Here is a 134,205-nt window from a genome sequence, read left to right on the forward strand (position 1 = left end):
TACACATTGCCCAATCATAGTGAAGAATGTAAACCTTTCAATCACCTCCCCAAAAGGAAACCTTTAAGTGATCTTTAATTCTGCATTCATTTATTCACCAAATACCCAAGTTCCTGCTATATGTAATAAATATAAAGAAAATATGAAGATAGATGTGGTACCAATTCTGACCTAAAAGGGTTTTGCCTTTCATTCAATATGTTGCAATCACCACTCACTCTTGCAGGTTTTTTCCTTACATAATTTACCCCAAACCCATTTCACTCTTCACTTTTCTAGTTGCTATGGTCTGGGTACAAGATAGAACACTCACCCATTATGCCAACCCCTATTGAAAATCATCAGCATAAAAGTCCCTTGATCCCTAGTAGAATAAACTGGAAGGCTAGCATGAGGGAAAAGTCTGGCATAGTAAAAGTGAGAGACATGGAAGACAATCACTGCAATAGCATCAGATTATACTAAATATGATGGCCTTTGAGATATCATATCCTTGGAGTATGGATAAAGGGAAGTTCCAGTAGTTGAAAGAAGAGTTGACCAGGCTATAGCCTGAGATTATGGAAATAAGAATAAAGAAGAAGGAATAAACTCATGAAATATAAGGAGATAATTCCAAGATGCATAAATAAGTTCAAATTGTAAAGCAATAGACAATGGAAAGTTAAAAATGGCTTAGGAAGTTTTTGTTGACTAATGAATAAGACCTGGCATCCAATACTTTCCTATGTGACTAATGCCCCTGGCTTCAGCCTTAGTCTCTTCATCTCTAAAATGGAAATATAATATTAATATATTAATATCACCAATTTCACAGGATTATAATGAGGAAAAGTCCTCTGTAAACCACAAAACTTTATAATGTGTGTTGTGATAGTGATTGTTCCTTTTATTTTCACCTGTGGGAACACTATGCACAAGACAGGGGAGGAATAAACTGGAATTGTAAAACAATTCATCTTTTCCATGTTTAACTACTAAATAGTCTTTCTTTTCTCAGACACTGGAAGATTTTCTCAGACACTGAGTCATTTAAATTTTATACTAAAAATTTTTTCAGGGGAATTCAGATATTACTCAAAAGGTTATATAATAATGGCATGGCAGTAATTCTATTAATCAGCAAGCATTGGTTTAAAAAATGCACCTCTATGCCTGTGTTCCAGTCATTGCCAAATGAAATAACCTTTTCTCAGTCTTCATTCTTCTTGAACTCTCTTCATCTCTTGAATCTGTTGTTCACCCTTTTTGCTTTTGAAATTCTCCCCCATGCTTTCATGATGCTGCTCTCTCCTGATTCCTTTCTACTTGTTTGATTTCTACCTGGATTTTCACTCAGGTCACACCTGATCACAGAAGGTTTCTTACTCTTTTTTTATCTTCCTACACTACTTTTGCTTGGTGATCTCCCAGGAGTTCAATTATCTCTGTAAATTATTCTCATATCTATTCATCCAACCTTAATCTGTGTCCTAACCTCTAGTCTTTCACTGCCAACTGTCTACTTGCATATCTCTAAATGGATGTTTTGTATTTATCTGAAGCTCACAAAGTCCCAAAGAGATTCATTATGTTTCCCCTAGATACTCCCCTCTTACCAGCATTCTACCAGTTATTCATGCTAACAACCTCAGTTCCATTTTCAACTTCTCATTCTTACCCCACATATCCAATCTGTTATCAAATCCTGTCACTTTTACTGTTACAATATCTTTCAGATGGGAGGGATATAGATATGTTATATCTATATGTAATATTTATATCATTCTATCTATAGCTATATATTTCTCCTCTCTTCTGACCCAGCCACCCCACAGTGGAGGCCTTCATCAACTCATACCAGGATTATTGCAATAGCCTTCTGGTGGATCTCCCTGCTTCTCCTCAATTAATTTCAATCTTTACTCAGCTTCCAAAGTGATTATCTTAAAATGCAGGTCCGAACATATCACTCCCTTATGCATTACACTGTAGTGACTCCCTCTTACCTCTCACAAAGGGTGTAATTCTAAATACTTTGGTGTATATGGAACCTTTATTTTTTATCAATGACCAAGGAGCTTATATTCTAAACAACAAAACAAAACAAAACAGTAAGAAAATATATGCAGGACACATTTGTAAAGAGATGTCAAAAAGAATGATGATTGAAGTCAAAGGGGAAATGATTAACAAGTCTTTTCCTGAAATGGTAGAACTGATTTTATTACTCTTCTCAAATTTAATGTTAGAAAGCAGTGATGTAAGAGAAGGTAGGAATATATCTACACTGCAGCATGCCATGAAGATGGTCAGGAAGGAATGTGGTAGTATCACAGAAGAGCAAAATAATGTGAATGCTCAAAGGTCAGAGTTAAGGGTATTGTCTAGGATTAGGATGCTAATAATTCTGTTGCACTCTGCTATTACCACATCTGTCAATATTTGGAGTATGATGGTTGGTTTCATAGATTTCTCTTAAGGAAGAATAGTGAAAAGCTAGAGAGTGCTTGGAGGAAAACCAGTATGATAAAGGGCCTAGACATGAGGATCAGTTAAAAGAAGTGGGAAAATTTAGCCTGAAAAGGAACCTTCGAGGAACATATTTATAGTTTTCAAGTATTTGAAGGGCTATCACATCAAAGAGGGATTTGATACTTTCCTACTTGGCCCAAAAAAACAAAATAAGGTATAAGTGGTCAAAAGTTGCAGAGAGGTGGGTTTTTGGCTTTACATAAGGGAAAACTAATAATTAGAGTCACCACTAATTCCTTGGGAATTAGTCAAATCAGGTCAAGTCAACAAGAATTCATCAGGTTTCTAGTATATACCAAACATTTCTCAATAAAACCTGGGGATACAAAATAAAACAAAAAATATTTCCTGCTCTCCATGAGAATAGGAATATTGTGTGAATCTTCCCTACATTCCAATGGGCAAGACAACATTCAAATGACTAAGTACAAATAAGGTATATATAAAATAAATTGGTAATAATCTCAAAGGGAAGACACTAAGTTTAAGAAGGATTGTCAAAGATTTCTTGCAGGAAGCCAGGAGTGGGAGATGAGGAAAGAGAAAAATTCCAGGTATGAAGGATGGTCATTGAGTTGGAACATTCAGAAGGTGTAGTGCATGTTCTAGGAGTCACAAGGAGGCCAATGCCACTGGATCACAGAGTGCATGGGACTGAGGGGTAGGAAGATTAGAAAGGAAGAGGAGGCCAGGTTATAAAAGATTTTAAAAGCCAAGCAGTATGGTGGTATATTTTCTTACACTAGACATCTTCAAGCACAGAGTAAATGACTACCTGTTATAGTGGAGACATATTGTGGAGATTATTGTTCAGATGGAGCCTGGACAAGATAACTTCTAAAATCTGGATTACAGGCCTTCCATGTCTGAGCTTCTATGACCTGTGAACAGTCCAGGGAGGAAAGGTCAGTGACATTTCCCTGCTTTGATTGTTTTTCAAATAAGTTCTAGAATGAAAAGTGGGCATGGATCATAGAACTGGGAAACTGTGGCTATTTGGTACTAATCAAACAACATTTCTTCATTTTATAGTAATTTCCAGAAAACAGAGTTTAACAAATTATTCATTGCATGGTAGGTTGTGATTTCAGTTTAATTTGGAAATGTTTTGCAGCTAGATAATGGCAAAAAACAAATGGTGGTATCTAATCCATCTTTTCTGGAAGTTTGCTGAACCATGGAACTAACTTGGCTGGAAGGACTTTGGCCATGAAAATTTGCCCAATTTAATTTTCCATTCCCAGTCCATTAGAACAAGGAAAATGGGGCTCATGAAATCAGAATATTTACAATAAGAAAAGAACTTCTGATGGGGGGGGGATCTTCATTACAAATACCCTTGATAAGGGAGAAGCTAAGTAGCACAGTGGATAGGGCACTGACCCTGGAATCAGAAAGACCTGAGTTCAAATCTGAACTCAGATGCTTGATGCCTACTCACTGTGTGACCTTAGGCAAAATCACTTAACTTCATTGTCCAAAAACCTCACCAAATATCTCTGATCATGACAAGATCTCTAAGGAAAAAATACACAGGAAAAAGAATAAGAGATATCCCTACCCTCCCCTTACCCATTATTAAAGGATTTGAACTGACAACTTTCAGAACTTCATAATAGAAAATAATAATAATATATAAAATTAAGTTGCAAGAACTTAGCAATTATTACCTCATTTGATCCTGACAACACTTTCTGGGAGGTAGGTGCTATTACTATCTCCATTTTGGTCTAAATCACTAAAAAATAAGAAGAGGAAAAACTAAGGAAAATAATTCTGTATTCACCTTATATTCATCACATTGACAAAGACACAAAAAAAGGAAAAAAATGGAACATATTGGAGATACCTTGGATTGTATTAATACACTAGTGGTGTAACTGTGAATTGATACAATCTTTCTGGAAACTCCTTTGAAATTGCACCAGACATCACTAAATTGTACATACCTTTTGACCAAATTATATCAATTTAAAACAATTTAAACAATGATTATAATATGGTAAGAGAAAGCAATATTGAAAGACATCAGAATTGTGCTCAGTTCGTGATCAATCATGATTTCAGAAGATTAACAGTGAAACAATCCCTTCCCATTTCCCCTCCTCTTGACAAAGAGGTAGTAGACTATAAGTGCAGAATGAGGTGTGTATTGACAGACATTGTCATTGTGTTCATTTGTTTTGTTGAACTGTAATTGTTTTTACAGGGGATGATTCTATTATGCTATGAATGAAGAGTCATTGGGAAATGAGAAGGGAAAGGAACAATATTTGCTCCAAATGTGCTCAAACATCCAGGTACACCTGGTCCAAGGTATATGCATACCTGTGAGTTCAATTGCATAGGGAATTTTCATTAAGGAATGGGAATCAAAGATAAAATTGGAAGATTTTTATACATAATAAAAAACAACCCAACCAGACAAATGAATAGCACAGGTGGAGAATGTTGTAGGCTGACAAGGTTCTTACTCTCAAGAATTAAAATATTAACATGTTTCAAACAAAATGTTTCACTAGATGTAGATAAGAGACATGCCATTGATTCTAAGAATCACTGACTTTTTTTTCAGAGTTTTTCTGGAATTATATAAATTGTCCCCCAATGCACTTTGCTTCATTAGTCAAAAAATGTGTGTACTGATATGCTGAGGTTGGAGAGAGGATCCTGACCATAAGAGACATATCTATGTGTATTTTCATAGGGATTCATAAATTATATTTATATTTAGAGGATAATCATTGCATTTTTAAAATTATCTTGATAACATTTCTATGACAGAAAATAATTTTACCCATTTTACGGATATAGGAACAGAAATATAAAGTCAAGTGTCTAATGCTAATCACTAGGATTAGTTACCATGTCTTGATTTCTTAACTAGCGCCATAGCCACTAAATTAGGCTTTCTCTGGAGCCTGAAAAGTAAGCTGGATTATACATTTTAGTCTGGCTTGTCACCATCATGTGTGGGAGTATTACATAAAATAATGACCCTGTCATGGGAAAGGCTTTAAGCATGTACCGATCTCTAATGTGCCTGACTCACTGTCAAGAGTATTTTAATGTTTGAATGGTTTGCCCAAACCAAAAATCAATTTAAATATATGTTGAAGGAAGCCAGGGACACAAAAAATATGGAGTGGAAAAGAAAAACTAATTCCCCTAAGGGTTCAGGTGCTTTATAATCACCTATAATTGGACCTTGATCAGCACTTAATGTCTTTTGATCTTTCAAGAAAACAATTTGTTTCCATGTAGATAGAAGAAATATCATAAGAGCTTTCAGTTTGTACACACCATTCTATCTCACCTCTCTGACTCTGAACAGATTGTCCCCAGTACCTAGAAGGCTCTCTCTCCTCATTTCCATATCAGCTCCATTTGTCCTTGGCTTGCCAGAATACTATGCCATGTGTGATGCCTTTAGAAAGCTTAAAATACCAAGGATATTTTTTTATATCAAATGTGAAATTTGGTGCTCAGAGACTTCAGGACATGAGAGGGAGACTGAATGAAAAGAAACTATTGTAATAAACTTGATTCTTCTTAATTTCAAAAGAAAATTAATTCGTACTTGGAATTTACTCTCTATTTGCAGCCATTATCTTCAGAACAGCAGACTATAATGTTTGGTAATTGGGCAACTAGGCAGCCAAGTGAATAGAATGCTGGTGCTAGTGTCAGGGAGAATCATGTTACTGTATTCAAATCTGGCTTCAGACACTTAATAGCTGTCTGACTCTGGACAAGTCACTTAAGCCTGTTTTTCCATGATCTAGTTGGTAACAGAGGCAGGGGTAAGGACACCAGAGCACTGAAGAATAGTTTGAACTTGTGTTTGTTACATTATATCATATGACTTTTTTATTCCTTGTTTTGTTATAGGGTTAAATGGGGTTAAAATGGCCTGCCCAAAGTCACATAGTTAGGTAATTATTAAGAGCCTGAGATCGGGTTTGAACTCGGGTTCTCCTGAGGGCTGGTGCTCTATATACTGTGCCACTTAGCTGCCCCCTTTTATTCTTTATTAAAGGATTTACAGTCATCAGCAGGCATGTAGGGAGGTGTTTAAGGAAGCAACAGAGCCCTCTGAAACTACCAGCTGCTCTTCAGAATAAGATTTATTTCTTTTGGAGTGACTTGAGGCTAAATGTCAGAAGATATAAGACATGGTCCCTCTTCCTTCAAGTATCCTTGGTTTTCTGTGAGGGATTTTTGTTATTTGTCCTTCCTTCTCGAAGAAGACCATGATATCAGGGATGTGATGCCAAGACATGCAAGTGAATTGCACTGAGTAAGGGAGGACTGTGCAAAGTCATCAGCCTAACTTTCTCCTCCAGAGCCATCTGGTACAATGGCAAGATACAGATCAGAATGACTGAAGATGTCCCCAGGTTCAGGGGACCTTTAACAGGTCTCAGTTTAACTGAGGCAAAGTTCATTCAACGACTAAGGCTAGGTAAGAAATGAGGCAGAGAACAGCCTCTTTTATCTAGTCAAAAAGAAAAAAAAATAATCTGGAAAGAGAAGACCCTCAAGGTTTTTGGCCAAAAATGAAACAATTTCTATTTACCTTCACTCTGAGTCAATCAGGATCCAAACAATGACCAAGTGGGACTTGGACTAAGGCCTATTATTGGCCAATCAATGAGAGCAGGAGAGATTTAGATATGACATGGTCCTTTTTTCTGCAATCAAAATTTACATTCCTTTGGCAAAGCACCTGCAGGTAAGGGTGTGATACCATATGTGGATCAAGGGAAAGGAAAAGAAAGGAAAGAAGAGAGGTAGAGACAAACAGAAAAGGAAGGAAGGAAGGAAGGAAGGAAGGAAGGAAGGAAGGAAGGAAGGAAGGAAGGAAGGAAGGAAGGAAGGAAGGAAGGAAGGAAGGAAGGAAGTTCCAGATGGGTCTCCATGGGGAAGTTCCTACTACTATTCACAGAAATTATTGTTTATTCTTCCTTCTCAAAGAGAACCATGATATCAGGTTAATGAGACCATGACATGTAAGTGAATTTGCCTAAATCATCAGCCTAGTTTTCTCTTCTGGATTAGAGGAATTAGAATAATAAAGAAGGATGAAGAGTCCAGCAGTTGTTATGGTCTAATCCTAGGAGCTATCAGGAGTAGAGGTCCCTGTGTTCCTTTTTCATTAGCTTTTTCTAGGTCTGAAGTCTATCTTTCCCAATCACAGGAACTCTGTCTCTGAAGACTGTCAATGTTTAAATCATTATTTGCAATTAATACTTAATGATATACTATATGAAATAAAATCAGCTAATCATCTTAAAATATTTCTGACAAAGGGTTCCCTAGATATCACCAAACTAATAAAAATACAACCAAGACAAAAGCTAAAGAACTTAAAATTTAGACTATTAAAATTCATCAAGTCTAGCAACTAAGATGAATGGCATATAGTTTCCAAGAAGCTACTACTACATGACTTTCATGTCTTACATTAAATATGTATTTTTCTCATTCTTTTTATCTAGTTTAGCAAAGAGATTAGTATTGTTAGTTTCTTATGAGACATTGCTTTAATATTTCAGAGGATATTCACTATTTTCAACTGCAATGCAAAAACTAATCAAATACACTGTTTTAAAAATTTAAAGACTGATACTGAAAAGCATGAATCCTAAGTTTAAGATTCAATTAAATAGGAATTTAAAGATATTCCATTTAATAAAAATAATTTTATTGGTCTTCCTAGTAATGCAGTACCAGAAAAATGTATATTAACATGTGATCTGATGTCTTTTATTAGACAATCAATACATTATTAAGAGCTTATCTACCACACTAAGCACAGTGGGGAGATACAAAAGGAATACAGAATAAATAGGAAGATGTAGCATTAAGAGGGGGAGAGAGAGAGAGAGCACAGGCCAGAACTCAGCTTAACTTTCCCACCATTCTCCTCCAAACTTTAAATTGAGACCTCAAATCATACGTTGGATGACAGAACTAACAAAAGGTGAGTGAGAGACATATATCCAGTTTAAGACAACTCAGGGGACCCGCAGGAGAGGTCTTTTACCTCATGGTAGGTATAGGCCAGGAGCATGGCAGGAGCGGCACTGGTGGGCTTTGGAGGTAGCTGTGACAGCGAAGCAACAGCTTCAGGACCAAATAAGCCAGAGATGGCAAGGGAAAGGTCAGACAACTGGTCACAAAGAGAGTACAGAGAACTTTTTGTTATCACTTGGTTCACCTGGAATTGCTGGGGAATTCTGTTGCAATAAACCCTTCTGTATAACGGTTTCAGGGTCAAGAGGAGCACCAGTATTTGCTGCAAGAGGGAAGCAGGGGCCCTTCCTGGGTAAAAATAAAAGTGCCAGAAGGTCAGTCAGTGATCACACCTATTCCAGAGGAATACCACCTTGGAAAATTTGCAAGCCCCAGAATTAATTCTAAAAACTGCAGCAACAAAAAGTCTTTACTTTGCCTTTCTACCCCAAGTTGAGCAGAGCCCAAATTTAGCAAAGAGTAGTCAGAAAATAGGATAAAGAAATGAACAAATAATGAAAAAAGAACCTGACCATAAAAAAATACTATAGTTAAAGGGAAGAACAAGACAAACTTGGAAAACAACAATGTGAAAATAGTTACAAGATAAGCCTCAAAGGAAAGTCCAAAAGTCAACAAGAATTTCTAGAAATGTGAGGGAGGGGGAGAGGGAGAGGGAGAGAGGGAGAGTAGAAAAGAGGAAAAGTTGGGAAAAGAAATTAGAGTGAGACAAGAAAATTATGAAAAGAGAATTAGCAGCTTGGCAAAAGAAGCATAAAATATTGAAGAAAATAACATTTAAAAAAAAGAATTGGCCTATTGGTAAAAGAGGCATTAAAATTCACTGAAAAACTCCTATAAAAAGCAAAACTGGACCAATGGGAAAAGTACAGAAGTTCACTGGAGAAAATAATTTATTAAAATTTAGAATTGAACAAGTAGAAGCAATGACTCTATGAGACATCAAGAAGCAATAAAACAAAATAAAAAAGAATGGAAAAGATAGAAAAACTGTGAAATTGAAAAAATTCACTGATGTCTTGAAAGAGATTTCAAAATGAAAACTCCCAAGAATATTATAACCAAATTCCAGAGCTCTTATAGAAAGGAAAAAATATTGCAAGCAACCAGAAAGAAATAATTAAAATAACATGAAGTCACAGTCAATATCACACAAGGTTTAGCAGCTTCCGCATTAAAGGAGAAGTAAACTGTCAGGGGTAGAGAGTTAGGAATATGAGTTTACAGAAGGCAAAGAAATAAGAATTACCTACCCTGAAAATATGAGTATACTTTCATGAGAAAAAAAATTAACAGTTAATGAAATAGAGGACTTCTAAGTCTAAGTCTTCCTGATGAAAAGACCAGAGATGAATAGAAAATGTGACATTTAAACTTGAGACCAAAGAAAAAAGAAAAAGCATCTAAATGTATGAAAATATTCATAACAGCTCTTTTTAGTGGTAACAAAAAAATTGGAAATTGTGGAAATGTTCATCTATGCAAACTGAAGTATAAGTTTTGCTTTGTTTTGTGATATAATATGGAAACATGTTTTATATGATTTCACATGTATTACTGATATTGTATTATTTGCTTTCTGAACAAGGGAGGTGAGAGAGAATGTGGGACTCAAAATTTTAAAAGAAAACAATGCTTAAAATTAATAATAAATGTTTAAAAGTAATTAAGAGGGATTAGAGAAGGCTTTCTGCAGAAGGTGGGACAAACAATGAAAGCATGTTTAATTATTTTGATTTACTAGAACCATTTTATTAGTCCTTTGGGAAAACTAACTTTGCCATGGATAACTGGTACCAAAAAATGCATTATTTAAGTGGGAAAGGGAAAGATGTTTGTAAACTTTTTTGACTTTTTTTTTTGGCAAGGCAACAGGGTTAAGTGACTTCCCCAAGGTCACATGGTTAAGTATTAAGTGTCTGAGGCTGGATTTGAACTCAGGTCCTCCTGACTCCAGGGCCAGGGCTCTATCCACTGTACCACCTATGTACAGTGCTTTGATAGCTAAAAAAGTCAACATAGTTTTAGGCTGCTCTGAGAAGCCTGGAAAGGCTCAACAGGTAGGAAAGTAGTGTGTCATTCCTCAAAGTTAAGTTTAGCAGAAGGCCTTGTACAGAATGCATGGGAAATAAATGTTGCTAAATTAAAATCAATTGAAGTGAACTATCAGGGGAAAGAGTCAAAGATAAGAAGAAAATGAGTAGGTATTAAGCCCATTAGAACTGTGATATGCAAGAGATTGTCTGGTCCAAACTTATAGGAGGATATGTGCAAGATTTGTACAGACATGGAAAATAATATAAGGACTGTGATTTGTATTTGCATATCCACATCACAGATCCATTGGAGTATTAGAGTATTAGAGCATAAGGTAATGGTAATATTATCCAAGTATGTATATATGGCCCTACTTTTGACCATGAAGCCCCAGGAATTAGTAGATAAAGTAATATTATGCAAAATTTTTTTATTCACATTTGGTAGAAGTGTTTCATGGCTTTGAAAACTTTGTCATATTGGTAGATATGAAGATAAGAGTTATTGCTGCTCAGGTTTCCTTTCAATTCCTATGGCCAATATTTTCTTTATATGAACAAGATATTTAATACCATAGGTCCTGACAGGCAACAATTTTCTTCCTTCCCCCCTAGCTGCAATATTTTGGAATTCTCCCTCATACCTCCCCATTGGATGCCTACCCACCATCCCCCACAGTACCCTTTCAGCTTCATGTTGTGCACCTTCCTCTGTTAGATTGTGAAGTCCATGACGGCAAATCACTTTCTTTTTGTATTTGTATTCCCAACAAATAGCATAGTGACAAGCACATGGAAGCGACTAAAAAAAAAAGTTTATTGAAGAAAAAAATGAGTTGGAAGTAATTTTACAGTTTATCTAGTGTAACTCTCATTTTTCAATCTGAGGGAACTGAGACTTAGAGAAATTAAGTGATTTAATCAAGGTTCTCCAGCTACTAGGAAAACTAGGATTTACAATCAAGTCTTTTGACTCCTGGAACAGTGCTATTTTTCATACATCATGCTGACATCAATTTTTCACTAACGATAAACAAACATCTCTAGCTCCAGTCTTTAGCTCCAATGCCAGCTTCTAAAATATTTTGTTCCACAATGAGCCATGGAAGACACGAAATCCTAGCTTGAAAGTAGCAGGTGGTAGAAGTGGAAAGCAAGCAAAGAGAGATTAATATGGACATTTGGAGGAAGAAAGGGGACAATCAAGGAGCTAACCCCAGAGTGAGCTGGGTTTGGGTTTAGGCTAGCAAGATATTCAAAACTCCTTCCAGTTTTTAATCCAACTCTAAATCCACTTAGAAGTTGGAGCAGATACCATTATTCGCAATGGGAGGAAACTATTGGGAAAGGGTGAATGAATGATCTTGTAGATGAGGTGGAGTATGAGGTATTGGTTTGGAGCATTCTAAGTTGAGACTTGGTACATACAAAAACATTCCTTACACGATTTAACTAGGTTCCAAAGCACTTGTAATCTTTTAACACTATACTTAAGGTACATTATAGGTTAAATGGATTTTTTATAGGTATCCTTAAGTACCCATCAGCCATATATAACATATATAACAGCCATATAACACTGTTTCTATTGGAAAAATAAAGTCTAAGAACCAAAAGGAAATTTAAAAAAAATCTTGAGAATACATAGTGATCATCCTTTGGGATGTTGTTTATAAGTATTATTTAATTATTTTACCACCATAACTTCGGAAGACCATAATTTTTATTTTGATAACCACTAATTTTGCTTAATATACAAAGAGAAATTGTAATGCTAAAAAAAATCATGACATTAAAATAACAAAGGAGGTGAGTGGCAGTTTTCTTTTTGAACCAAAACTAATCTGCAGGAGAATCAGCAGCTGCAAGTAAAGCCTACTAGTGAGTAGTGAATGGAAACAGTGGAGTGTTTGGAGAGCAATCCTTTGTTTTGATCAGCACTCTGAGCCTTATCCAGGAAACCACAGAACCACTGACCCTAATATTTTCTTCCTCTCTGGAGCTGGTATACCACATCAAAGGTGATTCAACAGCTGTCCTTTTCTCTTATAGGGCAGAAAGCCAGGAAAAAATCTGTTCCCATCATAAAATACAATCCTTTTCCCCTCCCCAATTTAAGCAAAAGACCCATTAGTTTCATTCGTAGAATAGCAAAATTATGTCTCAAGGAAGAGGTCAGATTGGACCTGGTCCATATTCCTAGTTCATGTATAACTTAGACCTCACCCAGCCTTAAAATTCAATTGGCTAAAAGGCAAATTGGATTCTGATTTTCTTTCTGGCACTGGTATCCTCTCATACTAAATAATTATAAATTGAGCCTTGAAATGCTCCTCCTGTAATACATTTTGCAAAGATAATGCCAGAGCCATTTAAAGCAATTTCTTAATTGATTACATTCGTTTTTCCATGGATAATGTACTATGTAAGTCACCTTAAATTTTATTTATTTCACATGCTTTTTTGGTCCAAATCAACAACAGCATGAGAGAATGAAGAGAGTGAATTGAATGTGGTATAAGGGTAAGGTAAGGACACTGGATTTGAAGTAAGAGGTCTTAGATTGGAAACCTAGATCTACCACTTATATCCTGAGTGACTTTGGATGGGTTATTTAACTTTTTATGTCCTCAGTTCCTTCAAATATAAAATAAGGACATTGGACTAGATGACCTTTATTACCCTTCATTACTGAAGTTAATAATTGTTTTGATTATTTTTTTCATTGAACCTTTAGGAGTCTCTAAGTAAACCAACATATCATTTGCAAAATGAGTTTTTGGTGTTTCTCCCTCCCTCCTTCCCTCTTCCTTTGGGCTTTTATTTGTTCAGTTTATTTTATTTAATCAGTTGTTTCACTTGTGTCCAACTGTTATAACCCAATTTGGGGTTTTCTGGAGTGATTGGCCATTTTCTTCTCCAGCTCATTTTACACATGAGGAAGGAACTGAAGCAAGCAGGGTTAAGTGACTTTTCCATGGTCACACAGCTAATCAGTTTCTGAGGACAAATTTGAACTCATGAAAATTTCTTTTTCTTTTTTTTTTCTTTTTGATTTTGCAAGGCAAATGGGGTTAAGTGGCTTGCCCAAGGCCACACAACTAGGTAATTATTCAATGTCTGAGGCCAGATTTGAACTCAGGTACTCCTGACTCCAGGGTGCTCTATCCATTGTGCCACCTAACCACCCCCCCACCATGCCACCTAGCCATCCCAATACCAGATATTGTTGATAACATTGCCAAAGACCCATGATCTTATTTAGGTGGGTGTACCTCCCACCAGGAAGGAGCAGAAAACTTCAGTGGCTCAGTACTCTTCATGAACTCTTCATGAGTTCCTAAAAACAAAAGCTTCATCACCTGGTGGTCAATTTTTTGTTGATGAAATTCCCTAAACTTACATAAGTTGGCCATGGATGACAGATCCACTGCTGGTAGTCAAAGTCCTTCCAGCTTGGTAGAAACTGCTAAAATTATGGTCTACTATAAACATTTGAGAGTCCAAAGTCATCTATCAGAGTTGGATTGCTGAAGAGTAACTAAATAGTGGAAAGAGCACTAAAGTGACACTCTAAATATTTGAATTTATTTAAACCTTACACTGATATTTAATACCTCTGTGACTTTGGGTATTTACCACTTTACTATTCTGGACTTCAGCTTCTCAAGTGAAAATTAGTGTGTTGGACCCTGAAGTCCTTTTAGCTCTAAATTCTAAATGAATAAACCACTTTGTAATTCTTTGAGGGGGAAACCAATATTATGTAAATTTAATAACTATTATTTGCTTTTTTATCAAGGAGTATCCAGTTTGGACTAATGGTTTCAAAACTCTTGGGAGACTCCCAGCATGGAAATTCATTTCACCAATTCAGATTAATAAATTTTTTATAATGTGTAAATCCTTAGCAAGGTATCTAGAGACACTGAAGACATGTCCTTTGTGACACTGCCAGTATGTGTGACTTGAATCCTTGTCTTCCTGACACCAAAGTCAGACTTCTGTGAACTCTGCCATACTGCTTAAACAATGACACTAATAATCATATATGAAAATACTTTCAATAATACAAAGAAATACAAATTTTCAGTATTACCTTGACTCATTATGATTCCCAAAAATGTACATGGCTCTTTAAACAGGGTATGACTCTTTTCAAGGAGAGAATGATTTTACATTCATTTAGAAGAGGAATGTGTTAAAATTCTAATAAATAAAGAGGGCTTCCTTGAATTTCCATAATGACAGACCAGTATATAGACTCTAGGTGTTAATGGCCTGTCAAAGGTCTACTTTTGAACAAACCTTTTTATGCAACTATCTAATCTGTTGTATAAACTATTAACACAACAAGCTGGATAGTAAGGAGAAAGTATATAACAAGTTAAACTGTGACCTTATTCTGATGAAAAATCCATACTAAAAAAATTCTTTTAAGCAGCAAAGAATACAGATATAATCACAAATTGGGAAGAAAATTCCAGGAATCACTTAGACCATTCCCCTTGCCTTTGACATTTTAAGAAACTCTCAACCTCCAAGGCTAATAGAAGTAAAAAATAAATATTTGAGCAAATTCTTGAGCATTAGTAACTTCTATAACAAGAAAGCATGCATGAGATGGTAATCATAATTCTTTGTGATTCAGCAGAAAGCATTCTAGATTTAGAATCAAGAGACCTGAGTTCAAAATTTACTTTTACTAGTCTCTGAGACATATTTTCTACGGCTATAAAATGGGGGATCTAACTGTCCCCCAAGGTCTCTTCGAGCTGGGATGTGCTGGTGAATGTTTAACAAGTGGCTTTAGAAGGGAAGGGAAGGGAAGGGAAATGTAGACTTGAAATACTTTTATATATAATCTTCATTCTCAATATTTTCTTCACCACTTTGTAAATCAAACCCTGATTTATAGTGTTTGCAATTTCCGGGGTGTAAATACTTAACACTAAAAATTTAACAAATAGCTCTGTGAGCCAGTAAAAGCTGGCTCTAGCACACTTCTTCTGGTTTAAATCTGATTCCAGGATCATTACTCATCAGAAAGTTTGAGTGGATCAGCATTTATAGCTCGTGGGTGCCACCTGGTGGAGACATAAAAAGTCAAGAAACTCAATGAATCAGCTACACAGAATATTTTTACATCAAAGAAAACTTTATATATTACTGAAATTATGTTGCAAAAATGGGTTTGAATAAAGCATAGTTAAAGTGCAGGATTTATTGCATGTAGTTTTCTGTGGTAAAGGAAAAAAATCTTTTTCTGTCATGAAGTGACAATATCGCTGTTTTTTTTACCTTTGTTTTTTTTTTTTAATTTTTAGTTTGTTTTTTTGCAAGGTGATAGGGTTAAGTGACTTGCCCAAGGCCACACAGCTAGGTAATTATTAAGTGTCTGAGGCTGGATTTGAACTCTGGTCGTCCTGACTCCAGGGTCAGTGCTCTATCCACTATGCAACCTAGCCACCCACCCCTTTGGTTCTGATTCATCAATATACAAAATTGTAAGGCTAAATTTCATATTCAAGTGGAGTTAAATTAATACCTATACCACTAAATACTCATTCTAGTCTGTGGTCAAATAAAAAAAAGTGTGACTTTAAAGGAACTGAATTGCTCCTTTGTCCACATGAACTAATATGTATTTTAACATATATTTAAGCTCATCTGGTATATGATTTGTATTTTAAAATAATGTATCTGATTCCATCATCTCCCTTAACAAATAAATCTCTTCTGCTTTCATATGGTTTCCTTTATAAAAAAGAGCATGAAATCTACCACCAATCCCCATTATGTTTCTAGTCTTCAACTTTCCTGGTTCTTTTCCCTTTAACTATGGGAGTCCCCTGAAGCTCTGTTCCAAGCCCTATTGTCTTTTTTCTCTATAGTATTTCACTTGGTGATCTCATCAGTTCTCTTGATTTCAATGACCAGTTTCTATGCATATGACTCTTAAATCTTCTAGATTAGCCCTAACCCCTTTCCTGATGGCCAGTTTTACTTCTCTAACTACTTATTGGACATCTTGAACTTGACCTCTCGTAAATACCTTTGACTCCACATGTCCAAAACTGAATTGATCATCTTTCCCTCAAAAACCTCCCTCCTTCCTAATTTCCCTATTATTATCAAGGATACTACCATCCTCCAAATCATACAGGATGACAACCTAGGAGTCATCCTGGACTCCTAACTCTCTCACTACCCCTTATGTCCAACCAATTATCAAGTCCTATCATTTCTACCTTCATAACATCTCTCATGTATGACACTGATTGACAGAAGCAGCCTTCATTACATCACAATTGGACTATAGCAGTAGCTTTGTTTGGTGTCCCTAACTCAAATTTTCTTTCATTCTAAGTCTGTCCTCCACTAAACTACCAAAAAATGCTTTCCTAATATACAGAAGAATGCAAGAAAGATAACATCAACAATAAACATATTGAAGTGGTTGCTGCTCTAGTCAGACATCCTGGAGAATGAAGTTAAATGGAATTTAAGGAAGCACTGCTAATAATAATGTTAGTGGAGGTAATGGAACTCTAGCTAAGTTATTTAAAATCCTAAATAATGAGGTTGTTAAAATGCTGTACAAATTTGAAAAACCAATAGTGGTCACTGGATTGGAAAAGATAGGTCTATGTCCCAATCCTAAAAAAAAGGGAAATGCCAAAGAATGTTCAAATTAGTGAACAATTGTCCTCAAATTACACACCAGCAAGTTTATACTACAAACGAGGTTTCTGCAATATGTGAAACAAGAATTACCAGAAAAACAGGTTGACTTTCAAAGAGGCAAAACAAAATAGAAAACTGACATTTTCAAATGTGATGCTGGAGAAGATTTTTGAGAGTCTCTTGGATAGCAAGGAGATCAAATTAGTGAATGCTTAAAGTCAAAGAGTGAAGCTGAAATTTAAATACTTTGGTCACATGATGCAAAGACTGGACTCATTGGAAAAGACCCTGATTTGGGGAAAGGTTGAAGACAAAAGTAAAAGGGAATGGTGGAGGATGAGATTGATAATGTTATGGAAACAAAGACCAGACTTTATGAGATAGTAGAAGATAAAAGGGTCTGGTATTCTATGGCCCATGGAGTCACAAGGAATTGAACAATAGGCTTCAATAGCTATCCAAAAAAAGTTGTTTCATGTCTTAGATTATTTGGAGAATGCAAATTGAAGCAATCCTTTGGTTCCATCTCATTCCTCATATTGAAAACAATAAATGATGAAAGCATTGTGGGGAAAATGGGTATACTACTTCACTGTGAGTAAAACTGTGAATTATTACTGTGCACTACTTCATTGTTAATAAAATTATTGTTAGTACAATTGTTATTGTGGCAGCCATTCTGAAAAAGAAAATTGGAATTATGCCCCCCCAAAATACTAAATTATGTATAGCCTTTAACCAGAAATACCAATACCTATACCCAAAAAAAGTTCAAACAAAAAGGAAAAATGCCCAAATATACAAAAATATTTATAGCGACAAAAAATCAGAAACTAAGAGAAAAACTAAAATTCTCCATCTGTTGAGGAATGGCTAAACAAATTATGGTACATAAATGTTTTAGAAAATTCACAGGCTATAGGAAATAATGAAAGAAGTTTCAGAGAAACATGACAAGACTTATTATGAACACATGTAGAATGACAAGAGCAGAACTAAGAGAACAAGTTATACAATAACAACAAACATAATAGAAAAAAACAACTAATAACCTAATGGAAAGTCATAATTCCTAATAACCTTAATGAAACTTACTACCCAATAGAGAGCTGATGGACTCAAAGGACAGTTTGAAACATGTTTTTACATAATCAATGTGGGAATGTTTTATTTTCTACACATATTTATTATAATTTTTCTTTTTTCTTTTTGTCATTGGGAGGGAAGTTGGGAAGGATTAAAAAACAAATTTCTGCTATTTAAAAAAATTTTGGAAGTAAAAAGATTAGAACTTGAAGGGATCTTAGAAACAATCTATTCCAACTGATTCATTTTATGAACAAGGAAAGTGAGGCCCAGGGAGATAAAGTGATTTGCTGAAAATCACACTACTGTAGAACTAGGATCTGAGCTCAATTCTTCTTATGTCAGACCAAGTGTTTTTCATAATATACTCCCCCTAAACACACCTAATTTCAAAGGGACTAGACTAGTAATTTCATTGGTCAAAGGAATACTTTATTTCTCTATCAAAACAGATCATCTTCTCTGCAATTTATATTCTTAGATAGTTTCTTAGACATTGAAAGATAAGAGATTTGCCCAGGGTCACACAGCAAGTATCTATCAGAAGCTGTACTTGAACTCAGGTATTCTACTTCTGAGATCAGTTCTTTGTTCACCATACCATGTCTAATATACATAGCACATTTCAAAATTAAATGGGGAAAAAATGGGAAAAAGTAGGAACTTGAAATCCTATTGCGGGTTTCATTTCTTTCCTTCTCTATGCTAGTAATGTTTGGACTGATGCTCATGACAGTCACTTTCTACGTTGGTTACTGTGCTTCTTGAGATGAGGCTCTACTCCCAGTTTCTAGATTCAATTAGCCCTTATTCCTAGTTCTTTAAATCACATTCCTGGAATTTAGTCTATGAACAATTTTAAATTATTTTTCATTGAACAATTCACATAAACTGTGCCTCAATTTCTTCATTTGTAAAATAAAGTTTTGGGGTTAAATGACTTTTAATGACCCTTCCAACATTAGAATTATGTTAGCTTAAAATAAATCATTCCATAATTTAAGGTCCTCTGGGTTCCATCAATGGCTTCATGACCATACAGCCTTTACCTTTGGAGCAGACCTGACTCCAACCAGACATAGTCATTAAGATATTTAAAAGTGGCTTTAAGCAAAGCCAGACCCTTAGTAAATTAAATATAGAATTTCTCACTGCCTAAGGTTGGCCCTCATAACTAAATATTAGTAATTATTCTCTTAATATAAACAGAACCCTAAGTAAATAACTAACTACTTTTGACTTGATTACACATTTCTACCTTTCACAAACTTTCGACTACCTAAATTTTCCTTGGAAAACTAATTCCTATAAATTATGTACATTGAAACCTCCCTGAGGTCATTAGTGAGTAAAACATGACCTTACATTTAGCTAAACATAACTAGAGTATAAAAAACAGCCTAGTGACCAATAAACAACAAACATTAATGAAAGCAATTTGCAAATTGAAACTCAAACGGCATCTCCCAAAGGAAAGAGGTTGTATCATTGTTTAGGGTGACAGAATATGGCAGAAAGAACATTTTACTGTCAGTATAAAAATTAGATTTGAGACTTTGAAATGAAATAGTCATTTAACTTCCATTAAAAACACAAATTCACAAAATAGCAGAGTTGCAAAGGACCTCATATAATTTAATCCATACTTGAACAAGAATCCCATCTCAAGTCTCCTCAACTTGGAGTTAGTCAATCTTCATCAAAAGACTTCCAATGATCAGGAACCTATCTTCTCCTAAAATAGGACTCTTCTCCTTTGGAGAATTAAATGATGCAGTGGTTAGAATGCAGAAACTAGAGTCAGAAAGTCTCATCTTCCTGACTTCCAATGACACCAGTTAAGTGACCTTGAGCAAGTTACTTAATCTTGTTTACCTTAGTATCTCACCTGAAAAAAGAACTGGAGAAAGAAGTAGCTAACCACTCCAGTTCCTTGCCAAGAAAAGGCCAAACGGGATCACAAATATTCAGACACTTTTCACAAAATGTCAAAATGCTTAATTCCTTATATTAAAATACAATATTGTGTGGATCAAAATTAAAATAAAATTAATCATTTTTTAAATAAAATCATTAGGCAAGTTTATATGTTGAAGGGAGAAGAGAAAAGAGGGAAAGAAAAAAGAAAATATGGAAAGAGAATGGGAGAAGGGAAAGGAGAGAAGGACAAATAGGGGATATAAAGGACGAAAGGAAGGACTGAAATGAAGCACTTTTTTTTTAAGAAAACAAAGGGAAGGCCAGAAAGAATCATAGACAAAGAAGACAGCTTTGAAAACTGAATGTTAATTTATTGCATAGTTTAAAAGAAAATCAAAGCATGCTTAATAGATATGTTCAATTTCATGTATAATTCTGTCTTTGGAGGGACCAACTAAGATGGTGGGTCAGGAGAAAGCAGAATAGACCAGTTCCCTTCCAACAAGTACTCCAGAAAATGCCTAAGCAAAAAACAGATGGAGTCATGCACAGAGAATTTAAAAAAAAGATAACAGTGAGTCATTTTCCATTCTAGTTTGACATAGGGAGACAGTCAAGAATGTTGATACAAGGGATTCAGTCTAGCCAGAAGAAGTTACACAGAACATTCTAACACTGCAATACTAAGAGGGACAAGGGATTGTGTACTAGAATATTAAGAGGTTACAGTTTCAGTATGGAGATATTGCTGCTAGCTTGAGTTGGATACTGCCTGTGAAGAATCATGATTCAGACCTGGGAATGCAGGTATGGAAAGAAAAATAAAGATTTATTAAAAGATGCTACAACATATAAGAAATCGATAGGTAAAGAGAAAGACAAAGATAAAAGAACAGTCAAGCAGAGTTGACTGGGCCAGAGAGTCAGAGATGGCTGGCCCCATCAGAAGTCCAACCCAGATTTTTGTGGTCGTGCCCCTTATCCAGAGGGCAAAAGGTGAATTGCCTTTCCCCTTACCTGACCCAGAATTAGGTAAAAGGTTGAAGCCTGAGGAGATCAGGATACAAATTTTACATTAAACAATGAAACAATGATAGTTGATTTACATCTCAAGAATGGAGGACCTCCACCCAATTAAACAAGATTTAACAGATTTTGTTTCTACTACATTCATAATTCTCTACATCTTTCTCCTGCATCAGAGGTGCCTGCTATAGATCAGGGAGCAGGCATAGGTGCCATCTGGCAAGCTCTATTTCCCCTCCCCCCACCAGATCTGGGTTACCAATCCAGCATGGGCTGAGAAGGAAAACTGTGACTAAAAGAACCTGTGGCAGAGCAGGGCAAAAAGTAACCCTGGATCTGACACAGTGTCTTGGGCAAAGAGCAGGAAGAAAAGCAAGCAGGTATGTGTCTCTAAATGGACTATCAGACTTAGCACTAAGCCTGGTCTGAAGGTTGCTGTTGAATATCAAGTGCAAAAAGATAGGACTAGAAACCTTACTACTAATTTAAGAGAATTGCAACCCTGGAGTCAGGAGAACCTGAGTTCAAATCTGACCTAAGACATTTAATAACTTAGCTGTGTGACCTGGGCCAAGTCACTTAACCTCACTGCCTTGCAAAAAACAAAACAAGAAGAATTTAAGAGAATTGTTTTGTATCATATATAAACTTGAAGGCAAATATGCTTGAGCTAACAACATACAAATTTATAATGAACCTTAAAATATTAAATTGCCTTTGAAATTAAATATCAGGACTTCCAGCCAAATGGCGGAGAGAAGACAGGCACAGTTCTAAAGTCTCCTGATCTTTCCCCATCTATCACATGAAACAAACCTCTTAAAAGAAATCCAACCCACAAAACCCAGAAAGAAAAGCTAGAAGAAAGAACATCTACCTCAGGATTTGTCTCCAGCAGCAGCATTGGCTGAATTTGGGCAGGCCTAGGTGTATGAGCAGAAGAACCAGCCCAGCTGAGGAATGACCTCAGGCCAGGGTAAAGTCCACCATTGATTGAAGGCAAAAGAATTCAATAGCTCCAACCCCTCCCTTCAAGCAAAGGGAGAAGGCCTCATTCAAAGTCACAGACACTCCAGAGAAAGCAACCAGCACCTCCTACTGGCCAGCCAGAGAAACTGCACACAGTGAGTAAAGCCTTTAAGCAATCCCAAGCCCCTGGGAACCAGCCCCTCCCCAACTCAAGGTTTTAGCAAAATGAAGAAGGGTCAGCAGAAAAATTTCTTGGAAGGGAAAGACCCCCAACTCAGAGAGACCTGGAACCTCTGAGGAGAATACAATCTGGTCTTCAGCACATAAAGACTTCCTTGAAGAAATAAGGAAGGAGTTTAAAAATCAACTGGAAAATTTGGGGGAGACAATTAATACCTTGCAACAAGAAAACAAAACCTTAGAAAGTACAATTGGACAATTACAAAATGAGAATAAATCTCTCACATCATCAATTGGACAAATACAAAAAGAAAATAATTCTCTCAAAACTTCAATTGGTCAAATGGAAAGCTCTTTCAAAAGTAGAATTGACCAATTGGAAAAGGAGTTGCAAAAGGTTAATGAAGAAAACTCCTCCCCCCTAAAAAAGAATGGAGTCTACAGAATCTAATGACTCCATGAGACAGCAAGAGTCAGTTAAACAAAATCAAAAAAATAGAAAAAATAGAAGCAAATGTAAAATACCTCATCAACAAAACCACTGACCTCCCGAATAGATCGAGGAGGGGCAACCTGAAAATTATAGGACTTCCTGAAAACTTTGAAGAGAAAAAAAGCCTGGACTTAATATTACAGGATCTAGTGATGGAAAACTGCCCTGATATCATGGAATTGGAGGGCAAAGTAGTTATTGAAAGAGTACATCAATCCCCACCAGAAAAAGATCCTAAAATGAAAACACCAAGGAATGTTGTGGCCAAATTCCAGAACTATCAAATAAAAGAGAAAATCCTGCAAGCATCCAGAAAGAAACAATTTAAATATCAAGGAGCCACAGTAAGGATCACCCAGGACCTAGCTGCATTAACATTAAGGGATTGAAGAGCCTGGAATGAGATATTTCCAAGAGCAAAGGAGCTTGGAATGCAGCCAAGAATCTACTTTCCCGAAAAGCTGAGCCTTCTCTTCCAGGGAAAAAGATGGACATTTAACAAAATGGAAGCATTCCAAAAATTTCTGATGAAAAGACCAGAGCTAAACAGAAAATTTGGACATCAAACAGGAGGTTCAAGAGACATATGAAAAAGGTAAAAAAAAAAAAAAAAAACAAGGGGGGCAGTAAAAGGAAAAAAATGGGGCATGGTAGGAAAAGGTGGGAGGGAGAAAACTTTACAAAAATGAATATTGAAAACTAATTTTAATTTTTTTATTTGAAAAAATAAAATTAAAAACCTTTCTTAAAGGTTCAACTTCTATACTATCTCCTATAGGAAGATCCTAGGTCTTAGCATTCTCCCCTTCTCAAATATTCATAAATATATTTATCGGTGAAAAATCACTGCCTTCCCAATAGACTGTGAATTCCTTTAGAACAAGGATTTTTCCTAACCCGGTATTATATACATAGGAGGCACTAGTTGGATTGAAATTTTAAGTGACTTACCCAAAGTCATAATGCTATCTAATTTCTATTACAGTCTGTTTCCTATTAAAATAAGGATCATCATATAAAATATTGATTCTTCAATATATATTAGCAATTCATTGTTCATGTTATTTGCAAGGAAAGCTGAAGTGATTACTATAACTTCTTTATTTATACTTTCCACATATAATATAATGTGAATAATTTATTAACAGCATAAATCCTCTTGAGCAATAGAAACCCTACATCACTTTTTTCAAGTTTTTAAACATTTTTATTTAAAGTTTTTAATTTCAAAGAGAACATTGTACACATTAACAGCAAGTTGTGATAATCAGCTATGATAGACTTAGCTTTTCTCAGTAGTACAATGAACAAAGACAGTTCTAAAGGACTTGTGATGGAAAATGCCATCCACATCTAGAGAAAGGTTTGGAGTCTGAATGTAGACTTAAGCATTCTATTTTCCTGAATGTAGACTAAAGCATTCTATTTTCACCTTATAAAATTTGCTTTTTTTTCCCCCCCTCTCATTTTTTTCCTTTTGTTCTGATTCATCTTTCACCACATGAATAATGTGGAAATATATTTAACATGATTGTGCATATTTGGTCTATATCAGATTCCTCACTTTCAGTGTGGGGAGGAAGAGAGGGAGGTTGAAAAATGTGGAACTCAATATCTTACAGCAAATGACTGTTGAAAACTATCCCTACATATAATTGAAATAACATTAAATTAAAAAAATAAGGTTTTTGAGTTCCAAATTCTATTGCTCCCTCCCTTCCTGCACTTCCCCCTTCCTGAAATGGTAAGCAATCACATATAGGTTTTGTATATGTGTGTATGTATATATATTATATATATGTACATATATATATATATATATATATATATATATATATATATATACACATCATGTTCTAAATTGTGGAAAGCAAGAAGCAAAAAGGTTAAATTGTTTGTTCACATATATAGAGTCAGAACCAAGGGTTTGACTTGTAGTATGTTCACATTTTCTCTGGTTTCCAGCTACATCAATGGGTATAGACTTTCACTGCTATTTCTTTTTTTCAATTACATAGCATTTTATTTTCCCCAACTAAGTAAAAGCAATTTCTGCATTCATTTAAAAAAAATGAGCTCCAAATTCTTTCCCTCCCTTCCCACAATCCCTCAATGAGAAGGCAAGCAATTTGATGTAGGTTCTACATGTATAGTCATGCAAAACATATGTCCATTATTAGTCATGTTGTAAAAGAAAACAAAAACCAAATTAAAACCCAAGAAAAATAAAGTTAAAAGTATGTTTCAATTTTTATTCAGTCTCCATGAGCTCTTTCTGGTATTCCAACTTGAAGAGATTTTGAAGCCATTAGGCTCTTTGCAAGCAATGCAAAGCATTTAGTGCTGATTCTATTCTTGCTGAGATTTACAAGGTAGGGGATCATTTTCTCATTCAAAAGCTGAATGAGGGATGGCTAGGTGGCACAGTGGATAGAGCACTGGCCCTGGAGTCAGGAGTACCCTAGTTCAAATCCAGCCTCAGACACTTAATTACCTAGCTGTGTGGCCTTGGGCAAGCCACTTAACCCCATTGCCTTACAAAAAAAAAAACTAAAAAAAAAAAAGCTGAATGAAATTTTCCAGGTTATATGGCATGAGGAGGTTATCCCCCAGAAGTTCAAGGACATCTCCATTGTCTATCTCTATAAAGGTAAAAGGGAATAGATTGCCCTGGGACTACCACCCAGGACCGGGACCCAGATCCAAGTGTGGACAAAGCAACTGAATGCTGTCCCTGGTGCCATTAATCTCTTTTAATCAGTTGTTCAACCCCCTTACCATCTGTGAGCTGAGAGCTCCTTGAAACAGCTGCTGTCTCCTAATGCTTATTCCTGGCTTCCTGGGGTCTTGTCTGGGTGGGGCCCAGCCTACACTGGACTATGTTCCACTCTCAGTCCAATGTGGTGCAACAGACTTTTCTTGCTTATTTTCTAAGTTGTCTTGATCTGCAAAATTATTTTCTCCCAACATTTTGTGACCTCTGCCACTCCAGAATTTGTTTTAGGGCATTATTTAAAGGTAGTTGGGGGGCTTGCCTTTTCCTCATATAGGTTCCCTTCACTGTTTCTAATAGGATCATAACATTTAGACCTGGAAGGAATTATAGAGCTCAGCTAGTTTAACTTCCTCCATTTATAGATAAGGAAACTTGTACCTGGCAATACTTTGAATATCTCATATTGTGGGGTTCAGGAGCCAGGAAATGCATATCCTGGGAAATATAAATTTTATAAAGGAAATATTATTTCAAATAAGGTGATATAGCATAATCAATTAGGTGACAAAAATTTTTTTTAACATATAATGGATATACTCTCCCACAGATGATCACATCATTGAGAAAGGACACAAATATAACCAAGAAATATTCATGCATTTATCAGTCCCCAGGAAACCTGCATAAAGAAGCATAGATCAGAAACACATGTCACCAAGGCACCTATGTGAACGCTACATGCTTGGCACTAGTTATCACACACAGGACCAGAGCAACTCACAACATTCAATGCTATAATGTTGCAAATATCCTCTGGTCAACACAGTTGTGTTGTTAGTTGAATGAAATGGTCTGTTCTCTTCTTCGCTAGGACCTCCTAATGGCAATCTTGTCTCCATTTATCTAAGGTGTTGTGGGATAGGAAGTATTTCTCTATTAGTGTTGCAGTGGTTTGGTGTTTTCCAGTGAAGAATCACTCCTTGACCCAGGAATGCAGGTGTTAAAAAGAAAATAGAGATTTATTGAGAAGTTACACAACACAAAGGAAATAATAAAGAATTTAGAGATTAAAGAAAGCCATGTGGATTGCTAATTAATCTTGACAGTCCAGCTGCAAGATCAAGCAGCAATCTGAAAGTAAAAAGAGGCAGAGCCTCAACCAGAATCTCCTTAAATCCGCCCCCTCAGGGTCCATGGGAAGGTGGTGACTTGGGAATTGCCCAAGTCCCAAATTGGAGAGTTTGCCTTTTGGGGAGGGGTCAAGGGTCTCAGATTCTGGGCTGGGTGGTCTCAAGATGATGTTTCAGTGCCCCTTGTAATCTAGCTTGCTTTACCAATGAGAATGTGGCCCAGGTCAGACTTGGAGGTCAAGATGGGGGTATTTTCACAGTGATAGAGGAGATTTACTTGTAGTAGATTTATTTTTTTAACAATGCAAAAAAAATTTACAAAATTTGTTTCCAATTAATTTCAATATTCCCTATGCCCATTATTCTCTGCATCACTAGGACAAACTGAGAACTTTAATCAGCACTGATACCTGGTTAAGGACTGAAAAAAGTCAGTTTCAGGAAAGATAGATAGAACTCAGAACCTCCCCATCTGGCTTCTCCCACCCTCTCAGGTTTGAAGCCTGCCTTTAACATTAGCTATTTGACAATGTGATAGGCAAATCACATATTCCCTAAGTCTCAGTATCTTTTTTTGTCAAATGAACATACCTCAAAATAGAAATTATGAAGATCAATTATGATCATTTAGAAAAAAACATCATGGAAAGCTTTAAAGTACTACATAAATGTCGATTTTATATATATATATATTCAAGCCCCTGCTGTCATTGAGTTTAGCCTATAATTGTGGGAAATCATAAGATTTTTCTGATAAACACTCAGAAACTATAATAGACTACTGAGAATTGTAGGGAAGGATAGCAGTGAAATTCAGCAGCACATATGTTCTTGCATCCTTTTTGTTTGTACCAGTGGGGGACTATATATATATGTATATATATATACACACATATATATATGTATATATATATATACATATATATATTATCACTAAAATGTGTGCTCATATTTAAATACTATTTGGCTCTCTTTCTATTCCCTTGAGCTCTCAAACAACACTAAATCTTAAAAGACTGTTGCTATTGTGTTTAAAATTGCATGACTGTTCACATTTAATCCTGAATCTAGTCTTGGGTCAGGGTAACCAGGAAAATGGAAATACTTTTCCAGAATCCTCCTGGCTCTTAGGTCATAAACTGTGTGTAAGCTTCTCCTGAATCTAGTCTTGGGTCAGGGTAACCAGGAAAATGGAAATACTTTTCCAGAATCCTCCTGGCTCTTAGGTCATAAACTGTGTGTAAGCTTCTGGTATTGTTTTTCAAAGTTCAGAGAGAAGAGGGAAGAAGAAGCCGAATTTAAGGATTCTGAGCATGTTCCCCATTTTAAAACTATGTGGCAAGATACTTTTAATTCCACTTATTTCTTGATGACTAGTTGATTGCCATTCAATATGACTGATACTGTGAGACAAAAAACAATGAGGTACTAAATGGACCTGGTTTTGTGAGACTACCCCTTCACACATGGTTTCCCTCAGTTCATGATTCTAAACTATAAAAGAAACTATTGTGTTAATTCCCCTCCTTCCCCCACCTCGAGTGTTTTCACAGGAAAAATAATGTCCTGCCTATTTTCAAAGTATTCAACATTTTATTGCCATTTAGCTTGGGTTTTCTGTCCACCTTCTTGTGTTACAATTTATCCCAAAGATAAAGTAAAACAAACAAAAACCTTAGTAAGCTAAACTTGGTTTGTGCAAAATAGCTTTAGGAAATAGAATTGGAAGAAAATGAGCCTGGAAGAAGATTCTCCTTAAGCCACAAACAAAGTGGAACTGCTGGTGACAGTTCTCTAAATCAGACCAAGGCTGTAGTAGGAGAAATAAAAGAAGAGACAGATTTGTAGTCTGAAGCTATCATTCTGTAAATCAGTGTTATTAATGAGTCAGCAGACCAGGACAAAAGAGTGGGGAAAGGAGGGGGTTCCCTTGGTGGGCTCTTCTGGTTTCTTCTATCCCCTCACCCATCTTGCTGTGTGTAGGTACTCATTGTTAAAAGTGTGGTTACCCCCTTTACAGCAATATATAATGCTACATTGAATAGCTAGCTATTCATTACACGTGGGGAGTACACCCAAATAGATGTCCCCATCTATTTAGCACATATCAGTTATACCTGCTACAAACATAATTATTAGATCTTAGAACCTTGAATTAATAGTAACTGAGGCATCCTGTTGAGACTAGACCACTTTCACAAGAAGTATGGCTTGAATTAGGTAGACTGAAACAGCTAAAATGACTGGTGATAAATCCAGAATAACTCCTGTGAATGGCAATACTTCTGTACATTCTTATCTAGTTTACTAATAATGATAGGAGCTTTGAAAGGAAACTGAGGTTTGCTTACTCATATTTTATAAAGGGTGTTAGGTCTCTGTCTTTCTGAGGATAAAACAGCTTAGTTCCCAAGAATCAGAAACCATTCAAGTCAGCCCTGGCCAAGTTATCCCACACCTAATGAACAAAAGAGAAGAGAGAAGCTATCATAGATTGGCATATGGTTTCCCTAAATCCTTTAGTTTAAGGTTAATAAATTTATTGACTATGATAAGTTATTAAGATATTTCTTGTGACTAAGAGCTATCTATGTCTTTCTTATTTAAATCCAAACAAGTAATTATAATAATCTTAGAGATCTTAAGAATCCAATCTCTTCATTTTAGAGAGGAAGTGCATTATAGTAAGAATAGTAATAAATTCTTTGATCAAGAAATACCATTTTTAGACCCATAGTCAATTAGTCAATAGGTATTTTTAAAACATTGTTGGATGCAGCTAATTTTACCGGATCCTGGAGCTGCAAATTGCCTGAGGGCAATGGAAACCAGTTAAAAGAAAACCATTGAAATCAATTTTAATAAAGATCAGAAATCAGCACTCTATAGTCCCCTCCAATCTTCTCTTTGGACTTTCAGTTATACAAAACAACTTATAGAACCTTCTTAAGACTTGAAATTTATTTATAACCCTGCTCCCCTTCTGCAGTACTTTGAATACTCCTATATTCATGGAGGCCACAGTTGATAATTCCTTTGCATTGATTAAAAGACACTAGTTGTTTGCTGTTTTGGCAAATTCTTTAATTCAGGTTGACATATCTGGTGTCATAGGTGGGATTCAAAAACTGCTGTAGCTGGGAGAATTGCTCAGGGGAGGGGGGATGGCTTATAAGAAACAGTGGGGGTTCATTTATCAATTAAAAAATTAAAAGGCTCTGACTCAGGAGGATAAGGGCATAAATTTCAATTCACAGGTTACTGCAAAAAGTTACAAGTTAATTCACAGAGGTCTTTAGGGGGGCAACATGGTAAAGAAAGAATGTTTTCTTTTTGGTTTTTTTTTAAGTAGTTTAAGCAAAGAAAAAAACACCTACAAGCTGGGTTGGTGAGAACATCAAGGATAATTAAAAAGTGGGGGAAGGAAAGGGGAGAAGAAGAGGAATATAGCTTCAAGTAAACAGCTAGCCTGATTAGCTAAGATCAGCTGAGTTCAGCAGACTGGAGAGGGTGAGCAGAACTCTTATAAGTTTTGTAGCCCACCTCTTGTGCAGGAAGGACTTAGGGGAAGGGTTAGGGTGGCACCAGTTGTGCTCCTGTGCATGTCTGGAGGAATTAAAAAGAATATATTAAACTTAAATTATGAAGTTTTACTGAGAGTTTTTTTTTAAAAAAATACATGGTAAGTCACAAGAAATTTATGATTTAAAACTAGGAGAACTGATAAAATAACTTGGATACCCTAGTTTAGATAGGCTTACATAGCAGATTAGTACAGAATTAATAAAGGGAAGGCTTAACCATTTTAAAAAGTGTCTGTTTGCTAGGTATATTACTTGCTTATAGCAGTTTGCTTGAAAGGAAGAATTGTAACAATAGAGAAAAAGAAAAGGATTATAACCCGTGTCTCAATATAGAAAAAGGGAAAAGATTACAGTATTTCTGCCCAGAATTCATCTGCTTCACTGCCAGGCCAAATACTGAATTTGTGAAACTAAGATACAGTCTATTATTTAGTGAGGCCATTATAAATTTTTTTTCTGTTCTTACGAGGGTGATTCATAGTCACTTATATTACCTCAAAGAGCGAACCAATTTTACTCAGATTTATTATTTAATATGGGGTCACACTTCAATATAGAGCGTTCTCTAAAAAGCAAGCAAATTGCACAAAGATTTAAAGAGGATTTGAGAGTAGTGGTCTATGTGGATGCAATATCCAGTTCATTTGAGCATGATTATAAACAATTTTGTATGAATTCATTTATGTACATAGAAGTCACCTACTTACAAAGGATGTTATTAGATTCTTAGCAGCATCTCATCCTCCTGAGGGAAGAATGAGCTATCCTATTAATTAATTCACAGAAATTTCAGGTTTTTCATGCTCCCCAGGAACATTGTAAGACTGTGCAGATTCCTCCTAACCACAATCCCAAAATTCAGATCCATTCTTAAGGCTTTGGTTAGGGAAATGTGTTTAGCTCTCATTTTGAATTTCTTTAAAAAGTTTCAATTTTCTTATTTCCATTTTGTACATCCAGCAAAAAGAGTTATTATTCCCAGTGTCTAAGATGCAATTATTCATCCTAAAGGAGATATGAATGATCTGACAAGTATCCAGGATTTGAGAATGCTCTCAACTCTCTCTAGAAAATACCAGTGGGTATGTGCATATGGCCACATCCACAGATAGATTAAAATTCTCAAATGAAAGACTATCTTTCCCCAAATACATGAAAGCTGATTAGACTTTGGCAGTCTATTCGTCAGTCTATCTCTACCTAGTTAGCTAGCTATGATCTTTATTTTAACTGAAAGAAATTTTAATACATTTTATAGTAAATATTTGATAATTGTTCATAAATATTTTTCAGTGTATACCTATATAACACCCCCTCTGGTCTACATGCTACAAAATAGTGACTACTACTTTTGGATTCTGGTGTTGACCTAGAATCCCATCCTCCGTACCTAATAATGTGCCTCCTACTCCAATCAATCTATATGATTAACTCATAGCAAAGACAGTTACTAAAATGCCATAGTAGTTACACTAGTTACCAAAAATTCCCTCTATAAACCTGAAGTGCACTGTCCCACAATTACTCATGGCAACTGCAAGAATAGTAAGCCCAAGTTTAGAATACAAGGGCAGTAAGTCATGCTCATAGGCAACATAGATGGCCAATACTATTCACTTCCAGTTCTGTGAAGCCTGGAGGTTCTTTACCTACTAGTCAAGCACCTCATAAAACTCCTCATTATGTGTAATTTCTTTGCTGAGAAAGTTGCTCAGGTGGGCCTTCAGGGTCCATCCCTCTTTACAGCTAGACTATGGACTGACAGTTACCTTTCCCGGAACTATATATGACTCCCTCTGTTGCCTGAGATCACACTTTCAGCTACTTCCTCCCTCAAATGTCTCTCTACAGCTGTTTCAGAGCATGTCTTCTTGCTGAATTCAATTTTTCTTATTCCTTGAGTTTTTATTTCAAAATAAAATTTATAGGGGTGAGGGGAGGGAATGATGTGTGAGAGAGATCCCCTCCTTCCCCTATCAAGTGTGATTCCCCTTTAGAGACTAGGTTTCACAATTTCTTCTGTACTTCTGGCTCCAGCTTGAATTTGCCCACCCTGCCAAACTCATTTAATGAAACTATACACATGTCCAATTTTTACTCATCCAAAGAAGTGGTTCTCTTTCATTTCATCAGAACAAGGTATTTGGAAGGGGAGGAAAGTATAAATACTTATTAACACTATTTCTTTCATTAGCTTCTCTTTGCTTTCTGTGACTAAACCCATAGGAGAGAGGTTGAATGTCTCTTTCCTCGCCATCCCCAAAGGTATTTCATCTGATGTACATTTGGACCAGTGTAGTGGCCATATGATTTAGACAAATCATACCCCCTGGATGCCTCAGTTTCTTCATCTTTAAAATAAAGGGGTTGGAGTTGGTGACCTCTAAATTCCCTTTAAGGTGATTTCAATACCTAACAAAATGCCTTGAAAATAGTTTTCCTTTTGAGCAATCATATTTTGACCCCTAAAATTTTAGACAACAAACTTTTAGAAAGTCAAATGCTGCCAAAAATTGTGAGATCTATTGATTAGTGCTATATTAGGAAATGCAGAATCATTACAACACTATTGAGAGCTATCTTAGAAGATGAGTGTTTGATTTACCTCAATTGTAATTTATATCCTAGGTTTCAAAGGAAAATTTCCTCAACATACTGAATCCAATGAGAAACTTTCTTGAAGTTATAGAGAATAAGAAACTTACCCTAACTGAATAAGTTTATTTTATTCAAATTCATCCTCTTTAATAATAACATGCAGCAGGGGTGGCTAGGTGGCGCAGTGGATAAAGCACCAGCCCTGGAGCCAGGAGTATCTGAGTGCAAATCTGGCCTCAGACACTTAATAATTACCTAACTGTGTGGACTTGGGCAAGCCACTTAACCCCATTGCCTTGCAAAAACTAAAAAAATAATAATAATAACATACAGCATAGTTAAATCATTTATGATATGTAGAAGGAACAGGAAATAACCTATTTTCAAATTTATTTTTATGAGTGATGCTGATAGAACAGAGACACACTAATCATATTTATAATTGTGTATATAAGATATGCATATTATACATATATGTACATATAATCTCCAACTCATGAGAAATAGTATAATTTGAAATATTCTTTTCATCAGGGAAAAAAAGAGTTCAGTAAAGTCTGAGTATTTTGAACTTAGGGAAATTTTGTTCACAATTTAATTTTATTATAATTATAATATCTTATTTTGATATAGAATTTAAAATTGATAACTTTGTTTTTATATCATCTTCATTCCCAAATATTCCCTTCTCCCATTGCTTCCCCAGAAAGTCACTGTTTAAAACAAACAAACAAAAAATAGCAGCTCAGCAACTTACATGAAATGTTCCAAACCTATAATAAACCTACTCATGCTAAGAAGGGAGAGAATTATATTTTCATTTCTCTTTTTTAGAGTCAAACTTGATTATTATGTGATCATTATGTTTACACAGTATAAATATTACTTTTGTTCTATTTTTTCTTGTTATATTCATTGTTGATACCATTTTCTTGTTTTGCTTACTTTACATCAATTCAGGTTCCCATTTAATGTTCCCACTTAATATCTGTATTTTTCATTCTTAATGTTTATTGTTTCATTCAATTGGTGACACTCCATTACAATCATGCTCCAAAAGATGTGAACAACCAGTTCTCAAAAGGAGATTCTTAAACTATAAACAGTGATTTGAAATATTGCTCCAAACTACTAATAATAAAAGAAATGCAAATCAAACAACTTGAAGTTTCACTTTACATTCAGAAGTTTGCAAAAGATGGGAAAAATATAGAAGTAGTAAATGTTTTAAAGGTTGTAGAACCTTTGAGAGAGCCACAATTTAATGAGAGGCATATTAACTAATTCTTAGTAAAGCTGTGACTTGTTTCAGGTTATCTGGAATCACTCTACTTTTCTTTTTTAAATTTATTTATTTTGAATTTTACAATTTTCCCCCCCTAATCTCACTCCCCCCCCCCAAGAAGGCATTCTGTTAGTTTATTACATTGTTTCCATGGTATACATTGATCTAAGTTGAATGTGATAAGAGAGAAATCATATCCATAAGGAAAAAAAAGTATAAGACATAGCAAAATTACATAATAAGATAATTTTTTTTTAATTTTTTAAATCCCTGGTCTTTGTTCAAACTCTGGATACAGATGGTATTCTTCATCACAGATATCCCCAAATTGTGACTTATTGTTGCACTGATGGAATGAGCAAGTCTTTAAGGTTGATCATCACCCCCGTGTTACTGTTAGGATGTACAGTGTTCTGGTTCTACTCATCTCACTCAGCATCAGTTCATGAAAATCCTTCCAGGCTTCCCTGAATTCCCATCCTTCCTGGTTTCTAATAGAACAATAGTGTTCCATCACATACATATACCACAGTTTATTTAGCCATTCCCCAAATTGATGGACATTCACTCAATTTCCAATTCTTTGCTGCCACAAACAGGGCTGCTATGAAATCACTCTACTTTTTAAGAAGTGAATTAAAAGTCCATAAATTTTGACACAGAGGTTCTACTGATAGGCATACTCTCCAAAGGAGATCAGACATCCTTTATAAGTCATAATTTGTAGCAACAGTAAAAAAAAATTATAGTGAATTATAATTCACAATATATAATTTACTGCAAATACATTTGTAGCAACTTACATAACAAATAATTATATTTTTAGTAAAAAATAAATATAAATTAAAATGTAAAAATCCTGGAATTAAAATATATGCCCTTTAAATGGGAGATTATTGAACAAAATCTGTTTAGGAATTTACAGTTCCCCAGACATGGAATACAAAATAGCTCATTCATCCTTGAGTACATAAACAATCATGAAAACATCTATTAACTCTTCAGAAAGCATCACCTTTCCTCAGGATCTATACAGTTCTTCAGACTTATATTACTACTTTAAATTTAAATTTCCTCTCAAAGGAGAAAGTAGGTTTTCAATTGGGATGAATGAAAAAACAAACAATTTCTGGGTAATTAATAACTGATGTCTTAATTAGGCTAGCTAATTATCAATAAATTGATTAGTGACTTTTCTTCATAATCAAAAAACTTAATGTAGACACTTAAATATATATATTAAAGGGAATGCCCCTAACAGGAAAAATCAACTCTAATTGGTAGACATGTAAGTGATGAGGTGGCCTATAAATCTTCAGTTTCCCCCTGAGAACATGATTTGATCATGTGAGCCACCTCCAGCAATCTTGATAAAGGGATTACATCTCCACCCAGACCATTGTGGTTGTTTTTCTCCTATATAAACTGGATCACCCTAAACGCCAATGGAGGGATATAATAATATGGATTTAGAATCTGAAAGTAAATCAGCCAGGAGAGGTCAGAGTTCTCCACAAAGCAGTTCAAGAGGAACTAGAAAGTTCCACTGTTTCTCTAGCTCAGTAGCAGACATGGGGCACTTGGCAAAGATCCTGCTGGGATAACCAACCCCAAAACAGGCATAATCCTATGTTGGAGGCAATCTGGAAACCCTAGTACAAAAAAGAAGGTTCTAGGCAAAGTCCAGCATGAAAGAAGCCCTTGTGCCCAAAATAAAGAGGAAACCCCCCCACCCCAGCCATTTCAAAAACAGGAACAGCCCCAGACCCCTGTGGCAAGAGGGAGGCCTTAGGCTGAGCCCAGGTGGAAGCAGCAGCACCCCCTGATCTCGGACCTAAGCAGTCTAAGATAGGTTGAACACTGAAACTGTGGTAAAATAAAGGCCATAGGCAGAGTCCAGAGCAGGAACAGTTCCAGAGTTCTTTAATAGATCCTAGTCTTGGTCTCCAAGATCAGGCAAGCCCTGTCCATGCCATTCAGTAGTGCAAGAGTAGAGTTTGAACCAAGCACAGACTCCTCAATTTACAGAAGCTCCTGAAATAAGAAAATCAAGGGAAACCCCTCAAACTATGCAGAAATACCTTTGAATAAAAGATGACCTGAAGGTAAATCCCCAGGAAGGAAGGCATCCCAAAAGATCACCAATTAAAAGAGAACAACGCTACAAAAAGTATAATTAAAGCCTCAAAGAAAAAAATTCTAGCCACCAGCACTACAAGAGTACCTAAAAAAATGAAATCAAAAATCAAAAATACAATTGGCAGGGAGGAAAGAATGATTTTTATAACCAAAAAAAAAGTTCCAAGTTCTAACTAATAATGAACCAATGAAATAACAACAAAATATTAAAACAAAATTTAAAAATTGGTGGTGGGGATGAGGATTAGAAATATAATACCAAAATCCACTGACCTAGAAAATAAATCAAGGAAAGATAATCTAAGAACTATCAAACTGGGCTGCTAGGTGGTGCAGTGGATAAAGCACCGGCCCTGGAGTCAGGAGTACCTGGGTTCAAATTCGGTCTCAGACACTTAATAATTACCTAACTGTGTGGCCTTGGGCAAGCCACTTAACCCCATTGCCTTGCAAAAACCAAAAAAAAAAAAAAAAAAAAAAAGAACCTTTGAATAGCATATTTTGAGAAATTATAAATGAAAACTGCCCAGAATTCAAAGCCAAGGGCAATGTAAAAACAGAAAAAGAATCCACTGAATTACCACTGATTTTACCTAAAATAAAAAAACATAGGAGAACATGGTAGATAGAGAAGACAAAATAAGTTCAAATATCAAAGAGCTACATCAGTACATCAATTGACATGTGCACCAGTTACTTTAAGCAGATAAGAGTTTAGATACAGAATTACAAATAGGCAAAAGAAGTTTAAAAAGAAGAATGTAAACTTAAGTATGAAAGGGTTAAGAGAGGAGTCTGGGGGTAGAGGGGAATGGACCTTTAATGAAATTGAGGTGCTTCTAAACATTTTTGATGAATAAGTCAAAAATGAGTAGACATTTTGAAATGGAAATACAGGAGTCAAGACAAACAGAAATGTAAACCTATGTGTATATTTGGAAGGAAACATGAGGAGATGAATTGTTTACAAGCTAATGGGAGGATAAGAAGCAAATTAATTCTCAGAAGCTGAATATATTTAAGGATCATAGAGAAAAGTAAACAAGAATGAGGCCCTGTAGATGTTTTTGTTCATTTCTGATGATCTCAAGAAAGGACAAATATAGAAGGGATAGGGGATTCTACTGGGAAATCAAAGATGAGTTAGGTAAAGAAAATCATTATCATATTAGAGGTGCATAATAAGAATGGTATCCAAATATGATGGAAAGGATGGAAGCAATGGATATCCCATGAATTTCACTTTCACCTGAACCAGATAAAGAAGATTGCAGACACTTATGAACTCTGCTTACACACTCAAATCTTGGCATAGAAATACATTAAACTCAAAAGGGAAATAAGAGGAAAAACAGGAAAAAGAGTGAAATCCATATAGTTAAGGGAGTCGAGAGAAAAAATGTAAGAGAGGAAAGTGTGAAAGATTAAAAGGGAAGGTGAAAATAATGAAACCTGGGATCAGGATTAGGGCAAAGGTAAGAGAAGAGTTGCAACAGAATGAAAATAATCTATTTATAAGTCACAAATATTAGCCAAACTTCTATTTTGTTAGGGACTGTTGTGTAAGAGGTTGTGTTAAGAGAACAGTATTTGTCCAGTCTAGAGGCTTCACAAGATCCAGTTATTCATACACTAGAATGAAATTGTTTAAAACACCTAAAATTATATTTTATATGCTGAATATACTATTTAATAATACTTTGGAATCTCTTAAAGAGTCACTATGAGCAAAATAAAATGAGTATAAATGTAAAACTTGAAAAATGCTACCATATTAAATTATGGGGGCTTTTTACTCGGCATTTATTATCTACAAAGAGCAACTGCTAGATATACTGCACTATGATAATTAATAAGCATATGATAATGGTTTACAGGTGTTGTATGGGGTGTATAGGGAGAACTAACAGCTCTGGTGAGGGCTTCCAGAACCCTTTTCAGGGCTGCTCTCAAACCTTTGGTGTCACCCAACTCTCACCTATGGTTCTAAGCATGCCCAGCAGCCATACTCCACTAAAAAAAAAATCCATCTAAGCAGATGGCTAGACCTGGCACCTGTGAAATACTGTATAAATACTATTAGTATCATTATCATAATCATGGCATTGACTGTAATGTGTTTTGACTTTTATTAGCTTATTCAACAAACAATTATTGTATCAAAGCATGGAAAGATGAATTGTTCTGAAGGAATAATAGTGAGACCACAAGTTTTACTGCAACATAGGTGACACAAAGAAGACTAAATGTGTAACTGAGCTGGAAAGATAGAGTCTGGGTTGTGAAGGGCTCTAAATATAAAAGGAATTTTGTTTGATACTTGAGAAACCATAGCTTTAACTAAATAGGGTAGTAACAATCAGACTTGCACTTCAGGAAATTCACTCACCATTGTTATATGGAGATTGGATAGAAATGAGAAGTTAAATGGAGGTAAATAAGGAAATTATTACTATAGTCCAGCCTGAACTAGGATGGAAAGTTTGTGATGGAGAGATTGGGATGGTGTCTGAGTGAAAAGATGCTGTAGAGATTAGAAATGACAATTTATTTGGTTATATTAGGTGAATGATAATGGGGAAAGGATGACACAGGTTGCAAACCTGGATGGAAGGCACCTGTGGTACTTTCAACAGGAATGGTGAAGTTCAGAAGGAAAGGAGGTTTAAGGGAAAAAACAATGAGTTCTGCTTTGGATAAATGAGTGAAGGTTATATATAGGGTTGTTGTGGAGAAGGCTGAAGAGGAAGTGGCCAGAAAAGAGAGTGATTGAGGCTTCTCTGAAATAAAATTCCAGGGAAAGTAGTCACTAGCCAGAAAAGGGCCTCAGGGAGGATTTTGCTGGAGAGCTTGGAATATGATAGGGCAAAGTGATTGGTTTAGGAGACTGAAAACGTAGCCCGAGAGAACAACTAACACTTATTACCTAAGAGGCTGTTTACAAAGCACTTAACAAATATAACCTCGAATGACAAAGAAGGGAATATGAGAGGATGATCATGAATTGACGAATGAACAATAAAATTTGTTCACAAAAATTTATTTTGCAATAAAATTTATTTCGCAATAAAAATTTGATAGAAATACTATTGTGCTGAACTCAGCAACCGGGACTAATGAAGAAATCTCTTACACAATACATATACACCCATAAAAATTCAACATAGGTACAAGATGATTTTGAAGCAATGAATGGCAGTGGAAGCCTTGAGATCAGAAAGTCCTTGTATAGATAGGGGTTCTAGAGCTGAATCTTGAAGATTACAGATTTTAAGAGATGGTGCTAAGGAAGGATTAATAACAATAGTAGTTAAAAATAGTGCTTACTATATGCCTCCTGACAGGTGAAGAATTCACAATGTAGAATAAAACAATTGTTTTACATGGTCAATATGGAAATTTATTTTAATTATGTAGCTCATATAGAAATTCATTTTGATTGACTATATATGTAATAGGATCACAGGAGTTGGGGTGGAAAGGTAAGGAAGATATTAAAACAATTCATTTTTTAAAAATGTATCTCATTTTATTCCCACAACAATCTATCCAGTTTGCAAATGGAGAAACAAAGCAAACAGGTGTTGAGTTTGCCAGGATCATAACTACAACTAGTTTTGAGGTAGAATTTAAAGTTGTCTTCCTTACTCCAAGTCCAGTGCTCTATCCACTGCACGCCCCCCCCCCCCCCCAGCTGCACTCATAGAATAACTTTGAGAAGTGACACAGACCCTGTTCCATGAGTAAGACTCCAGGCATTTTTTCTGTCTACTTTACTCTGTCCCCCAAGCCTGGAACACTTTCTCCCTCCATTCTTGCTGCTTCAACTACTAACTTCCCTGACTTAAGTTCCAGTTACAATTAAAATCCTACCGCCTATAAGAACCTTCCCCAATCTTCTCTTATTACAGTGCCTATTTATATATCTTGCTTTTTCTATGTTTGCATGTTCTCTCCCTTCCTCCCCTTACATTGTAAATTCCTTGAGAAACTTTTTTTGTATCCCCAGTTCTTAGCACAATAAACATAGTAGGCACTTAATATTTATTGACTTTTTTCTCCAAGTATTTATAATCTGTTGGGGGAAGGGAGAAGATGTTTTTACTTTTCAGATGGATTGAGGAATGATCTGTAATTTAATTTTAAGGGAATCCCCAGGGAGGAAATTCCCTTTTTAAAATCATTTATTTTTACATCTCTATATGAAATACTTGATCAGCAACTATGGTTCACTTCACATTCTTAAGAGTTTCTTAGAAGGATTTGCATGAACTGATGCTGAATGAGATGAGCAGAACCAGAAAAACATTGTATATCCTAACAGCAACATGGGGGTGATGAGCAACCTTAATGGACAACAGTGCAACAATCAAGGACAATTTGTGGCTCTCTGTGATGGAGAATACCATCTGTATCCAGAGAAAGAATTGTGTAGTTTGAACAAAGACCAAAGACTATTACCTTTAATTTAAAATAAAAACCCATTATCTTATTATGTAATTTTGCTATCTCTTGTACTTTATTTTTTTTCCCTTAAGGATATGATTTCTCTCTCATCACATTCAACTTAGATGAATGTATACCATGGAAACAATGTAAAGACTAACAGACTGCCTTTTTTTGTGGGCAGTGGGGGAGGGAAGCAAGATTGGGGGAAAATTGCAAAACTCAAAATAAAATCTTTCTTAATAAACAAAGTTTCCTAGAGCCCTGAGTTTGAGTGATTTGCCTAGCATATATCAGTAAGTTTGTCAGAGTTTGAATTTAATCTTGACTTCAATAAGATTCCCTAAACCATAATCTTTATTTTTGGTCACACTGGTGACTTGGTTGATTCGAGGTTTTGTAGGGAGCACAAATTGCCAAATATATTGTAGTTCCAGTTGGAAAATATAACCCTTTGAAAGAACATTGTACCAAACTATGAGGACCATCTGTATAATTTTCTTTCAAGAATGATTACAAGAGAAAATACTCAACTAATGAAAAAAACTCACAATTTACTAATTTTTTGTTTTGTTACTTTTTTTGTTCTTCATTTTATTCTTCATTTTCAAAGAAAACCGTTGCATCGGGGAAATGATGCCATGGCAAGCACATGATTTAGACTTGAGTGAGGGGGTGCTGTGCTAAGTCATTAACCTCACTTTCTCCTCCCGAGCCATCTGGATCCAGTGAATATGAATCAGGACAACTGGAGATGGCTCTTGGATGGGAGGCAACCAGGGTCACACAGGTAATACTTGTCTGAGGCCTCCTGTGCCCAAAAGTAACCCAGAAGGAGCATAGTATTGGAAATGCAATTTACAAAAAAGCGGCTACATTTTTCTAGTTACTATGTATCCTTCACAAAGACTAAAGTGAAAGTCCCGGAACTCATTGCATTCTGATTATTTACTCTCACATCACTATACACATTGTAACCTCTGAGCCTATCAAGATGAAACACAAAAGAAACTAGTAGCTGGGGATAAGAAGTTGAGAAATTCCGTGTAGACTTCTCATTGCCACCCCTCCCCCAAAAGTAGAGAAATCAGTGAGGCTTAGCAGTTTAAAGGAGTAAAAGGCTACAATAAAATTCTGAGATCACGTAGTTTAGCAGAGACCTTTTCAAATCTTTTAAAGTTTTTTTTTTTGCAGGGGTCTGCCGAATAAAAAAAACAAGCCACCTGCCTTCAATATTAAAGAAGGAACCAGACACAAATTAGAAGTAATTTGAGGGGGAGGGGAGGCTGTCTACTTATTCTGAAGGCAAAAGACGTTGCTAAATTCCACATCAGTAGACATAAAGGTCAGACTGAAAAATTGATTGAGCAACAACAAAAACACAAAGGAATCTAAGTGTGATACTTATGATGATTTCATCAGGTGGAAAACAACTTCTAAAGATTGCATCATACGCAGAGCATGATCTTGAGAGCCAGCCAAAAAAAAAAAAAATAACCATCATCATCTAGTAGTTTAACCAGGGGGGTTGTAAGCAGAATTTCGTGGCGCTCCGTCTCTCACAGTCAATCCACAACCATACAAATGCTAAGTGAGATGACCCGAGAGGCACTCTGCGAGCTTCCAAGTGCTAAATAAACGGGATTGGGTATTTGAAAACACAAAAACTTTGCCCTAGTTTAGTGGAGTATAAGCAAAGAGTAACTTTCAGGGAAAAGGTGAGGCCTTTTCTCAACAAAAGAAAAGAAGAATGAAACATTCAATCCTCCACAAAATAACCGGAGAAGGAAAACAGAGGAGGCGGGGAGAGGGAGGGTGCAGTTCGGGCGCCTCCATTTCCTGGGCCTCAGGCCTGGCTGCAACTGGAAGCTACGGGCCCCTCGGAGGAGAGGCCCGGGGGAGGCGGCGGCCGAGCCGGGCTGGGACGGGGAGGGGTGGGGGAGGCGGCGGCCTCGCCCCTCCTCCCCGCCTTCTCCTCCGGCTCCGTCCCGGCCCCGGGCGGCACGTGACGCCCCACTCTCGGCCCCGCCCGGAGATATCCCTGCGCCGCCTCCACCCCGGCGGAGGGGGCAGCCGCTGGCTCTCCCCTCCCCCCCCGCCGCACCCACCCCGGAGCCGCCATGTCCACGTCCCGCCTCCTCCACGCCCCCCCCCCGCTACCGGGGGGGGGAGGGAAAAGGAGGCCCCGCCCCGAGGATGACTGGCAGGCGGCGCTCCCCAATGGCCGGCGCTCTCCGCAGGCCGCTCCCGCCCGCCGAGGCCGCTTCCCAGCGGGGCCCGGGCCCGCGTGTGCGTGTGTGTGTGTGTGTGCGCGTGTGCCCGCGCGTGTGCCCGCGCCCCGGCGGAGCGGAGGCAGCGGAGCGAGGGCCGCGCCGCGCGCGGAGGGATCCTCCCGCCCCTCTCCCCCACCCCACCCCCTCCTCCCCGAGTGCGGGCGCCGGCGCCATTTTGTCGAGCTGCCTAACTCGGGCGCCGCCATGTTGGTGAGAAGAAATCACCGCCACGGCCGCTATCCAAATCCCCGTGTTCCTCCACGCCAGCCGCTCGCCCCCAAGCCTCGGCCAGCAGCGGCGGATAGAGACTAACGCGGCAGCGCCAGCAGCGCCCGGCAGCGAGGGGGGCCACTGCCCCGTGTTCGCAGTTAGAGCCCCATCTTTCTGCTGTGATTGTTAATAGACTGGAAAAGTCTCTGTGTCTCTGTGTGGCTCACTAAGTAACCGTGAGTTTTTACCACTTCATCATCTCTCACCACCGAGTCCCCGCGGCGGCCGAGAGCAGGTGGCGATCACCGAGCCCAAGTGTGTGTGTCTCTCTCTCTGTCAGGCAGCAGCAGCAGCAGGGCGTGTGCGCGCGAGGGGCTCTGGTCGTGGCCACAGGGCAGCGTCCTCCTCGCCACCTCCTGCTGCTCATCCCTCCACCACCACCTCCACCATCACCACCTCCTCCACCACCTCCTCCACCAGCCTCATGGCCTTTGAGAGCCTTTTCTCCAACCCCCCCAACCCCGTTCTTGACAAAAACATGACAGACTCTGAACATGCAGGGGACGAAAGGTCGAGTAACCCTAATTCTTCTCTCTCTCTCTTTCTCTCTCTCTCTCTTTCTGTCCGATAATAATAATGTGTCTGTGGTTCAATAATAATAGTCCTCATCCTCATGTGCCTAGTACCGGAATGTTTGCTGCGTTTTCTTCAGCCTGTGTTGGGTGGGGGGTGGGGAACGGGGTGAGGGCTGGGGGGGGGGGGAGTAGCTGGTAAACAAACAAAAAAAAGCACACCTTCATCTCGGGTGTGTAAAAGTGAGTTGGGTTTTGGATCGGTGTGGGGAGGGGAGTTGGGGAACGGTCGCAGTTACATTTTGCATGATTTAAACATTTTTTTTTTGGTTCCATCAATTCCATGACAAGCACTCCTTCCCCTCCCTTTCCTTCCCCTCGAAACCTTCCACGAGAATTCCACCTTATTGCAAGCTTCGTTTGGTGGTGCTAGAGAAAGCTTTGTTTCAGGTTTTTTCTTTTTTTCTTTTTTTTTTCCTCCCTACCTCTCAACTAAGGTTTCGTGTTCTATATTTAACCTGATGGTTTTCTCATCGGATTTGCAGCCTTCTGATTTCACGAGATCATTTTTATGCAGATTAGGGTCTGACTGACGTTTTGCTTTGCCACCCCCACCCCCCTCCCGTCCCAACATGCACACCCCAGTCATCATTTCCCTGGTTAGATGACAAGCACTTTTGTGTGTCTCCCTCTTCTGAGCACTCTTTTTTCTTACATGAAGCGGTTGCAGCTCCCTCCTCTGTTAGCTGTGGCCAAGACCTAAAGCTTTTTAAAAAAAAAAAAGAAAGAAAAAAAGAAACCTCGAAGTTAAATGAGGAAATGCTCAGTTTTAGATATTTGAAACCATTTAATATTAATGGCTTTTACATATTTTCTGTGACATCAGGGTGCCCCAAAATGTACACTAAAGTTTTGCTTTTAGGAAGGGCTAAATCATCACCACGCCAAAAAAAAAAAAAATTCCAAACATTGTTTTCTATTAAAACCTTGTTGAGACTAGCAAGCCTACATAGTTAGCATAACCAGGGAACCCTGTAAGAAGGCCCAAAACTTTTCTTCCAAAATCTCAAAGTTAGCCTGTTCATGGAGTATGACTCTTATCTTGGCCTCTGATTTTTATCAATTTTTGTAAAGTTTTTCCTTCAAAGTAAGTATATCTTTTCATTTTTTAAGGCTGCAGACTTAAGATGTAATAAAATCTTAATATTTAGACAAAATATCAGCACAGTTTTGTCACTTCTGAAATATTTAAATATTAAAGGGACATTAGAGCAAAATTTTGTATGTAATTGTGATTTTAGAACATTCATTTTGAAATCCAGAATAAGAAAATTGTTCTGCACTAAATAGAAAGTACCCACATTTATTTAACTAATGGCACCCGACCTTCAGTTTCTAGCCATCCCAGAATGCTTCTGACACATTTGTAAATTGCCAAAATTTCATATTTAGTAGAAATATGGCTGTTATAACTAGTTACAATCATAACCAAAGCAGAAATAAACTAGTTTGCACTTCAAAGTTTGTATTTAAAGATTTTGTTACATTGAAAAAGGACTGAGTTGTGTCAAATTTTTTTCCATCTAACAAATGTTAGATCCTCACAGATCCCTAAAAGTCAATTCAATAAAATGAAAGGAGTAGCCTTCCCCTCCCCCCAAAAGGAAAACACTTCCAAGCAAAGGATAAAATCATGTATACATGAATATTTTTCATATCCTTTTGCTGGAGGTGAGAGGAATTTTCTTTTGATTAAAGATCTGTTGTCTATTGCAAAAACAAGTATGTGGCTTTAAAAATAAATCAAATGTGTTTAGATAGTAAACTCTCATAACAATCCCAAAGGAAATTTAGAATTAAATTCCTATATTTATAAGCTAATTCTAGAAATATTTTAAAATCAAAATAGAGTAGTTAACTAGTTTCTAAAGAAAAGTTCTCCACACTGGACATTTTTCTTGTTTAGACAGATTGTTTCATTCTTTAGTCAAAAGCAATTTAGTACTTAAGTAAAATTATATTACCAAACAATGTATACTCCAGACTTAAAGATTTCTAGAGTATATTGAGATATTCTAATAGTTTCTTGATGAAGACTCTTACTATATTTGGACATCAAAATATTTTTGCCATGGAAAACCAAAATCCATGATAAGGGAGAATGGCAAATTGGGAAATTAAAGTTCAAAACCAAAAATTAATTTTGAAAATTTGATATTTAATTGTCTCTGTCCCCAGCAGCATCAGTAATACAAAGGTTTTATTCTATAATTAATACATCATGTTTTTGTGTCCTTTAGAGCTAAGAAAACAAGATATTGTCTACCACTCTAGAAAATGATTAGCTGGTTATTAGTGTGAGATGGCAGCTTTATTCCAAACAATTTTAATATTATATGTTTATGTTAATTTTATATTTGCAAATATGTAATTATATATTTAATTTGTATTAAATTTTAATTTAGTTTTAGCTTATTGTATAGATTTGTAATAGAAAAATTCCTGCCCTAGGCTATAACCTGGAGACTGGCTTATTTTTAGTCAGTGAACTTCATCTCTTACCCCCCCCCCACCTTGTATTAGTCTTAACTTTTCTGGAACTCAACTGTTTCATTTGCAAATAAATTATAGGTTGAACCAGATGACCTTTAAGGCCCCACTTAGTCTGGCATTCTCTTTTTATACCATATTTATTTAAAATCAAGGGTCAGTGTAATTAATAATCTATAGTCCGTGGGAGTTGCTTGAGGTTTAGAGAGGTCAAATGACTTGCCAGTAATCATATAACTAATAAAATAATTGATGGGACTTGAATCCAGGTCTTCTTAATTCGAAGGCCCACATTGTATTTATTATCTCGAAATGGAAATGGAAGATTTATATGAATTATGGTACTTGGAATTCAGCAAAGAAATTCTGGATTACTTTTCCAAATCCTCTTTAAAAAAATCTTTAGCTGTCAAATGCCAATGATATAAAAAAAATTGACAGTACTATAATGTAAGTCCAAGAAAAGAATAAATTCTCTTTACAAATTTTTTAAAGTTGGGGGCAGTTAGGTGGTGGTGAAGGATAGATAGAGCATTGTCCCTTGATTCAGGAGCACCTGCACTGAATTTCAGCCACAGAGTCTTGCCATTTACTAGCTATGGGACCCTGGGCAAATCACTTAACCAAATTGCCTTTAAAAAACTTTTTTTTTTTTAAAAAAAAGCAGATGTCTAAAATATGCTGAATTTTCTAAAAATTCATTTTTGTGATTACTATAATAACATTCATTAATCAATGCAAATAAAAAAACTTTTGAAGTACAAAAGTTTACATATCTAGCTTGAAATCTTTTAAGTTGGAAGAATTATCTTTAAAGACAGTAATTTTTTTCAGATGGAATTAAGCCCAAGGACTTTAGTTTTGAAAGTGTTTTATATTTAAAATGCTTCCTATTTTTATTTTGATATTTTTTTTGTATTTATATTACATTCATTTCCAAATATACTCCCTTAAAACAAAGATTTTTAAAAGAGGAAAAATAAAGTCATTCTGGAAAACTAACCAACACATTGTATATTTCTGACAGGGTTAATACATCTGACAGCCTTAGTCCCTCACCTTTTTTATGAAAGGTTAGAGGTTTGTTTTCTGTCTCTCTTGAGCCAAACTTGGTCATTATTTTTGCACAGATTTCAGTTTCATTTTCCCCCACTGATATTTCCATAATATACAAATGTGATAAGTATAGCTTGTATATTTGTGAAATGTAATGAATTTGAAGATGATCTGAAGCCTAGAAGAAGAGCTAATAGTGGTTCTTAGAATCCTAAAAGGATCTTAACAAGCTGTGACATTTGGGCTAAATCTAATAAGATGAAATTTGCTAAAGATTGAAATGAAGTCTTAGATCTCAAAATTTGACTTCCCAAAGTACAAGATGAGTTAGATAGCAATTCATCTGAAAAAACTGAGAGTTTTAGTGGAATGCCAGCTCAATATGAGTCAACAGTATGGTTTAGTAGCTAAAAATAGCTTGGGCTCTGAAGACAGGCAGAACAGTAATGATCAGTCAAGCATTTATTAGGCACTTTCTGTGTACCAGAACACTTAAGCAAAGAGCTGGAAAATGAAGCAATCTCAGACTTGAAGAGAAACTTATATTTCATCAGAAAAGACAACCAAAGAAATATAAAAATAGTTTGGGAGGGCACTAATTAGAAAAGTCTTGTTGTGGAGAATGATACTGGAGCTTTATCTGGAAGTAAGAAAAAGATTACATGAGGTAGAATTAGGTAAAAACTTAATGAATTTCCTGGCATGGAAAAAGAATACCATAAAGTGTAGAACAAAGAAAAGACCAGTTTGACTGGACGCCTGAAGTGAGTGAATCCAAGTAAGAATCCAATCAGACTGAAAAGATAGCTTTGGGGCCATTGTTGTAAAGGCTTGAAAAGCCAGAGGAGTTTATGGTTTTACCTAGAGAAAAAGTGAGACACTGAAATTTATTGAGTGTAATAGAGACATAGATAGGTTTTTGACTTGTGTATAGAGAATGAACTTGAGTCAGGGGAGATTAGAGTCCAGGTAATTAATTAGATAACTTCCTAATAGCTCACTACTGCAATAGTGCAAGCAACCACACAATGAGAGTCTGTACTTAGGTGATGGCTGATTGAGAATGGGAGTCAGCTGCAAGAGATGTGTGGCAGTAGAAACAGCAAGATGATGCAACTGGTTTTATATATGTGGTGCAGAAAAGGGGAGTCAATAATATTGAATAGATTGAAATAATTAGGCACATTTGTCAGAAATAGGGACATTGGAAAGAGAGGAGGCAGGTTTTAGAGAAAGAATATTGAGTTTTCTTTTGGATATGTTGAATTTGAGATGGCTTACTGTCATCTGTACTCTGTCCTGGAGTAATATGTTTAGTTCTGTGCTCAACAGTTTTGGAAGGGCATAGATCAGCTGGAGAATGTCCAGAAAAGAGTGCCAAGAATAGAAAAGGACCCAGATGATTGACTGTAGGAAGTGTGTGTGGGGGGGTAAAATGTAAAAGGTGTATGTAATATCTGTCTTCAAGTATTTGGAAGATTTTCATGGCAGAGTAAAATTTGCAGAGACAAATTTTGACTTGACTTCAGTAAAAAGCTTCCTTTTTTTTAAAAAAAAAGGTTTTGCAAGGCAATGGGGTTAAAGTGGCTTGCCAAAGGTCACATGGCTAGGTAATTATTAAGTGTCTGAGGCCGGATTTGAACTCAGGTACTCCTGACTCCAAGGCCAGTGTTCTATCCACTGCGCCACCTCAGGAAAAGCTTCTTAAGATAAAACCTAATAGATCATGTGTCAAATAGGTTGTAATGGAGGACTACTTTCTAGTTTTGGATTGGGCAAAATGGCTGCTAAGGTCTCTTTCATCTCTGAAACTCTCTGATTATGTGATGATTCAGTGAATTAGCTAAATTTAAGATTTTTTTAGAATTTTTGAAGGACCCCATAAATTTCTGTATTTGTAAGAAGTTAAAAGATATAGTAGAGAGGGCTTTCAGTATGGAGATGGCGGAAATTTCTAGGAGTCTTATTCAACTTCTCCCATCACTAATTCTTAAAATGGGGGGGGTGATTTGAGGTTCACCTGTCAGTGGAATTTAAACAGGACATATTTCATCTTTATCCTTTTCTTTCTTTCTTTCTTCCATTTAAGCTTATGTCAGCTGATAATAGCTTAATGAAAGCAATTGACAGGGAGGTGTTCTTTACTAGTGGTTATATGTGACATCAGAAATAGGCTTGTTGGTTCAAATGAATTCCCAAATGGTGGAATTTAGAGAAAGATGTTTTCAGCCTTTGCCTCTTCTGGCAATAGTCATCTGACCAATAGTCATCAAGGGAGAGGAATATGTAGGATGGTCATTGTTTTGTAGCGTTCATTCATTCATTTTTCATTCACTCAATAAACAGAAGTTTCATACAAGGGCAAAGCCTGACCGCCCCCCCCCAAAGTGAATTCAAACACAAACTTCAGTAAAATTTTTATCTGTACTAACCTTATAATAATAGCATTTGATAGTGATTTAAAATACATTAGTTGACTAAACACTTTATATAGATTTATCATTTGAGCTTTATAACCCTGTGAATAAAGTGGGGCTCAATATGATTCCCTTTTATAAATGAAAAAGTTCCTTCTATATGATGTCAAATGAAAATTTATTACCATTATAAGTTGGAATTTTATTTCTAAAATTTTAAATTACTAAGTAGCATGTAATTCTCTCCTGGGTTTAGCCTTCTGTATTTTTGAAATAACATCATAATACCTCTTTTCTCAAGCTAATTTAACCATGGAATTTTTGTCTAATAACAAAAATAACTAAAAATGCTAATATGAAAGCCTGAAATAACTCTGAGGTTCAGTTATATCCTAAAAATTTAGACCATAGTAGAAGTTGACTATTTTTTGTACCAAAATAGCAACTCTCCTCCACAGTCAGAGTGAACTCAGCTCTCTGTTGTACATTTACTTAGATTTCTGTACTAATCTAGCCCTCAAATATGTTTTCCCCCTATTAATTCCAAGTTTAGCCTTTTGTAATCTACAAAATTTCAGTTGTGAGAAAAAGAAGCTTTCTAGTTACTATATATAAGTTCCAGCTAGCTTAATAAGAGAGTGATCATTAAATAAACAGGCATAAAAAACACACCCACACTTCTTTTAGTTCTTTCTGAGCAGTGGCCATAGATTTGAAATTTTACAGCTGGCTGACCAAAAAATGATATTAAAACACTTATGCAAATTATTTGATTTCAAAGAATTGCTTTATAATATCTCCAGTCTTAGAAAGCAAATTGAGAGATATGTTTCTTTACACCACAGGACACATTTGAGAAGTATTCAAAGATTCTCTTAGTTTTTGGCCTTTTGTTTTAATATGTAAGTTGGAAAAGCTAACAAGGTATTTTTACCTGTCATATTAATAAGTGAATCATGGAGAGATCTGTTCTCAAATAGCCTTAAGAACATATGACTTTAACCTTATCAAGTTTCTCTATGCCTGGTACAGAAATGAAACTTGACACAAAAGTTTGGCAATGTATGTAGAAAGTGTTGGTTTTCCCCAACTTCCTGAAAAGTCATCTCTATTTAAGATCTTCTTGTTAGGGTTATTACAAGTAGCTTCTAACTTTGACCACCAACTGGGATTTTTCTGCAGTTAAAGAATGTAAATACCATCTGCTTTGCAGTGTCACCTTTTTAAAATTTATATTATGTTTAACACTTACTGAAATTCTATTGTTTTAATTTCATTTATAGGTAGCCTTTTTTAAAAAAATACTTGACCCACATTACCTCTTGTCTTTAATGAGACAGTTTTTAAATGGATCATCTTACATAAAACCTTTAAACAACTTAACTTAGACCAGTTGGAACATAAAGTATTCTATTATCCTTTAATTAGATTAACTTCACTCTTGGTAAATTACTAGGAGGTCATCTTCAGGTTTAAGCTAAATGAAAGGGAAAAACTTCTTAGCAATGAACTCTGCTTCATTGGAGATTTCAAAGCAGAGGCAATCTATGTGAACACATTAAGGATGTTGTATTGTTCAGTTGAGGACTGACCAAAAGGGTCTCTGAAGTCCCCTTCTTATTCTAAGATTCTGAGACTTTTCTGGGCACACCTTTTGGCAGCATCTCTTGGAAGAATCTTCATATACTTCTGTTTTATGAAGCAGCTAGGTTGTCAAATGGATAGATCCCAGAACCTGGAGTCTATAAGAACTTTGTTCAAATCTGTCCTCAGACACTTAACTAGTATGTAATGGTGGGCAAATCACTTAAACTCTGCCAAAGTTTCTTTATCTGCAAAAATAGGGACAATGATTGCATGTACCTCTCAAGTTGTTATGATGAAAATAAAATGAGAGAGCATGTGTAAACCATTTTTCAAACCTTTTAAGCACTTTGTAAATGCTAGCTATCAACTGTCTTCATTTTCTTCATTTTTTTGTATGTCCAAGCATGAGCTAGAGCCAGCTCAAACCAGCAAGTCAATTATTAAATTTTTAGTTTGAGCATTTATATTTAAGCAATGGAAATCCCTACAAATCAGGGTTTTATTTATTGTCTTGTTGATTGTATATATTTGAGAAAATGTTATTCATGTGGATTAAACTTGAAAATGTTTTTGTAAATAATTCCAAGTCCATTTTTAAAAACATTTATCATCACATTCCTGTATTGATCTATAAATGTGCTTAAGCACAGCAGGAGGGCAGTATAAGGCTCACGGAATCACCACTGGACTGGAGGCCTGGTGACTAAAGAATAATGATAACCAACATTTTTATAAGATTTTAAGATTTGCAAAATACTTTTCGTCATTAACTCGTTTGAGCCTCACACCACTGTGTTTTGAGGCAGTGCAATTCAACAAGAGGCTTATATGTTCACTGGAAACCTTCCTGGAATGGATTTTGCCTTATTAGTCCACACATGAAATACTGTATTAAAAAAGCAATCAAAAATGTAAAGGACCTCGACTTCATATGAGAACTGATTAAAGGAATTGACCAGAAGAAGAGACTCCTCCAGGGGAACACAATAAATATTGGTGCCAAGTGGGCAAAGGGAAGAGAATGAGCCTTTATCAAGTATCGGACACTAACAAAACATTGTTATTTGATTCTCACAACAACCCCATAAAGACCTCATTTTATTATAGTTGAAACTGAGACACAGGTGAAGTGATTTTGCCAGAAAGTGCCTGAGGCTAGATTTGAAGTCAAGTCTTGATTTCAGATCTAACACTCTATCCACTACACCTAAACTTCCTTATTGTGGGAGAGGGAGAGAAGAATGAGCAATATTTGGTGGAAATTTCAATGAGGCAAATTTAGGCTTAAAAAATCAACAAAAAGACCTTAGCAATAACATCTACCTAAAAATGTAATAGGCTACTGCAGCGAGGATGTCAATACAGCTCTGAAAGCAAAGACTGGATACCCACTTTTGGAATATATTGTGAAGAATTTTTGGGGAGGATGGGATTGGGTTCCATAGCCACTAAGGCCCCTTCTAACATTTCAGATATAATAAGGGTGGGGGATGGGGTGGGAGAGAACCTTGAGGATTGAAAAACTTTTAAAGTTAATAGAGACCTTAGAAGATTATCTAATTTAATGGCCCCATTTTACAAATGAAAACTCTTAAGTAGTACCAGAGAGAGGCCCCTTGGAACCTATTGTAATAAGGTTGGATATAGAACTCAGGTCTCTGATCATATGTTCTTTCCCTTACATTGTATTTTACCTATTTTGTGCTCATCAATTCTTATCTCTAGTGCAGTATCATGACAGCTAATTTGTTGTTACAGATTGGAAAATATAAAGACTCAGTGCCCTTTCTGGATTAATAGATGCAAAATGGGATCTTTTCACAATGATCTATTGTTCCATCATTCAGTCAGGTAGTATTTGGGGGGGGCCTCAGCTGAGTGTCTTAAACTTTGTATAGGGTTTTTCTATACCAGCAGTTCAGCTTTGGTCTCATATTCTGACCTTGCAGAATTTTTTCCCCTTTTTCTCTCTGGAGATTTTTAATCTTAAATTTTGTTCTTTTGTTGTTTTTGTAGATTTGTTGTAAGGTATGTCTGTAGAGGACCAAAAGTAAGAAACTTAATATTAAAAAAAGTAAGAGGATTCAAACTTAATACATATCTGATGCATTTAGAAAGAAGTAAAGCAGAGATTTTGCCAACCTCTTCTATAGATCTTAGTTCAAGAACATAAAAAGTGCCAAATTGCTCAATATGTCTATACAAGTTATATTGTCATTCTGTGTCTGAAAGTTGCACAATGAACATTTTTTTTGGATTCCATTGAAGCTGTCAACCAAACCAGAAACGACCTCTCACCTACAGATGGCCAGAGCCAAAACAGAACAGTCTAAAGACCCAAGAGTTAGGACATAAACAGAAGTTTATTTTCAGAATAAGGAAAACCGCACCTGCAAGTGGAACCCAAATCCCTCCCCCTCCCCCAGGATGATTTAACAGGGCTGATGCTGGGGCCACTTCACACACGTGAAAGGGCTTGGCCCACTCATAGTTGGCATTACTAGGACAATAGAGGTGTGCTTGGATCCTGAGGAAACAGTGATTGTCTCAAGTCCTGAAGGTCATGTTTGTTACTTTGTGGGAGGAGGTGGCGGTACAGAACCACAGTTCTGCTGTACCTGACAGTTGCAAGGAACAGGAATGGTGAACATGTGATGAATGACCCTGGGGAAAAAAAGGGGAACTAAATCCTTAAGTGATCACCTTATGCTGATACATGCAATATACACTTTGCTAGAGCAGGGGGTGAGGATTATTGTTATGCCAAGCTCGGGGCACAACCTACTTGCTGGAACTTAGTTCTGGGAAACAAGGTACATTTAGAATATTTTGACACAATTAAAGAAAGGATTAGGAAAGGGGTTTATAGACTTGTATCAGACTATCAAAAGGGTCTAAGACCCAAAATAGGATAAGAACCCCCCTAGTTTTCCAGAATAAAATTGTTATACTTCATATTTGGAAGACTGCTATGCTTTTCTAGTTGGTTTCATAAAATGGGGTGCTCTCTAGGATCAGCTTTCAAATTGACAGATTCCTGTCATCATTTATTTGCCTATTCCATAACTCTCAGCTAGGAAAAAAGGACTGAATAAAAAAGAAGCTTCTCTTTCAAAAAATTTTGCTTCTGGACTTAGAACCTTTGCCACCTTTCTTTTCTCATATCTATTTTGCCCACCATTCATTTCAAATGAAACTTTTGCTGTAGTGTAATAATACTTGAGAGTAAAAATTACATACAAGTTTAGGTCAGATATAAGTACATCCTTTCTCACATTATTCAATTTTAGCTTAGCAGTCACTAGTTTCACATATTTAACTGTCCCTTCTGGGGACTGTCTTTTTCCATGGGCAGACCTCAATCTAATTGCAAATTTTTGTTCTTGCTTTTCTTTTCTTTCCCACTCCCATACCTATGCTTACTTCTTTGTCTTAGAGTTTCCTTCACATCTTTTCCTGCCTGAGCATTAGGTCTGCCTTCTTTGTTTAGGAGGAAAAATTACCCTGGCAAGCACCTGTTTTGTTGATTTGATTGGTGGTCACTTGTAAATCTATATCCATCCTTTTTTCCCCATTAGTGATACTTATAAGCTTTCTATCTATTTCCCAATTTGAGTTGACCATCTCCATTATCATAACATCCTAGGTTCCATTTCCTGGGTTGCTTTTCCTCTTTGTCTTCCCTTACTCTTGGGGGAGTGAACTATTTATCTCCTTTCTCAAAAAACTTGCCCTGTGTTTTATTTAGCTATTTTCCCTGACCCAGTGTTTTACTAAAAGCAAAACAAAATAAACAAAAAACCAATAGAAACAACAAAAAACCCTTCAAACTTACTCAAATGATGGTGAGAAGTGAAGTTATACTTGACTAGTCTGGAGGTGTCCTTTCTGCCCTACCATGGTAAGCACATCCCTGCTCAGGAATTTAAGTAGTTAAAATATTCACTAGCACAATGTCATTGAATATCAATATCCACTGTTATTTTTATCATTCACTTATACACTTGCCTTCAATTATAAGAAAAATACTTATGACCCCCTATTTATGGTTTATGTCATCCACTTGGACAAGGGTGATACAGCCCCTAATTAAAATAGTTTCTTAGTAACTGTTGTGCATCTGCCAGGAACAGCTCTGTAGCTGCTCTCTTTATACACCAATCTAGTCTTGCATGCACTGATATTTTACAAAGGTCATCTAATCTTAACCTTTCTTTTATAGAGAAAAATTGGAGTGAAATGACTTGATCAAGTCCCCTGATACCTCTTCTTATGTGACTAGATTATAAATTAAAGAGAATAATGAGAGAGAGAGAGAGAGAGAGAGAAGAGAGAAGAGAGAAGAGAGAATAGCCTCTTAGGAAATAAAGTAGTATACAGAAGCCAGAAAGGCTTATACAAAAGTTTCAAAATTAACCAAGTTGTCTTTAAGTCTTAAAGGTTTTCAAGTTGGGGGGGGGGGGCATGTAAAATTTTCTTTCTTTTTTTATTCGTACAAGGGATTACTAAAAACATCTTCTCAGTAGTCCAGTGACACTGGAATCTATAAATTAGGAAATGAAAGTCAATATAGTTAGTGGATTGATTCCTATACTTGGAGTCAGGAGACATGATTTGAGACCTTATTAACCTGATTTAGCAGTCTTGCAATCTGAAGCAAATCACTTAACCTCTTTGAATGTCAGTATGCTCATTGGCAAAAACAAATAATATTATTTGTACCATAAAGCTCACAAATGTGAAAATGTTTGTAAAAGTATATTATAGGGGTGGCTAAGTGATGTAGTGGATAAAGCACTGGCCCTAGAGTCAGGAGTACCTGGCTTCAAATCCAGTCTCAGACACTTAATAATTACGTAGCTGTGTGGCCTTGGGCAAGCCACTTAACTCCATTTGCCTTTCAAAAACCTAAAAAAAAAAGTATATTATAACAGTATAACTAAATATGTCAGTGAATGACAAAAGAAATTTTGATTGTGTAACATAAACCTTGTAATTTCAGGAGTTATATTTCTTTGAAAAGACACTAGAATCTCTTATCTTTGCCTTCAAGTGTGGCCTGAATTGATTGCCATACACCAGAGTTTTAGAAATAACTGTAAAAGAAGTTCAGGCAAATTAGCTGTAAATGATAAAAAAAAAAATCATTATGTTTGCAAAACTATACTATTATTGATTTGGAAGTATCTTAACTGTGGGGAATGAATTATTGCCCTTAATAGCATTTGAAAAGACATGATTTCTTAGAACATAGAAACAAGAAAATAAATTATTTTAAAATTTAAGTTTTTATTAATGTTTTTTATCTTCATTTCACAGTCATTTCAAGACTGACTTTCTCTCCAGATTATACTCTTCCTTTTTGACAAAAAGAAAAGTTAAGGAAAAACATCTGATACAGTGACCACAACCAGAAATATAGTATTCTGTCCAAATTATCCTATTTCTCATTCATGAAAATGAAATTTAAAAGTTATTTCTACTGCATGCATTGTTTTGGTCTATCCCTGCACATAATTATACTTTAAAATTTTTCATTTTTAAGTATGTCTATCAACATTAAACAAGGGCAGTATATGAGTACAGTTCTTTTGAGTGTCAATGTTTATTTTAAAGAACATTTTACATTTTAGGTGTAGATAGACAAATAGATTTGCATCAGGATCCATGAATCACCAGTTAAATGATGAATCCACAATCGATCTAGATACCAGATAAATTCTTTAGAAATATCTGGGTCTCTTTTAAGATAAGAATAACTAATTATATATATACACACACATATATATATATATGCAGATATATAGACAAATAAGTGAAACTAACATCAGATATTACCTTCAGAAATAGCCATAAACAATGGCAAAATCCAGGAACAATGTAACTACTACCTAATAACCCAGATCAATCTGATTCTATGCAAAGCACTTGGGATATAAAGGAAGGCAAAAATATAGTTTTTCTCCTCAATAATTGTACATTCTGATAGTCTTTGCAAAAACATGGAGATGAGAGATACAGTGTTGTATATAAGAAGTTCAGATATGCCAGTGGAGCTATTATGCAGAGCATATTTGCTATTTTTCCAGCCTATTTCTTGAATGACTTAAAGTTCTGTTCTTTTCACCTGGGGGTGAGAAAGCATCGTACCAAGCTTCAGGCTTTTTCTATTTAATCTTTTCAGAGCCAATTCTGGGAATCTGCAAGTCTTCAGTGTTTCCAAGGTAGTATTAGGGAGAGTGGTTACTGCACTCCTGATCTGTGCTCTGATATTTACCCAGGAAGGCTCTCTGCTCTCCTGCAGCTGCAAGCACTAGCACCCCCTTTGAGCCCAAGGTTTATTTAGATAGTAAGTAGCAGAATAAAGAACCTGTATTCCTTGACTAAAAGTTCAATTACAGAAAAGTAAGAGTAAACCTCAAAATTCATTTATAGATGAATTGTTCAGCTCACCTCAGAATGAGAGGGATCAGCAAATCAAGGACTAAAGCAAAGCTTTCTTCCCTCTCTTATTCCTTTAGTTAAAAAACTGATGGTACCCTTGAGAAGAAATTACTATTGCATGTTAGAATTTGTGTTAGGGAAGGAAAGGAAATGTTGGCATAATCTCATATCCATGTTAGATTTTTTTTTTTCAGATTTTTCAAGGCAATGGGGTTAAGTGGCTTGCCCAAGGCCACACAGCTAGGTAATTATTAAGTGTCTGAGGTCGGATTTGAACCCAGGTACTTCTGACTCCAAGGCCGGTGCTCTATTCACTGCACCACCTAGCCACCCCCCTTCACATTAGATTTTAAGAGATCAAAATTCATAGGATTCAGAAAAAAAAAGATAAGATCACATAGACTAAAATTTTATCACAAAAATATCAGCTTTGGAAGATGGGAAGTTTTAATTAATGAAATTCTGGTAATATAAAGAGAAAAAATTTCAATGAGCAAGTAGTGAAGAATTCTTTTTCTAGTATGGGTTGGATTTAGATAGCTGCCCAGGTCTGAAATTATGTAATTCTGTTCTGTAAAAAATAAGTAGTTTTAATAGACCCAATACATAGGTAACCATTTTCAAACAACTCAGATTCTTAAAAAGCATACACTTTATCTTTTATCTTAGATAAAAGAAAATGGAGCAAGATCAGGGAACAGGAAAAAAATACTGAAAAAATGAGAGATTCCTAGAAGAATGATTTCAATAGTTACAAAGCTTAGAATGAGTTGAAAAGACAAGGGTAGTTTTGGGATTTTTAAGACAGGACCCAAAAAAAGAGGTAAAACCATTGCTCAAGATAGGATGATAAAAGACACAGGAAAAAAGACCAAGTTACTTTTCCTTCTGTTGTCTCCTATCAAAAAAATTATCTTTGTACTCAAAAGGACAGAACAAAATTGCAAATAAGAAAAATAACACCTAGCTATCCTTAGAGAATTTGTTAAAATGTGGTAGTCTAGGTAAAGCACTTTTGCAGGTCTTAAGATTCTGTGAAAAATGTGAACTAATATTATTGCTATTATAAAGTGACCAAGCCCGTATAATTACATCCTGGGATACCAAAAGAATTGGTGCCTGTGAGCTACTGTTAGAGATTTTTGAAAGGTTGAGGGGAACAAGACAAGTGCTATAGGAGTGCAAATAGGCAAATGTTTAGATTTTCCAAAAAGAGGAAGATTGTACAGTCTGAAAAACTATATTCCAAGCAAATCTGCAAACTAAATTTCATTTTCTGCCAAAGTTTCTAGAATATATGTATACATATATGTATATATATATATATATATATATATATATATATATATATATATATATATGAATAGTTAGTGAGCAAACTTTAAAAGGATGTTTTTAAAAAACAAAACAAAACAGGGCAGCTAGGTGGTGCAGTGGATAGAGCACTGGCCCTGGAGTCAGGAGTACCTGAGTTCAAATCCAGCCTCAGACATTTAATAATTACCTAGCTGTGTGGCCTTGGGCAAGCCACTTAACCCCATTGCCTAGCAAAAACTAAAACAAACAAACAAACAAAAACACCCCAGCTGTGCTGTCTTTGACACAGGGAGCTCCTGAAGAGGGTCTTCTAATTACATTCTAATGGAAACTGGCTCTTCATCTTTTAGTCTTAGAGAATTGCCTGGGGGGACACTCAGTGCTTATGTGATCATGGGCCACAGTCAGCATATGGAGATGGAGACTTGAACTCAGGTCTTTCTGACTGGCTATCTTCTTCACCATGCTGCCCCTTTGATGATTAAAAATATAATTAATGACAGTTCCCAGGGTACAAAATGATCTTTGTAATGTGCTAATACAGTGAACTTCTAGAAGACTTGATTTTTAATTCAATTCTAGACTAGGTATGCATTACAAAATGCAGATTATTACTGTATTATTCAAAAGAATTCCAAAGTGGATATTTATATTTTTATCTCTAATTAGTTCAGTCATGAGACTAAATAAATACTATCTAAATGATTTAAATACCCTTTGCTAGTTCTTCTTGCTTCTCATACCTACTAATTATGTCTATTCTGAGTTTTCCTTATCTTTTTCTCTTATGTAATTTCAGCTGATTATCTCAGGAGTTCTTATGAATATAATCTATGCAGATGATACTCAGATGACTATATGCGTCCATAAACTCTTTCCTGATCAAGTCTATTAAACATTTATTGTTATGAGACTAGTTAAGAAATTTGTCAGATGTGTTCAAGAATAAGGCTAGAAATTAAAAACATCATATTGTCCAAAGAGTTTTGGGGCTTAGAGAAAATTTTGTGATTTAAAAAAAAAATTTTATTGATTTTTTAAAAATTACTATAGCTTTCCATTGACTTTCTCTTAAGAGACTCTCTCAGAAGACTAAGATTTTGTTTTAGAGATTCTCTCACCCTTCTAATAAAGAAGTACTTTTTAGTAAAGCAACAGTGGCCTTGTCTAACAATGTACAATCTGTTCTGTACTTTTAGCCTATCTACTTCTTTACCAAGTGGAAGGAAACAAATGGAAGAAAATTTAGAGATCTTTTAGTTTGATCCCTTTGTTTTATGACTTGAGGAAACTGAATCTTTGGATTCTTCAAGGAAAGCAGCTTAAAAGAAAATAGTGTAAAAGAAAAAATTCCGGTTTTGCAATATAGTTGAGACTAGTACATACCCTGATACCGAGTCTAATATCCACCATACAATATTTCCCTAATGTGACACCACCAAAATCAATAAACTTGGAAGTATGAATCTAAAAGAGCAATTTTTCATATTAAGTTACTGGCAATAAGTAGGCTAAATAAAAGAGTGGGAAAACCTGAATATAATTTTTTTTTGAGAAAAAAATGTCCAGAAATCAGGTGTTTAGTATTTTAAGAATATTTGTTTTTAAAAACTTTCAGACTTACTTAATTTAAAATGTAGGATACAGATAGATTATACAAAATTTTCAGCCAGGAAGATAATGACAGCATCTGTTGGTGAAGTATGATTGTAGCCTGGGGACAGCTAGGTGGCGCAGGGGATAGAACACTGGTCTTGGAGTCAGGAGGACTTGAGTTCAAATCCAGTTTCAGATATTTGTCACTAGTTGTGTTCCCTTGGGCAAGTCACTTAACCCTTATTGCCTCACATCCAGGGCCATCTCCAGTCGTCCTGATTCATATCTGACTCTGAAGGAGAAAGTGAGGCCAGTGACTTAGCACAACACCCCCTCACTCAAACCCAGTTATCTGCTTGTCATAGTGTCCACCTCCCTGATGTCATGGCCTTTTTCGAGAATGAAGAATAAACATCATCATCATCATTGTAGCCTTATATTTACTTAATCATTTCCCCAAAGATAATATAACTCGTTTTTCAGTTCACCAGTCTGACTGGTAATATAATCACCTAAACAGCATGGAAATTCCAATTCTGTGGTCAAAATGAAAATTTGGAAATTGAAAGAACCCAAGATGAGAAAATTCTTTACAGTTTAAGTGATCAGTAGAAATAATGCCTTTAAAACAAAATCACAGTATATTAGAATTCTAAGGGATTTTAGAAATCACAACTACTTTCTTCATTATACATATAAGAAAATGGACTAAATGACTTGTCCAGGTTCACATGACTAGTAATTTCGTAATACAGCCAGATTTTGAACCCTGGTGATTGTCAATTTTTAAAAAGTAAAATTTTAGTGATGAATTTTGTTTTTTATCACCTATATTTTCCATTGTTTTCTTCCCACCTTCTCCCATGTGTCCCTTATAATGGTAAAAAAAGTTGAGCAAAACTAACCAGCATATTTGCAAAAGTCTGACATAGAATTCAGTGTTCCACACCCATAGCCCTGCAGCAAAGAAGAGAAGTGCCTTTTCATATCTCTTTTTGGGAGCCTAGTTAGGTCATTTTAATTTCTCAACATTCACTTTAGTTTGTTTTGTTGTTCTTTCTATTTACATTGTCTCCATACATGTTGTTTTCCTGGTTTGGGTAACCTCCATTTGTAGCAATTCATTTAAGTCTTCCTATATTTCTCCTAATTATCATCTCTAACAGCATAGTAATATTCTATTGCATTTATGTACTATTTATAATAACTTTTTTAGTCTTTCTCTTGGTTTTTTTTAAAAAATTCCAACTATAGTGTTTTTATACTGGGTAATTCTTTTTTGACATTATTTGTAGTCAAGAGAGTACTTACTAGGTTTTAAAGTTAGATTTCTGAGCTCAATTACTGCCTCAGAGTCTTACTACTTAAATCAGCTTTACTTTCCTCATGAGCTAAATGGGACTGCTTATAACACCTACCACACAGGGGGTTATTATGAAGAGTTCATGAGTAATTGTTGTAGGAATGTTATGGAAAGTATTTTTGCATACCTTAAAATACTCTTTAAATATAATCTATTATTATTAATGTTATCATCCATCACAATCATAAAAGACATGACCACTGGTCTTTGCACAAGTGTTCTAGTCAGTCCATTTAAGAATTTATTTTTGTGAAATAAAATTTTAATTGTATTTTGGAAGTTAGAGAGACAATATAACTTATTTTGCCTTCAATTTTGAAAAAACCTATTTCATAAAGTCATCAATATAAGTATTTTGCAGTAGTTGGATTTTTAAATTACTTGAATACATAGCCTGTGTTGATCTCTTTCTCCCTCTAATGACTAGTCATTTTGGCTAACATGTGGCAAAAGTGACACTTTTCCATTTTTACATGGTATAATTTTGTTTTGCTACCATTATTTTTATGCCAACTTGTTGTTCTGTATCCCATTTCCTTATTTAGCTTTATATATGTTATTTCTACTATTGCTTTCCTCATCTATTGATCTTAAAAATCAGCATTTGCATTGAAAATCACAATTTTAGTTTTAATATTCTTGACAGAACTCTATTTTAAAAACTAATATCTTTTTATAGCCTGAATGCTTATCCATTTAAATTTGCCTACTAAAATTGACTGTTGGTATTAATATATTGTTTTTCACTTTAAGCAATTCATTTAATCCCCTTCATTTAAATATGATTGAAGTTTAAAGTTTTTTTATTTATGACTTTTGTTCTCTGTTATTTATCATTCCAGTTTTTGAAGTAGTTTAGCATTTTTAAATTATATATATATATATATATATATATCTTTGAAACAACCTTATTTTTAAAATGTGTGGAAGAATGAGAAATATAATTTAAAATTTTGGTATAGACTTTCTACAAAAAAACTTATTTTGAAATGCAGCCTTGGATAGACCAGCCAGGCTTAGAGTCCAGGAAACCTGGGTTCAAGTGCCACCTCTGACACATAGTGACCTTGTGACCCAGGAAGAGTCATTGGACTTCTCAGTACCTCATATTTCTCTTAAAATTATGAGTTGCAACTTCAGAGCCAGAACTGATAGTAGACCTGGGTAAATGAGGCTCTTCTCTAAGAGGACCTCTCCTAGAGAGATTTCAGGTCTGGACCATTCCCACACCCTCCAGAAAAGATAAAGTGTATCTCATGTGTTCCATTCCTGATCTGACATTTAAACATTCATTTTTATCTATTCTCCTATAGAGAAGATGGTGAATTAGAAGATGGTGAAATAGATGATGCTGGATTTGAGGAAACCCAAGAGCAACCAGAAACAAAAGGGAATGACAAGCAGAAAAGTGAGAGAAGCCACAGGAAATCAAGAAAGAAGCGGAAGAAAGAAAAAGAAAAGAAAAAGTCAAAAAGGAGAAGACGTGAGAAGCACAAGGTTAGAAGCTATCTTTTTATAATTGTTAATGGTAAGTGACTTACCTAGGGTCATGCAACTGCAGGTACCTAAGACCCAATGGAAATTCAAGTCTCCCTGATTCCAGGTCCAGTGCTTTATCTACTGAACCACTTAGATATTGGAATAAGAGCAGTGAATAGAGTTCCAGGTCTGGAGTCTGACCTCAAATACTTCTAGTTGTTTGACTGTTGACAAGTCACTTAACCCTTTGTGTCTCAGTTTTCCTCATCTGTAAAATGAACTGGTGAAGGAAATGGCAAAGGACTCCAGTCTTTTTTGCCAAGAAAATCCCAAATGGGATTGTGAAGAGTTGGATACAACTGAAAACAACTGAGCAACAACACAAAAAATCTCATTTGATCCTCACAATCACCCTGAAAGGTAGGTGCTAATTATTAATCCCCATTTTACAGATGATGAAACTCAGTCAAACAGAGGTTAAGTGACTTATCCAGGGTCATATGGTAGAAGGTATCTGAAGTTGGATTTGAACTTGGTTCTTATATCTCCAAGTCCAGTGCTCTAAGATAGAATAAGTATGACTGGACTACAGTTTGAATAAGATATAGGGTTTTGGTGGACTGCAAACTCAATATGAACTAATATTGCAACATGGCAACCATTAAAACTAATGTAAACTTGAGCTAGATTAAGAGAAGCACAGATCACATCTAGAGTGTTGTGTTCAGTTCTGGGAATCACAGTTTAAGAAAGACATTGATAAACTAGAAGTAGATATCCAGAAAAGGGCAAGCAGTATGACTTATACTGATGACTTATATACTTATATTGATGACTTTATGAAATAGGTTATTTCAAAATTGAAGGCAAAATAAGTTATATTTTCTCTCAAACTTCCAAAATACAATTAAAATTTTATTTCATAAAAATAAATTCTTAAATGGACTGACTAGAACACTTGTGCAAAGACCAGTGGTCATGTCTTTTATGATTGTGATGGATGATAACATTAATAATAATAGATTATATTTAAAGAGTATGGACGTTGAGTATCTGGAGGATGGTTATCTTGGAAAAAAAGACTTGGGACATGATAGCTGAGTTTAAGTTTTTAAAAGACTGCTATGTAGGGGCAGCTAGGTGGCACAGTGCATAGAGCACCAGCCTTGGAGTCAGGAGTACTTGAGTTCAAATGCGGCCTCAGACACTTAATAACTACCTAGCTGTGTGGCCTTGGGCAAGCCACTTAACCCCATTGCCTTGCTTTCTAATTCATTAAATTCTAATGACTTCCTGTTGTTTCTAAGGGCAAATATAAAGTTCTCCATCTGGCATTTAAATTTCTTCACCACTTGACCTCATCCTTCCTTTCCAGTCTTATATATTACAAAAAAAAACCTTAAAAAAAAAGAGACTGCTATGTGTTATAGATATTGAAATTGGTCTGTTTGACTCCAAAGGGTACAACCAGAAGGAATAGGTACTAGTTACAAAGAGGAAAATTTAGGTTCCTTGTCAGAAAAATATTCCCTATCAATTAGAGCTGTGCAAAAGTGAAATAGGATGCTTCAAAAAGTGATAGATTCTCCTTCCTGTAAGTTTTGAATGGCCACTTATTAGGTATATTATATGTAGCACTCCTTTGGGTAAGTTAGCACTAGAAGACAAGCTGCAACTAGAAGATCCTTTCCAACTCTTAAATTCTGCAATTCACTATAAATTTGTTTTCTAACCGCAACTGAACCCCCCCCCCCCCACTCAGTGCAGGAAGGCAGTCCTTTTAGTTTTTGCTAATAGGTTCTCAGACCTATGCCTCATAAAAGCCATTCCTAATTTTCTCTCTTCTCAAGTCTTTCCCACTACTCCTTATTCCTCCACTTCTGAGTTGAGGACCTTCCCCTCATACTTTACAGAGGAAAAATAAGACATTTGTAGCAAACTTTCTCCTCTTCCATTTTCTTTATCTAATGATCCCTTGGCAAATCCCTCATTTTTTTTCCATTCTTTGATGAAGAGCTGGACTTTCTCACCAAAGGATTTTCTCACACATATTTCCATATTAGTCACTCTGTGAAAGAAGAATTAGAACAAAAAGAGAAAATCCAAAAGGAGGAAAAAGCCAAAAACAAATTTTTTAAAAAAAAAGGTGAAGATATAGTTCTTTCTTTATAATGTGGATGGCATTTTCCATCTTAAGTCCTTTAGAATTGTCTTTGATAGCTGTTTTGCTGAGCTCTCTTCTCTTTTTTTAGCCACATTCCTGTAAATAGCTGCTACACTAAGTACTTTACTCCTTTCATTTATTCTTGGATCCTGTGCAGTCTGGATTCTTTCCTTATCAATCAACTGAAATCGCTTTTCCAGAGGTAACAGTTTATTTCTTAATTTTCAGAAATAATGATCTTTTCTCAGTCTTCATTCTTCTGGAAATCTCTCTGGTATTTGATACTGTTGAACATTTGTATTCTCAGAATTTTTACGATAGTGCTCTCTCTTGTTTCTGTTCCCACCTACTTGACTAACTTTTTCCTTGGCCCTCTTTCTTTTTCTTTCTATACTGTCTGAGTGATTTCATTGATTCCCATAGGTTTATCATCTCTATTTGCTTTTCTTAGTACTACAGTAGTACTACAACACAAGCTAACTATTGGACATTTCAAACTTAATGTTTTTATAGGCATCTTAAACTAAGACTATCCAAAATAGAATTTATTATTTCCATGACACCTCTCTTCCCAACTTTCTGATTTTTGGTGAGGACAACATTATCCTTCCTTACAGCTATTCAGTCTTACAACCTTGGGGTCATCCTCAATTCCTTACTAACTCCTACATAGCCAATCATTTGCCAAATCTTATCTTTTCTACTTAAATATCTCCATAATATTTGTCCACACTCACAGCTACTACCCTAATTCAGGGTTTCATCATCAAGTTTCTCTTCACTGTATTCTCATTCTCCAATATAACTGTCAAAGTGATTTTTCTAAAATTCAAGTCTGACCATTTCTGGTTTCTAATTCATTAAATTCTAATGACTTCCTGTTGTTTCTAAGGGCAAATATAAAGTTCTCCATCTGGCATTTAAATTTCTTCACCACTTGACCTCATCCTTCCTTTCCAGTCTTATATATTACAAACTTGCTTGATTGTCCTGCTAAACTAGCCTGCTTACTTTTCCTTATATCCAGCATTCAATTTCCTGCCTTCATGTTTTTGACCTAGGAGTCTTTCCTCACTTCTGCGTCTTAGACATCTTAATTTTCTTCAAGATGCTCCTCAAATAGTAACATCTTTGTGAAACATTACCTGATTCCCCCAAAAACAAATTGTGTCTATTTTGTCTAGATCCTCATCTACAGATCCATGCCTTCTGATTGATTACTGAGTCTAGCCTTTCTGGACATCAGTGTGGAATTACATAAAAAAATCTGATTGTCCATACTTTTGACCCAGCTCTTCCACTACTAAATTTTTACCTTAAAATGATCAAAGACAGAAAGAAAAGCCCAATATTTAATGATGTAAGCAGATAAGCTCTTTTAGTGGTATCAAAAAATTTAAACAATTTGGTATACATCAGTTGGGAGGTAGCTAAAAATGAAACTATGGCATAAGAATGCTACTGAAAATTACTCTTCAGTAAGAAAGGAGTAGTATGAGAATATTTGAGAGACTGTAGGAAAGAGGCATACAAGATGAATTCTATATGAAATGTGCTCTATATAGATATATGATAGCAGAAAATAAGGATGTACTATAGAGTATTTTATAAAATTTTGCTAATAATAATAATAATAATAATAATAATAATAATAATATCTCAGTATTAAAACTACATTTATATTTGTCACAATTAGGATTTCTTTTGATAATTGTAATTTGGCTATTTCATTTTTATATATTTGGAATAAAGCTTTAATGTCAGCATTTAGGTTCTTATTCATTAGTAAAGGCAGACAATAGTAATTTTAAGTTATAAATATTCTTAAATCTCTAAATCTAAACCAGTTTTTGTTATTATTGTTGTTTTATGAAGGATTACTTTTCCTTTTTTCCAAAGCCTTGATTATTTAGGGGGATATAGAGGATGAAGGTATAGAGAAGAAAGGTACTTATTTTGTAAAGTCCTTAAATAGAGAGAAGAGACTATAGTTTTCCCTCCTGGGAATCCTGGAAAACTGCAATGGATCTAGATTGGGGCTGCTTCCATGGGGATCTATCTGGTAAATCTTAGACCTCTGTCTTTCTATGATTTGCTAATCAGATAACTCGGATAAAGATAGATTTATCTTATGGCTGTCAGTTAATTTTTCTTCATTGTTAGAATGCTAAGAGTTGGGGCGGCTAGGTGGTGTAGTGGATAAAGCACTGGCCCTGGAGTCAGGAGTACCTGGGTTCAAATCTGGTCTCAGACACTTCATAATTACCTAGCTGTGTGGCCTTGGGCAAGCCACTTAACCCTGTTTGTCTTGCAAAAAAAAAAAAACTAAAAAAAAAGAATGCTAAGAGTTTTCTTCTTTGGACAATGAATTTATATTTTATAAAGTATTTGATTTTTACTTTTTTCCAGCATAATTCTCCATCTAGTGATGATAGTTCTGACTACAGCCTTGATTCGGACATTGAACATACAGAAAGGTCCCATAAAAAAGGATCTAGTTCCTACAGGGATTATGACTCATCATTTCTTCAGGTATTGGTATTCCTTTAAGTTAATCTTATTCCTTTTCCACTTTAGTATTTTAATAAAATATATATATGCATTAAATTTTAGTCATAATAAAAGTCAAACAATGATCTCACTTACCCAACATTGTCAGAAGATGAATTATTCTTCATAATTTAATTTTCCAAATTATTTTTTTAAAATTAATTTGTGTAGGGGCGGCTAGGTGGCGGAGTACATAGAGCACAGGCCCTGGAGTCAGGAGTACCTGAGTTCAAATCCAACCTCAGACAATAATTACCTAGCTCTGTGGCCTTGGGCAAGTCACTTAACCCCACTGCCTTGCAAAAGAAAAAAACTAAAAAAAAATTGTGTAGATTTTTTTAAAAAAAACAGATATATGTTTCTTGATAAACAGAATTCGTGGATCGTAATATAACTTTTCCTTCACAACTAAATTTTTCATTATGAATATCAATTATTTTACTATGATGTATCATATTCTCTGGGTCGTTGTTTTCTCCCATGCTAAATGGCCTTAGGTTGCCCTATTTTTTATTTTTCAGTTTCTTTCTTGTTGTTGCTAATTTCTTACTGCTGTAAAATGTTCCTCCCTATTTATGTTCCTTAATGGTATGTGGTCCTCTTTCCTCTTATTGATTTCATACTTTTAATCTATTATGGGCTAGGATGCCAAGCCACACACTAATTAGAATTATTTATAAAATGAGAGAAAAATATAAATTGTGGTGAAAATGACATTATGATAGCTATATTAGTGACATACTTTATGATTGTTTCCTGATTTCAAACATGTTCTTGGAATGTGATTTTACTTGAATAAAATAAGGTGTTAATGTAATTTTTCCTTGTTAAATTTGTGATATTATGCCCATATATGCTGTTACTAAAGAGACAGAATTAAACTCTCAAGCAAAATCTATTCTATTCATTTTACCTCAAAATGATAGTACTATTTTTGTCCTTTACTGTGAGCATTTTCATTCTAGAAATATATATTTTTCAAAAAAAAAATTTTACAGTAATTCCAGTGTTCTTTTAGTCATCTTTTACCTCACTTAGTAGAATCCTGTCTACCTTTCATGGGACATTTATACAAATTAAATGTGCACATATACCATTTTTAGTGCCTGTATTAACCTGTATCATATGAAAAAAGCATCAGGCATAACTGCAACAGAACATTGACTTCTCAATTCTTTTTAAAAATAAGTTTTTAATGATATATTCTAGTCCTTACTTCACCTTAGTATCCTGTGTATCCCTCCTTTTCCCAGAGAGCCATCCCACATTACCAATGATATTTTTGGGAGAGAGAGAAAAAAAATTAAACTTTTTAAGCCCAGAATCTCAAAGCTTTATGCAATGTGAAGTCCTCATCTTCCTTCACCAATCATCTCACTTCATGGGAACATTCAGCATTGGAACCCACCCACCCCTCCACTGCCAAAGTAATGCCTTCTTCCTTCTCCCACAACTTTTTTCCATCTTTCCTTCTTTTCATCACCCACTGCCTTTTTCTTTCTTACCCTCTCCTCATTGTTAGCCCTTGATTTGATCATGGAGTATCATTCACGCCTCTCAATCCTCCTAGTCCCTTCCCCACCTTTCATGCACCCTCCTATGGAATAATGTAGTCCCACAAAAGAAGCATTCACCTGCATTTAGGATGTTGCCAAATTCTGTCCTTAACATGGTCCCTGTCTACCTCTTCACTATTACCTCTATCAGATTTCCACCTTCACCCCTTATCTTCCTTTGTACCTTTAGAATGAAGTCTCAGTCTTTGTTGTTACATTGTTGCTGTTACTCTTCTTGCAGCTGTATTTATTCATTCTTCATTTCTGTTGTTTAGACTAGTGTTTGAGAGGCAAATGGTCTCTTCAGTTCTTGTTTTCTTTATAAAATTGTTTCAAACTCTTCTTTATTATTGAACATCTAACTTTTTATCCTGAAGGTTAAGCTCAGATTTATAGAATTGGTCATTCTGGGCTGCTACTTTTCAGAATACATTATTCCATTCCCTCCTTTTTTTATTGGAATAGTCTTACATTATTTGAATGATCTTTTTCTTTGGAGGCCTTTCTACTGATGGAATATAGAACTTGATGTTCTAATTTGAGTTGTTAAATTCAATCATTATGCATTTTTTTAGAGTTTGCCACCTTGGGTTTTTTTCCCTAGAGGTAATTTGTGAGCTCTAGAGGTAATTTGTGAGTTCTTTCAATTGGAATTTTATTTTCTATGTTTAGAAGTTCTGGGCAATTTTTTTCTATTGTTTCCCTCATTAATGTATTAAGTCCTGTCATGTTCTTCTGGAAGATCTATGATCCTTAGGTTGTCTTTGTGATCAATATGCATTTTTTTGTGTTGTGAGCTTATTTTCTTTTAATATTCTTGTTTTTGCTTGTCTTCTAGATTATCCTTCATTTCTGTAATTTACATTCTCAATCTATTATTCTTTCTTTTTTTCTTTGCCGAAGTTTGCTGTTGTAGATTCAGCTTTTTCTATTCTTTCATTATTTGACATAAAATCTTAACTTAAAATTCTCATTTCTCTCTTAAGTCGCTGAGGAATAGTGTGTTGTAATTTCATGTCCTCCTCAAATTCCACAGATTTATCTCTCTCAACTGTGGGATCATTTTCCTTTACAAGTATTTATTCATAGATCTGAAGGCCGTTTTTCTCTGTGTTGTTCTGCTTTTCCTGATGATTTATCTGTTTATGTTCAAGGTCTTTGTGAATTCTTCTTCCCGAAACTTTATTTTAGCCTTTTCCTCATATTTTCTTATTGCTCAGTTCCTAACTCTCTCCCCCTCTAACTGTAGTTTCCTTTAGAAGTGTATTGCAGAACTTTCTTAGCCTCCTTCCACACTGGACAGTTCACAGCTCACTAACCTAGGTTTTTGTCCCAACTGACTTTTGGATGGTCAGAACTGGCCTCAACTGGATTGCAGAAGCCAGCACTCTTTCCTTCAGGTGTAGTGGAATGTTATATAATCTCCCCCCATACACACACACACACACACACACACAAACTTACATGGTGTCCTATTCTGGTAATCTGTCCCTTTCCCTCTGTTCCTCAGTTCTCTGACAGTAGCAGTTCAGAACCTTTTTTTCTGGCCCCTGCTGCATTGATGCTTCTGGTTTGTAGCCTCTGGGCTGCAGGGTCCAGGGTCCAGGAATTGGTTTTGTCGTGAGTCTTTGTCATGTCTACTAGTGTAGCATTGTTGTTTGTAGGATGAGAAGTCAGAATGGGAAATGGACTGAGTTCAGGATCAGGAAGCATCAGTTCCTGGGTTTTCAGGTTGTTGGGTTTGTTTTTTTTTGTACCTCCTTTTGGACATTGGGTCATGGAGACAGATAAATTTGATTTATCTTTGATATATAATTTCTGTTTCAGAGAGGGGTGAGAATTTATAGGGATCAGAGAAAATGTTGAGTCTGCCATCTTATTGCTCATATAACCTGAAATAAATCTCCTCCACTCCTTAATTCTTATTTAAAAATTGGAACTTAAGGCCCCATTCTAGTTGTGCTTATTAAATTACCTGGATTCTTATTGTTCTGTGGTGTCCACTTTGGGAAAACATTTATAAAAGGCAGTTTGACATAGTGGATTATTGACATTTATGTAATTTGAGACTAGTGAGAAAGTTTTCAATTTGCAAAAACTAGGTTTTTTTATTTAATATTTTCTTTTCAATTACATGTAAAGACAAATTGAAACATTCATTTAAAAAATAATTTTGAGTTCCAAATTTTCTCCTTCTCTCCCTCACTTCCCCCCCTACCTAAGATGGCAAGCAATTTGATAGAGGTTATATATGTATAATCATGTAAAACATATTTCCACATTAGTCATGTGAAAGAAGAAGCAGACCACAGAGGGAAAAACTATGAAAAAAATAAAATGAAAATGGTATGTTTTATTCTGTGTTTAGACTCCAATCACTTCTTTTTTCTGGATATGAATAGCATTTTTCCTCATGAGTCCTTTGGTATTATCTTGGATCATTATATTGCTAAGAATAGCTTAGTCATTAATATTTGATCTTTGCACAGATTTGTTGATACTTGTACAATCCCTTGGTTCGTTCATTTCACTTTTTTGATGCATATAAATCTTTCCAGGTTTTTCTGAAATCTGCCTATTCATCAATTCTTACAGAACATCAGTATTCCATTACATTTATATGCTACTTTTGTTCAGTCGTTCCCCAATGGATCAGCATCCCCCTCAATTTCCAATTCTCCCAATACAAACAAAAGAGCTTCTACAAATATTTTTGTACAAATTAACTCCTTTCCCTTTAAAAAAAATCTTTTTAGAATATAGACCTAATAGTGGTATTGATGTATCAAAGGGTATACACAATTTGAGTGTCCTTTGGGCTTTGTTCCAAATTGCTCTTTCACAATAGTCAAATCAGTTCACAGCTCCACAACAATGCATAATTGTCCTAATTTTCCCACATCTACTCTAGCATTTATCATTTTTCTTTCCCTTTTATATTAGCTAATGTAGTAAGTATGAGTTGGTGCTTCAGAATTTTGTTTTGATTTGCTTTTTTCTATTCAGTAGTGATTTAGAGCATTTTTTCATATAACTATGGCTAGCTTTGATTTCTTCATCTAAAATCTCTCTGTTCATATCCTTTTGACTATCAATTAGGGAAATGACATTCTAAGAAAATTGACTCAGTTCTCTATATTTGAGAAATGAGGTCTTTATCAGAGATATTTGATGTAAAAATTCTTTCCCAGTTTCTGCTTTCTTTCTAAATCTTGGTTATATTTGTTATTTTTTTAAGGAGGGGATGTGCAAAATCTCTTTAATTTTATAATATAATAGAAATTACCAATTTTACATTTTGAAATGTTCTCTGATAAGTAAACTATTCTATGTTCTCCTAATTTGCTTATGATAGCATTCTTTGTATCTCAAATTTTGATCTTATCTTGCTGTTCAGTATAAGATGTTGTTCTATATCTAGTTTCTGCTGTACTCTTTCCAATTTTCCCAACAGTTTTCATCAAGTGGTGAATTCTTGTCCCAAGAAGCTGGATTACTTACCAAGATTACTTTGGTCATTTACTAACATGTCAGAAAAACTGTTTTATGGACTATTTTTTTCTATATTTAACTATAACCCCAAGTGTTTATACATTCTCCTTTAACATAGATCAACAAATACTGGCAGTTTACAAACTGGCCCAAGTTTAAGATACTCCTTTGGTGTTTGCTAACCATTGTGTTTCAGAGGTCAGGAGTTGAATCCTGGTCTTCCAGACTCAAACAAAGTTGGCCTCAATACACTATGCAACACTGCCTTTCACAAATGTTTTACACAGCTAAGGAAATCATATTCAAGCATAATTTCACCTATCGATTCTTATGTGATTCAAACCATGCATTGAGAATTTGGTACCTTGAAGTCTTCCTTTATTATGAACATTTCTTCATTTTCTAAATCTACTTAACATTACTTATACAAGATTTTACTTACTTATACAAGTTTTCTTATGGTTTATGAAGTTGAATCATCATTCATTACTGTTCCTCTCTTTCTCTCTGATTATGGTAATTAATCTCTCTATCCCATATCACATTTTGAGATTTTCATCTTGTACATAAACAAGTCTTCAAATTATTCTGATTACCCTTGTTCTCTCTAGTTCTAATTTGCATCACTTTGTAGCTTGTGACCTACTTCAGACTTACATGCATCTTCTTTTCTCTTTTTTTAATTGTCCAGCCCCATTTATTTCCTTTTTTCCTTATATAGTAGTGTCATTGAGAAATGAAAAAACTTAATTATCCTTTGTAAATATCATTTTTATGTATATGAATTTAAAAATAGGTCTTTAAGGACTTTAGAAAATGAATTTTTTAATTATCATTTGTATAACTGCTAAAAATAATGATGATGTAAAAGACATTCATGATTATATATTATGATATCATAATTGTGCAAAACCAGAATTAATCCAGAAAAATGTTCCTCTCCATATTATAATAATCATTTAAACAGAAAATCATTATATTAACACTTTTATATTATATTTTAAGATTTCAAAGGACTTTACTAAAGTTATCCCATTTATTCACAACAGCCCTGTGAGTTAGATAGTACAAGCATTAGCCCTATTTTATAGATGAGGAAATTAAATCTTAGTGGTTAAGTGATTTACATACAAACAACACAGCTAGTAATGTTAAAGCCAAAATTTAAGCCCAGTGGTTTCTTGACTGAACAACTAGCCTCAAGTAGGGTCACAGTCAGACGCATCTCAAAAATGACTGAAGAACAGCAGATTTCTTGATAGCAAATCTAACAGTTTTTCTACCATACCAAAATGTAATCATCTGCATACATGAGAGAGCTACTAAGAAGATTGTTTATTTTGCGGGAGAAAAGCTAAAAGCATTAATATTAGCTTTGTAAATGGAGAGAAGATAAGAAGTGAATTTTTAGTTGATAGTAATGTATACTTATGATGGACAACTAAGTCTCTGACACAGATGTGTAAATTTAGTATTATAATCTTTAAAATCATAAAGCAATAAAATTATAATTTTAAACTTTAGTAGAATTACTTTTTTCTGATAGAAATTTAGATGTTTTTAACATATAGATCTTCAGACAGAATGAAGTAGTAGGTGATTTTTGATCCTTGTTAAATATCTTTTCATTGGAGATGAAACCTCAGACCATGACTTAATTTTTTTTCTGCATAGATTATCTTGTTTGATCCTTGTGGGTTAGCCATTATTATCCCCATTTTACAAAATTAGGAAATTGATGATGGGAGTTGTTCAGTAACTTGCCTCAGGTTCATACAACTAGTAAGTATCTGAGGTTGGATTGAATCCAAATCAACTCAATATCTTATTCTATGTGTAACCTGGGATAAATCTCTCCAATTCTCTTTAATATAGTTCCAGCTTTCCTTTAAAAAAAAAAAACCAACATAATTTTATTTTTGTTCCATTAAAAATCCACTCTTTTCCTTCTCACCTCTCTCTCTCTCTCTAATGGAAAAGCAAGAAAAAACAAAATTCTTCTAAGAAGTATACGTAATCAGCCATACAAAGTCATGTATTGACCATGTCCAAAAAATATTTCTCAAATGTTCATTACCTCTCTGTCAGGAGGTAGGTAATATGTTTCTTGATGTTTAGACTCAGCCCTGGAAATTGTGATGAATAGAATTCTTAAGGCTTTCAATGTTTTTCTTTATAATATTGTGTAATGTTTTATATATTATTCTCCTTTTTCTGTTCACTTTACTCAGCATCAGTCAGTTCATAAAGGGATTCCTAGGTTTTTCTGAGATCTTCCTTTCATTGTACTTTGGAAAATAATATAATAAATAATTCCAATCCATGATTTGTACATCCAGTCCCCAATTGATGTTAAATTTCAGCTTAATCAATTTTGCCTTACATTCTGTTCTATAGTCTTATAAAGTCTATCTATCCCCATTTTGTGATATGTACACTTTGGATGTGTATACTGTCCATCCTATGCCCTTATTTCAATGATTGACAAATTGTTGATTAGCATAGGGCCCTGAAGCTATTCATTAGAGATTTCCTTTGAAATTGAGATCCAACTATGAATGACTACTCAAGAGGTTCAGCTATTCAACAAGTCTTATAGACCTTCCTAACTAAACAATTATTGACCCTTCAATTTTCTTTAACATTAGGGATTTTGTTGGCTAGTTTGCTAAAATCTATGTAAATAATCTACCTTCCCTTAACATTTCAACCTTATAACATTAGCCAAATAGGCAATGAAATTAGTTTGGCATTTCTATTCTTGATTTTTTCCTCCTTTTTTTTTTTTGAAAAAAACAAACATGATAAGATTTCTACTCTTTATATACTGTGCAGAAAACCTAGGCCTGTAAATACTGTTTTAAAAGAAAGCTATATGTATTTGATTTGGTATATGTTTGTTCATAACAATGCTTTATTGAGACAGCTTTACCAGAAATGTAAAACATTTTAGTTTTTTTGGTAAATGTGTCGCTCTTATTTTTTAGTATGTTCTAAGGCAGTATTTTTGTAATATCAAAACAAAATATTCAAAATATAGAGGTATCTCACATCTCTAATGTACCTTATTTTCTAAAATTTTGTGATCCTATAATTCTTCAACTGTATTTGGTACATAGTAAGTGCTTATTGGTTAATTGATTACTTTTAAGATAAGTTAATGATAATTCCTTCAGGAAATATTTATTAGAAATTATCTTTATGAAAAATGAGATTGTTTAGGATCATCTAGGTAACACAGTGAATAAGTTCTGTAGCTTGCATGACCTGAATTCAAATACAGATTCAGACACTTAACTAGCTATATAATCCAGGGAAAATCACTTAACCTCTGTTTGCCTCAGTTTCCTCAACTATAAAAATGGGAATAATAATAGCATCTACCTCTTATGAGTGCAGTGAAAATCAAATGAGATATTTGTAAAGCACTCAGCACAGTACCTGTCATATTGTAAGAGCTATATAAATGTTAACTGTTATTATCATTATTATGTATTTCATTGACTATAGCTATTGGAACATATCCCATTAGTGTTCAACTTGGAGACCTGCATATCAACTTTTCCCAAGCTAATAGACTAGCACTTAGTTTTAGAAAATAATAAAATAAGCATTGAATATCTTAAATAATCTTAAAGTAACATTGAACTGCCAGAAAAAAACTGTTTATTCCCAGAAAGTTATTATTTACTCATTATATAAGATTAACTTTTTTCTATTAGACTCAAGCATATATATTTTATTTTTGTGAATAAAATCATTAATCCAATTATAGAATATAATCTCTTTAAACATATTTGTGAATTTATATAGATTTTGCCTTATTTTTTCTCATTTTGAAAATATTCATTGTATTATCTCAAAAAAGAAACATGAATTTGTTGATTGTAAGTATACCCTGTGTATACCATACACATGATCAAAGATGAAAAATGGATGCCACTATATGAGTAATCATATATTTTAATTGAACCCAGTTTGGGATTTGTGTGTGTGTATGTGTGTATGTATGTGTAACTGGGGGGTGAGCTGGATAGTACTAAATGATATTTAAAGTCTGTTATAACTTTATAGGCTTTTTAAAATTTATTGTAAGGTTTGTTTCATTTATCCTATTTCTATCCCCAGCATCTAGGACAGTATTGACACATAGTAGATTCTTAATTACTTGTTGATGATTAAATGATTAATGTGGGCATTCTCCTCTATCTTGGCCTTAATGGGAATACAATTTAGTAATCTGAAATTGCTTCAGGGTAGTAGATGATAAGCAAAAAGCTAGCAGGATTAGTTAGTACTTACCACTTTTCTCCATCCTCAGAAAGGGGATTTTTAGGCCATCCTATATTAATTGAAAATTAAAACTGAAAATTTCTATTATCCTTTTCATATAGCATGGACATTTATCAGGAAACTACATGATATCACAGAAAGGTCAGCATAATAAAAAATCAAAAAATAAAGATTATGACGAGTACAGTAACTACAGCGATGACAACTTTGATAACTACAATCAGGAAACAGAAGAAGATTTTGCTGATCAACTTAAACAATATAGACAAGCTAAAGAAACCTCAAATTCTTTAGGATCATCATTTCATAAAGAATCAGGGAAAAAACAGGGAATGAAAGGAGTTCAACCTGGTAAGTACAAAATTGAAACAAAATCTGTCAGAAGAACTTTTTTAATAATAGAATTAAGGATACAGGTCTTTGGCTCCAAACCATATTTGAACTCCCAAGAACATAGTAATGTGTAAAGAGACAGTAGTTTTATGTTTTGTTTTGTTTTTTTCCAGTTAGGAGATGGCTTAATATAATTTTTTAATATGAGTAATTAAATAATGCCACTAGCCTTTCTTTTTTCTTAGTATATATTATTAAATTAATCTGTGCATATGTTTCTAAATAAGAGAATTATCTTTCTTTTTATCTTGTTCATTTATGGAGCATAAAATTAGTATATAATATAATATGAGATTTTTGACCAGTAACTCTTGAATGATAAAAGGAAGAGTTTTGGGGTTTGAACTTGAATTTCATTGCTGTAAGAAACTGATGGTGAGGGAACTCCCCATACTTATGTAGATTTACAACTATTCAGAAATTTACAATCTTAGAGAATAGTCTATAAGTAAGAGTTCACCTTAACTGATAAATCAAAATTCTCCCCTTCCTCAGTTTTATCAGTTATTCCTTTTTTTGTTTTGCTCTGTTCTCTTAATTCTCTTTTCAAAAATGTACTTCTGTTTAACAATAGCAAATGAATATAAAGATTAATTTCTATAAACAACTTTTTTAAATTAGAAAAAAAGTTAAAATTTTTCACTATCCGCTTTTTTTATGTAACAATAATATGATTCTTAAAAAGTTCTGTCAGTTAGATTCTTGTAAATACTATTTTAAATGAACTAAAAAACGTACTATTTTTTTGGTTTCTTTCTTTTTTAAAGATTTTATTTATTTTGAGTTTCACAATTTTTCCCCTAATCTTGATTCCCTCCCCCCAACCCCCCACAGAAGGCAATTTGCCAGTCTTTACATTGTTTGCGTGGTATACATTGATCCAAATTGAATGTGATGAGAGAGAAATCATAACCTTAAGGAAGAAACATAAAGTATAAGAGATAGCAAGATCAGACAATAAGATACCAATTTTTTTTTCTAAATTAAAGGTAATAGTCCTTGGTTTTTGTTCAAACTCCACAGTTCTTTCTCTGCATATAGATGGTATTCTCCATTGCAGAGAGCCACAAATTGTCCTTGATTGTTGCACTGATGGAATGAGCGAGTCCTTCAAGGTTGAACATCACTCCCATGTTGCTGTTAGGGTGTACAGTGTTTTCTGGTTCTGCTCATCTCACTCAGCATCAGTTCATGGAAATCCCTCCAGGCTTCCCTGAATTCCCATGCCTCCTGGTTTCTAATAGAACAATAGTGTTCCATGACATACATATACCACAGTTTGCTAAGCCATTCCCCAATTGAAGGACATTTACTTGATTTCCAATTCTTTGCCACCACAAACAGGGCTGCTATGAATATTTTTGTACAAGTGATGTTTTTACCCTTTTTCATCATCTCTTCAGGGTATAGACCCAGTAGTGGTATTTCTGGATCAAAGGGTATGCACATCTTTGTTGCCCTTTGTGCATAGTTCAAAATTTCTATTCAGAAAGCTTGGATAAGTTCACAGCTCCACCAACAATGTAATAGTGTCCCAGATTTCCCACAACCCTTCCAACAATGATCATTATCCTTTCTAGTCATATTGGCCAGTCTGAGAGGTATGAAGTGGTACCTCAGAGAAGCTTTAATTTGCATTTCTTTGATAAGTAATGATTTAGAGCAGTTTTTCATATGACTATGGATTGCTTTGATCTCATCTGTAAATTGCCTCTGCCTATCCTTTGACCATTTGTCAATTGGGGAATGGCTTTTTTTTAAATTCGACTCAGTTCTCTGTATATTTTAGAAATGAGTCCTTTGTCAGAAACATTAGTTGTAAAGATTGTTTCCCAGTTTGCTACATTTCTTTTGATCTTGGTTACAGTGGTTTTGTCTGTGCAAAAGCTTTTTAATTTAATGTAATAGAAATCATCTAGTTTGTTTTTGGTGATGTTCTCCTTTTCCTTAGTCATAAACTGCTTCCCCTTCCATAGATCTGACAGGTAAACTAGTCCTTGATCTTCCAGTTTGCTTATAGTATTCTTTTTTGTCTAAATCTTGTATCCATTTGGATCTTATCTTGGTATAGGGTGTGAGGTGTTGTTCTAATCTAAGTTTGTTCCATACTAACTTCCAATTTTCCCAGCAGTTTTTATTGAAGAGAAATTTTTTATCCTGAACTCTTTGGGTTTATCAAACAGCAGATTACTATAATTGTTTCCTGCTATTGCACCTAGTCTATTCCACTGGTCCACCACTCTGTTTCTTAGCCAATACCAGACAGTTTTGATGACTGCTACTTTATAATATAATTTTAGATCAGGTAGGATTAAGCCCCCTTCTTTTGCACTTTTTTTCATTAAATCCCTGGAAATTCTTGACTTTTTATTTCTCCATATGAATTTATTTACAACTTTTTCTAACTCATTAAAGTAATTTTTTGGAATTTTGATTGGTAGGGCACTAAACAGGTAGTTTAGTTTTGGTAGAATTGTCGTTTTTATTATATTAGCTCTACCTATCCATGAGCAGTTGATATTTGCCCAGTTATTTAAATCTGATTTAATTTGTGTGAGAAGTGTTTTATAATTATTTTCAAAAAGTTTCTGAGTCTGTCTTGGCAAATAGACTCCCAGGTACTTTATATTGTCTGAGGTTACTTTGAATGGGATTTCTCTTTCTAGCTCTTCCTGCTGTATCTTGCTAGTCATATATAGAAAAGTTGAGGATTTATGAGGGTTTATTTTATATTCTGCAACTGCTAAAATTGCTAATTGTTTCCAGTAGTTTTTTGGATGATTTCTTGGGATTCTGTAGGTATACCATCATATCATCTGCAAAGGAGTGAGAGTTTTGTCTCTTCCTTCCCAACAGAACTTATGATTTTAGGAGACTATTGTAGTTAATCTTATATAAAGAGAATTATTTCCTAGCATGAATTATCACCTTCTAATGTAACTGTTCTGTAAATGTTTTGTTCATCAGTTTTTCTCAAAATAAAGCACCCTTGCATAGTTGCATATATGCAGTATTATAAAAAATTTATTAAAAAATAAATCACAGATTATTTTGTAGATTCTGTTAATAAATTTGAGTGCTTTTTTCTATTACACTTGAAATATATAATTTTTTTTTTTTAGTTGAGCAGAGGAGTAAAAGTTTTAGTGTTTGTCGTGGACGTGGTATTCCGAAGAAAATAAAGCGCAAAGAGCGTGGCAGAGGGAGAGGCAGTAAAGGACCTAATACTTTTTCTGGAACAGATGGCTTTCAAGAGGTAATAAAAATACACATGTTAAAATAAGGAGATACTGGGTTCTTTCCAAAAGCTCTTATTAAATGCAAAATGTTTTAAGTTATGTAGACCATAAATAAAATTAAGAGGAAATTATATTTTAATTTTGTTTCCATCAGATAAAATATTTTGATGGACTTCTAAATTGAAGGGGACATAATACTTCAAAATAAGTCAAATTGAGGGGCTTTGTGATATAGTAGATAGAGGTCACCCTTGAATTAAAAAAAAAAACTGGATTCAAGTCCTATCCCTGGCACATACTGACTGTGGGACTCTGACAAATTACTTAATCTCTCAGTGTTCTAGGCAGCTTTATAAGATATAAATTGCAGTGTAGCTGCTGACTTGCATTGATATAGGAAATTTTCTCACCCAGAACTTCCTTATACTAGTGAAGCCACAGGTTTAGTCCCTTATCCTTATCTTGTATTTAAAATTAACATCTAAAGCACTTTTATCTTGACTTCTTTTCTCAAATAGAATTGGGAAAGACATGTAACTGGAGAATTTCAGTGATGAAATCTAAAAGAGAGTGAGAAAGTATGGATCCCTTTTAGCATCATAATGATAAGCTTCAAATCTGAAAGAGTAGAAACAAGACTTTCCAGCCCCCTGTTATTGTGTCTTTAATATCTTTTTTTCCCCATTAAAATAGCTCAGCTAACATTTAATAGCACTACCAGCATTTAATAGTATTATTTTATGCTTTTGTAAACCAATATTATAGCTGTAAGATAGTAGCCTAAGTTTTTTTTATTTTGCATGCCTCAGATTGAATATGAACAATTTCAGAATAATTTTTAAAATTTTACATTTCTCTCAGAATTTTTTCTTTTCCTAATATTTTTCAGTTATCTATTGTGGAATGTTATTACTTTTTAAAATTTGTTTCAGTTCTTCATAAATTCTGTATGTAAGAATTTTATCTATTCACTATATTCACTATTTTCTTCAGTCTCTTTATTTTTCCAACATTTCTGTTTTGAACAGTGGAAAAAATTAAGGATGATCAGGTATTCTAAGGTGTGAAACTCAAGGTTTCCTTTCCTAAAATAACTATTGAATAGTGGTCAAATGAAGCGCTTGTGAATTCTGACTGTGATGCAATGTAAAGAGTTCCAGATTTCGGGTTAAAAGACTTGAATTTGAATTTGTTCTGCCATTTACTTCCTAAATGTCTTTGGGCAAGTTAGTTAAATTCCCTGAGTTTCAGTTTCCTGGTCTACAAAATGAAGACTAGACTATGTGACCATTAATTCCCTGCCAGCTCTAAATTTCAATCCTATGAATCTCCACAGAAATATAAATCAAAGACCTACATTTTACAAGTAAATAAATAAAGAAGTAGCTTCATACCATAGATATTAATTAGAAAATTTCCAGTTTTCTTACACCCAGAGCCAGAGACTAATCTTAATTGTTTTGAATTCCATGGATAAAAATACATTTTTAGTTAGATGGAGTGATAAATAGCATTAGATTAATTCTAAAAGCCCTTAGTTTAAGTGTTTAGAAAGTTGCTACAATTTTTTGGGGGGGCAGTAAATATATGCTTTTTTCCTAGTGCTGCCATCTCCTGGTAAATTTAGGAACTAAATACAGCTTTAAAGCTAGGTAAAATTAGAGCAAAATTTGATCAAATAGCAAATATTTATTGAGCTCTTACTATCAATTATATCAACAACTTTAATCATGTTTACATTCTTATTATAGAACTGAATCATAAGATATAACAAAAACCAAGCAAATAGGAAGATAGTTCACTGACCCCCCTTCTAAAAGTAAATAAAGAAGTTGGAAGAGTTGTTTAAATAGCCAACATTAATTAAAAAATGTTTTTTGGAATATTTGCTTATCCCACTGATCACCTCATATGATGAGCATAAACAAACAACTATTAAGTTTTTTCAGTGTTATGTGCCAAAGTCCATTATTGAAGATGAAGAAAGAAATTATACATAGAATTTGACAAATTCCTCCAAACCAAGTTACATTTATTAATAACTTGATAATTTCGAAGCATAAGTGGGCACAAGGAATTACAACTGAATAACAGAATAATGGATCATAGAGTATTATAGGTCAAAGGATTATAGCCTGTCAAAAAGTATACTGGATATGTGGAGAGCACTAAATGACAGAATAACAAAAGAAATTTACCAAAGCCTGAGATAAAAAGCAACTGGTTGTAAATGTAACCATCATTTTAGAGTATGTCCACTAAAGTCATCTTCTAGTTAGAGCAAATTCTAGAAAGTGTATGCCAAATTAGAAGTTAATGTAAACATGAGAAGGTACTATGTATTACTTAATACAAGTGAAAAACAATGAAAAATGGAAAGAAGAAAAATGTAAAGACATTGTTTCTAATTATCACTTTTCAGTAAGTTTAACTGATGTAATGCATGAAATACTATAAGGAAAGAGTAAAAAAAAAGCTAAAACTACCTCAACATGCAAAAAACACTTAACCTTTTTGCCTTGTACAGAAATACAGGAACCAAGGGCATATACCTCAATCAACAATCTTAATTATTATATCAAATGACCTCTTTTCAATCTTAATTTTACTTGACTTTTCTGAAGTATATAACACTTTATTGATTACCCTTTAATCTTAGGTACCAGTTCCTCTTCTGATCTTCATGACGCTGCTTTCATTTGGTTCTCCTCCTATCTGTCTGCTAACTCTTCACTTCCTCTGTTGGAAATTAAAGTGCCATATAAACACCTTTAACTAAGGTTGTACCCCCAAGGCTCTGTCCTTGAACTCCTCTCTATACACTTACTGGGTGATAGGTTTAATTATCATTTCTATGAAGATGATGCCTGGATCTTTATATCTAGTACTACCTTCTTCTAAACTCTAGTTTTGCATTGCCAGATATTGGATATTTTTACCTCAGGGTCTTGGGGGCATATCAAATTCAAGATATCTAAAACTAATTACTTCCCTTCCTCTAAACCTACTTTTCTTCCTGACTTCCCAATTTCACTACCATCGAGTCATCCAAGCTTTGTAAACTTGAAGTCATTCTCAGCTTCTTACACTAACTCCCCCATTCAGATCTTCAATTAAAAAAATATTTATTAATGTGTTTCTTTTCTTAATATGTATCTTTTCTGTCTCTGCATCTTCCTTGCAATTTGTCTCTTCCTCCTCCTTTGTCTGCCTCCTGCCTATATTATCACTACCCTAGTTCAGACCCCTATTACCTCTTGCCTGGATTACTACAACCACCTTCTATTTTAGCTCTCTATCTCAAACCTCATCCCACTTCAACCCAACCTCCATCCAAAGCAGGTCACTCAGTCAGTCAGTTCCTGTGTGCTGAGTGGGTAAAAATAAAAAAGATCACACCATCTAATGAGAGAAGAAAACATGCAAAAAGAAGCTAAAATGGGATTCGGTTTGGGGGTATGGGGAGGAAGAATGTCCCCAGCACAGGATGGCCTGAGGAGTCCAGGACAAGGTATGAAACTGGTAGGAAAAGAATAGCTTGGCCTGGGATACCTCTTGAAATGGAGGCAGAAAGTACTGAAGAGCTGTGAAGAGTCCCCACAAGACGGTTTCCCTGTTGGTGAGGTTTCCTAGGGGCATAATCATGAGACAGTCTAATTCAAGAGAATACAGATGGTAGGAAATGAAGAGAAGGCTGGCCTGGAGCCTTTCTTAAATGGGGGTTTTGGAAGGAGCTGCTTGCTCTGCTGTCCAACCCTCTCATCAAATGAGGTCTATGTACAAAAAAGTGATGCAATCTCAAAAAAGATGAATTTCCTTGATGATGAAGTCTGCCCATATCATGTCTAGGATCAAATATAAGCTCCTATTTTCCACTTAATGCTTTTCACAAAGGCTGATCCCAACCTTCTTAAATATTATTCCTTTCCATGTTTCTACAAACTAGCTAGCCTTAATGACTCTTTAGTTGTCCTCTCTGATAATACTTAACCTTCTCTGTGCCTTTACTCTGACTGACCTTTTTACCTGAATTTTCTCCTCCTCACCTCCACCTGTTAGAATAAGCTTTCCCTCAAAGTTCATCTTACCTTGCCCCAATGCTGCAGGAGGCCTTTCTTCATCCTCCCAGCCAAGATTACTTTGTATCTGTTTTGTGGGGATTTTATAAAGTACTTTGTTTCATGGAGGATTTACAAAGTTGCATTTTTACATATTTCCTCATTAGACTATAAGCTCCTTGAGATCAGGGACTGTTTCATTTTTTTTTTAAATTCCTGGTAATTAGCGTAGTACCTAGGAAGTAATAGATACTTAATAAATGCATATTGAATTATTAGTCTGATTTTTCACAACTCCACAGGGATGAATATAAGATTATAAGCAGTACTACTTGTAAAAAACACATAAAAGTTCAGCCCTGGAGTCAAGAGGACCTGAGTTCAAATTTGGTCTCAAACACATAACAATTACCTAGCTGTGTGACCTTGGGCAAGTCGCTTAACCCCACTGCCTTCTAAATAAATAAACACATAAAGTTGTTGAGAAAAAGAGCCTGAAGAGAACTTTAGCTAAGCCAAATTATCCTGAAATCATTTGTAGCTGAAACCAGGAAGACAACAAATTAAACAGTAGAAGATATCTACCACTATATTTGTAGTAATGTAGTCTTACCAGCAACAGTGAAGCTACCATATTTGAATTCTGCCACTTCATCACTTCATGTATGTACAATGTGATGAAGTAGCCATATCATTCAAAAAAAATGAAATTGAGGGGCGGCTAGGTGGCGCAGTGGATAAAGCACCAGCCCTGTAGTCAGGAGTACCTGGGTTCAAATCCGGCCTCAGACAATAATGGCCCAGCTGTGTAGCTTTGGGCAAGCCACTTAACCCCATTTGCCTTGCAAAAAAAAAAAAACCTAAAAAAGAATGAAAAAAAATGAAATTGAGAAGAGAAGCTAGAGCAGACTAAGGACAATGACCAAGATAATATTCTGAAGGCAACAAAATTTTAGACACTTGTGGATCAGTTCTCAAGATAATTCAAAGAAGAGAAGATTACAAAATAATGGAAATGATTATAAACTTTTAAAATGGCAACTTAGAATGACCTATATACCTGCTTTCTCATCTCTATACAATGTGGTCTTTTCAAGCATTGAGTATCTCCTTGATGAAAAGCATAAGAAGAAAATGAGCAGGTTTGGAAGGGAATATTTTATAGCAGAAAATCAACTGATTGATAGGTGTAGAGAATAGAGAATAGTATTGAGGTTGAAGGTAACATTTGACAAGAAATCCACAAGGGCTTTCTTCTGCAAGATGCCTCTTTCAATATGCACCTGTACTTATGTAAGACTTCATAGTGGACATAACTTGGGAAATAACTTTGTTCAGTGATCATTTTAATAATTTATCAATCAGTAACAAATATTTAATAATTTTTATTATGTGCCAGATACTGTACAAAGTGTATTAGATGTGGAGATATGTTTTTTCTCCACATCATGGATAATGTACAATATAGAGTCATTAATAAAGATATTTAGGCATTAAATTTTTTATAGATGAGTAAACTGAGTTTCAGTGATGTGAAGTGACTTACCCCTCATATCATAAATAACTAATAAGTACCAAAGCTAAGGTGTTATCCTCCAACTTCAATTCCAACATTCAACATTAAATAGTTTCCCTTACAAAAATTTTTGCTCCTTAATCACAGATAACATCCTGCTATTTGCACTGTTCCCCTAAATGCCCCAAAGCCTTTCTCAGTGAAATCCACAATAATGTAATTAACCTAGCTTTCCAAATTGGAAAAATACAAATGGCTTAAATTGATACAAATAAAATCATATATGCGTATAATTATGACATATAGCCATATGATATATCAATATGATAAGTGATTTGGTTGCATAATGAACTGGGAGGAATAAAAGTGATAAGTTGAACTGAATTCCATTTGAAAATGGTTACTGCTTTCATTCTTAAGTTGCTAAGTGCTTCCAAGGCCATCTCTTTAACAACAGTACTCTAGCAATATTACTATACTATTGTAAACCATGAAAAAACAGAATCTCAGGACTACTACGATTTCTACAACCCAAATAACTATAGATATACACATAATGAGTATTAGTTGGCTTTGAAGTATATTAATGATGATGTGCTCAAAAATAATAGTATTTATATAGCAAAGTGCTTTACATTGTTCTCTCATTTGATCCTCACTACAACCTTTTGAGGCAGGTGCTATTCTATCCTCTAGTAGCATAAGAGTCAACTCAGTTAATATGCACTTAGTCTTTACTAAGTGCCAGACATTGTGCCAAGCACAGAGAAAGTGGCCATGTCTTAATTGATTCTTGAAAGAGAGTAAAAAAAAAAATAAGAGGAAAGAACTACAGTGGTTGAATTAGGTCATTTTTGGAGGATTCTAATAAAATCATGAATAAAAATCAAATGGAATAAGAAGGTATAGAGTAGTTTCAGAATGCATTGGAAAAAAGTACCAGTACTGATAAAATCAACAACCCATCAAATTATGAGAGTTCTAAAAATATTAACTCTATTAAAATTAAGAAAATTACGAGAGACTTCTTATATGGAATCAGAATTTCCCATGCTGATGACTTTTGTTTCACAATTCATACATAGCAAAGAATTCTAAAAATTGAACTCTTACTGCTTTCTTAGATGATATAGATATAAATATTTTCTAAAAAATAAAATATAATAACTGTCAACATGTAATTTAGCTTTAAGTGGAATTTTTTTATTATAGGATGGTAAACCTGTGAAAAAGTGGGTGAATATGAGTCAAGAGTTCATAAACCAGCATACAGTGGAACACAAAGGAAAACAGATTTGTAAATATTTTCTTGAGGGGAGATGTATTAAGGTAAATATTTCATTTAAAATATTTAGATTTTTGTTTAAATTTTTGCATAGTTATTAAATTTTAAAAATATTATTTTGCCATTCTTTCATTTTATTCTAATGGATGTTTTCCAATAGGGAATTTTTAGCAGCTATTGTTTTATGTTACAGTAAAACTAATTAACCTTTCACAATGCTAAAACTTATATGAAATACTATATGTTGTTTTTCATATATATAATTTGCAAAAAGTAGGTAAGGCTGTTTATGGAAGTTTAGCCTTATAACAAATTGACTGTCACATATCCTTTTTGAACCAACTTTTTCCTTTTTTTCTTAAATTGAAGATAATAAGCTTTGATCTTCATTTAAACTCCACAGTTCCTTCTATGGATATGGATGATATTTTCCATACCAAGTTTTTAAAAACTATCTTTGATTATTGCTGAAATTAACAAGTTCATCATAGTTGATCATCACCCCATGTTGTTATTAGTGTCTATAGCATTCTTCTGGTTCAGCTTATTTCTCTCAGCATCAATTCATGCAAGTCTTTCCAGTCATTTCTGAAATCCTATCCCTCATGATTTCTTGTAGAATATTAATGTTCTATCACATACATATACCACAGTTTGTTCAGCCATTCCCTAAATGATGGACATCTCCTCAATTTCCATTTCTTTGCCATTGCAAACAGAGCTGCTATGAATATTTTTATACATATGAAATTTTTACCCTTTTACATGATCTCTTCAGGATACAAACCCAGTTGTGGTATTGCTGGGTCAAAAGGTATGCACAGTTTTATTGCCCTTTGAGCATAATTGAATCACCTTTTTGTACTATTTTGTATTATTAGTAAATTTAATTATTGGAATAATATTGAGATTTTATTATAATGTCATAATTAAGGTACTCAGGTTTCAAAATTATTTTTTCTTTCTCTTTTGTACAGGGAGACCAATGTAAATTTGATCATGATGCAGAGTTGGAGAAAAAAAAGGAGATCTGCAAGTTTTATATACAAGGATATTGCACTAAAGGAGAGAATTGCATTTATATGCATAATATCCTTTGCTGAAAAGAGAAAACTAAAAAGATTAAGGATAGACTCAGGGGGACAGCAACAGCCTTTTAAAAAACTTTGTTATTGGATGCAGCTAACAATGATTTGATTCCAGGTTTGGAAAGGATATACTTTATAAACCCAATTTAATTTCTATTTAATTGAATATTTTGAATTTCAAAAATAGAATTTATTAGAGAAAAGAAGGAATTTTTCAGAGAAAACTAATAAAGACTTTTCAGCTCTGAATCTCTGATTCCTCAAATCCTTTCTATTTATAGTAGGATCAAGGTAAAGTTTTGGTGGAAGCTTTGTGTTTGTATCAGAAAAAGTTGACCCAATTTTTGTTGTATAACTTTAATTATAACATATTGAACTCCTTCAGTTTTACATAAATTGAAGGTATTTATGAAAAGCTTACTTTTGGTATATAAGGAAACTTTGTGTTATTATGGAAAATAACATTCAACACTCAAGTTTCTAACCTGTGTTGAGTTTAAAAAGATATTTTCTAGTCACACCAATAAAATGAATGTGAGAAAAAAATTTATTTTGAAAGTTTTTGTTAATTACTTAATGATTGAGAAAGTTACTTCATGAAATGCTATATTCATAAATATTGCATATGTATACACACACACAGAGTATTATGAGTCATGGTATAGCCAATAAAAGCTCACAAAAATGTAGTTTTAGTTTTTGCAAGGCAATGGGGTTAAGTGGATTGCCCAAGGCCACACAGCTGGGTAATTATTAAGTGTCTGAGATCGGATTTGAACTCAGGTACTCCTGATTCCAGGGCCGGTGCTCTAACCACTGTACCACCTAGTCGCCCCCATAATGTAGTTTTTCAGTACTTTATTTTAGAAGTATAAAATTTGAGTTAAATATTTCATATAGATAAATATATATATATATATATATATATACATATTTATCTTTTCTCAAAAATACTTAAACTAAGAAAGGTTTACGATACAAGTTCAAATTCTGTTTTTACTACTTAATTATCTGTATGACCTTGACCAAATCAGTAACTTCTCATTTTCAGACTCCTGCTATATTAAACAATGAAATAATAATATCTCCTCTACCTATTTTGTTGTTGTGGGGTTAAATAAGGAAAAACTCAAAACATAAATACTTCAAAATAGTACTCAAATATATAATATTGTAATTTCAGAAAAATAAATACACAGGAATAAGATGTCTTCTTACATCAGTAAAATGGTCTTAAAATATTACTACATTTTAACACTTTAACTTGATGTCTTCCTTAATATTATTTTTACATGAATTTCCTTGCAAATTTTATCACACAGGAGCAAAATGTTATCAAGGAGATAAATGTAAATTTTCCCATGCTCCTCTCACTAAAGAAACAAAAGAACTTCTGGACAAAGTAAGTAGTATACACATATGGTAATTCCTGGTATAATACCATATTGATTGATTTGACTGAAATTCTTACTTTTTAAATTTCATCTTTTTTATAAAGTGATTAGTCAAACAAGCACTTAAGATAATGCATTCTGTACAACAAAATTGACATGTTAGCAACACAAAAGTATAGTTTTAATTAGGTGGGAAATTTTTTTGGCTAAGATTGTGATTTGTGTGTTTTATTTATCTCATTAAAATGAATTTACCTATCTGTATTTTTTTGCTTATCGCATTCACATTATCTACTAATAATTTTTCCCTTACTCCTGCAGAGTATTTTTTTTTATTCTTCCTTGATTCACTCTCTTCTGCATACTTGGAAATAAGCTGGACCTTCTGTTTTGTTTTTTTGTTTTTGTTTTTGCAAGGCAACAAGGTTAAGTGACTTAACCAAAGTCACATAGCTAGGTAATTATTAAGTTTTTGAGACCTGATTTGAACTCAGGTCCTCCTGACTCTAGGGCCAGTGTTCTATCCACCATACCACCTAGCTGCCCCTAAACTGGACCTTCTTAAAAATATTCCCAGCAGCTCCACTCTCCTCATTCCCAGCCTCCTATTTACCAAGCTTCCTTAAACCTTCTATATAGCTTCACCTGTTCTTTTCTCCTTTTCTTCAGTTTCTAAGAAAAAAAAACAGTCCTTCTCCTTGCCATGATCATCTATCATTTATGCCCTTAATCTTATTCCTTCTCATCTTTAGGAACTTGATCACAGATCATTCCCTCCTTTTTCATCTTCAATCTCATCTACTGACTCCTTCCTTGATTCCTGACATACCTCAGTATCTTCCATCTTTAAAAAAGTTTTCAATTTACCCTACCATCCCCTTAAAACTATCATCTTAGGGGCATCTAGGTGGCACGGTGGATAAAGCACTGGCCCTGGAGTCAGGAGGACTTGAGTTTAAATGTGACCTCAGACACTTGGTAATTACCTAGCTATGAGACCTTGGGCAAGTCAATTAAGCCCATTGCCTTGCAAAAACAAACAAAAAAAAACCTGTCATCTTAAATCTCTTTTCCCTTTCAGTACCATATTCTTTAATGATCTCTAAGTTGTCATATCCAGTGTTCTTTTCTCAGTTCTCATTCTCCTTTACTTCTCTACAGCATTTGACACTGTTGATAATTCTCTCCTTGATATTATTTTCACCTTAGGTTTTCAGGACACCATTTTCCCTTATTTTTTTTCTACCTTTCTGTTGCCTCCTTCTGTTTCCTTTGCTGAATTCTCATTTAGCTCACACCCTGTAACCTTAGGTTTTTCCACAAGGCTCAGTCCTGGGCTCTTCTTTTTTATCTCTATATAACTTAATTTGATGTTCATCAGTTTACATATCTTTAATTACCATCTCTATGCTGATGATTCTCAAATCTATCCTTCTTCAACTTGTCTGCTGATTTCAATCTCATATCTCTGTTTCTTAGACTTCTCAAACTGGATGTTCAGTAAGATATCTTAAGCTGAATGTGTCATTATTGCTCTAACTAAACTCTCCCTCCTACCTACCGGTCCTTAATCTCATAACCTAGGTGTTATCCTAGATTCTTCATTATCTCTTTCCCTGCATAATTGGGCTGTTTCAAGTTCACTCTTTGCAGCATCTCTCAAATATGCCCCTCTGATTTTGCCACCAGTCTAGAACAGACTCTCAGCACCTGCCTAGTGGTCTGCCTAATCTTTCACCATCCCCAATCCACCCTTCTATTCAACCACTGAAGTTATTTTCCTAAAAAAAAAAGTCTGACTATGTCGTCCCCCTCTTAAATAAACTCCAATGTCTCTCTATTGCCTCCAGGATCAGATGTAAAGTTCTCTGCTTGACATGCAAAGCCCTTCATAATCTAACTTCCTCCTCGCCATGTACTCTTCAATCCAGTGACTCTGGCCTCCTGCTTAGTGTACCAACAAAAAACCCCACCTCTCACCTTGGATTGTCTCCCATGCCTGGAATTTCTTCCTCCTCCTTCTCTCTGAGGCCTGCTGACTTCCCTGGCTTCCTTTAAGACCTAGATAAAATCCTATCTTTTACTGACCTTCCCAGCCCTTCTTAATTCTGGTGCCTCCCCTCTATAGTATCTACTTGTATATAATTTGCTTTGAATACATTTTCTTGTTGTCGCCTCCATTGGATTGTGAACCACCCCCACCCTCCATTGGACTGAAAGCAGAAATTCTTTTTGTTTCTTTTTGTAACACCAGTGCTTAGCACAGCACCTGCCACCCAGTAGTGCTTAATAAATGTTTACTGATTGATTGATATTCATGGGGAAAGACCACATATATTGTCTTCACATTTTTACCATCTACTCACTAATCAGCATTTTGTTATCTAGTTTCTGATTCCACTACTTTATGGAACTCTCTCAGAAGTTCTCTGAGACCTCTTAACTACTAGATCTATTGGACTCTTCTGGCTCTCATATCCCCTAGATCCCTACAAGTTTCTGACATAGTTAAGCATCACTTTTTCCAGAGCCCTGTTTCCTCACTTGGTTTCCATAAAATTGATCCCTCCATTTATTTCCTTTCATTCTCCTTTTTTCTTAGTCAGTACCCATCTTTTAAATGTATATACCCCCCCCCAACTGTCCTGAACTCCTTTCCTTTCATAAAACCTTTTGTTAATGATCTCACCCATTCCCATTGGTGATCATCTCTACAAAAAATGATTTCTAGATTTTTGTGTCCAAGTCTGATCTTTCCTAAATTCCAAACCTTTATCACAGGATATTTTCTCTTGCATTTCCCTTTGACATTTCAAACTCAACATTTCTAAAATAGAACTTGATAGCTTCCTTCTATAAATCCACTCTACCTCCCAGTTATTTCTTTTGTATGTCGACATCTTCCTAATCATCTAATTTCATTCTGATGAAATTATCCTAGTTTCTTTCTTTTTTCTCAAATCCCCACATTCAGTCACTTGTCATATGCTATTTATTTTTCAACTCAACTCTCACAGTTAATTCATTGTAATTCGACCCCCCATTTATTATTTGACACAGATGTCTTCATTCATGTGGCTGTAAAACATGTTTAGGCCCTTATCACTTCATGCCCTATCACATCATGACTATTTTAAAGCTTCCTAATTAGTCTTTCATTTTCTAATTCATCATCCACAAAGTTGCCAAAATAATTTTTCTAAGGTACAAGTTTGACCATGTCATCAGCCCCTGTTCCTAAACTCTCTAATGCCTTTAGGCTAAAATAACAAATTCTTCATCCTGGATTTTAAGGCTCCCTATAATATAGCTCCAGAGTCCTTTCCATTCTTTAATCTCTTTCTTTCATGTATACTCTAGTCAAATTAGACTGGCTTTTACCTGAACCTGACATTCTCTCTTTCTCCTTTGTTCTTTTACAAAGGTTGTTTCCATCCCTGAAATGTACTCCCTTCTTATCTCTTCTTTCCAAATCATTAAATTCCTTTTAATGATTAAGCTGATTAAGAACAGTTTAGGTGTCACTTTTTCATGAAGTACTTTTCTCATTCCCTATTGGGCTCTTTATTCTTAAATAACTTTGTATTTATTTATTTTTGTATAAGTTGTATTCCTCTAGTAAACTGTAAGTTCTTTATACAAGAACTCTTTTTGTCATTATGTTTTGTCATTTTATCAAAATACCTTGCACAGAGTAGATATTTAATGAATATTTAATCAGTTAAATTGAATTTGATTTGTTAATAATAGTTAATTGTTTTGTTAATAGGTTAACACAAACTCTTAATTTCTTTAAGAAAATTCTTAAAAATTAAAAATTGATTCCCTTAGGAAATTCTTTTAATGAAAGGAAGAAACTGTTGGAAATTTCTAGTTCTTCACTGAATTTCATAGTTTTGTACAGATTGTATGCTTGAGATATGTCATTTTAGTCCTCAGTCCTCTGGTGCAAGCAAATTTAATTATTCATTATGGATACATGATTTTAAGAATTACCATCATCATGACTGGTTTTGTGATGATGAACCTTAATTTCTTTTCTGCAAAAATGAAAGTAATAGAATATTCACTATTGTTTCATTGGTTAAGGAGAAACACTTATTTGTGTGCAATATTACCATGATCATGACTCAGAGTTCCATTGATTTGTACATTAATGAGGCAGTTAATGAAAAAAACCCTGATATTTTTAAGTAATTATATAAGTAGGGGTCTAAATAATGTCAAGCTTCTGGAATTTAAAAACAAATTGAAATGGGCAATTATTTAATAAATATTTGACATATTATTTCTGCCAATATATGATAAATACTATGAACAGGATATTATGCCAGGTCCTGGGGATAGAGTGATAGATTTGACATAAGTCCCACTCTCAAATTACTTATAATCCAATGGAATAAAAAGCAAGTATGCAAATAAATGTAATACCTTGATAAGCAACATAATTGCAAAGCCCATGCAAAATACATTAAGAAATTTGAAGAGAGAGGAGGGTTAGGGAAGTCAGCAAAGGCTTCAAGTAGCAGGGGGTATCTAAGCTGGATCTTGAAGAAGAGGAAGGACTTTAAAAGTTGGAAGCAGAAACTAGCAAAGCTATGGAGATGGAAGATGAAGAATACAAACAGGAGAGAGCAGGGTAATCCTAGTCAGTTGGCATGTAAAAGATAGAAAGGATGCCAATATGAGATAATACTGGACAGATGGTTTTGAAGTAGATTGTAGAAGGCATTGTATTCTAGTCTCATTAGTTTATGCTTTATTAATTAGTAGGGAACCATTGAAAATTTTTTAATAAAATTCATTAAAATTGAATGTGTCAGATGGATTGTAGAAAGGATAGAACAGAGACAGGAAGATTTGTTAAGAGGCTATTGCACAGGGCGGCTAGGAGGTGCAGTGGATAGAGCACCTGCCCTGGAGTCAGGAGTACCTGAGTTCAAATCCAGCCTCAGATAATTACCTAGCTGTGTGGGCTTGGGCAAGCCACTTAACCCCATTGCTTTGCAAAAACCTTTAAAAAAAAAAAAAGGCTATTGCACTAGTAGAAGTAAACCACCCAAACAAGAGTTGAATGTAGTAAGAGTGGAAATGGAAAGACCAGCTATAAGAGAAATTGAATAAGTAGGATTGATAAGATTTGGACATGTGAATTGAGAGAGAAGAAAGAACCAAAGACAATTCTAAAATTATATTAGGAAAGTAAAGGCAGCAGGGCCAGAAATGGAAAAATTAGAGGGAGGATCGTAGGGAGAAAAGTAATGAGTTTAGGGAGGAAAATAATGAGTTCTGTTTTAGACATATTATTTTAAGTGCAAATGGGCCATAGAGAGGGAAGTATACAAAAGGCAATTAAAAATAAGATTTTGACTCTGGGGAGAATTTGAGAAGTGAAAATTTAGATTTAGGAGTCATTTCCTTGAAAGGTTATCATTAAAAACTATGGGAGATTGTAATAGAGAGAAAAGTACAGTAAGTATTTTAAGGAAATTTCATATTTTAAGGAGTGAGAGGAGGGGTGGGGATCCAGCAAAAGAGGGAAAAAAAGTATTTAAAAATGCAAATTAATCCTGAAAGTAAGTTTCAAGGAAGCCAATAGAAGAAAAGGCTATCAAGGTGATAGCATGGTCCAAAGAGTTATATGATACAGAATTCAAAAAAGGAATTTAGTGACTTTGAGAGAGGTCAGTAGGATTGAGTCAGTGGTAGAGATAGCAAATGAGATCTTCTTTACAGGAGATTGAAAGAGATAATAGGGGAAACAGTAGAAAATTAAATTTTTTATTTTTGTTTAGAATAATGGAGCTATCTAAACATTTGTAGACTAAGAGGAAAGACTCAAGGGAGAGGGAGTGGAGCAATTTAAGATGATAATATATTTAGTATGAATAATGCAGCATTGGAAATTATTCAGATAATTTGTTCATGATAAAAATCAGTTGCACAAAAATGATGATGTAATTTTCTTTTAGGTTCTGAATACTGAAGAGGAACCACAAAATGAAGATGAAAGAGAGTTAGAAGAACTTCGAAGGCGTGGTATTGCTCCTCTCCCTAAACCACCTCCAGGAGTTGGCCTTTTGCCAACCCCACCAGAACATTTTTCATTTTCAGAATCAGAAGATAATTTTCAGACAGATCTTTCTGATGAATTTAAGAAAATTCCATCTCTTTTTGAAATAGTTGTAAAACCTACTGTGGATTTAGCACACAAGATTGGAAAGAAGTAAGTCAGAATTCCAGTGATAGCAAATTTTTTTGCTTTCAAAGGTCTGATTCTTAAGTAGAATGAAACCTTTTCTCTGCTCTCCACATGATCCCTATACCTAATAGTTCACTAATTGAGCAAATATTAAATTGTTATTTGCTAGTTTAATTTTTTCATTTTAGCTAGATTTAATTTTTTTACTTAAATGAATAATTTCTTCCTTTTGTTTTCAGCTTTGAATTTGTTTTTCCCAGTCTTCCCTTAAACTGTTTCTTCCATAATTTTTATGTACAAGTACTAACTTAGAAGATACCAAAAATTTTAGCATGGAGATAAAGCCTCTTTTTTCATGAACTTGCAACTGTGCCTTTCCAAGGTCTGGCAATATGAAGGGTAGCTAATGATACCATCTTTTCCTTTTCTTTCAATCTTCCCCACCTCAAGGCATTATCTAACAGCCTAGCAACTTGCCTAAATCTGAATTGTTTCTTACACCATTATTTACACTTCTCCACTGTGGTACCAGTAAAGTGTTTGTCACTGCCCTTAGAAGTTGCACAACTAAAGAACCTCTGAAAATAACAATTTTTTAATCACTGCTTCAGAGCACTGAATTTGGATTCAAAGAATTTAGATTCATATTTTGGCTCTGGCAATTACCTCTCTGAGCCTCAGTTTCTTCATTTATAAAATGTCAGTAATGGTATTTTGGCTACCTACCTACCTACAATAGCATAGGATTTAGAACTGAAAGATACCTTAGAGATCATCTGAGTCCAACATCCGTATTTTGCAAATGAGATCTCTGGGGTCCAGAAAGGTTAACTTTGTCAAAAACACATAAGTAGTAAAGTATCAGGATCAGGATTTGAACCCAAGTCTCAGATTCTTAAAGAATTGTAAGGAAAGTTCTTTGTAAATTGTGAACAATTTTTGTTATTATCTTCTAACTAGTGATTTTTCCCATATATTTTCAAGATATTTTTCTAAGTTTCATTTGTCTCTAAATAATCAAAACTTTCTGTGTGTGACAAGAAGCATTTATTCAGCTATTATCAAGATTAGGGAGAGTGTCAACCTTTGGATATCCCAAATTTTTTACATTAATCTGTGATATTTTTAAAAGATCATAGATTATTTCCTTCTCTTTTTGGAACTGTTTTATGAATTTAACATTTTTGAAAGGGAATAAAGGAATTGGCTATTAACTACCTTTGATCTTATATGCCCTTATAATTGGCTCTCTGGCATTCAGGAATTACTAAATGCTCCCATTTTCCTCTTCTCCAGACTGCTTCTGAAGAAATAGAGGGAAGATTAAGCAGCAGTGGATCCCAAAGTACCATGTACATTGCTGTTCTTTTGGACCAAAACATGTGACTACTTAAACCAATAGATAGCAATTATTGTAATTGAACATATCAAAGATACTTATAACTACTATGTAAAGCTTGCCCCATATACTTTAATTTTATTATGAACTTATTGCTAGTCCATCCAAATAAATTTAAGTAGTGCCAGAATTATAGGTTCAATGTTTCAAAATGTGAACAACCAGTGAAATTCTTCACCTCTTTATTTATTTAGTGGCCCAAATGAGAGACAAATAATAAGCTAATGACTATAGAGCTATTCATTTTCAGAAGGAGATAACTTCTGAAAGACTTAAAAAAATAAAATGTGGGTAAAATGGCACATTAGTTAAAAAGTAAACAAGTATAGTGGGACAAGACCAAGTCTAATGTGTATTTTCCCTTTCAATATACATGATTCCTGCAGAAACCAAAAACCCCCAAAAGTTATTGGATGACATCCAGTTATCATTTCAGTGGTAATTAGGATCACTCACAACCTGTGAGTGATTCTTATTACCACTGCACTAATATAATATGTGTGTATACGTGTGTATATATATATATGCATATATATGTATGCATATCTGCATCTACACATACACACACATACACATATATAGTTTCAGTTAAACCTCCTAAAGTATCAATATCTATGTGCCCACTTTTCTGATAAAACAACTGAAGCTGAAAGAAGTTAAGCTATTTGCCAGAAACCACTTATCTACAAAAGTAGAGAAGCTAAGACTTAATTAAACTCTAACTCCAAATCCAGTGCTTTTTCTGCTGCACCAAAGTGCCTTCATGTATTATTTAATCTTTTGTAACTTTTCTAGCACTTATCAAAATGTTCTGCATAGTGGGTGCTATTGAATTTTAAATTGAATTGAAAGGAATTTACCAATTTTACACATTATAAAAGATAACTCTTAACATTTTTGAAACATTATCATTGAAGGTAATGTTGGACTAAAAGGAATTTCCAAATGTTAAATTTCCAAAGTATTTAAAGAAAATATAGAACCAACTTGAAATGTTCTCATTTTTGGCACTTATTTTGAGACATTTAATCTTATTAAAATCTTATAAAATCTTATTAAAAAATCTTATTAAAAATCAGTGAAACTAAGATTAATTTTAGTCTTTTTATACTAATTGTGATTAAATTTTTAGAGTAATTCTCTACGTATTAAGTTTGTCTGTATGATGGTATGTTTTACCTGGACATCAGTGGAGATGACCTCTGTATTACCACCACTAGATTTTTTGGTAGGAAGGGAACAAAAAAAATGTAACTATATGCTGTAGCAGATATAATGCTATATTTATAATTAGGAAACCTGGGATTTATATTGCAATTTTGATAGTCATATGACTATAGGCGATTTAACCTGTCAAAAAATCCATTTTCTACTCTGTTAAAAATGAAAATAATGCCTTATTAGTACCTATTTCATGGAGGAGTTGTGAGGGTCAAATGGAAAAAATATATGAGGCAATTTATAGACTTTTCAGGAGTTATAATAAATATCGTAGTACTCCCCTTCAGAGAATATTTATCACATATGGGTAAATAAGGAAGAGTTATTTCTTTCATTTTATAAACATAAGAGACAAAATTGATGCAAAATTAGTTATAGAGAATTTATTTCAAACTTCATTGACCACCACAGAGCATATTAAGAAAATAAGTGTTATAATTTCCATCATATGCTCTGTGATATACACTGATGATCTATTATAATACAAGCCAGGAAAAATAACTTTTGAAAATGTCAAGATTTTTACATGTCTGTTCTGTTACATAGCACTTAAGATTATAATCAGATTTTGGAATAACATCAAATAATCAAGGCAGAGCCAGTTCAAGAAGAAAAGGGAACAGGTTGTCAGTAGGAACTGAAGAAGCAATGGAAATAAGAAAACAATACAAAAAATCACATAAATGTTATCAAAATTAATGCTTTAAAAATATCTATAGGTAATGTAGTTTCTATCTTTGATAGAAAGTGCTAATGAATATTTATTTAAGTATTTACACCTTTCTCAAGATTTAACTTAAGGAAAAACATTAAAATATTCTTTCTTTTTTACAGGCCACCAGCATTTTATAACAGTGCCTCACCACCAGGACCACAGTTTCAGGGAAACAATCCACATCCTCAGAATATGTACAATTCAGGGTCAAGCCCAGGTCCTGGTCCTAACATGTCTCAGGGACACAATGGTCCTGCAATGCACCCAGGGTCCCCTGGACACCATCAATGTACAGGTCCTCCCGGCCCACCAATGCCACATAGCCCTCCATTGCAACCTGGTCCACCTGGATTTTTAGGACCTCATAATCAAGCTGGAGGACCGCTTCAACCAGGTGCACCTTTAACACCACCTGGTATGAGTGGTTCCTATAACTCTATAGGTGTCCAGGGGCATTTGATGAACATCGCTATGGAAAATCACTGTTCTTCAGGTCCATCTTACCAGCAAGGTCCCAGTGAAATGCAGATCAATGCCAACTATGAGTCCCTACAAAACCCAGCTGAATTCTATGATAATTACTATTCACATCAAGCTGTACATAATTTTCAGACAACCAATAACTCTGGTGGTAAGTTTATCTTTAAAATTCTGTATTTAGTTCCTTGTTTATAATTTCACAATAATTTTGCAAGTATGGTATTGAATAATAAGTAAGTTGCATTCTTAGGAACAATTTTAGAAGGAAATACATTGCAAATTATTATATTTTTCATAGAATAAGTTATATGACTTAGTGGCATTGTGGGAGAGAACTATTGCATAGATTTAGGGAAAGAAAATCAAGATCTTAATTGCTTACTTTTCATCAGTAACACCTATAAAAAACAGAGTCATGTCAAACAAGTAGTAAGCAGAACAAAAGAACAGAATATACATGGCATATCCCACCTACTTCTTCCACGTATTTTGTACAGTTGTGCCAGAAAAAAATTATTTTAAAATATATTTTGTGCAGCTTGTAAATACTTGATATGTATAACATGCATGGTAATAAACTGTCTTCTTGGTATATGTAGAAAAATTATATCTTAAGCGTTTCTGAATAACTGGCTAAAATTTCTTGGGCAGTAAATTACATTGTTAACAGTAAAAGTTTGCTAGTAAATGAAGGTTTCACTGTCAAAACATAATGTAATGTTTTTTAAAATTTGACAAAAAATAATTTTTATTATTTGGATGGTTTTTAAAAATCAAAATTGAATAATTCCTGATGGGAAAAAATCATTTCTTTCCTTCTAACTTGGGTTAATTATGTAGCAAAACTTATTTCAGTGACCTCATAGAATTATAGATCTAGCACTAGGAAAAAACTTAGAGATTGTTTAGTTCATTGCTTTCTTTTTATACTGGAGTAGCCTGAAGTTCAGAGAGATTTAAGCCTAATAATAGCAGACCTGGAATTTGTACCTGTGTCTTCCTACTCCTGATATAGTGCTTTTCCAATGCATTATCTTTCTTTCAAAATGTCTTTTCTTTCATTTGATTTTATATATATATATCAGCCTTTCTTGACTGGGCTAAATATTGTTAGAATGTATTGATTGAGATAAAACACATGAAATATCAAATATATTATTTTATACTTGATACTTAGGTATATAGTGAAAATATGATACAGATTTTTAAATTGAAAGAGATCAAAGTGCATAGACTGTTCAGAAGTCTCATATCTATAAAATTTGTCTTCAAGAAGAAAGTCAGCCAAATATGTTGGTGAGGTGGTGCAGTGAATAGAACTCTGGTCTTGGAGTCAGGAGGACAGGGGTTTGAATCTGATCTCAGACACTTGACACTTACTAGTTGTGTGACCTTGAACAAGCCACTTAATCCTGATTACCTTGCATTCTGTGACATCTCCAGTCATCCTGATCTGTAAAATGAGACAGTTTTGGTTTTTTTTATCAGTCTTTCTTATTCAATCAATAAATATTTATTGATAACCTACTGTGATAACCCTACTATGCTAAGTGTTGAGAATATAGAAAGTAGCAAAAGACATTTCCTTACCTCCAAGAAACTTACTATCTAATGGGGTAGACACTGACAAATATATATATAAAGAAAACTTTGTGTGGGATAAATAGGAAATAATTCAGATGGAAGGCACAATAAATAAAAGGGTTTGGGGATGGCTTTCTATAGAAGGTGTGATTTTAACTGGGACTTCAAGTAAGGGGGAGTCAGGTGTGTGTGTGTGTGTGTGTGTGTGTGTGTAAATATTCCAGGCATAGGGGGAAGTCAGAGAGAATACCCAGAGATGAGAGAGTTTCTCATTCTTGGAACAGCCAAAAGACTAGTGATCAAAGAATATGTTGAAGAGTAAGCTGTAAGGAGACCAGAAAAATAAGAATGGGCTAGGTATATATTTGAATGCTAAACATAGCACTTTGTAGTTGTTCTTGGAGGCAGTAGAGAGCCACTAAAGTTTATTGGGGATGATTTGATTGGACCTACACTTAAGGAAAATCACTTTAGAGGCTGAATGAAGGATGGTTGGAGTGGGGAAAAACAGGATGATCTATCAACAAGCGATCGCAATAAATTAAGAAGACAGTTTTGGGGGAAAGATAGTAAGTTCAGTTTTAGACATGTTGAGTTTGTTGTCTAGAATACATCCAGTTCACAATTTCCAGTAGGCAACTGGAGATGTGAAACTGTAGGTCAAAAGAAAGGTTAGGTCTGCACATGTAAATTTGAGAGTCATCTGCATAATTTTTTTTTAGTTTAGTTTTTTTTTTTTTTTTTGCAAGGCAATGGGGTTAAGTAGCTTGCCCAAGGCCACACAGCTAGGTAATTATTAAGTGTCTGAGGCCAGATTTGAAATCAGGTACTCCTGACTCCAGGGCCAGTACTCTATCCACTGTACCACCTAGCCACCCCACCTGTATTCATTTTTAATCAAGTCTGTGGGAGTTTATGAAATCACCAAGTGGAATAGTGTAGATGGAGAAAAGAACCTAGGACAGAGCACTTTGGGATATGGACTATTACTAGACATGACCTAGATGAAGATTCAGTAGAGGAGACTGAGAAGAATTGATCAGACAGGGAGGAGAAGAACCAGAAAAGAGCAGAGTCGTGAAAACCTAAAAAGAAGAGAATATCAGGATGAGGATGATTGACAGTGTCAAAAGGTGATTCATTGTCAAGATCAAAAAGTATGAGCATTGAGAAAAGGCCATTAGATTTGGCAGTTAAGAGATCATTATTAACTTTGGAGAGAGCAGTTTCAACTCTTTGATGAGGTTGGAAGTCAGACTGCAAAGATAATTATTGTTTTCTATAAAATTTTAACTTCTATAGAATAGTCACCACAATGAGGGAACCAAATGAACCCAGAAGCCACCATAGCCAACTAACACTTATTCTTGCTTTATCAGAGCAGAGGCAACAGCAGATCAAAGTACAAATTTACTTGTACAACATGAGAAAGAAGAAAGAATATATGCATTAGTTTATAAAAGAGCAAAAAAAAAATAGAGGTGAAAATGAATCTGTTAAAGCTTGATGTGAGATTCAATGAAGTTATATGAACTCATTTCATCTATGGAAGGAAATAACAAAAGAATAATAAATGTCAGAAAACAGGACCCATCTTAACTGTATAAGAGTATTGGAGCAGCTAGGTGATGCAGTGAAAAGAGTACCAGCCCTAAAGTCAGAAAGATCTGAGTTCAAATTTGGCCTCAGCTACTTGATAGCTATGTTAATTCTGACTGCCTCACATCCAGGGTTATCTCCAGTCGTCCTGATCCATATCTGGCCATCGGACCCAGATGATTCTGGAGGAGAAAATGAGGCTGGTGACTTAACACAGGACCCCCTCACTCGGATCCAATTCATATGCTTGGCATGGCATCACCTCCCAGATGTTGTAGTCTTCTTTGAGAACAAAGGACAAACAACATACCAGTATAAGAAAGTTCCTTATTTTGACAAAATCTTTTCTTGAGAATAATCTCAAATTTAGAGAATATTCTTAATGAAGGTGTAAGAAGCAAATAGATATATTTTTCACAAGGATTTTTCATGATAATCCATGTTTTTGAAGTCACCTAATTAACTGGAAAAAACCCTAGGTTAAGAACCTCTGCTCCACTTGAGGATTTAGATAGATTTCACAGGATTCATGAACTTGGATTGGGGAAAAAAAATGACATCTCTTTTTTTCATTAATCTAATTGAAATTTAGCTTTTCCACTAAGATGCAAGAAAAATTATCCTTGCACTTTCTTTCTATCAGACTGTGGCAGTCTAGATTGAATAGGGGAATACAAGAGGTGACTGAACAAGCCATCACTTCATCTGTATGTGTGAATGTTTGAGTCCTTTTTATAATTTTTATTTTTGTTGGGGTTTTGGAATGGAAATAGGACAAAAGTATATCCCAGCCATGCCAATTAGCTAGATAGATCTTTTGACTTTAGTAAGTTCTTTAAAATTAGTTTGGAATAGATTTGTAACTTTATAGGTCAGATTTGGAATATATAGGTCAGATTCTGAAATAGGAATTGTAGAATGAGACCATTTTGAAGAAGATTAAGGGCAGAAGTATGACAGGTCTGAATTGATTTTAAAGCCCACCATTCCTAGTTTGCAGTTACAAGTCTCCTGATTAATACTAGATCCATGGTATTCCTAGGCTGATTTTTCTAAAAAGAAGCTCGTGTTGAATCCTCTAAATAAAACTGAGTTTTGTCTGAAAATAAAAGAAATTTAGTTTTTCCTTAGTTTCACTTGACTGCCAAAAAGATCCATGATGCAAAAAAAAATAAAATCCCAGAATCTTAGAATTTCCATTTAGGAGGTATTTTGTAGGCCTCAGCCCAATATATAGCTGAAAAAGAATTCTCTCTACAATGCTTATATACTCTTTGCTTGAAGACTTAAGTGAGGGGTAACCTTTTTCATAGTGCTAAATGTTAGTAAGCTTTTTGGAATTTAACATAATGCCTAAATTTGTCTCTCATATTTACCCATTGCTTATAGTTCTGCCCTCTAGGGCCAACTAGAACAGATCTAATCCATCTTACTAGAAGCCTTTCAATATTTTAGCATTTATCATAATTTCTCAAGCTTTTTTCTTCAGGTTAAATACCCTCAGTTCCTATAACTAATCCATATATAGCATGAAGATCACCATTCTGGATACTATTCTCTTTTCTCAGTTTATCTGTGACTATCCTAAACTGTTGCATCCAAAGTCGCAGATATAATTTGGCCAAAAAGAGTACAATGGGACTTTTTTCTTGGTGAATTAGGGCATTCAGACCCTATCATCAGACCATCATCAATGTAGGAAAGTTCTTTCCACAGAAAGTAACAAATGATCTGTTTGCTGCTTAGAATGGTATTGTCTGAGGAAATAAGAAATTAAGTTATTCCAGTAATATATGTTAAATGTAAGACTTTAACCCCATTTTCCTTGATGCTATAGATATCTATTTGAATTATAAGCACCACAAAGCTAAAAATAGTGCCTGGAATATAGGACTTTATTAATAAGTATTTATTGATGAATATGTATTACAGAATGCCTTCTTACATGGAAGTTATGATTCTCTTGGTTTGACTTAAAATTGCATTAACTTTCTTAGTTCCATGGGGTGGCTAGGTGGCGCAGTGGATAGAGCACCAGCCTTGGCATCAGGAGTACCCAGGTTCAAATCCGACCTCAGACACTTAATGATTACCTAGCCATGTGGTCTTGGGCGAGCCACTTAACCCCATTGCCTTGAAAAATCCAAAATAAATCAATAAATCAATAAACAAATAAATAAATAAACAAATAAACAAATACATGCATAGATAAATAAATAAATACTTTCTTAGTTCCTGAATATATTGAGCATTTAGTTTACTAAAATACTAAATAAAGAGATTTTAGAAGAGTTGTCACTTAAGCCATGCCTCTTCCATTTTGCGTTAGGGAAGGTAGGTTTTTTCCTAAAAACCCATTTAAGACTTTATATTCATCCCAATTAAATTTCACTTGGTTTTACTTCAACCACTGTTCTAATCTTTTTTTGGGGAGAGGGTTGTAAGGCAACGGAGTTAAGTGACTCACCCAAGGTCACACGGCTAGGCAATTATTAGGTGTCTGAGGCTGGATTTGAACTTTGGTCCTACTGATTCCAGGGCCAGGTGCTCTATCCTCTGTGCCTAACTGCCCCAGAAAATATAATTTCATCAAAGGTCAGTGCCATTATCACAAAAAAATTTCCTCCAATTCTCCTGTTTGCAAATGTCTTTGTGTTAATTGCATTAAGTCCAAGAAGAACATGAGTCTTCCCAGTGACAGTCATGACTTTACTAACTAGCTAAAATGCCACTGTTCAAAAAGGATTTAACTTCATCGTCTAAAGAGGGAAAATAAATGTATATTGTCCAGACCATGGGCCAGTTTTCCAATGACCTGTGCACATCTAGTACAGTCACTGCAGATAGATAGTGAACTGACCACAAATGAATATAAGAAGAAAATAATTTGTATTTTGTTTGGAATTTTGTTCGGTGCTTTTAATAATCCCAGGCTTTTCTCCTGATACAAAATCTTTTTAAATGATGCTGTACATTTGTGAATCCTAGAATGTCACATTATCCAAATTATGAAAATTATGGCTAATGCCAAAGGCAGTGGAGAGATTCCTGGTTTGTTTAAGTGGTCTGTAGAATATGTCCATCAATAATCTAGACACAAAGTGTAGGGTAGAAGAAACATTTGTGAAATGTATAATGGAAAAATGATAGTAGGATTTGGGATTTATGGGTTCAGGAGAACTTAGAGTCATCCAAGATCACAATCAGTCAAACTACATACATGTATTAGGCATCTGCTGTGGACCACACAATGTGCCAAGCTCTGGGGATACAAAGAGAGGCAAAAGACAGCATCCCTTCCTACCCCCAGGCATCCAGTCTAATGAGGAAAGCCAGTCACATATAAGCAGGCTACAGACAGAAAGGGAGGGCACAAGAATTAAGAGGGGGGAGGAAGGTTCTAGTAAATGGCCAGTGGGTAGAGATGAGGAAGAAGAGCGTACCCCCCAAAAAACATAGCCCCGAGATGAAGTTACTGGTTTGTGGAATAGCCAAGAAGGAGTCCAGTATACTGGATCAGAGTAGAGGGTGGGGAGTAAGGAATAAGAAGCCTATCAAGGTAGGTGGGGACTGACTATGTTAGGAAGGATTTGGCATGTCCAACACAGCCCTTGGTTTTTGATTTTGGAGGTGGTCAAGGACTATCTGAGGTTTTTGAGTTGTGGGTTCATATGTTTGGATTGAGCCTTAGGAAATGTACTGTGATGGCTGAATGGAGGATGGGCCAGGAGGAAGCGACAGATCCCAGCTGTGGATTTCAGTGAGCAAGAAAGGGAAAATAATGGTAGTGTCAGAGGAGAGAGGTTGCAAAGGTGGAATCAGAGATGCTTGGCAAGACATTGGCTATGGCAGAGTGAAAGAGGATGAGGAGAGGTGCTTACCTAGAGGACTAGAAAACAGCTGGAGCTTGACATGTCTGAGGCAGGATTTGAACAGACAATTTCTTGACTCTCATCAGTGCTCTATTCACTAGTTGGAATGCTCATATAGCAAGGGACAACATAGGAAGTTCAATTATGGAACCAACAAAATATAAAATAATCTAGAAAAAGGCCCACAACATATTGGGTAAAATAAAACCTTTAATGGAACACATCAATATGAATTGCCCAGAATGAGAAGTCATACATGGGTTTTAGTCAGCATTGATAGAACAAGTAGCCAAGCTGATGAGATCACTCATGAACTGAAGTATTGCTTTGAATGCTGTATTTAGATTTGATTTGATAACCTTTAGGAAGCAGAAAGGGAACCAGCATTAAGCACCTGCTATATGGCAAGCACTGGGCTAATCAATTTACAAAATATCTCTCCATAGTGCTGGGAGGCAATGCTATTGTTATCCCCATTTATTGGTGGTGAAACTGAAGCAGGCAGAGGTTAAGTGACTTGCCCAGGGTCATATGACCAGAGGGTGTCTTAGGTCACATTTGAACTCAGGTTTTTCTGATTCCAAGCTCAGCACTCTATTCACTGCTACCTAGCAACCTTCAGGGACAAGGCTTATATATTTGGGCATTTGATTGTGTTACAATATTTTTTTACTGGGGCAGTTAGGTGGCAGTGGATAGAACACCCATCCTGGAGTCAGGAAAACTTGAGTTTACATCCGGCCTCACACACTTAATAATTACCTATCTGTGTACCTTTGGGCCAAGTCACTTAACCCTATTGCTTTGAAAAAAACAAAAAAATATATTTATTTACTTCAGTATATAGTTGAACTTTTAACTATTCAGAACAGTCCAAAAAGGTAAGAATGAGACGAACTTCTTGAACTGTTGATTTACTGCCCCATCCTCTGCTGCCACAATCCCAGTCCTTTTCAAGATTACCCTTTTTACTTCTAAGGAAGAAGAGTATCCCCCCCCCAAAAAAATTGCCACTCTGATTCCACCATCGCAACCTCTCTCCTCTGACACTACCATCATTTTTTCCCCCATCTTGCTCATTGAAAGCCACAGCTGGAATCTGTTGCTTCCTCCTGGATCCTCCATTCAGCCATCACAGTACATTTCCTAAGGCTGAAGTCCAAACATATCAACTCACAACTCAAATAGTGGTGACCAGCATTGGCTAAGATATCAGTGATTGAGCCATGGGAATGGGGCTGGGCAGAAAGAAATTCTTTCCTTCATTCCTACCAGAGACTTCCCCTTGTAAACAAGGGGAAAAGAGGCAACTTTGATTTCCATAAGGAATTCAAAATGATTAAAATATGCCAGAAATATCCAAATGAATATGAACCAAATAATTGTGCTGGATCCAACAAAATCAAAGATGGGGGAAAGGTCAACTATATATTAAAATCACAGCACTTTTTGTAGAAATCCAAGAACTGGAAGCAAATTAGTGGCCTACATCAGCTAGAGAATGATTGAACAAACCATGTCTGTCAAGGTTTTGCTTAACCATTTTTTTTTCTTTTTTTACAAAGGAATATTTGACTCCTTTGTACCAAAGAAAAACAATTAAAAACAAATAGCATCTTATCTCTTCTGTGAGGCAAAAATTTTCCGTCTGTGGCCTTTATGGATTTTTCAGTTATTTAGAGTTTGATTTCCTTTTGGTAATCTTGAAGATCTCTTTATTAAAGCTAGATGAAGTTGAATTTTAAAGTAAACACCTCTAAATTTTATCCAAAATCATCAACATAGTAAAGCATTAAATGTTTCTTATTGTTTTTAATAATTTGATAAAAATTATCCTTCAAACTTAAGATTAGGTGAATACTTAATTATACAAATTAAGTTATAGTTGGGGAATTCATACCTTGTAAAGCTATTATCCAATTTTTTAAAAATTATCCAGTATGTGTTTCTTTTATTGTTATTGAATACATGCAGATGGATTGTGGCATGGAGAATTTGCTGAACATCAACCTCACCCAGCTCAAGACTCATTAAACAGTGGAAGTGAGTCAGATTGCATCAACACATTGGGCCATAAACCGGCTCTAAATGTTCCAGATTTCCTCCCAGCAATGCAAAAAGCCCTCTTTGTAAGACTTAGTCAGAAACATCAAGAGGATGGAGAACCAGTTGGTCACCAGTCTCAAAGGACATCAAGCAAGGAAGAAGGTAATATTCAGTACAGTAAAAAATTTCTTGTATTACTTGCTCTATGACTAGAATGATTCAAGTTGCAATTTGGTTAATTAATTCTGCCACTGCCCACCTCCAGATCCCACTTGCTGTCATAACTATGAGCTCTTTGATTAGACACCAAAATGATAAAAGTGGAGGATGATAGAAAAAGGAAGTGGGATGACAAGATACCAGATAGTGAGTGTTGACATATGGATAGCCTGTGTAACATACTTGATATGCTTACAAGTGAAATGATGAATAGGGTAAAGAGCAGAGCCCAGGTCCAATATCAGATAGATCAAGTTGGAGTAAAATGTGAAGAAATGGACCTTTAACTTCTAGCCTCCTTTCAAAATTGTCTGGTTAATCAGGAAATCCAAACATCTCCAGTTAAAGAAAAGACTGCTGAACAGTGCTATAAATACTAATTCAGTATTTAAGTTGTAGTACTTGTGTGAGTTCATTTACCTCATTTTCTAGGATAGTGAACATGTAATAATTTCTTCTGCTTGTTGAATATTTAGGAAATTTTCCTATTCTTTGTGTATTGTGAGTAAACAAATGAATAAAAAAGCATTTATTCAGTGCTTACTATATGCCAGGACCTGTTCTAAGGGCTGTGGATACAAAAAGAAAAAACTAAATAGTCCTTGCTCTTAGAAAATTCAACATTCTAATAGAGAAAAGGAATATATAAAATATAATTTATATACATATAAACTTGGTGGTTGGGGAGAGATGTTTTTACATAAAATATTTAAATAACCAAATAAAACTTCATTGCCAGCAGGTGATTATTGCTGTTTCTATCCTGTAGAAACTTCATAGGTAGTAGCCACTTACTGTTATTTCTATTTCTCTATTTCTGTTTCTCTACTGTTGAAATTTCTTGATAATTAATTGTCTGTCATTTCTTGATGAATCATAACAAAATAATACTTAATTTAATTGTAGCAATCAAGGGCTTATAATAAATTTTTTTGGAATATAATCCTTTTTAAGCTTGAAAATTTGACCTTTTGATGGAAAACTTTCAGAATTCATCAGGGCTATCATTAGAAATAATGTATGGATCATAAATCTTCATTTTTATTTTTCAAGATCATCACTATGAATATCAGTAATTGTAGTTTGCCAAAGTATAGTAAAGCCTTCTGGGAAAATTAAGTTGTTTTCCCCTATTTTCAGTCCCCGTTGTCGGTTTTTGACTTCTTTTTTTAGGTTTTTTGCAAGGCAAATGGGGTTAAGTGGCTTGCCCAAGGCCACACGGCTAGGTCATTATTAAGTGTCAGAGACTGGATTTGAACCCAGGAACTCCTGACTCCAGGGCCGGTGCTTTGTCCACTACGCGACCTAACCACCCCAGCTTTTCGACTTATTGAATCTTTTTTCCTTGGGTAGTAAACTTCTCCTTTGAAATAAAGTTGTAAGGCGGCTAGGTGGCACAGTGAATAGAGCACCAGCCCTGGAGTCAGGAGTACCTGGGTTCAAATCCGACCTCAGACACTTAATAATGACCTAGCCGTGTGGCCTTGGGCAAGCCACTTAGCCCCATTAAAAAAAAAAAGTGTAGTCACTTCTCATGATCATTCATGTTCCTACTTACAGTGGTTTTTCTCTGTCCCCACCTTCTAAATTGTGACTTCCAATCTATTTTAGGGTGAGAAAATAGATAAACAAGTTTATTTAAATTTTATATTCTAAATTTCTTGTAAAATCTCGATATATAATCTAAGTCAAGTATCCATTTCGACCTTATCTTGGTAAATGGTTTGAGGTTTGGTCCATGCCCAGTTCTTCTAACACTGCCTTCCAGTTTTCCCAACAGTTTTTTTTTTCCACCAAATAATGAATTTTTACCCCCAAATCTTTTTTTTAGGTTTTTTTTTGCAAGGCAGATGGGGTTAAGTGGCTTGCCCAAGGCCACACGGCTAGGTCATTATTAAGTGTCTGAGACCGGATTTGAACCCACGTACTCCTGACTCCAGGGCCAGTGTTTTATCCACTACGCCACCTAGCCGCCCCTTTACCCCAAATCTTAAAGAGTCTTTACATTTGTCAAATACAAGGTTATTATGTTTATTTGCTACTGTAAATTTTATGACTATTCCATTCTATTGATCTACCTTTCTATTTCTTAGTTAATACCAACCAGATAGTTTTAATAATAACTGCCTTATAATGCAATATAATAATTAAGCTCTGGTACTCTAAATCTCCTTCCTTTACCATTTTTCATTATTTCCTTTTGTTTTTCCAAATGAATTATGTTATTATTTTTTAATTCAGTAAAATAATTTTTGGTAACTTAAATGGAATGGTGTTGAGTAGATTAGTTTGAGTAAAATTGTCATTTTTATTGTATTGGCCCTGCCTAACCATGAAGAATTAATATCTCTCCAATTATTTAAATCCAGATAATGTTAATATGCAATTTTTCTAAATCAATTTGCATCCACAAGGATCCCTATGGACAGTTTTGGCCCACATTTCTATTTGATTTTGACATACATTACTCTAGGGAAGTCATTGACTCTAGTATTATAATTAGTAATTATGCAACCACATATGTTCATTGTATATTCAGTTTAGTCTCAAAAAAGTACCTTTCTATAGCTTCTATTTTTCATTTTCTTTATTAGTTCAACTTTAAGTGAATAGTTTATTATAGAAAGCACGTACTTTTTTTGATATTTTAAATTTAAATGTGACCTTTTTTAAATTTTGTTTATTTTTAGATGATAATGTTAACTGGTATTCCAGTAGTGAAGAAGAAGAGGGAAATAGTGTCAAGTCAATATTGAAAACTTTACAGAAACAAACAGAGACTCTAAGGAATCAACAGCTACATTCCACAGAACTTGGTACTCCTACTGATCCAAGACTTGCTAAAGACAAAAATATAGGAAGCCAAGCTGTTGATCCTAGACTTAGGGGTGTCCCAAGACAAAATGCTAGAAAACCTTCTGATTCTGCCCCTTTTGATCCTAGACTTGCACGAGATCCCAGGAAATTAAAACTAAATGAAAGTGGCCATGCAAGTCCTTCTGTTGGTGGAGGAAAGTTTGACTTACATCATACAAATTCTGGAATAAAAGTTAAACAAAAAGGAATAGATGATGAAGAAGAAGAAACAGAAAGAGAGCTGAGAGAAAAAGCTTTCCTAATACCTTTGGAATCTTTACCTGGAATAACACTACAAGATCCAAGGTCACAGCTTAGACAATTCAGCCATATTAAAATGGATATTATCTTGACCAAACCAAATTTTGCAAAACACATCATATGGGCTCCTGAAGATTTACTTCCAGTACCCTTACCCAAACCTGACCCAGTTTCATCAATCAATTTACCTCTTCCCCCACTTATAGCTGATCAGAGGCTAAATAAATTACGTAATATAAATAGTGATCATCTTCAAAGTACAATGCCAGCTGATCCAAGATTAGCAGCAAAAGCCAAAAATAATACTACAAGAAGTGGATTCTTGGACCAACCTGGAGAAACACATAATCCAGGAAATAAATTAGGGGATCCTAGGTTGCAAAAAAATGTTGATCCTAGACTTCATAGGCTTTCTAGTACAGACTCTCATCATGGAATTGCAAAGGATCCTCATCCATCAAAATTTGATCCACGTTTGACCAGACCTAGTCCTGGTTCATCACAGACCTCAGGGTCAGTAACTAATAAATCTGAGCCTGATTCTCTTCCTCCTTATGCTCCTAAACTATCAGCTTCTACTGGTGTTAGACTAGGAACACCAAGCTCTATTCTTAGTGGCATTAGTTTGTATGACCCAAGGGAACATGGTTCATTGTCTTTATCAGATTCAGGACCAGTTTCTTTAGGAGAGAATGGAGAGAACCAGAAAAAAATCAGTAGCTTACAAAGCAATGGCAAAAATGATCCTTCTCCTGCAGAATCTTTGCAGAAGACCACTCCAAATTTGGAAAATACTACTGATGGGCCAGTTGACCCACAGTCAGATAAACAGAATAATACTGTTAAGACTCAGGTTAAACCTGAGCCCCCACACTCCAGTACTGCACCAGCAGTGCACAACCTTCCAATCCAGGCTTTAACAGGATTAATAAGACCACAGTACAATGATCCCAGACAAACAAGACAGCCAGGACAGGTGAATCAAACACCAGATAATGATCCAAATGGAGAATCAGATGATAAATCCCTGAAGGAGGTTTTTAAGACTTTTGATCCAACAGCTTCACCATTTTGTTAGCAATTGCTTTATTAAAAAATTCTTTTTACTTTTGCGACTATTGCAGTTCTCTGCTGTTTTGTAACTGGTTTACCTCTATGCTTTATTTATTTTTAAATTATAATTATCAACACTTTTTCAGCTGCTAATTCCAGAACCACATGCAATTATATATGCTCTAGTGTTTGCAAAGATGTGGTATTTTCTACATATTTTTCAACTTCAGGGAGACTGTAATAATTGACGCATAAAAACAGATGTATCATGTTAGAGCTGATGAAAGCACTTTTCATTGTAAATAAAGCATCATGAACTTGGCACTCTCAACCTGTATATGTGCAAGCTGTCTTTCATAATCAATGTTTAGAAAAATAATTGCCACTTTTGTATGATAAATAGTTTCAAGCAATACAGTGCACATCACTTGAAATAAATATTTCAGACTAAGATCATATGAATTTATCAGGCCAAATCTGCTAACTGAAATATAAGCAAATGAAGTTAAAAAAATTAATCCTCAATTTTTTAGAGCAACTGATGTATAGGATATTGCTTTTATTCATTCAGTCAATATTTTTGTGTAAATGATAACTATATCATGTACTAAAGCATTTAAAATGTCGTATCTTTTCAAAGTATTTTCTTCTATACTGTATATAAAAATTATGAAGTATGTAACTAAAATATTGTTAAGAGGTGAGAATACCTAAGTTGTCTAATACAAAACTTTTTATTTAATTTTACACATAAAACAATTCTGAATTAGTGCTATAGGTTACATTGTGGTGTTTATGTATTTTTGTATTCAGCAGCTTAATTTGTATTGCTTTTTGTATTGATGTTACTGCAGTACTTGTATTCATCGTGTCTTCAGCATTTTTAACAAAATTTTAAAAAGATATAGTGGGAGTCTATTAGTGACTATTAAACTGATAATGTTCTAAATGACCAGGTACCGTATTTTTACTTCTAACTCTTGGAAAATAGAAACTACCTGAACTGATCTTAAACAGAGATTACTGATACAATCAACTGTACACAACTACCGGAGAAGAACCTCTTTTAAATCTAGCCCAGTGGGCACTGTACCATAAAAGGGACTATCTTGTGTTTGAGTATTTAATGTTCTCATGGTTTGTAAATCTCCTAAATTGATTAGAAATTGTATTTTTATAAAGCCTTGTATTCTTGTGTATTTATTATAATGTACAAATAATGGCTAGCCTATTTGTTTCAAACTCTGTCATGCACATACCGTTTAGAATTTAAAAATAAGTATTACATTGATACTCATGTCCTAAGCTAAAGATATATGATAGTGTTTGCTGGTAGCAAATTCAGTAGGTAACTTTGAGAGGAGCATTTCATTATAAAACATAATGAAAGTAAAAGTTAGGATTTTTAAACTTAGCTTAAAAATTGGTCCTCAAATAAAAATGACCACTTTTGCTAAGTAATTTTTAAAATTACATGGCTAATTGTTTCTGTGGGAACCTGTCACCTTTGTACCTAGGCACTCAGATAATAGCATAAGGCTTAATATTAATGCATGTACACTCCTTTCTTTTTGTTCATTATTTGTTTTTATTTAATCTGATTACATTTTATACTGAAACTGAGTTGCAGTTAAGAGTAACAAATGTGTGTCTATTCCATGATAAGAATTTTTTTTAATGGGAGGAGAGGTACTATATTATTAAGATAGAAATGTGATTGCCTACTGATTTTCTTTTGATTGCTTGATAGCCATAGACAGCTATTTGGGGTTTAAAAATAAAAAGTCAGTCTTTAAGCCACTGTGACAGTAGTCATCATATTACAAATTCTGCTTTCCTAACTAAGGAAACAATTGTCTAATAAAAAACACTCAGTAGAGGGTGTAAGATTTAAGTCATATATATTTTTAAATCTATTTATCTAAATATATCTACATATATATGCACACATTTATTTTTGCGTGGTTAAAATTGAATAATAGTTTTGCTATATTGAGCTTCATGAAGAGTGTCTCTGCATTTTTGAACCTTTTCATTTGTTTGATAACTATAATTAGCTCATCCCTATATCTCAAAATGCCTCATATATTTAAATACTGCACATATTTTAATAATACATGAAAATATATATGTTCATATTTAAGATGGAATCTAAGCCAGTACTCTTGATTCCACCCTTTTGAATAATAGAGAACCTTTCTTCTAAAAAGTTACCAACAGTAAGGATTAACATTCATGAATGTAAATAAGGTTGCTCATGTGATGATTATTTGGACTTGTTGCATAGGTCAGTTTTTGGTCACAGTTTAAAATGTAAGTGAATACATTATAACAAAGAATACTTTAAGTTTTAAAATGCATTATTTCACTTGTAATGACAATTTTATTGAGACATATCTAGCTGAGAAAGAAGTTGCTTCCTCACACTGGCATGTCAAATACACTGGCCAACATAGATAATTTTAATGTATTTTTGATATTGATATATTGATTTGATAATGTAGCTCATTAATTATGTTTGGGACATTTTAAACAAAATTATAAAAAAGAGTCTATTAATGACTGTTAAACTGATCATGTTCTAAAAGAACAGGTACTGTATATTTTTATTTACAACATGGGTAAAATAGACAGTACCTGAACTAATCTTATAACAGAGAATTATGGATAAAATCAGCTACCAGAAAAGAAAATTTAGTATTTTTATTTTTTCTTTTATACTCTTTTTGAGTGTTTTTATTAATAATTAAGTTCTCTTAGGAAAGCACAACTTGTGGGATGTGATGACTACTTTAACCTTTTTTCCTCATCAAAACTTCATATAGAGCAATGTTCTCTAATGTGTAAACCACTTTATAGGGTTGAGTTAGATAGTTAAGCCATTAGCAACCTGTAAGACAAATTAATAACATCTTTCCTCCTGATCCATGAAAATTCCAGAGGCAACTAGGGTAGGTTATGACCTTGGGGAAAGTGATTCAGAAGTTTCTCCATCTATACTACTTTATGGCATTAAAGGTTCTTTTCATAGTTGCACATTTATGTGCTTTAATTCTTAGTTACATGGATTTAGTTGTTACTTGTTATGATCAGGATTCTGAGCTGAGGTACAATAGACCATAATATATTTGAAGATTTCTCTTTCTCAAATCTGATTTGGCTATTGCATATAGCCTCAGATTTCTATCTTTGGAGGATTACCCAATTTTGAACTAGTCTCAAGTCTTACTCTAAGGGCATGGATCCCCTCACACTGTAAGCTTGAAGCGTTTCACATCCCCAGATTTCACCCTTTGCAGATTGCAAACACCAAAGTTTTTAATATTTTATTTAAAATGTAGAATGAAATCAAATTTAACGAATAAGAAATAATGATGTCAAGTTTTCCCAATGCTTCTTTATATTTGATCTGTTTTAGGATTTCCACTTTTCTTACTGTCCTCTTTATTTTGAGAGTAGAAGGATATTTGATTAGAAAAGGTTCACTGAAGCCAATTTTCAAAAAAGGTGGTGTGGTATAGTGTGACACATCAGGCTGAGAGTTTAAAAATTATGAATTCTTGTATTCATTCTAAATGTATTTACCCTAAATGAACTAATTTTATGTCTATTTCCTCATTTAATGAAATGAGGGTAATATGGCTGCTCACAGATGTTGGAAGAAATAATAATTATTGTAAAGTATTTTGTAAATAGAACATTGCTTTATAACTGCTTCATAAAAATAATCCATCTATACCAACAGGGATGATTTAAGTTGCGCAATTTAGAAAGCAATTTACAAAGTTCCATTGGTGTATGCTGAAGTTATTTTAGAACCTTCATTCAGATTTTGTAATGTCACAATTTCCTAATAATTTGCTTCAAATAATTTCGATAAGTACCAGTTTCCTAAGTTATAGTTTGTATAATTTATAAACAGGAAAAAAAAATCCTTGCTCCAGGGTTTTCATTGTGTGTATGTGTGTGTGTGTGCGTGCGTGCGTTAAAAATAGGACATTTATACAAATTTACAAAGAATGTTCTAAGTGGTGTTTTTTTAATTACTATAAAAGGCTGCTTCTATGTGGTGTACTTGGTAATATAAAGTTTGTCAAGGTAACCAGCTCAATGTATTTTGCCAATGACTCTTAGAAACCAGCTTGTCCCATTCTGTGCAGTACGTTACTTTCTGTGTATATGTGAAGCTTGTGATAGTGCTAAGTATTTCAGAAAAGTAATGCCACTCATACAGAATGATCATTTGATCAAGACAAGTATTATTGCCTCTGTCAAATACAGTGAAAGCCATAGATTGCTTAGAAGGTGGGAGATTTCTTGAACTTATGATCTTGAGGTCTTGGATATGATGGGAAAAGATCTGCTCTATAATGGCAAAATCTTTTCCTTGTGCTTAGTGAATTAATTCAGTTCTTATCTGTGGAAATATAGACAGGCTCATTATTCAAGTGGTTTTCAAACTATCACATCTCTGCTTCCTCCAGTTGACTGCTTTTGTGAACATTGCTGAAATGTAGGTTTTCCATGTTTCTTGCTGCTCTTTATAATCAATTTGCTAGAAATGATTCTGAAGTTCTACCCATAGAATATCTAGGCCACTAGTAAAATGACATCAGTTCAAAGAAATCTTTGTATAGTAAACATAATCCTTGTGTAGCAAAGAAGGCCTATAACTGAATATTTTAAAAGTACACTCCTCAAATGAGATCCAATGTTTTTAGAATACCTTAATCTTTTGAAAGATTTATAATTTCATCAGTATAAGTTCTCCATCCCCTGAAGCAGATCCAGCCACATGCCAAATTCCCTGAAATTCTGTACCTAAAAATATCATCACTTGATAAACATTTTTCTGTTGATGAGTCTTTCAGCATTGATACTTGGGCCAGGCCCATCTCTAAAGCCTTTCTAGCTAGGCAAGATCCACCTGCCAGAGCTTGTTCTTTTACTGGAATAGCCTTTGAGAATTCAGTCAACTCCATGCCACCATTCATCATCAGGATAGGATTTTAGTGGAGAGGCCACTCCATACTTTCCTACAAGTAGCTTAATATGCTTTGCATAACCCTGAATGGATCCTGACATTCACAAAATTCCAATAACAAACAGCATATTTCTTAGATTTGCAGTATTTACTAGTTGCATCACAGCCTAATTTATCTCTTTGGCCACTTTCTCCTTAAAAGGGTACAAAACTAAGAAAGGGCTTTTCATCTTGACTCTGCTTTTAATTCTTATGTAGGATAATCTATATTTTAATGAGAATAAAAAGCACATTTGGAATTAGCTTATAAATGGCTTATGGGCAGGAAACACATCTACTATCCTTTTTTTAATATACTCCACAGGAACAAGCTCAATAGTGGCCATATTGTAGGTGTTTTATAAATGCTTAATTGATTGGTTTCTTAATGCATTAAACCCAATGGATAATATTGTGATAACATTTTATCAGAATAATAGGAACAAAATGATGTTATGGCAGCTATTTACTCTTGATTATGTGTAAGGGCAAGCTACTTTGTAAATTCTTTTCTCCCATAAATATAGGGCACTTTTTCCATCCCTACTTTCCCAAAATAAATCGCTTGAATATAGTAGGTCATAGGGTCAATTCCAGTTTCCTCTGCATCCTATTTTGTGGTACCACCTCATGGAATACACTGAGACAATCTGTGGATGATCAGGCACATCAAGTAGATTAAAAACAACACCCCCTTTGGTTTTGGTATATGTAAAAAAAAGAAACAACTGTAATCATATCAGTATTTATTATAAAACATATCCCTTGCCTTTCTTGGGTAATGTCTCCAAATTTTCTCAAGCACTTAAGCCAGCATCCTTTTAAATTTCCATATTCCTGAAAAAAAAAATGAGCACTGTGTAGGTTAGCACCTTGGTAGATAACACCATTGACAACAATCAGCATTCACAAGGAAGAGTAATTCTCCCTTTGAAATTTTAAAATTCAATATCACTTTATTCAAACTCAAAAATTTTCTAATTTTTTTAAACTTGAAAAACCTCCTTGACTATCATTGCTATTTTAGTGGGATATTTATGTAACAGGTATATATGAAGAAAGTATTGATTTTCTTCTGGGTCTCAAACTGTGTTGTCATTTCTTGGAATAACATTTTAACATTTTCCTTTTAGTTAGTAGGCATTCAGTGTTGTGTTTTTAAGGAAAAACTAGCAAGCTTCGCATGTTAGCAGCGGTTAAGTGGATTATCAGCCCCTATATTCCCCTTCAGGCTCACCATTTAGGCGTTTCATTCATGATTAACACCTTTACCCTGGTAAAATCTTGAGAGGAGGTGAAACTTGGTTTTTACTTTGCTACATTGTCAGTAGATACAAAATTTGCTGTAATATAGTAGAACAAAATTAGTATTTTGCAATATCCAATATTTGAGAGTTAATTGATACTATCTTGAAGGTTTTTGGGGGAGGGACATGGAGGAAGAAAGCACAGGATGCTGAAAATAAGCTAAATACAGGATAAGTATTATCAGAGTTTTTATCCATCTATAATTTATTAGCATTAGCACTTCAAATGCTTAAGAGGGAAGTCATGATGTGAGAGATTTTTTCAGTTAATGGAATGACATTCCCTTTTAAAAGTGACAATCAAAAAGTCATTCAGTATGCCAAATTGCCCTTTTTTTTAATATTATTACTCTTCCAAAAACTCTGAAAGGGCTCAGATGTAAAATTCCACAATAGTGAATTTAGTTTTTTCCCCTTGATTTGAGCTATTAGCTTTTCCAAAATCCAAAATGTATTAATATCATTTGTTCTTGGGATATAGTGGGTGTGTTTAGACTCAGGATAGTTATTTCTGTGCTAGTTTCACAAGCATTTTTTGCTATGCAAACACAAGTTGCTCCAGTTCAGTATTAGGTATTCCTGACATTCACTATCATTATTTGAGTTCTCCAAATTAGCAAATGCTGGACCCATATCCCTACATACATTTCTCTTTAGGGGCTTTTATTGATTACATATTTGTGAACTGATAACTTCTGGGTAGTCAAAAGCAATCATCATTTGATTTTGACCCTTGTTGACATTGGTAACAGGTCATTATGCTACTTCTGACCTAACTGAAGGCAATTAATATGACTAAAAAAACTAAAACCTTCTGTTTTTCCTTATTCACTGTTTCCAGATTGCATCTTGTTCTGTTCCAAGTTTCTGTAAATTCCTGTAACACTTTCCATTGTTTGACTTGAAATAAAGTTATTTCTAATCTCTCTCCTAGTTCTGTTATTTGCTTGCCATCAGTAAAACTAGTCACCTCCACTTCCTTTAGATCACAATCAGAAGCTTCTCAACAATTCAGCTTCTGCTTATTAACCATATTTCTTAGAGCTTATTCAATTGCTTTCCCTAATTGTGCTTTGCTAGATACTAAAAACAGTATTTAAAGCTATTTTCTTTAAAAAAAAAAACTAGTATAGTAAAAAAGAAAATCAGCATTGACATCAGAATACCTTGTTTCAAATCTCAGCCCTTCTGCTTCCTAACCTGTAAACTTGGGTTAATTCCCCTGGACCCATTTATCTATAAAACAAAGCATTTGAATTTAAACCCAGGTTTTCCTGTATCTAACACACACACACACACACACACACACACACACACACACACACACACGGAGACTAAAAATACTTGTACTGTGGAGTGCAATAGCAATATACATTTAAACTCAGTATTAAGTAAAATATAAGGCAAAAACATGTTTTCCTGCTTTGAGTACAGGCAATAGCATAGATGTACTGAAGATCAACACAGCCTTTAATTTATCTTAACTTCTCATACTCTCTTTTCTCTAGATTGATCCAAAAACCAAAGAGCATTGGCTATAAATACCTGTATCTGATGCAAAACAGCAAAAAAACCCAACCAAACAACAAAAAAAGACCTGCCAGAATTCTGTAGAGATACAGACACAAGCAAAAATAGATGGAAGACAGTACAAAGCAACCCAGTAGATAGGGACAGAGAGGCTCCTGACACATGGTAATTTGGGTACCCCAGCAAGAGATAGGGCTAGAACAATGTCCAAAAAAAACCTGTCCCCAACGCAAAAATCCCAAAGAAGTAATTCCATGAGTCCAAGTGGAGACTTGGAGAAAAGAATGTCCTGGTCACAGGACTACAATACAAAGGATACAAAATGGAAGAACTAGGAAGGATAGAATGGCAAGGAAAAATAAAGCCCACAAATAGAAGGTGTAAACTTTGCCCAAGAATTGAACTCCCAGAAAATTAAAATAAGCCAAACAGGAAACAAGTACATGAAATAACAAGGAATATTACCATTAAAAGGTTTACAGATGAAACCATAAGGTGTTATAAATGACTCATGAATACTTAATCCGGTGTGATTAAATTTTTTTTTATTAAAACATCTCAATAAATGGCACACCTCTCTCAAGGTGGGAGGGGGTGGGGAAATCCCAAAATGCTAAATATTTTATCACTTTGAAAGGCCTTATTCCTGCCCTTCATGCCTATCATTGACTGGGGTCACAATCTAATTGATACATTGGTCCTCATACATTTCCCCACCCTAATAATGAGCAAGAACAGCTACCTACTCATGCATGTTCAAAGGAGAAGGTCAAAGACCCTAGGTTAACTTGGAACTAGATGGGGCACACCTGGCCTGATCTCAGTTTTTGATCAGATTGAGGTTAAGTCTTGACTTTAACTCAGTACTTGCCCATAGGCAACAATATAGGCAAACCCCAGTCTTTATAATGTAAACTAATAATTCTCCCCAAACATCCACATATTCCTCACAATTCCCCCTTTTCTTTTATAATAAGAATTTGATTCCACACCTTATTAGTGATTTCTTTCTTAAATCACAACCCTTGTTATTGACATAACTACTGACTTTTTTCTTCTATCATGATTTTTACTTTATTATCAGAGACATGGACCTGTCCTACTTTCCAGGTTTGGGTGGGAGCACATGCAATTTTCTGGTGTCTTTACTCCTTGCCTATTGTCATATGTTTTTAGGCAGCAACTTGATAGATTTAATTTACCACAAACTCCTCCTCCAATCAACAGATTGTCTAATATAACACTATGTTAAATAACTCTCTTGTTTGCATGGCTTAGCCAGACAGCAAGTCCAGGACCCTAGCTGTCTAATTGGTAATTGTTTCCACTACAGTTTAGAATCTAATCAGGATATAAACTGGGGTTCCATAGTCCCAACTCCCATCCTGTGCCCAGGTAGAAGATCCTTAAGTCTAGATAACAACTCCCAGACCAATCCTTGGCAGATGGGTATATACAGTAGGAATCACAATTTTCTTTACCATAATGCACCCTGACAAGGGATCCAGGTATCATCATCATTACATCTCACATGCATCTCAGTCCACCTATCTCTTTAAGTTGTACAGTCCAGAACATGCATAGCCTGCTTTTGGACATAAGTCCACAATCATTTGTTACTCCCCAGGAAAGTATCCTGGCTATACTGGTATAAACAGTCACCCTGAACTGACTCAGTCATATGCCGCTGCTGTTTCTCTCCTCTGGATCAGAATCCTGTGCCACAGTGCATCTCTGATCAGGGACTGAGAATCTAGGCCAGACCCAGGGGACTGGCACCCAAGGTCAACTCTCAAACTGCTGTGGACCACTGCAAGTTGAACAATCAGCCAAACCACAAGACTAGGCAATGACTTCTATCAGCTAGATTCTCTTCCCACCATTACTGATACCCCATCCTCTAAATCAAAGATAGGGTTTTCCCTAGATAGGATATAGACTCGTGTAGGATATAATCATGCCACCCAATAATCTAGACCTCCTTCTCTCTCATTGAAGAACATCTTCACCCTGCCTCTCCTTCTCCTTTCCATAAGGAAAGAGGCATAAGTAGGAGTATCACATTTACAGAATCAAGAGGAAGTTACAGGTACAGACCCCTGACTAAACAATGTACAGAGGGGCGGAGCCAAGATGGCCACATGAAGGGATCAAGTCTTAGGCGCTCTCTGATAAAACTCATAAGCTAAGGACTCTTAACTAAACTTTCGAGAGACAGAACCCACAAAGGGACCCAGTGAGGCAGTTCTTCTACTCAAGGTAACCTGGAAAAAAGCAGAAAGGCTCTGCTCCCCCGGTCAGAGGGGCAGCCTACTGGAGGGGTGGCCCGCCAGAGCGAAAGAACTTCAGCCTCCCAGAGGCAGCCCCAGGGCGCTGGGAACCATGGCTCACAGCAGCCGGGGAGTCTCCTGAGCTGCACCCCGGTGAGCACCGGGCACAAAGTGGGGGAACAGCAGGGGACCTCTGCCAGAGTGAACACGTGGAGCCCAGCCCTCAGGGCACACAGCAAGCAGCTTGGTCTTTTGGCAACCCAGACCCAGAAACAGAAGCAGGTGGAGCCCCCAGGGCATGAGCCCATTGAGCTGAGGAAGGGGAGTGAAGAGAGAGAGAGAGAGAGACTGCAGAGCTCTGCCCCCTGGAACAGGACTCTGGGGCTCTGACCACATTCAGATCCTGATCCCAATCTAGGCCCCCCCATAGAACAACAGGGCCCCCCCCCCACTCGGCCAGTGGCAGAGTGGGGCGCTTATGGTCATTCCCAGACCAGGAGGGAGGACAGAGCCTCACACACTGAGACCCTTGTGGGAGTGTCCTAAAGGCTCAGGAAGCACCCCAAAACCAGGCCCAGGCCGGGAAAATGAGCAAGCAGAGAAATAAGAGGAAGACCATTGAGAAATATTTTGCAAATGAGCCCAGGAAGGATCAAAATACTCAGTCTGAAGATGAGGAAGCACAAGCTCCTGCATCTAAAGACTCCAAGAAAAACAGAAATTGGGCTCAGGCTATGACAGAGCTCAAAAAAGACTTTGAAAATCAAATGAGGGAGTTGGAAGAAAAACTGGGAAAAAGAAAGGAGAGAGATGCAGGAAAAAGATGAAAATGAAGTCAGCAGCTTAGTCAAGGAAATCCAAAAAAATGCTGAAGAAAATAGCATGCTAAAAACCAGCTTAGGTCAAATGGATAAAACAGTTCAAAAAGTTATTGAGGAGAAGAATGCTTGAAAAAGCAAAATTGGCCAGATGGAAAAAGAGATAAGAAAACTCTCTGAGGAGAACAAATCCTTCAAACAAAGAATAGAATTCAGGGAGATTGATGAATTTACCAGAAATCAGGAATCAATACTTCAAAACCAAAAAAAAAAAATGAAAAATTAGAAGAAAATGTGAAATATCTCATTTAAAAAAACAACTGATATGGAAAACAGACTTAGGAAAGATAATTTAAAAATTATTGGAATACCTGATCAAGAAAAGAGCCTTGACATCATTTTCAAAGAATTACTACAGGAAAATTGCCCTGATATTCTAGAAGCAGAGGGCAAAATAGAAATGGAGAGAATCCACCGATCCCCCCGAGAAAGAGATCCCAAAAAACCAACCCCTATGAATATTATAGCCAAGTTCCAGAACTCCCAAGTCAAAGAGAATATATTACAAGCAGCCAGAAGGACACAGTTCAAATATCGTGGAGCTGCAGTCAAGATCACACAGGACTTAGCAGCAACTACATTGGAAGCTCGTAGGGCTTGGAATACAATATACCGGAAGGCAAAAGAGCTTAGAATGCAGCCAAGAATGAACTACCCAGCAAGGTTGAATGTCCTTTTCCAGGGAAAAAGATGGACTTTCAATGAACCGGGGGAATTTCAAATGTTCCTTTTGGAATGGCCAGAGCTGAACAGAAGGTTTGATCTTCAGATACAGGACTCAGGTGAAGCATGGAGATTGGAGGAGAGGGGGGAAATATGAGGGACTTAATGAGGATGAACTGCATGTATAGAAAAATTATACTGATAATATTCATATGAACCTTCTCAGTTAATAGAGCAGGTAGAGGGAGCTTTTATAGTTGAAGCACAGGAGAAAGCTGAATTTGAAGATAAAATATGGTATAAAAATGGAGTCAATAGGAAAAAAAGGGAAATGGAATGGGAGAAAGAAAAAGAAGAGGGGGAATAGTCCAAGATATTTCACATTTTTTTTTATTACAATGAGCTATTGCAATGATATGGAAGGGGGGAGGCAAGGGGGAATGAGGGAAACTTTGCTCTTATCAGAGGCGGCTAGGAGAGGAAACAGCAAATATACTCAATGGGGTATAGACATCTGGAGTAAGAAGGAGGGGGGAGCAGGGGGAAGGGGTGGGGATGTGAATAAAGGAGGAGAGGATGGACCATGGGGGGAGAGTGGTCAGATATAACATATTTTCTTTTTTACTTCTTGCAAGGGCCTGGGATTGGAAGGCCTGCCCAGGACCATAGGGCCAGGTGGATTCTGGGCCTAAGGGGTGGTATGGGGGCTCAGGGCTTCTTGGCCCCAGGACCAGGGATCTGTCTGCTGTGCCACTCAGTGACCCTACAGCAGAGTCAGAGTGAAAGGAGAGAGAAAATATAGTACATGGTAGTGGAGAAATAAGAAAGGAGGGAGTTGTGATCAGCAATGGCAATGTTGGAAAAATATGAAAGCAACTTTTGTGATGGACTTACCATAAGAATGCAATCCACCCATGACAGAGTTGTTGGTGTTGGAACAAAGACTGAAGCACATTTTTTGTTATTATTATTTGGGGGAGGGTTCAGGGCAAGTGGGGCTGGGTAGCCTGCCTGGGGCCACATAGCAGGGTGATCTTTGGGTGTCTGAGGCCGGATTCGGACCCAGGTGCTCCTGGCTCAAGGGCCAATGCTCTGTCTGCCACCCAGCCACCTCTACTATTATTACTATTTTATTTTATTTTGGGTCTTTTTTTTCCTTCTTTTTGTTTTTTGCAGGGCAGTGGGGATCGGGTGGCTTGCATGTCACATGGCTGGGTGATTGTTGGGTTTACGAGGCTGGATATGGACTCGGGTGCTCATGGCTCCAGGGCTGGTGCTTCATCCATTGCGCCACCTGGCCATACCTACAATTGTTACTATTTTTTAAATTTTAATTTTTTTTCTCTCCCCTTTACTTTTTTTTCCACCCAAACAAGTCTATCTATATTCGGGGGGGAGGGGTATTTTGTTTACTTGTAAACAAGAATATTTTATTAATGTAAAAAAACATTTGTACAAAATGAGAATAAAAAATAAATTTAAAAAAAGTCTATTGTCTTTGAAAACCCAATAAAACCCCACTCATTTTGAAAAGTTCAAATTCTTATATAGGTTTTAATAAAAGACAATTTTGTTTACATTAAAAAAACAAAAATGAAAAAATAAACAATGTACACATAAGTGAGAGATGGTATAAATGAATTGGTCCAGTGTCTTTTCTCCCCTGGAGACATCTGATGTCCTGTATCTTCTGATACAGTTCCAAAATGTCATCTCCAAATCAGGTGACTTGTTGAGACCTCTTCTGGTAAAGAAACTGCTTAACATTTTACTCAGATCAAAATACATGTTTTCATCACAAGACAATGAGATTCTGGAGCTTATTTCAATTTACATTTTGCCTTGCTTACTGTCATATTGACACACATATTTCACTTAACATAATAAAACTTCCCTAGGTGATTTACTACATGAGTAAACTCCACTGAGAATTGCCACATTAATTTAAGCTTGTAGCATATACCTTTCTTAACCTTTTGCACTCATTACAATAATGACTCAAACATCCTTAACTAAAATGAAATTTTTCTTTCCCAAAATATTTCCATAGAGATACCATAGATTTTCCTTTATCCAGATGCACTCATCTGACTCACATTTCTTTCTTCAAACTAGACCTTGAAACTATTGAAACTATAATTATCCTCAAAATTTCCTTTTCTTCTTCTTACCTAAATATCCCTCTAACATAAAAATTAAAGAAACTTAACATGTAGCTGATAGCAGGTGTCAGAGCCACACCTAACCTATCTGGCTATTAAATCCAATTCACCTAACACTTCTTACTAGAAAGATCCAGGGCATCAAAGGAAAATTCCTTTATAGATAATTTTTGAATGTCAGTGTCCAGGCAGAGGTCATGTGGATAGTCATTTGTCTTAGGATAGATTTATTCTATTTATTTATGTCTCTTTGGGGAAATCAAGCCAAAAGGTTCCAGCCTCAGGCCATACTGAAAAGCTGCCCCTTTGATTATACAGCCTTATCACCTGACATTTTCAGCGGATTAGCTTCCTTGGCTGTTGAGTCCCAGTTCGAATGTCATATGTTGAGTCCCTTTCTGGACTCCCTCAAACTTCCCCAGGTGAGTGTTGAGGGGGTGGGAGACAAGGAAGATAAGGATGACAAGTTCTCCAAAATCCCCAAGTACTCTGTTTATTGAACCAAATACCAGTGCTTAAATATCTTTCCCAGTCTCTAATCCACTCCCACTCCCATGCCACTTAATAAAACAAGACTCTGATACTCAAGACACCAGGTGATGAAGGTTCATAGCACTCTCATATACAACAGTCCCTAACACTTGGCTCCAAGAACAACACATTGAGCCAGTAATATTTCCTTTTTGCTAACTATCCTAATATCTGACATTAAAAGAGAAAATTGATTTAAAATCCCATGATCTAAAATAGTTGTTGTAATTAATTAGAATTTCAAGTGAGTCCAATCCACTAAATTTCAATTATAGTCTTAATGGGATCCCAATTAATGAATCCCCTACCTAAAGCTCTAAGTGTCCTTCCTAGGTCCTTGCTAAAACCAGGAATTCTAATTATGACTGACCCTACATGCCTCATCTCCTACCTCTTACTTGATCTCCAGACCCACGTGCCTTTGTCTGAAATCATATGTACTCTATCTCTATATAAAGATGGTGTATTAGATTCTCCTTGGCTGGAGAACCCTCCTTCTAGCCTGTTGCATTTTACAACAAACACCTCCTTTTGACAGGAGATTGCCTATCATCTCCTAAAGTCTCATGTAGCAATTAAGCTCATATTACACAGGTGCTTTTACTTCAAAACAAACAATCACAGTTTTGGAATATATATATATATATATATATATATATATATATATATATATAGGCATATATAGGCATATATATATTTATTTGAAGCTTCTATACATAAATTTGTTTAGCTACTAGCCATTCTTAAATACAAATTATTATTTTTGTTTTTGCAAAGCAATTGGGGTTGAGTGACTTGCCAAAGTCACACAGCTAGGTTATCATTAAGTGTCTGAGGCCAAATTTGAACTCCGGTCTTCCTGACTCCAGGACCAGTGTTTTATCCACCTCGCCACCTAACTATCCCCTAACATACAAAATATTACTTTCAGAATTATTTAAAACCATTAGAACATCTTAGGTGATTTTAAATTTCCAACATGTGCTATTAATTCCAATATAACAAAACAGCAATAAGAATAACACACAAATGACTAGATTGTACAAAACAATCCTTCCATTATTACATTATGCATGAACTCACAGATCTGTCCCAAAAGGGGTCATAATTTTTGGTATTTCCCTCATTTCCCTTCAAAACAATCATATGTTAATTTCAGCTTTAACATTACAATATTTAAATAGCTTATATATTCAGAAGAGATAACTAAATATTGCAAATATAATCTCTTTGCAGTTATAAAAGACTATAATATAACTGATAAACATCAATACACTGGGACTGCACAATGGCTACTTGTTCAGTCATCCATCAGAGACCCCCACATCAGTTGTATCCAGATCTTCATATATGTTACATTTAAAAATCCCAATATGATTCTTATTTATGCCATGGTTAATCCAATGGCAAAGGACTAAATCATCAGATGAAGCCTCAGTTCATCTAGCTTTGTCCAATAGTTTAGTTTGATGAAAGCTTTAGAGTACCTTGTTCAGAGAATCCAGCACTCACATTCCAAAATAAAAATACAATTGTTATTATTAGGCTTAACTTTAAAAGAAATTAGAGCTTTTTCCCAAAAGAAATCAGTAATATCCATGATAACATAATTATGTATTTTTTTCTTAGTAACACAATACCACTGTCCTTTAACTCAAAGGTGTTACAATAAAGTTTAAAAATCAAAAACATTTTAACAATCTAGATTAAATTAATTTCTCCCATTCTGTACACATTTTGTCAGAATGTAACAACACTAATTCACCTCTTTTAAAACCCTCAGAGTGATTCCCAAAACTCCAGTTAAGAAATGGGTCAACCTTAAAAATGGAGTTAGCACTTTTAGGTCAGGTGGCCAGAGCAGAGACATTCATTAAACATGATATCCTTTCAATAAATGTGTCTCCTAACCAGGTGGGGCACTCCTCAGCTGAACTCAATTTAGAGTTCAAGTCTTAACAAGATGGCAGATGGGATCAAGACTACCACATGTCCAACCCACCCCCCCAACTCAGGGAGAAAACATGGAATCTTTCCCAGACAGTCATAAGGATAAGAAATTTCCCTCCTGATGGGATTTCAGGGAAACCTGGAGGGATTTGCATGAACTGATGCTGAGTGAGATGAGCAGAACCAGAAAAACACTGTACACCCTAACAGCAACATGGGGGTGATGTTCAACCTTGAAGGACTTGCTGATTCCATCAGTGCAACAATCGGGAACAATTTTGGGTTGTCTGCAAAGGAGAGTACCATCTGTATCCAGATAAGGAGCTGTGGAGTTTGAACAAAGTGCAAGGACTATTCCCTTTAATTTAGGAAAAGAACAGATAGCTTATTGTCTGATCTTGTTACCTCTTAGACTTCTCTTTAAGGATATGATTTCTCTCTCATCACACCCAATTTGTATCAAGGTACAACATGGAAACAAAGACTGACAGAGTGCTTTCTGTGGGGGGGGGGGGAGCAAGATTAGGGGAAAATTGTAAAACTCAAATAATATCTTTAATAAAAATAAATAAAAAAAAGAAATTTCCCTCCTATAACTTCCCAATCTTTCCCTTAAAAGTTCTTACTCTAATAAACTCTCCAGGAATAACTTTTTTTCTCTTTCAGAGTCCCCCTCCTCTTTCTCTCTTTAACTCTCCAGACTAGCACAGCTACAGGGCCAGCTCAGTGTGGGAGGGGCTGAGCTCTACAAGGAGGATGCTTCAGACTTACTTCCACCTCCTCCACCCTCTCTTGGGCCCAACTAACTCTGTATGAAACTTAAGCTGAGTCCCCAGACCCAGAAATAACTAACAGACCACTTACACAAGACAGGATGTATGCGAAACACACAAACCCCCAAGGGAACATTCAAACTCACTTATATAGACAGGATCCAATTGGCTTCCTTCCTTCAGGCTTCTGGCTTCTGACTACCAACCATGAGGCTACCTTGCCGCCCCCCCCACCCCAAGTCTTAAGGCAACCTTCCCTTTGGTGGGCTTTAAGACCTTGGAAAAATTCTTAAGGGGGGGGTCCCAAATCCCCCCCTCCCACTTCAGGGCAGCCTCTCCTTCAGGACAGATCTCCCACCTGGAGGACTTCTCAGCCAGCCAAGGTGGGTCTGGCAACCACCATCTTGGAGATAACCCCAAACCGGTTCTTACCCACAGACATTTTAATCACTCTTGGCTCCAATCTTCCCGGGAATCTCTGAAATATTTTCCTCACAGAGAACACCGCTTGAAATCAAGCCATTTGCACACATTATTTTCTTGTGTTCTTTTGGGAAAATAATGGGAAAAGAGATTTACAATTATAAAATCCCATAAGAGAACCCAAATTGTTATAAATGATTCATGAAGACTTAGTCCAGAGTGATTAAGATGTTGGGTTTTTTTGGTTTATTCATCTCAATAAAAGGCATACCTCTCAAGGTGGGAGAGAGGCAGAGAAATCCCAAAATGCTAGATCTTTTATGCACTTTGAAAGGCCTTGTTCCTGCCCCTTCATGCCCATCATTGGCTGTGGTCACAATCTGATTGATATATTGGTCCCCATACATTTCCCCACCCTGGCCATTATATTAATGAGCAAGAACAGCTACCTCCTTGAGCGTGTGCAAAGGAGAAGGTTGAAGACCTAGGTTAACTTGGAACTAGGTGGGGCACACCCAGCCTAATCTCAGTTTTTGATCAGATTGAGGCTAAATCTTTTCACTTTAACCCAGTACCTGCCCATAGGCAACAATACAGGCAGACCCCAGTCTTTATAATATAAACTCACAAATTCTCCCTTCACATTTTTGTGGAACCCAAATACCCCCATATTACTCACATAAGGGTTATATCAAAAAGAACTAATCTGGAAAAAAGACCTCAAGATAACCTAAGAATCATCAGATTATCTGAAAATGATGACACTCCTTCTGTCCCACCCCTCAAAACCTTTGATATTATATTTAAGAAATCATAACTCAAAACTCCCCAGATCTCTTATAAACAGAGAACAAAGTGAATATAGTAAAAATATATTGGTTACCACCTGCAAAGAACCTCAAAATAAAAACTCCCAGGCCAAAATCCAGGGTTTCCAGTTAAAAAAAAAATGAAGCAAACTGCTAAAACAAGAGAGTTAAGGTTCCAAGGAGTCACAGTAAGAGTCACACAAGATCTGGCAGTTATCACCATGAAAGTCAAGAGAACTTAGAATAATATATTCCAAAAAACATATAATAAAGGCTTACAATCAAAAATAGCCTACCTTGGGAAAAAAAAACTGAGTAGAATCCTAGCAAGGGTAGAAAATAGACCTTAAATGAAAGAGAATTTTCAGATATTCCTGATGTGAAGACCCAATCTGAATAAATACTCTGAAATGGAAACACAGGAGGGAATAAACATTTGCATAACACCTATTACCTTCCAAGTACCATGAGACAAAAGAAACATAAAAAAGTACATCTGATTAGTTTTATCTTTGGGGAAATAGGGAAATAGGAGGGATTAGCAATTATACTGAAAAAGGAAAGGAGGATAAAGAGAAAGAACTGAAATATCTCAAATAGGGTTGCATGAGATGAAGACTAGTATATTGGCATCCTCTGATCAGGCATTCCATGATGCCTTTACTTGAATTGTACAAAGGAAAATGGATCACAAGCATGTGCACACATAACATGTATTGTAGAAATTAATTAGTAGAATAGGGAAAGAGAGATGGGGGGCAGGTAAGTAGATGGAACAGTATAGTAAGGGTTTACATCATAAAACAATATGAAGAGAGAATTAAAAGGTAAAAAAGGGCAAAACCTTGCAATCAGGAGTGGGCCAAGGAGAAGAAAAGAGGGCAGTACAAAAGGAAAGGATATCATGTCCTAGCAAAGCTAGAGCTAATAAAGAGAATAGAATCACTTCTGCTCTTCACCCCCTAGGCTCAGAGGAGAGCTAGTTTGAAATTATCCTTTTGAAAGATTAGCATCTCAGATTCAGCTCCTTGGGGACTCTGTCACTATGAACCTTTAAAGTCTTCTACTTAACTCATATATGCCAAAGATATAGATTAGTTTTACAGGAGCCCCAACCAGGGGCAAGTCTGTAGCTATGTTGCCCAAGCCAGGGTCTTGTCTTGAGCCTAGAAATGTCCCAGCTTTTCTAAATTTCTTCGTCTATAAAATGAGATTGAACTAGCTGGCCTTAATGTCTTCCAGCTCTGATTCAATGATCCCATGGGCCAACAATTTTTTAATGTATTTTTAAAGGAGCAGATAGGTAGTACAGTAGATAGAGCAATGGCCCTGGAGTCAGGAAGACCTGAGTTCAAATTTGACCTCAGACATTTAATAATTACCTAGTTGTGTGACTTTGGGCAAGTCACATAACCCCACTGCCTTGCCAAAAAAAAAAAAAACAAGTATTTTTTAAGATATTAAAAGGTGAAATTTAAAAAAATATATCAGTTTAAAACAGTAGTCAAGTGTGAATATTTAATTATTTTTCTCTTGTCATGAAGAAAGCTTTTTAAAATTTTTTTATTTATTTAAGGCAATGGGATTAAGTGACTTGCCCAAGGTCACACAATTGGGCAATTATTAAATGTTTGAGATC

General features: G+C 35.2%; 2 protein-coding genes and 1 long non-coding RNA gene across 3 annotated transcripts in view; 1 reads left to right on the plus strand and 2 right to left on the minus strand.

Annotated features, from left to right (window-relative positions):
* Positions 1-9,184, minus strand: part of LOC141504342 (uncharacterized) — a 9,269-nt gene extending 85 nt beyond the window's left edge. The window contains exons 1-2 of the long non-coding RNA XR_012473321.1: positions 8,564-9,184; positions 1-3,395 (exon numbers count right to left, since the gene is read on the minus strand). The exon at positions 1-3,395 is cut by the window's left edge and continues 85 nt beyond it. This is a non-coding gene — a long non-coding RNA (uncharacterized LOC141504342). The remainder of the gene's footprint in view (positions 3,396-8,563) is intronic.
* Positions 9,185-43,636: 34,452 nt separating this feature from the next.
* On the plus strand, positions 43,637-121,633 carry ZC3H6 (zinc finger CCCH-type containing 6). The gene is made up of 12 exons (XM_074209286.1): positions 43,637-43,901; positions 63,547-63,730; positions 68,286-68,408; positions 77,869-78,118; positions 81,283-81,416; positions 88,186-88,302; positions 89,236-89,347; positions 90,639-90,748; positions 96,713-96,966; positions 100,397-100,908; positions 109,787-110,020; positions 112,768-121,633. The coding sequence occupies exons 1-12, from the start codon at positions 43,816-43,818 to the stop codon at positions 114,270-114,272; spliced, it is 3,621 nt and encodes a 1,206-aa protein (XP_074065387.1). The 5' UTR covers positions 43,637-43,815; the 3' UTR covers positions 114,273-121,633.
* A 10,071-nt stretch (positions 121,634-131,704) lies between these two features.
* Positions 131,705-134,205, minus strand: part of LOC141518144 (uncharacterized) — a 36,479-nt gene continuing 33,978 nt past the window's right edge. The window contains exon 6 of the mRNA XM_074229919.1: positions 131,705-131,812. Within this exon, the coding sequence (XP_074086020.1) occupies positions 131,705-131,812 (108 nt within the window). The remainder of the gene's footprint in view (positions 131,813-134,205) is intronic.

This window comes from Macrotis lagotis, chromosome 1, assembly GCF_037893015.1.
Source record: "Macrotis lagotis isolate mMagLag1 chromosome 1, bilby.v1.9.chrom.fasta, whole genome shotgun sequence".
Classification (NCBI taxonomy): domain Eukaryota; kingdom Metazoa; phylum Chordata; class Mammalia; order Peramelemorphia; family Peramelidae; genus Macrotis; species Macrotis lagotis.

Bases quoted from the DNA above. Each gene is read 5' to 3' on its own strand.
- ZC3H6 (XM_074209286.1), top strand. From the start codon at position 43,816: ATGGCCTTTGAGAGCCTTTTCTCCAACCCCCCCAACCCCGTTCTTGAC. The intron at 43,902-63,546 runs GTCGAGTAACCC...ATTCTCCTATAG, and splicing joins GAACATGCAGGGGACGAAAG to AGAAGATGGTGAATTAGAAG. The intron at 81,417-88,185 runs GTAATAAAAATA...TTTTTATTATAG, and splicing joins GAACAGATGGCTTTCAAGAG to GATGGTAAACCTGTGAAAAA.